Genomic DNA, 144179 nt, shown 5'->3' with positions numbered 1-144179 from the left:
ATATGCAGCAGTACCATGGGATCACAATACAAGGATATGGTGTGAATGTTGTGGAAGATATGGGCATATTAGTGCCAACTATTTTATAAGGTTTGGAATGAACAACCGAAGATCATGGAGAAATCCTGGTATGGCATGTTTTCATTGTCACAAAGTTGGACATTTAGCTGGAGATTGCAGAGATCAACCTAGAAGAGACACTGAAGAGATAAAAGAAAAATTTAAGATGATTTGGAAAAAGAAGGAAATCATGTTAGATGAAGAAAGCACCTTACCTACCGAGTTAGGTGCACCTATTCCAAATTAGTCAAAAAAGGTATGAAGGGACTGCATTCTCTAAAGGTTAAATCATAATAGTTCCTATTCTATTATGTACAAAATTCAAAATCTGTATAGTTAAGATGCAATTAGTCAGTTTGAAATTCTATCAAAAGTACTTTACAGGAAACCTGTCAAGTTGGTGTATACAGGAAGCCTGTCAAGTTGGTTAATGAAGGAAATTTGGTTACCCGGTTAAAAACGAAAAAAGGAGTAAATCGGTAAAAGGTGAACCGAGTGCATTTAATGTTTTGACCTAACTTGCACGGAGCCCGATAAGGTATTTTTGAGTACTTAAAGGTATTTTCACGGTCATTTTCATTCACCAAGTTTTCAAGAGAGTAGAGCAGAGCGAATCAAGGCGATCAAACTTCATTCAGAGCGAATTTCAAGGTATTTACATCAAATCTATTCACACTGTTAAGCTAGTTTCCGATCTAGTCAAATTACTATTAGCTACCGAGTGTGAAGCATCAATCATTTGTAAACCCTAAGGATAGTTTGCTAAATTTTACCTGAAACCTGTAATGGCGCCCAAGATCCAAGATCCCCTAGTTGTCAAAAATGTGGAGAAGCCCTCGCTGAAATATTCTTTGACTCCCAAAGTTGCCTCTGAACCGGATGACAAAACTGCATTTTCACTCATCCCGGATCGAGTCTTGTTAGTTCAAGATGTTAGATTCTTCACCAAATGTCATGTTGAGGAACTCGGTCATGTTGAGATTAGTGACACATATGATGAACTTTGTACTGATGGCAAAATGGATAGCAAATTCGAGCATATCAAAATCAAGGGATTAACTGAAGCCCTAGCCTATCCCCGTGTGTTCAAACTCCAGTGGGTTAAGTTTGTCTTGAGCAAAGTACATGATGATTTTATGTGGCTAGAGGAGAAACCATTCAAAATCACTAAGGAAAGCATTCATGTGATCACCGGGTATCCTATCTATGATCATGCACGAGCACAGAAAATGATATCACATAAGGAGCTAATCAGTCTAACTGGAGTAGAATCTGATTACCAAGGACTGAAATTGAACAATGTCACTGATGCAGAACTCAAGTTTGCAATTAGAGTAATTGGTTATTGTTTCTTCCAATCTGCAAGGGAAAACAGTGTACCATGTGCCGCAGTTGACTTGGCCTACTAAATAGTGAAGAAGGGAATGAAAGTAGATGTATGTGAAGTGCTACTGAAGAACTTGTTTGAGAACCTGAACACAATAAGGAAGCCAAAGAAGAACAACTCGGCAAATACACTGAAGTTTGGTTCACTTCTTGTATGCATGTTTTTCTACTTTGAGAAGTTCTTTCCCTCAGTCGATAAAGTAGTTTGGGAGCTACACCGACCTATCACCCATCAAATCAATGATTTTATCAAGAAACTGGGAGATAACTTTAATGATATCATGGATGACTATTTCAGCAAATTTCAAGAGAAGATGCACAACAGGTACCAGATTCCACCACAGCTAGTAGAAAAATATAAGGATGATATATGTTTTGAGGTAGACATTGATTACTGTTATATGAATGTTGTTGAACTGAGGACTCAATATTTGCCACCAATGGGTTATGAGATTGACTATGATATAACACAACAACAAATTGATGCCTATCTATCATTGCCAAGGCATGCTACCGAACTAAGATATGGAACATATGAAGAGGTGAAGGAAAAAGTAAAAATGAGCATTGTAGTACCTAAGGCTACAAGAAAAGCTACAAAAATGATAAAGGTTTTATCTGAGAAATTCGGAGAAGAATCCTCCTCTACACCTATCAAAGGCACTCTTGCCATTACCGAAGAGGAATCAGAAGCTCAAGAGGCAGCAATAACATTAAGTACCGAGTTGCCTAAGGGTAAAGTTTTGAAAAGAAAGAAACAGGACATTTCAAAGGCCCTGCCAACTCCACCAACAAAGAGACCCAACACTAGAGCATCGGTTGCATCACCGAGTAAGAAACAAAAGAGTGTTACTGTACCCAAGGTAACTAAAACCTACAAGAAATCTACTCGGAGACTCATTTTGGCAAAAGAGTCTAGTGATACAGAATCTGATGATGCGAACAAATTTCAGATTGTAAAAAGCAAAAAGGTAAATATTCATAGTGTTGAAATTTTTTGTGCCAATCTTAAAGAATACGGTGGATTTGCAGGATTTAGATATGTTAAGTATGAGACTAGAAATAATGATGAGAAGCAACAAATTGAAGAAGTTGTCATCTGCACACTTCTAAAGTTTTGGCTAGCTCCATTAGAACTAGTAAAGTCACTTCCGAGTGAATTATACTTACATATTGATAACAGATGGAAATATGCAATGGACTCAGAGAGACAAATAAGAGAAAGAAGTCTAGTCCATCTATTCCCTGATATGTGTGTAGCAGAAATTAAGGAGCATTTGACAACATACAATTCTAAATTTCTTGTCAAACAGAGAGCCTTAAAATTGATGAATGGGCTATACATTGATGTGGAAAATGAGACAAAAGCCAAGTGGCAGGAAATCTTCAAACTAAAGGATGTCGGTAAACAATCTCAAGTTGAAATTGTTGATGTCACCAAGCAAGATCCTGATGTCAACGAGCAAGGTCCAGACCTGGCTGACACTATTCAAATTGATGAAGATGTTATGGATGAAGAAGCACCGAAGCAGGAAATGATTGAAGGCACTACCTATGCAAAACTTGTATCTAGTGAATCTGTTTTAGAACAAGTTCAGCCTTATCCACTGGTGAAGCCACCTGTCTCAACCGAAGCTCCTAAGGACATAGATCAAGGCACTGAAGGTCACAAGTCTGAAGCAGCAGAAGATACAACCAAAGATCAGACGTCTCAAGCACTGTCAAGCACTACAAATGTTACAGTTGAGACCCCTAGCACCGAGACACCCAAGGACACTACAATGGCTACAGGAACCGACCAAAGTGTTGCATCTATCGAGAAACCTATTGAGGGTCAGCAAGCCTCACAAGCACTTGTCTTAGTGCAACCGACCAAAGGAAAAGAGAAGAAGGTGAGAAAGCATAGTTTCAAAATTGATTTGACTAAACCGATAGTGTTGCCCAATGTGGATATCTCAAAATTAAAAGGGCAAGCACTTACCGATTTCGGTGAACTATGCAAAGCAAAAGCCGAACAGGAAAAACAATTGGCTATTCAAAAGAAGAATAAAGTACTACAGAAGGTCAAGACACTACTAACAAAAATGCTACCTTCAGCAACAGTGTCAACCGATGCAGCCATCTACATTCAACTGGATGAACTCCTTACTCAAATAGAAACATCTGGAGTTGATGCATCTGAGTACTTAAGCAAGCTAAAAGATAAAGAGCTTACAGCAAAAATGATTGAAGAGGTACAAAAAGCTCTAGCTATAGGAAAAGTAAAGCTTGTCAAATTCATTGCTGAGTTGTCCCCTCAACTCAAGCATATTCTTTATTTATTTCAGAAACTTTGTACATTTTACTTATTCATTAAAGATATCAAGAATAAAACTGATGCAATTGAGAAAGAGATCACCGATCTCTCAACTAAGTTGACCACCGAGCCTAATTCAGTTCAGAATTTTTATACCAAGCTTCAACAATGGCTCAACAGTTACAACTCGGGAATGAAGAGCATAAAATCAGGGTGGATATAATGACCCTTCAAACATTATTCCTTCCTCATCTCTCATCAGTATAGGAACAGATCAACAGAGCTACACGCCTATCAACTACACAAGAGGGAAGCACTCTTGATGGCTTAATATCACTATTAGCTGATATTCAAGCACAAAATTCATTAATGGAAAGTGTAAAGGATTCACTTTCAGTCACCCTCACCGACGCCCGGAACAAGTATAAATCTATTTTTGATCAGTTACCGCCCCCGGATGGAAATTAAGTTTTTTATGTTTGTCAAAAAGGGGGAGTAATATTACATAGGGGGAGTAATACCAAACAAAGGGGGAGTAATACTATATTTGGAGAGTGATGCAGTTTTGGTAACACAGTTTTGAGTATTGTATACAAGGGGAGTATACCAAGCAGAATATACAGAGCAATCAGAGCACACAAGCACAGAACAGAACTGAGCATGCAAAATTCAGAGTTATGAACAGAATAATGATAAGGGGAGTATATCTGCATATACTATTTCATTGACTATTGTATATATTGTCAAGTGTAGTCATTTTGCAAAGTATACAGATTTTTGAGTTATGGCTTTGAAAGTAGTTTTTTGTCAAACATCTCAACTAATGTCAAAAGGGGAGATTGTTACTACTTATCAAATTGCCATTAGTTTTTATATTCAAAGTCATACTATATATTCTAGTCAGTTAGCATTACCGAATCATGCAGTCGGTACACAAAGAGAAGTCGGTATGAACAGTCTAGTCAGTTACAGAAGAAAGCAGTCACAGAACGCAGTATTCACCGAGCTATTTACCGAGTATCTTTTTATGGCTACCGAGCAATAAAGTTAACACACCGAGTTGATATTCACCAAGTGAAACGTGTTACCAGATACATTGAACCTGGACATGCACATGAAAACGTGTTACAAGATCGAGGCACATCTAACCGTTATTACATTGGAAATTGCACTGGGAGATTGTGTATGATTGCAAGGTCAATCTAACCAATGAAATATTTTGTTTAGTTATTCATTCGAGGAAACTTGTTTGTAAGATCAAAGCAATGAATTAGATCATCGTTTTAAGAGATCTATTTATACAGCATGGGAAGAGAGTAAAGAGTGTATGTATGAAGGAAGACTGTTACAGAGACATAGAGAGGTCACCGAGAAGGTTATCAGAGAACAGTCGAAGAACAGAGTAAATAGAAGGGTTTATCAAGTTACAATATGGGTTACCGAGGTATGCTATAAGCAAGGTAATCTTATTCTGAGCACATAGAATCTGCTATAACATTTCAGATGTAAAGTTGCAGATATTTGTAATGATTTTATTGTAATATTGTGAAGTTGAAAGAGAAACCTTTAACAGGGTAAAAGACTCTAACCTAGTCTATAAATTGTAAATCCTCTAACCAGGTGCAACATTCAGATTAATGTTGTAAAATCCTTTAGCAAGGTAGATCTAACAGATCTTATTACTCCTAATAGGGTAAGCTATCAGAAATAGCTAAATGTAGCTCTAACCGAGCAATCTTTATTATTGTAGTAGTGAAGTTGTGGGTGCCATCCCCACCGCAGTTTTTCTCTCTAACCAAGAGTTTCCGCATAACCAAAATATATGTGTTATGGAGTGAATCATGTATGAATTTTATCTATTTGTTTTAACTTTATTTTATGTTACTACACTATTTTGTTTATGCATAACGGTAAGGTTATTATTGAAGAAAGGTTTTGGAGTACTGATTCACCCCTCCCCTCTCAGTACATTAGCTTTCCATATTGGGCCTAATAGGGAATCTACCCCATCCACCAAGAGGGTCTCCCACTTTAGGCTTGATTGTTGATCTCATGTGTTTTCTCCTTTTGGCATTGATGGGTCTAAGTGATCAATTGAAAAACATCTCCTATATTTGACAACAATTTTTTCATAATCAGCAAGTTACCTCCAACATCTGTACCCACTTTTAGAGATATCTCAACATGCATCCCAATAGATAAATCCATTTCAATGCATATACATGCACAAGTAGAGCCCATATAGTTGATTATTTCATTGGAATTACAATGGTACTTACCCAAACCATTTCCAATAGCATGTAGACAAACCAATTGAAGCATACTAGGACTTCATGCATATGAATTCACCCTAAAAGATCTAAGGGCCAGATATTAACACTAATTCCATGTATTCGATAAAGTCAATTTATATAATAAAGAATACTCAAATGCATAGATAGATACAAATTTCTTCTTCCATATATTCCTTCCAGTTCTGTGTGATTCAAGAGTGTAAGTCGCATAGATTGGGTTGTGATTTCGTCAATCTTCATATGAGAGAATGTTTCTACAAATAATCCTCTCAATCATAGGAAACACTGTCCAAATTAACCTTAGGAATAAAATAAAAGTAACAAACTAGGAGACAGAAAATATTGATGCCATTCACATATGTTGCTTTGGTACCATTAAATACGAGCTTGAAAGAAGGAATGGGAGATAGTCTACCCTCATGAATCAAAGTGTGGATTCTTGGCTTGTCATTGCTGAATAGTTTGCCCAATTTAGTAACAACAACATCATTGTTGAATAAATTGGGGTAACCCTATAAATTTTATCCAATTTGTTGCTTATATGCTTTATGCATGCTTTTTGAGGTAATTTGTGTCACTTCCCATTTGTGATTTTCCATATTAGAATCTTCATTTGAAATTTCTTGGTTTTTTGTGTGTTTTGTAAAATCTAAGTGTCCAGGTCTGGGCTCTAGATGCAAATCAAGTTTATAAATCCAATTTACACCTCCATGTCTTTCCCTTAGCATAGGTGCAATGCGGGCCTATAGACCCGAACTGCACTATATTTTCTTTTTACACCAAACCATGGTGGATTTTAGGTCTACAAACTTGCACTCCACTTCCCTTTACCTTGCCTTTCCATGTGTGGGTGGTGTGTGGTGGGGCCGTAGGCTTGCCATGCATTGAACGTCATGGCTTGGTGCATGGACGGTCTACAACCCCACCACGTACCTTGCAATCCTTTGTTTCCATAACCAAAGTGTATGGTGAGTTTACAAACCCGCCTTACACCATCTTTGGTTTTCATTATGTATGGCGGGTTTACAAACCCGCCTTACACCGTGATTTGATTTTTACCCTATTCAAGTGCATGGCGGGTTTATAAACTCGTCATACACTTTGATCCTTTCACTTAGGTGTAGATTGAATCTGTAGGTCCGACTTACACCTAGTTTTGATATGCACTCAATTGGGTGTAGTTCAGACCTATAGGTCCAATCTACACCATTCACATGTTTTTACCCAGGTGCAATTCGGGTCCATAGGTCCGAACTACACCTAGTCTTTTTTCCAAGTGTATTTTGGGTCTATGAACCCAAACTGCACCTTTGAGCTACACTTTGCCTTAAGTGTAATTTGGGCCTACGAACCCAAATTACACCAATTGTATGCATGTAAATCAAGGTCATAGACCTGATTTACACTTGTTCTACCATGATACAATGGGGGTTTTGGAAACCCTAATGGCATTAAATTAAGCGCATACGTGATCCTACTCAATTCAAATGGTCAATATGGTTGGTGATTGTTCTTCACAAATATGGACGATTTCCCTATGCTATAGTGTCATCCTTGTACAAATGTCAGAATCATCTACAAGGAAAAGACAATGAAGTTCAAGAAGTAAGACTCATATTTTCTCTTCCTCTCATCCTCAGTGGCATCAAACATTATGAACACTAAATGATTCTAAAATATAGGGTACCTGGCAACAATACGAAGATTTTCTGAAGAAGAATGATCATAATAAAGATGTGTCTTTGCCACTTAGTCATTTTTATGCATCTCTAGTGCAATGGCATTTTGTAATTTCAATCGACACTTCAAGTGTCATTTTGTAATAATCTATCGACACCTCAAGTGTCATTTTATGTATGCACTAGTACACATGTAGGATTGCATGTGTCCTAAGTCAAATAGGACTCTACCTTTGACTTGGTCACAAATTAGTTGTAACTTTCCTAGTTTCATGCTACACCTCTCCTCTCTATATAGGAGGGTTTTATTGTAATAAGGATCTTCTTTTGATGGGGGATTTTTTCCATCTTTTGGGCAATGCAACAAAACTTGATCGATTTGGGAAGCACTCTAAAACTTTGTTTTTAGATGTAAATCAAACTACAATCAATAAAAGAGACGAGTTGCTTTCAATCTTTGTGTTGGAACAAGTTGTAATGTGACGATATTATTTGGAGTTGATTGTGAGTATTGTGGTGCTATTTGAAAGAGATTTAAACCCAATCTTGTAGTCTTTGAGCTTCTTATTGTGTTTATAATTAATAATATATTGTCAAACTTGATCTTGTAGTCTTTGAGCTACTTATCATGTTTGAAGCTAATGTTTCATGCTCAAGCAAAGAGATAACTTGTAGTCTTTGTGTTGTTTTTACCTTGTACATTTGTGCATTTAAGGTGACGTGTACATTGGAGTCTTTGAGCTACGCGTATTTCATCTTTCTTCCTGAAGCTTTATAAGAAGTCATGGAAAGTCTTTGAGCTTTCATGAGCTTCTTGGTTAATTCTGCTTGGTTGTACTTGAAAGTTTATTGTAAGATAGAGTCATGTATTTGTATTTAGGTTGATAGACTAGTGATAAAAAGAAGACTTTTGAGCTTTATTATTACTTTCTCGTCCCAAAGTTATTTTTAGAAAAGGGAAGCAATGGGAGGCATTGTACTCTTATGGACACTTTGCTCCCAATTAGTACATATATATATATACATGTGTGTGTATGTATGTATACATACATACATACATACATACATACATACATACATACATACATATACATACATACATACATACATACATGTATACATATGTATGTATGTACATACATACATACATACATACATACATACGTATACATGTACACATGTATGTATGTATGTATGTATGTATATGTATGTATGTATGTATGTATGTATGTACATACATACATATGTATACATGTATACATGTATGTATGTATGTATGTATGTATGTATGTATGTATGTATGTGTGTATATATGTATGTATGTATGTATACACACACACATATATGCATACACACACACATATACATACATATATATGTATGTATATATATACACATATCCATACATATATGTATATGTATATGTATATGTATATGTATATTTATATGTATATGTATATGTATATGTATATGTATATGTATATGTATATATATGTATACACACACATATCTAAGTATCATGAGTATATGAGTATGATGTATAATGTATAAATCTATTATTTATTTAGGAAAATATAGATATACAATTGTTGTTCACTTTCTTTACCATGTAAATTATGAAATTATAGCATCTCTATTTTATTTTCTAATTATAGCCAACAAGTATGAATATATATGTATGTATGTATGTATGTATGTATGTGCATGTATATGTATATACATACACGTATATATGTACAAATGTGTAGATATATAATAAATGATTGGATGACCTAAATGATCTCTTTAAAACCCTTTCTTAGACCTTTGTATGACTGCATTAATAAATCACAAATGTTTATTGGATTGTTTATAGAATCAAACTTGCTTATGAGATTGGATTTTTTATAGATCACAATTGTTTATGATATCAGTTTTAGTATAAGAAATCATATTTTTATAGAGCATAGAAAGCTTTAAAATAGTCATTCTTTAGGAATAGATGTACATTCTTATAGATAAATACATGTGTGTGTGTGTACATGTATAGACACATACTTACATACATGGACACAATTACATGGGCCATTTACTTATTTCTTTCTTGTATCTGAAATCTCTTTAATTCTATTTTTTTTTTAAACATGATTATGATTAGGAAAACTTCTAAATTCATATTTACATATGCATGAAAGATAGAATTTCAAAGGTTATACATTAGAATATAAATCAATTGCTCCTGCTATTTTTGTGCATCAAAAGTAGTAAGCATAGATGCAACTTTTGCATGTAGCATTTGTTTATGCTAAAATTGGAAGCCAAATTATTATAAAACCTAATGAGTTTCAACCACCAAACCCTAGTTCTACAATGCATCCAACATAAAACCAATGAAGATCCTAGCAACATGCAAACATGAAAATAAAATATAAATATTATACCATAAGCATGTTCCAAGGCCTTGTCTACATTTTCTTCCTATCTCCATTGATCTTGCTTGATGTGTTATAGTTGCTAGAACAGATTGTGGTTGTGTATGCAATTTGGCAGAGTGTAGGTGCTTTTACTTGCATTCTATATGAAAGGAGGGAGAAAGAGTTCTCTTTTATAGATAGCGTTGTAGAAATGGAGGGCTAAGATTACGAGGTGGAGGGATAAATGGTTGGCTCGGATTAGAGGGTAGATATGGAAAATAGGAAAATATTAGAGAGGTGGTTAAAGGTAAATAAAGAGATGAGTGACAAGTATCATGGAGGGAAAGGGCTAATGAATTAATTAAATAAATAAAGATTTATTTAATTAATAGAAGAGGTCGGACCAATTAAATAAATAAAATATTTATTTAGGGAAACGATAATTTAAATAAATAATATATATTTAAATGGGGAAAGGCTTAAAATAAGATTATTAAATTAAATAAATAAATATATAATCTATTCAATTAATAGAAGACTTAGGAAAAAATAATTTAATTTTTTTTTTAATTTAATTAGGACAGCACAATTTTAGGTGTCTACATTTTGTCCCTCTTTGAGACGATGCAACTTGTCACATTGTTTCAAAGAAAAATCTAACACTGATACGATAGGTTGCCCTTGATAAGGAAGACGACATGCCCACTCGAGAGATTGGATGAATTTTTTTAAAAAAAATTGGATAATCTCTCAAAAAGGAAAAGGCTAGAAAAGCCACAACAAGAAGAATAGGCAGATGAAAAAGACCAAGGACAAGCAAAAACATGGTCTCATGTGATCATGGTGACAGGAAGAATAGGCAAGTGAAAAAGACCAAGGACGGGCAAAAACATGGTCTCATGTGATCACAATGAGCGCGGGGGTCACCATGAGCATTTAGGGTTACCACACCTATAAATAGGAGGGTTGTATATGGATCACCTAATTTGCATCCATCACTTTCCTAGTTCACTATGCGGAGAAAATGAGAGCTTAAGAGCATAGCAGTAGAGCCATGGCAAATAGATTTCATCGATTTGAGCAAGTCTAATGGCATGAGCGTCTAGAGGAGTACAGAGAGCCAATATGTAACTTTTCATCCTTGTGATTTCATTCATTTATTACATCATAATAGGGCTACTTGATGTAGGCAACCAAAAATGCAACAATAGGTAAAACGCCAAAAACGCATATATGACAGTTCTTAGTGCACCTAGGTGAAGTTGTGTTGTGTTTGGGGTCGATAAAATTGCATCTATGTTGAAAATGCATATAGGGTCAATCCTATTGTGTATGTGTCAAATGTTGGTGCATTTGTGGTGCTAGCATGTATGTGTCAAGGATAACTGCATTTATAGATTTTTGACGCATATGTGGTCAAAGTGTGTCTATGCACAAGCAAAATACGTTTATGGTTTTCTAGCACATATGTGATAAACATTAGCATGTATGTGGTTAAAATAGGGGGGAAATAGGTTGTCACTATGACAAATAGAAATGAATAGTAGGATAGATAGTCAGATTGATAAACATTGGCGATTGCCCCAGCAAGATAGGTTGCAGAGCGATTGATGAAGTCATGAGATAGAGCAGACAAAGCTCAATTGAAGCTAATAATATTTTGAAATTGATGTGATTTCCTTTGTGATTATAGACTGACTTAGCCCTGCTAGATTCATGCAAGTGATTCCCTCAGACTTAGAGGTTGAGACCACACCTATTAGAGGATGATCATTTGACACTACATGTGCTTGGTTTATGGCCATATTGGATGACCCATGGCATGTCCATAGGATTGGGCAGAGTCATGGAGATATCTTGATACAAGGGACATGATTTGCTTGGGGGCCCTACATGTTGGCCCATTTATACCATGTTTTGATTTAGTTTGTGTACTTGGAGGCTACAAGCTTTTTGTAGGAGTGAAATTATTGCAAATTTGGACCTTCAATCACATTGTAGTGACCAAGACGATTTGTTATAGGGGTTGCAGAGTAGGCCAGCCATATGTCCACATGTATAACATGATCGTCTTCGAGCCAAGGCTTGGGAAGATGGAGTACTAGTGCAGGGTGATTGATGATATTGACATAGTTATCTAGCAACTGTACTTGGATTGTGGGCCTTGGGAGGAGGATGACAAGGAGTTATCCTACTATTATCAAACCAGATGTTTGATTGGTCATACAACATACATAATTGAGAGGCACCTACTAGATAAGGTGTATCGGTAGTTTGGGAGAGTGCAAGCACAACCACTTGGGTTTGTAGAGTTTTCATGTACACGATGAGAGATTTCACATTGGGGGCCATGTTTTTCTTACGAGGTAGCAGTGGCTGAGTTTTAGGTGTTGACACCTATGCTTTGGGATCTCCAATTGGATGTTGTAAATTTAGGGATGACACCAGATTATGAGGCATATTTTTGAGCACATCCCTTTCCAAAACTTACTAAGCCAAGAGAGTTGATACCCCGATTGGATGATGGCATAGATAGGGAGAGGCCAGGTAGGTGGAGGAGGAGGAGAGGGAGGGGAAGTGGATTAGAGGGGGATGATGAGGGTGATGGTAGGGACGAATGACCACCTAGACCACCATGAGGGAGAGGAGGATAGGGCCAAGTCAGGACACAAATAGTGTGAGCACAAATACAGGTGCAGGTAGGTGTACAAAGACAAGAACGAAGTAAATAGGTACAAGCAACACCCCTTGTACAGGTTCAGGTAGCACCTCTTTAGGTTGTGGAGGAGGGAGGATATGTATGGGAGGCCATTGGACAAGACCAGTTGGGTTAGGGATGGGAGTGGGAGGGCAGTTATGAGCAGCCCGGGGGAGGAGATGGTTGGGACTGGGAGGAGCCTGGCTATTTTGGGGCTTTGGGAGCCTAAATTAGAATTTTGGAGGATCAGGTGTATATGTAAGTTGGTGAAATAACATAATTGCGATAACAGGTATAGATGGTTATGTCCGAGTGAGATGTAGCGATAGAGTGTTATGGTTGAGTAGAGGCCGCTATAGAGAGTGCAAGGGCTATAGGCCAAGGTGATGTGGCCTTAGGGATGGGCTATGTTCAGAGTGGTACATGAGATAACATATTGGTGAAACCTATCTGAGTTTGCAATACCAGCCAACTAGAGAATTGACAATTTTCATATGATGTTGTAGGCTAGGAGTTGAGGGTGGAGATATAGATCTGAGAGCATAGGAGTGATGGGGTCACCCAGAGTAAGGATTGCCACAAGTTCTAGAGAGGGTTAAAGGGTGGGAGTTCCTCATAGATCCTTTAGATCCAACTTTTGTACCAGTGTTCATTTTTGTATGATGATGTAGACACCTATGAGTGATTTGTAGCAATTTTGGAGATCTTGACATCATTGTATTATGACACATTATTTTTTATATATGTGAGATGAGAACTATTCCTAACGGCCACTTTATGCATGTCTATATGTGATGATCTAAGATGTTGGTTTATAATGTTTTATGCACATGATGATTCTATATGCATGTGATGTTTGTGATGCTCTTATGATGATATCATGATGATGTAGCTATTTTATATGATGCAATATGTGATGCAATTATGTTATTATGCTTATGTACATGTTATGGTGAGATGATTTCCATGATGCAGTTATTTATGTGAGACATTTTTATGTATGATAAATGAATAATGTGACATGCTTTTTGTATGCCCCTAGTATGATTTCATATCCTATACTATAATGTTATGATGATATTATGCAATGGATAGATACATTAATGATGATTATGTACTAACCTATATGTATGCAAAATACATGTGCGTGATAATGGGATAATGATGATCTATAGGACTAACTATGTGGTGATGCAGGATGTGATTCATGACTTTATTTCTGGTGTGCTATTATACTTAGTCAAATGATGTGCGACTACATGAGATTAGAGAGATGAGGGGATCAGGTGGTGGAAGATTGAAGATATGGAGGTGGAATGAGATTCTTGTGCATTTATCATCATCGCACTTATTATGGCAAATGCTTGTGACCATCTAGGAATAGGTTCGACCTAGATAATCGGTATATCATTTTGTAACATCCTAAAATTGCACCCCTTGCAATTTTTTACTGCATTTGAGTCTTCGCCTTAGTGTTTGCATCCCTCAGCATAATCAAAGACCTTATTATACTCATACACATCAAAAACACCATGCAATTCATTGATAAACCCTGCATGCACCTTAATCCTACCCCAAATTAGGGCAGGATTAGGGTGTGGCAACATGGTCGCCCTTAATGGGAACCTATCTTGATCCCCTCCCCCTAACCTAACTAAAATTTGTAGCATGAAAATCTCTTCTATGTTGGCTCAAATCAATAAATCAGTCAATTAATCATATGGGCAAGTATATAAGAGGGATTTCCCCTCTCATTTGACAACACAAAATCTAATGAAATCCCACAATCGTTATCAAGCATCCAAGAGATCAAGCATTCAAGAGAAATTGATCATTTTCAGTCTTCCTTCAAGCTTTAGAGCAACAATAAAGTCAAGATTTCAAGCATTGAAGAGGAGATCATCATCCTAATCATAATTCCATGTGGAGGCAAGCAAAACTTCACAAGGAGGTGTAAGCATTTCCTTTTCAAGCAATTCAACATCCCCTCAAAGAGGAGGATTTCTACTTTTAGTCATTTCAATTATATTATTTCAACCACTTGGTTAATTTCAAAACTATGGTTTGACCTAAAGGCAAACCCCTATTCCCAACACATTTCCCTTTCCATCTATGTGCAGAAAGTAGGTGCACATGTGTACTTATGGAATTGGGTTTTTTTTGCAAAGATGGAAAAACCCTTTTCGACGTGCGGAAAGTTTGGAGGACCAAGTTGGGGGTAACCTGGTCCGAACACACGATCCCTAAAACTATTGGCAAATTTCGCAGAGCAACTCTAAATTATCTCAAACTTCTCATATCCAGGTGCACAACTGAATCCTGAATCTATAGCTCATTGTTTTTGCATACTTTGTCTTCATTTCTAGCACTTAGTCTTAATTCAATTAATCAACTTACAAAATAGGGTCAATCACATTCCAAACACCACCGATTTGCTTAGTATTCAGTCCTTGCATCATTTAGGATTGGGTTTAGTAGATTAATACCCCTCTTTTGAATGTAAAGTCTCCCTAAAGTGAAAATTGAGCTTAGTGAATCCTCCCTTCCACATGGTGAATTGGCTAAGCCCCCAATTTTCCACTTTACATTTTGTTGAACTCGACTCCTTACACCCTTAATTATGATTTTTGTTTTCAGATTTGAGTGTATGCAATTTTCAATTACAAGCTTAATTTCCTTGCAATTTAAAAAAATTTAGAGGTTAAATTCACAAAAACCCTAATTTTTAGATTCAAAATTGAGTTTGTGATGTGTCTAAATTGGATTGATTGTTTTAGATTTGAGAACTCTTTGATTTTACAATTCAAGTTTTCATTTGCATGTCCAATTTTCAAAATTTTCAAAAAATTAAGAGGTTAAATCACAAAACCCTAATTTTTAATTTTAAAATTGAACTTGTGGATTGTATAGATCTTGGATTAATATTCAAATTTGGGTCATTGCTTCAATTTCAAAATTCACTTTCCCTCTTTACAACATTCAAATTTTCAAATTTAAAATTAAGCAGTTTATGCAACAAACCCTAATTTTAAAATTAAATTAATCTTGTGCAAATTCAAATTTTCCAATAAGAATTTAATTGAACCAATTAAATCTAAAGCCTCTTGTTGTACTTCTAAACATCATAAAAGTCGACCTTTAAGTGTGCCCTTTTTGTTGTTCTTTCAATTAATCATTTTATCAAACATCCTAAGTGTGTCCTATTTAGACCTTCAAGGCTTATTTTCGCATATCTCAACAACTCCAATTCCCATATCCTTGTGGAATTCGCATTAAAATCACAATATCTTGCATCCCCAAAAATTTGGTAAAAAGGTGGTTGGACCGTGTGTTCGGACCAAGTTGCTACCTACTTAGTCCTGATTTTTTCTCCTCAAATTTTGGGAGCTTGTTTTGATTGTATTTCACTACACAATTCCAAAGATTTGTGAAATTTTATTGATTTTAGGTCACCCTAAGGTTAAAAAAAATCTGAATTTCAACATTTCCCTTTTCAATTTAAATTTTAAAATTGTGGTTAATTACATATACCCTAATTTATAAAATTAAATCGATTCTTCAACATTCCAAAATTTCAAAATTTTAAAATTAAGAGGTCAGGACAACCCTAACTTTAAATTTAATTTTTCCTCCTTTCAAATTTTTAAAATTAAGAGGTCATTTTCAACCCTAATTTTAAATTTCTATCTTCTAAGGGATAATTTCAAATTAAAATTAAGAGGTTATTTTGGCAAAGCCCTAGTTTTAAATTTTAAATTCCTAGGAGATTGCATTATTTTTTCAATCATTTGGCATTCTAAAATTCACATTTCCAATTTACCTCCCTTAGTGCATGAGTTTTACTACTATTAGTCCTACCTAGATAATATCCCTATTAGGAGAAGTTATAGAATTAAGGCTGCCCAAGTTTTAATTACCGAGGAGATGGAGCCTAATTTGGCTAGCTTTTTCAATGAGGATATTGGTGGTTCTTCCAATGCTACAGATATTCCCATTTATCTTCTTGATAGTTCTCATGATGTGGAGGAATCACTAACTAGGGTATCCATTGACCAATTGGCGAAGATGGACAATCAATTTGACAATCTTCATCAATGGATGAGTCAATAATACTTGGAAAGTAAAGCTCTCCCATTGATTGAAGGATTAAAAAGAATGATTCAAACTGATAAACATGGTGTTGATATCTTGCATGGTATTGCTCATATTGTTGATTCTAATCTCATGCCCATGAAGAGTTGTGTTCAAAACCTAGGTTATACAGAACCTCCTAGTCAAGCTAATCATTTCATTCCTTTGACAACTCATATGACTAGTGTTCCTACCTTCACATCAAACATCATGGCTACCTCTACACAAAATGTCATACCTACAAATGTTAGCCATGGGGGAAATACCTCTTCTTTCATTTCGCCTACCATGAGTGTTCCCCTTGTTACCCAATCACACTCACCACGTATAAATGTTAGTCAAGGGGGCAACTCCTTCAATCATAATTCCTTCATTCCTCCTATGAGTCTTCCATGTGCTACCCAACCTTCTCCATTACCTACTTATTATAGTATCCCACCTTATTCTCAATATATTCCTTCATTCAACAATATTACCCCACCCTCTCAATCCAACATGTCTAATTTCAATCCTTTTACCAAATCTACAATCAATAGTCTATCCCAAACAATGTCTTCCTTACAACAACAAATAGCTTTTATGAAACAATCCAAGTATAATGTGCCCAAATTTGATATAGCAAGCCCATTGTCCAATGACATTGTTAGAGCCATCCCTCCTAAACATGTAGAAGTACCTCAATTGGAACTTTATAATGGAAAAGGTGATCCCATAACTCATGTTAAAACATTCCAAACTATATGTAGTGACTTTTCTCATGATCAAAGGTTGTTAACAAAATTGTTTACTAGAACATTAAGAGATAGAGATTTGCAATGGTATTGTTCTTTGCCTCCTTATTCGATTACTTCTTTTCAACAACTGGTTAATGCTTTTATTCAACAATTTTATGATAACATTGGTCCTAAAGTTACTTTGACTGATTTGATGTATTGTAAACAAGGAGTTAAAGAAAAAGTGATTGATTTTATTGGTAGATATAAGCATTTTTATTCTTGGATTTCTTTTCCTGTGCCTGATCAAGATTATCAAAATCTTTTTATTGCTAATTTACAAAAAAAAATTAGAGATAAACTTCTCTTAACTGAGTTTACTTCCTTTCCATAGTTTTGCGCGGTACTTCATAATTATCAACTAACTACGAGTCAATTGGAACAATCATCTACTTCCATGGCTCTGAGTGATAAGGGTGATAGTGCTCAACAACCATTTGTGAAGTTCAAACCAAACAAAGGATTCATCAAATTCAATGACAACAACAACAGTCAACTGGTAGCCACTATAGGTGTGCCTCCTTTGTCTAGATACTTTAAAAGAGAAAAATAATTTACTCCTTTGAATGAATATTTGCATAGCATTATGTCTCAGTTAATACAAAGGAATGTGTTAAAACTTCCCCAAATCAAACCAATTGATCCATCTAAAACAACTTCACCTTACTTTGATGCTAAATCTTTTTGTCAATACCATCATTAGCTTGGTCATGATACTGAAAAGTGTTTTTCATGAGAAGTAAGATTCAAGAACTAATTGATAAAAATATCATATCTATGGTAGGTTTGAATGATAAAGGAAACAAATCCATAGATCCTCCTAACCAAAACCTTAAGATTTTCACTAATCCTTTACCAACCCATTCCACTAATGTGATCGAGATCGATCATCTTTCTTTCTCTCCCAATGATGTTGACCTTGAATCTAATAATGTGGTGAACCTTGTAGATCAACAAGAACCTCCTAAGGATTTGTGCATAAAATTTGATCCTATTGATACCATTAAAGCACCCGATGACCCATTATACATAAGTGCGAAAATCTAAGGCATGCCTTCTAGAGGAGTGTTTATTGATCCTGCTTGCATGGTTAGTGTGATAACTGGAGAATTTATTTATACTTTGCAATTACATCAAGTGATATATGATGATATTGATATGATAGTTAAAGTTTTTGATGGCTTCTCTTGTCCTACTATTGGTTCTATAACACTTCCTATTGATGTTGGCACTAAATGCTTAGATGTTTAATTTGCTATCATTCCTACATCTAATCAATTTTGTGTGAAGTTGGGACATCCTTGGATCTCTTCCATGAAAGATATCGATTCTACTGTTCATAAGTGTTTGAAATTTCCTCATAATTGTGAAATCATAATTGTCAATCATAGCATATTTCAACCTACAATGAGGCATGGAGATGTTTGTCTTGATTACTTTTGGTCCGAACGATTCTAGCCTATTCAACCTAGAAGTGATGCTCTCTTTAGATCATATCAAAACTAGAAAAATGAAATGATTTTGTCATTGAGTAAACCTAGAAATCCAACACTTAGAATTCTTGTTGATGATCATATACCTATTATTGAGGATAACATTATTCTTCCTCCTAAGGAAAGAAATAGTCTTCTTCCCAAAGAGGCACCCATTCCTCTCCTAAAGAAAAGAGTATCCTTTCTCCTAAGAAAAGAGATATTATTTCTCCTAAAGAAGAATCTATTCCTTCTCCTATGGATGAGTCTAATATTCCTCATAAAGGTAGAAAAAATCTTCCTCCTAAGACTAGACCTATCCCTCCTCCTCATGATGGACCTGGTCTCCTTCCTACACCTCACATTCCTCCTTTATATGGTGTGGTTCCTCCTCCTTCATCTTGTAGAGAGAAGTGACCTACCTCTCCTATTTTCCAACCTAAAATACCTCAACCCATTCATCCTTCCCTAAAAGAAAAGATGAAGCCTATACCTAATGAGCCTAACCCTCGTCAACCTTCAGCCAAAACTAGATGAAACCATTGTGTGAGAGAATACCGACATAGACGTCATGCTAGAGCTCATGAAGTTGTTTCCCAAACCATTTCTTCTCCTAAAACACCAACTGCTGACATTATTTCATTTTCTCCTAAATAAGATGTTCGACCTAATTCTTCAAGACGTAAAATGCTTAAAACAAATGATGGTTTAAGTTCTATTCCTATTAAAGCTCTTATTCTTATAAATATTGATGAAGAAATAGGTGAAAATTTTGTTAATGATGAAAATGTTGATCCTAATATTTTTTATGATGAATATGAATATGTTGGTGTTGACAATGACTTATCTGCAAAATTTTCAAAAGAATTAATCCTAGCTCCTAGTAACGAACAAAGTGACTCGTCATTAGAGCATGGTCCTTGTTTGGAACTTGTGATAGCTCCATCTATTATGCTCGATGTGGATCCTCTTGTGTGTTTTCCACCTTCTTGAAATAATGATCAACAAGATCAGGAGGAGGAGGATGTGCTTGATTAGCTTCATTAGCATCGTAGATTCTCTCTCTCCTCTCTTGCTTATTTGTGACATTCTTTTATTTGTTTCCCTTATTATTCTATTTGTTGTCCCTAGTGTTGTCTACTTGAGGATGATGCAAAGCATTGAGATCTCTTTTAGTCCGTCCCATGTTGACTCAAAAGACACATGTGTTCCCTTCTTCCATGGTGGTTTCCTTTCTTTGGGGGATGAGGATGATTCTATGCACACACACACACACACACACACACATACATTATATACACGAGATATCATAAAAATCATACTGACTCCAAAGTTAGGTGAAACCACCTTGTACTTTGTGCTTTGTGTTAATTATACTTTGATTTATCCTCTTGGGGGCTAAATTATTGCGATAACGTGTTTTTTTTCTTTGGGTGTATCCTACCTTAAAGAAATTTCTCCCGGCAAGGGATGTGCAATCTCTTTAACATGGGGAAATATACTCTGCTCATGATTCTCTCTTTTGTTACTTAAAGTTACTTAGCGAACCTTGTCTTTGCTTTGTAATTTTTGGTGCCTTTTCTTTTCATGACTCATACTAAGAGAACCTTGATAGTTGTAGTCATGGTTATCCCTTTCTCACTCATGATCTTCCTTTTTACCTTATCATTGAAGTTGTAAGATCCTAAAGTCTAATGGGGGCTTGGTGAATCTTTCCTCTTTGATGTGGTGAAAGTCTTTCAATCTGAATTCCTTGTACTTTACCGACAGTATTTGTGTAATCTCATACTCCCACTAAACTGGGGGCTAAATGTAACGTCCTAAAATTGCACCCCTTGCAATTTTCAATTGCATTTGGATCTTCACCTTAGTGTTTGCGCCCCTCGGCCTGATCAGAAACTTGATTATGCTCATACACATCAAAAACACCATACAATTCATACATAAACCCTGTCTGCACCTTGATATTGCCCCATATTAGGGTAGGACCAAGGCATGGTGCTTTGTTCCCCCTTAATGGGGACCTATCTTGATCCCCTACCCTTGACCTAACTCAAATTTGTAGCGGTAAAATCCCCTCTATGTCGGCTCAAGTCAAAAAATTAGTCAATTAATCCTACGAGCAAGTATATAAGAAGGATTTCCCCTCTCATTTGACATAACACAAAATCTAATGAAATCCCACAATCATTATCAAGCATCCAAGAGATCAAGCATTCAAGAGCAATTGAGCATTTTCAGTCTTCCTTTAAGCTTTGGAGAACCAATAAAGTCAAGATTTCAAGCATTGAAGAGGATATTATCATCCTAATCATAATTCCATGTGGAGGTAAGAAAAACTTCACAAGGAGGTATAAGCATTTCATTTTCAAGCAATTCAACATCCCCTCAAAGAGGAGGATTTCTACTTTTAGTCATTTCAATTACATTATTTCAACCACTTGGTTAATTCTAAAATTGGGGTTTTACCTGAAGGCAAACCCCTATTCCCAACACATTTCCCTTTCCTTATGTGTGTAGAAAGCAGGTGTGCATCTGTACTTCTGGAATTAAGCTTTATTTGCAGAGATAGAAAAACCCTTTTTGATGCGTGAAAAGTTCGGAGGACCAAGTTTGGGGCAACCTGGTCCCAACACATGGTCCCTGCAACTTTTGGCAGATTTCACAGAGAAGATTTGAATCATCTCAAACTTATTAGATCTAGATGGACAACTGAATCCTGAATCTATAGCTCGTTGTTTTCACATACTTTGTCTTCATTTCCAGCACTTAGTCTTAATTCAATTAATCAACTTACAAAAGAGGGTCAATCACATCTGAAACACCACCAATCTTCTTAGTATTCAGTCCTTACATCATTTAGGATTGGATCTAGTAGATTCATCCCCCTCTTTTGAATGTAAAGTCCCCTCAAGTGAAAATTAAGCTTGTTGAACCCTCCTTTCCCCGTGGTGGATTTTATAAGCCCCCGATTTTCCAATTTACTCATTTTCATCAACATTAGACAATCAAAAACAAGGAATGCCCTTGTCTACACTAGACCCATAGTGCCTGAGTCATATCCTTAGACAAGCCATAGTGTTACTAAGAGACAATCCAAAAGTAGAAAATAGGTGATCGTGCCCCATCCCTACCACTCTAGTCCATAGACATCCTTGAGAAGCATAGGAAACATGACATCACAAAAGATCAAATCAAAAGAAAGACCAAAGTCTTAACACTAATAGATACTAATATATTCAAGTCACAAGTGTTTCTTGCCACATATGTTAAAATGTTTGATCTGCTCACAATTTTGTCATCCTAATAAAGGACAGATAGTGCTAAAGAACCTATTAGATTCATAGTATGTTGAGATATTGATTTGTTGATAGCCCAATACCACTTGTGTCTCATCTAAAACTAACTTATTCCATGAAACTATCAGTTTTTTGCGAAGAAAAAGAAAAAAAATTATTGTGAATTGACGATGTAAATGATCTTTTATTGCAGATTGTGTGCAAGAAGACAAAAGGTATGAGAGGTGATGCTCGTCACAACATGTGATGCCAAGGATCCACTTCCATCATTAGGTCTAGGATATGCCCCCAGTCACAGATAGGACCTGATTTATTATGGGTAAAGAAAAAGGCAAAAAGGATTTATTATAAATGGTGAACCAATCCTATATAGATCAATAACAATCCATGATGGGGATAAACAAATTTAATATGGAGTAATAGGGCATGAGTGTGTGCAAGGTGAAAGGGTGATACTTAATCTTGAAGGAGGGAGGAGAAAAAGTCTCTACACATGGCGTCGATAACTTGGTTTTCACCATGGTACTTTCCCAAGGCACTACCAAAGTGGTTTTCATCATTGGATGAATTTATTTCTCTTTACTTTTTTTAAATTTTTCATTTTTTTTGTATTTTTGACATTTTTCAATTTTTTTGTTTTTTTTATAGGATTCTCTAAAAAGCTATGTGTAGAACCTCTGAAGGTGCAAGTTGTTGATATGATCATACAATGGTTCTCCTTCAAGCATGGATAACTAATATGCACCTGAGCCATAAATTGTTGTGACGATGTAAGGCCCAAGCCAATTTGGTTTAAACTTGCCCTGTTTCTCTCTATCCTACTAATTTTTGGATTTCTCTCTAAATACCAAGCCACCTACCTCAAATGTGTGAGGTTTTAACTTATGATTGTAATTGTAGCTCATGTGTTGTTGATATGATTTAAGGTGATTGAATACATTTTTTTTGTGCTCATCTAGCAATTCCAAGTACTACAAGCATGAAACCCTATAGTCTCCATCACTGATAAGATCACATAAGAAGACCCATAAAGATGGTAACTTGACTTCAATGGGTAAGATGGATTCTACACCATAGACAATTTAGTAAGGGGTAGCTCCAGTAGGGGTGCAAACACTTGTGCGATAGGCCCCCAATATGGGATTGAGTTGGATGTGTTGATTGTGGTCTGCGTCATTGATTGTCTTTTCAAAGATTTTGAGAATGGTTTTATTAAATACCTCGGCTTGATTGTTTCCTTGGGGGTAATATGGAGTGGAGAAGTGATGTTGGATATGAAATTGGTCACAAAGATCGGGAACATCCTAATTTTTGAAAGGACGCCCATTATCTACAACGATGAAAAGGGGAAATGTTGTATCTACAAATGACATAATTAAGGATAAAGTTTGTGATATACTTACTGATGATTTGGGTGAGAGGGATGACCTCGATCCACTTTGTGAAATACTTAGTGGTTGTGATGATGAATTTATGGTTGTTGGATTATGGAGGATGAATCTTGCCCATGACATCAAGTCCCCATTGACAAAGGGGCCATGGTGTGGTGATCGGTTGAAGTTCTTGTGTTGGTGCATGTATCAGGTCTCCATAAATCTGACACTGCTTGCCTTTTATGACAAACAGATATGCATCCTTTTCCATTGTGGGCTAGTAGTAACCAATCCTCATAAGTTTCTTGGCTAAGGTTGGACCATTAGAGTGAGCCTCATGTATACCCTCGTGGACTTCACATAACACAATTTGAACTACCTCTCTCTCTAAACATAAGAAGAGTACCATCAAGATCCCATCGATAAAGTGTGTCAACAATGATGACGTAGCGAGAGGTTTGTCAGATGAAGGTAATGCGCTGGTTGTTGGAAAGGTTGGGTGGAAGGGTGTTATCATGGAGGTCGATAAAAATGTTACCATACCAAGGGGAATCAAGACCAATAGCCCATATTAGTTTAGATGGAGGGATATCATATATAAGGACTAAAATATTATCCATTGAGAACTCATAGTGGGCTATATTTTGTGAAATGATGATCAAAGAGGCACTGGTAGCCATGGCATCTGCAACTCGATTACTTTCTCTTGGTATTTTCTCAAAGACTATCATCGTGAAGTAATTCTTAAAATCATCCATTATTTTCTTGTAAGGCATTAATTTCTCATCTTTGGTTTGATAATCATCATTTGTTTGATGGATCACAAACTGAGAGTCACCAAAAAACATGAAGTTCCTAGATTTTCCACCGTACTACAACCCGTAGACCTGCAATTAATGCCTTGTATTTTTCAATATTGTTTGTGTAAGGAAAAGATAATTGATATGAATTTGAAATATAATATCCTTGAGGTGTGATGAATAGTATGCGTACTCCTGCGTTATGTTGCGTGAAGGATCCATCAGAATAAAGTTGCCATGATTTTGATTGTGTCACTATGAAGATGGGTTTATCTTTAAAAATTCTAATATGAAAGGAGAATCATTGATAATTGGTACATCCACAAGCTGATCTACAATGACCTGTCTTTTGATGGTTTTTCTATTAATGTATCCAATGTCAAATTCTCTTAGGATCATCACCCACTTAGTCAGTCTACCTATAAGGGTTGCTTTATTGAGTAGGTATTTAAGTGTATCGATTCTCGCTATGAGCTTAGTTTTATGAGTTAGCATGTAATGCCACAATTTATGTGAAGAAAAAACTATGACAAGACATGTGCCCTCAATTGGAGTGTAACCAAACTCATATCCTACCAAAGTACGACTAGTGTAGTAGATAGACCATTCTTTTCCTTCATGGTCCTGTTGTGCCAAAAGTACCCCCAGTGCTATCATGGTTATTGATATGTAGAGTAACAAAGGTTTTCCTGGAATTGGTGGCATGAGCATGGGTGAATTCATGAGATAGTCCTTGAGCAGCTGAAATGCTTATTGGCACTTGTCATCCCACTTATACTTGATGTTCTTATGAAGAAAATATTGGAATCGATGACACTTATCTCTAAGTTGATCTATGAATCTCGGAATTGATTGGAGCTCTCCCTGTAATGACCTTAGTTGACTACAATTCTTAGGAGGAGGCATTTCTAAATTTGTTTTGACTTTGTTGGATCTACTACAATGCCTCGTGACATTATGTATCCTAGGAGTTTCCTTGAGGTCACTTGGAAGACACATTTCTTAGGATTCAATCTGATTTTATATTTCTCCAAACAATAAAAAATTGAAGCTAAGACATTCAAATGATCTTCTTTGGTGATTGACTTACCCAAGAGGTCGTCCACATAATCCTCCATTAAAACATGCATGATGTCATGAAAAAATGTTGTCATGGCTTTCTGATATGTGGCACCTACATTCTTCAATCCAAAAGGCATGATGTTCTAGAGTAAAGCACCCCAAGGACTTGTAAAAGCAGTCTTGTGTTGATCTTAAGGTGCTATTTTGATTTGATTTTATTAGGAAAATCCATCCATAAGTGACAACATTGTGTGCCCAACTGTGAGATCAACAATCAAATCAATGTTTGGCAACGGGAAGTCATCTTTGGGATAAGCTTTGCTAATATCTCGAAAGTCTATGCATATATTAATATGACCATCCGATTTGGCAATTGGTACAAGGTTGGAAATCCATTAGGCGTAATCAATGGTCCTGATGAAATTGACATCCAACAATTTCTCAAGTTCAACTTTCACTAATAATGTCACTTGTGGATGCATATTTCTTAAATTTTATTCCCGGTGTTACTCTTAGATGGTGCATGACAAGGTCAAGATCTAACCCTAAAACATCCACATAAGACCATGCAAAGTTGATTTTCCAATTTGTGAAGAACTTGATGAAATTAGGTCCAACCTGTTCTGTTAATGACTTCATAATCCCAATATTGTTGGTATTGTTTTCTCTATCAACATAGATGACTTCTCCTGATATGATTTCATAGGGAGGGTGTCAAATCTTCCATCCTCTAGCACCTCATGGAGGTTTTCACCATTGGATGCATCATTTCTTTTTACTTTTTTGGGGTCTAAAAGCATCATGGTGCGGTTTTCACTAGAAGACCCATCATTCATTTTTATTTTAATATTTTTGTGACTATAAGGTTTGACACCCTCTCCAAAGTACACCATGTTGTTGAGTTCAATGGTGTATCCTTCTTTATATTCCTTGAGAGGGAGATCGTCTCTTATGCCAAGGTAGTCAATAAAGGCCTCATCATTTTGGAATGTGTCAAATTGTGAAGGTCCTTGTTGGCCCCAATCTATGATTTGGGCGTGAATCAAGGAAAGGCCATCAGTAAGTTTGAAATTAGGAAGTGTGAGGGTAAAGACACAAGAATCTTCATTTATGTCAATAAAGTCATCGGGATTGGACCACTGGTACTCTCCTCAATCATAAGGGAAGCTAAATTGACATCACTAGAAGGACACTTAGCAATGGGAATTCTCACTAGAAGGACACTCATCAATGCAAGCTTTAAGACGTAGAGGGTTCAGGATCCCAAAAAGTCTTTATCCATGCTTCATCACTATCTCTCTTATCTTGGGGTGTAAAATCTAATGATTCTTGACCAACTTTTAATAACTCTCTAAATCTTTCCTCTACTCTAGGTTAGCCATGTAGACACCTAAAAATGTCTCATTGATCATATACTAATTATTTGTCTAATTGATTAAATAATTCTTTAATTATTTAATTAATCTAATTAATCTTATTCTTCTAAAGTCATATTTCTCCATCATCATATTACTAATTATTCCAATTTCTATCTTCTCATCAATTAATCATTTACCATTTTCTAAATATTGATTATTTAATTAATTGTGATTTTAATCCTTTAATTTAAATAGTCTTTATTATTTAATTAAATTAAATTTCCAAATAGTTAAACAATTTCTTTAAATTATTTAATTAGCTAATTCATTCTTCTAATTCCAAAATTCCAAATCCCCAAATTCTAATTTCATTTAATTTCATTAATTCTCCAAATTCACATTCTTCTAATTTCTTCTAATACATGTACATGATTTCAAAAATCAAATTGAAAATCAAAGCCAGTTCTAAATATATTCAAATAATAAATTGAATTTAAAATAAAATAAATATTTGAATTAAATCTCATGCAAAGATTAAATTGAAAATTAAAGTAAAGTTCAAGCACATGTTAAGTTAATTAATTAATTAAATCAATATCTTTTCAATCTCTATTTCTATCTTCCTCTTTGCTTTTTTCCAAAAAGCTTTCAATCAGTTGACTATTCCATCTATTTCAATTGATCAATTCAATTAATTGATTAATTGCATCATTATTCAATTATTCTCCAGACATTCTTTTTCATCTTTCAATATGTGTTTTTCTCAAACAGTTAACTCATTTATCTATTCAATCTATTATGTTCCACCTCCAAATCAACCGTTCAACTATCAATCAGCATGTGAGCTCACCTGAGTTCCACCTCTTGATCATTTTGTTCCACCTCTCAATCAATCCTCCCCAAAATTTTATAAATTCTGGATCAATTCTTTATTTTCAACAATCACGAACTTTGAATCTTTGTGTCACTTGCAGGTTACTAGCACGACATATGAGAGCCACGATATCTAAGAGCCACCATACCATAAAGAAGAGAAGAACAATGGAAGCTATGATGCGAATAGGGAGTTTTATATTGTTTAATCGATCCAATTATGCATCTATTTCATCGAATTATGTTTAGGATTGCTTAAATAGTTAAGGAATTCATGATTTTCCTTATTTCCTATTTAGCTATGATGAATTTTACGCATATACATTTGGTGAACCTGACGTGAACAACAACTAATTAACCCTCTGTTTTTCTTTTGCGTTTTGGCAGGATCATACAGATTTTCAAATTTTTTGTAGGTTTGTACGAATTTCAAAGGTGGATTTAAACATCATGCATTCATTCAGGTAGTATCACACATTCGTTTAATAGATAGGTTGACTTTCTGTTTTCTGGTTTTCTATGTTTTTTATAGTTACTGATTCCTTGTTAGTAGCGTGTGGCAAAATTACAAAGTAGACTTGATCATCTCAAATTATTTTAAAATTATTGACAATTTGATTGCAAGATCCTTTAGGGTTAACTCATTTTTGCATTTTGGGTTTAAAATTGACATGCATACTCTCACACTTCATATTGGTGATTAAAATAAATCTTGGGATTAAAATTGACATGCATGATCTCACATTTCACTTTGGTGTTTAAAATAGACATGCACATGCATATCTCACACCTCAATTTGGGTTGTAAAATTGATATGAACCTACCTTATGAATAGAATGAATCACACATTGCGATATATAAAGGAAAAAGAACGTTTTTGTGTCTTGGGTGGACCTATTGTTGCATTAAGTACCTTTCCACCCACCTTTGGGGTCTTGGGAGAGAGGGAAAGGTGATAACAACACCGACTTTTCTTTTTAGTAGTGAGGGGTATCTTTGACTGGGGATTTTATCACCCACAGAGGTACTTCAAATTGGGATGCGTTGGGGATATCATCTCTCCCAACGTACTCTTGAGCGGGTTTTTTGAGCCGCTATATAAATATAATGGTCAGGCAGCTAGAGTGTTGAGTTGATTCGACATATGTGGGGGCCTTCCCTGCACTGATAAGATTAACTAAAGCCTTAAGTGGCTTGCTCTGAGAATTTGTCGTTGGATCGGGACTCCTCGAAACTTATAATAAGAGCCAACTTAGTAGCACAAATCCCACATTCATTGATTTTGGGAGTGTGGATCGTACCCCATAGATACCCTTCATATACCTTGCATTATGAGATCAAAATCCCTCGGTGATAAGATCTTCGGATCTTCAAGGTAAGAGAGACTGGCATGCCCAAGAAGTGTGTGTCGTGGAGTGGAGCCAGTGTTGCCAGAATCTCTAGTTGTTCATCTTGTTTTGGTATTTTATTGTAAGGGCCTCTTTGAATGGTTTCCAATGTCCAGCCTAAGATTGTCTTTTGTGTTTTTGTATGTACCATTGTGTTAAACCAGTATTGAGTCAGTATTTGGGCTATTTTAGGCCCCACCTTGTGTAGCTCTGAATTCTTAGAGTTTTTCAAAACACAATTCATCTAGCTATACTAATCCTCAGACATTGTTCTCATAAGTGAAAAGGTACTTATACTACAAACAGAGTTACTTGAAACAAATTCTATCTTGAAACATCAGACAGTCCAACAAAGTCCAAAATTTTACATACTTGTGACCATAGGTTTTCCTAGAGTCCTTAGGGTTTGCATAATTCCTTGCATTTTCCTCATTATCGTCCTCATTATAGTCCTCGTTTATGTCCTTAGGGTTTACATAAGTCCTTGCATCCTCCTCCTTATCATCCTCATTCTAGTCCTCATTATAGTCCTCATTTACATCTATACTTTACATCAGTCCTTGTATTATATTCCTTGCATAGTCCTCATTATCGTCCTCATAAAGTTCCCATATATGTCATCGTAATCTTCACATAAGTCCTTGCTTAAGTTTTACATAGTTCTTAGAAGGTCATTATTTGTGTCCCATTAGCATCCTAGTCCATTCTAGTGTCGTCATGATATTTATTTTAATCATTTAGACTCCATATATGTCTGTCATAGTTCATCATCATTTGCATAATCATCCTAGAAAGTAATAGCATATGTCTTAATGGATCTACCAGGTGATGGTTTGCTCCCCTTCAAGCAACCTAATCTAGTGTCGAACAACGATCAACAAGAAATTATTGACAACTTAGATAACTTGGCTTGGAAATTAAAGACAAGTGCACCTCAATATATAGGAGTTGGGATTGAACTATATAGAGAGTATAAGATTGCTCACAGAATTGATAGAGAACTTGCAGTAGAACTCCTTAGACAAGAACTTGAAAGGCTTGCATTACAAACACCTCAACAAAGTACTCAACAAGTTCCACATCCTGATCCCCAATAGAGAGTTAGGTATAGTTTTGCGTACACCACTTTTTTGGTCTAGAGTCTTGCATTCATACCCAAGGTCTGTCGTCATCTCGCATTAGGTCTTAGTGTCCCCATATAGCAATTATAAATTCCCATCACAAGGTCACAAAAGGAAAAGAGTAAAATGGATCCAAACAATGACCCATCAATTAACCCTACTTGGAACATGGGTATATCAAACAATCAAAACTATCAATAGTTAAATCCTTATGACATGCCAACAATACAAGAGGTACAACAAAACTTAACATGCAAAGAAATTGAGGTAGCTCAACAAGACCCACATGTCCTCAAGATTCTAAATGCCCTTATAAACAATGATAACGATAGATATCTTTCTTTGTTGTTACAAAATGGTGCCATGTTACCTCAAGGTTTTGATGTCACAATGATCTTACCACCAGGAATTACCTTAGGTCAAACTAGCAATCAAGTTCCCAATGTAACACAAACACAAGCTATGACTTCAAGTTCCTCCCAAAATGCATCAACATCATCAACTCAAGCAACTTTGGTGTCAAACACAAGTTCTCAAGCAAGTGATCATCCTCAACAATGAATGTTAGTGAACAAATGCAGACTATCATAGCCTCTCAAACTATGACAACAATGTCAAGTGCTTCGGGACCAAGTCAAATACAAGCCTCACATGTTTCCCATATAACAAGTGCAACACAACCTCTGGTGTCTCACTCAATAGGTTCCACATACAGTCATCAGAACATAAATCTAGGTTTCGCTAATACAATGAGTACAACCCAACCAAACATGGGATCACAATTTGCTTATTTCACAACACCTAGTGGAAGCCACAACATGCAAAATTACACTTATGGTACATTTCAACAAACTCCTATTTATACTACCACAAATCCTTTTGTAGGAAATGCACAAATGCAACATGTATCACTGACTCAAACATAAATTTTAATCCAACATGTGCAGAATCTCCAACAACAAGTGATAACTATGCAAACTGGTAATGACAAAAAGAGATACAATGCAGGACTTACGTCCTTATCCCTTTGATCATACAATATACATGTCTGCTTTCCCTCCACATTTTGAAACACCAAAATTTGACAGATATCGAGGGAAAGGTGATCCTAGAGATCACAACAACGAATTTTTCACTGCATGTATAGAGGTTGCAAAAGAGGACACCTATCTAATGATATTGTTTCCAAAGAGTATTGGAGGTCCTGCCTTGGAGTGGTTTTAACACCTCCCACCAATGCTCACATCATGGGGTGAACTAGCTGAACAATTCATTGCAAATTTCTCACATAACATTGATACCCCAGTTACATTGATGGATCTATGTGCTACAAAACAAAATGAGAATGAAACATTCGCATCCTTCTTACAAAGGTGGAGATCTCTCTACCGAAGATGCAAGACTAACATCCCCAAAATTGAGCAAGTTGACATGTTTTCAAAAAATTTAATTCCAAAGATTAAGTACCCAATACAAATGCAATGTTTGACCTCATTCAAACAAATCACTGAAAAGGCTTTAAAATGTGAGAAATGACTTGTAGAACAATGTATCATAAAATATGGAGCTTCTAAAAACAACACAAACAATGATAAATCAAAGTTCTGGTCAAGAAACAAGAATGTGACTAATGACAGTGTTGTAGATGCCCATACAATGAATAGAGCTCAACCAATTGTATCTTTACAAGGACTAGTTCAATCATCTAGTCAGAGTAAAAGTCCATATACAGATAACAACACAATGTCAACAAATGCAAAAGCTACAAACACAAGATTCCCAAGAATGAATGCTCCAAGAAGGAACTGCACACCACTGGGTGAGCCCATTGAATCAACGTTAAAGAAATTGATACAAACCAATGTGATCACTTTCCTAGAGATTAGAGTGTATGAACCGGGTCTGTTCAAACCAAGTTGGTGGAATGATAATGATTTTTGTGACTATCATCGTACAAAAGGTCATAAGACTGCAAGTTGCCATAAGTTGAAGAATCTAATTCAAGATTTGATAGATCAAGGTGATATCACAGTGGACACAAACAAAGATTCAACAAATACAAATCACACCATCTTTAAATATCCTTTTGTCAAACATGACAAAGGTAAGGCATCAACATTAGGAACACAAGACAACACTTCTAACTATACAAAGGTCTCATATGACTATACCATTCATTCTATCAGCTCAGGAGATACAATAAATATTGATGACGATGAGAAAAATTGTGATAACCAAGTTTGCATGATGTCAGAAGCACCTAGGTATGATAAATATGAGAATCTCTGTCTTATGGACTAGGGGCAGGAAGAATCACCATATTCAAGATGGTTTGAAGAAAACAAGGTTATCACAAAAGTCATGAACATCAAACTCCACATGATGATTATAAGATGGGATATGAAATAAACCTTGATAGCACAACATGTTGTGAAGAAAAAATATCCCTCACAAGAATAAATATAGTGGCTACTATCACAGCAAATGCAAGAGACAAAGATTGTGCAGTCATCACGCGCAGATCAAAAGTGACCTTACAAGGAGTAACATCAAACCATTCACCAGCAATAGGAAACTATAATGTGGTTGAGCAAATAAAGAAAACCCCAGCCTAGATATCCCTTTTTGAGTTGTTGCGTATATCACTGAATCATAGGGCTATCCTAGATAAAGCACTACAAGACTCAGTGGTTGCCAAGGACATAGACAAAAATACTTTCCAATCAATGGTAGGGAATCTAGCTGCTTCTACCCGTATTGCTTTCACAGAACGGGATGTTCCTAATGATAGACCTTTTCACAATGATCCACTACATCTAGAGGCTTATATACATAAGAAGAAAGTCAGAAGAGTACTCATAGATGGAGGAGTTGGTCTTAACATCTGTACACTAAAGTTGGTCAAGACATTAGGTTATTCTGACCTTCACATTGATCCCACCAAGATAATAAACATAAAGGCATATGATGATGAAGAACGCTATTCAAAAGGTGTGGTTACACTACCAGTACAAGTAGGACCTATCACAACAGATGTTACTTTTCAAGTCTTGGATAGAGAAATGGGCTATAACATGCTCTTAGGGTGCCCATGGATTCATGTCAATCAGGTTGTACCTTCAACATTCCACCAATGTGTTAAACTTCCATACAATGGTATTGAAATCACCATCCATGGTGATCCAAACCCATTTCAACACTGTAATCACTTAAAGGCAAGCGTGGATAACCAAGTACCTATCAATCAAGCAACCCCGCTCACCACACAAATGGACTCATTAACAATTACAAAAGCACAAAAAGCTACACCTATGATACCTTCTTTACAGATAAAAGATGTTGGTTGTGGGGAATATTCCATTTCAAGTACATCGAATGTCAGACAATTATCTCTTTCTCCTAGATCTTTTGGGAAACCTCAGACTCCTTTGATAAAACAAGATAAAGGAAAAGAGATAAGCAAATACTCAAATTCATGCCCATTCATTAGATGGGGAGACTTATAGGAAGAATCCCTAAATGAAGATGTAAATCAATGGTTATATAAAGAAGAAGATGACATGACAATAGCCAGGTTACCCTTAGATCAATATGGCAATGGTTTCAAAATGCTTCAAAAACATGGGTATGATGGTACCACAGGCTTGGGATTACGAAAACAAGGAAGAATAGAACCTGTTTTACCTCAGGTTAACCCGAAGAATCAAGGGTTGGGATATAAACATGTCACAAAAGTAATAGAGGCGAGACAATGATTGACAAATTGAAAAAGCCTAGAGTAGCATCAAAGTATATACCTCAAAATTAGTTATCAACATAGGTATTTCCTCCTTTGTCTCATAGAAGCGAGAAAGAAACAACATACCCTAGTATAGAATCAGATGGTGAAGATCTCAGGCATCTTTTACAAGAAAATAATGTGGCATCATCCAACAATATGGTACTTGAAAGATCTTCACAAGCAAATGTGGTAACAAAAACTGGATTAGCACCTACAAATGAGCCTAATACTTGGATTATGCCAATGCTCTTACCAAGGGAAACAAACCTATCTCTACCAAATGATTCAGATGAAGAAAGGCTGGAATGTCTTATACCAGGATTGAGGGGAGTCTACAACACACAAAGGAGACCCAAAAATCAGGGACAAATTCTATTATGTATTACTACAGCTGAAGTTTCCCTTCCACCCAGTGAAGAACTTGATGAGATAAGTGACATCTAGCATCAGACACTGAAACATATATAGAAAGTGTGATAGATTCTCACAACTATAAATTTCTATCTATCCATGATAGTAGCCCACAAGAAATATACATGGCATATGACAACCAACTACTCATTGATGATGGCATTGTGTACAAGATATACCAGTACACCCAAGATCAATAAAACATGTTCAGAATAACTAGGTATACATGATGTCAAAGGCTTCTTCAGTGGAGGAAAGTAATGATTTACCCCTTGTACATTCACATTTTATTGACAGGGGGCAAGAAGAGTCACCAAGACTAGAATGGTTTGAGAATGATGAAGCTATCACATAATTGGTGTTAGAGAAGGGTTTCCCCATGGTCATCATAAGGCATGGTTTATTATAGAATTGGATGGAACAACAAAATTTGGAGAGGCAAGTTCCTCTATGTCAGAAGATGTAAATGATAGTGATAACAATGGTAAAAGGAAGTTAGACAATCTCCCTATTGAACAAGAAAATTTGGCATTACTCATGGAAAAGACTGAAGAAATCAATATAGCATAAGAAGAGGTTATACACAATATCCACTTAGCCTAATCATTAAATCATGAAGAAAAGAACAAGTTCATACAGTTCTTCAAACAACGCCCGATCAATTTTGCATGCTCATATGCAGATATGCCAGGTATAGATCCAGAACTAGTATTGCATCACTTGCCATTGTTACCAGAAATCAAACCATACAAGCAAAAACTTAGAAAGATGCATCCACAGATTGCATTACTGGTAAAGGTAGAACGACATAAGTTTCAGGATATGGGCTTCATTAGACCTGTTGACTATGCAGAGTGGATATCTTATTTAGTACCTATGACTAAACCTATTGGGGGCATAAGAATTTGCACAAATTTTTGAGACCTAAACAAGACATATCCTAAGGATGATTTCCCATTACCCAACATAGACAGATAATTGATCTAACTGCTGGGAATGAAATGTTTTCACTAATGGACAGTTTCTCAAGATATAACCAGATCAAGATTGCACCAGAAGATCAACACAAGACTGCCTGTCCATGGGGAACATACTAATGCAACGTCATTCCGTTTGGTCTTAAGAATGCCAGAGCAACATATCAAAGGGCTATGACAACATTATTTCATGACATGATTCACAATATCATGGAAGACTATGTTTGATCTGCTAGCTAAATAAAAAATAAGAGGTCACTTGGAAGTCCTTGCTAAGATATTGTATCGATTAGAACAATACAATGTCAGATTAAATCCAAAGAAGTGTGTGTTGGTGTCACAACTAGAAAACTTATAGGATTTATTGTTTCCAATAGAGCAATTGAGGAAGATCCAACAAACGCCAAAGCAATCCTTGATATGCAACCGCCATCAACACTCAAGCAGTTAAGGGGATTGCAAGGAAGATTATAGTCTATAAGAAGGTTCACAGCACAAATAGTAGATAAATGTCACCCATTTCAACATTTACTCATAAAAGGAGTCACCTTCAAATGGAAAGATCAATGCCAAGAAGATTTTTGTGCCTTAAAATATTATCTTCTGAATACTCCAGTATTAGTTCCACTTACTCTAGGCAAGTCTTTATTACTGTATATATCAACAACAAAATCATCTTTGGGAGCCCTTTTAGCACAACATGATGATCAAGGAAAGGAAAGAGTAATCTACTGTATAAGTATAACCCTAATTGGATATGAACTTAATTACACTCCCATAGAACAAGCATGTCTAGTAGTGATCTTCACATCTCAAAAGCTTAGACACTATATGCTGAGTCACAAAGTTCAACTCATAGCACAATTTGATCCAGCCAAGTATCTATTGAGCAGAGTAACGTTAATTGGAAGATTGGCCAAGTGGGTCATGATTTTAAGTGAGTTTTACATAGAGTATGTAGACAAAAAGGCAATCAAAGGGCATATTATAATAGATAAATTAGCAGAAGCTCCCTTGCAAGACAATCACCCACTACTAGTGGATTTTCTTGATGAATCTGTGTTTACATTGACAACATCCACCACTTGGAAATTGTACTTTGATGGTTCTTACACAAATCATGGAGCAGGAGTTGGGATTATTTTCATCATCATTCTATCCCGAAGTCATTCAGAATAAAATTTCCCTATACAAACAATATAACTGAATATGAAGCTCTCATCATAGGACTTCGTACCGCTATACAATGGAGGATAAAAGAGCTACAAGTGCATGGTGACTCACAACTAATTGTCAATCAAGTCAATGATGACTATAACACAAAAGATGATAAACTGATGCCTTATAAACAAATGGTAGAAGATTGCAAAGAACATTTCAGTAACATCACTTTTGAGCAGATTCCAAGAATGCAAAACAAGGCAGCAAATGCCATGACTACAGTAGGGTCTCTCCTAGGCATGTCTAATAATGAAACTTAGTTCGAGTTCATTATAGAATAATTGATGGTACCAACATATGAGATTCCCTCATCAGAATATGTATGTGTCATTGTGAGTCCCGATTCCCCATGGTACAACGAGATATACACATACGTACGTAATCAATATATGTCTCCTAATTTGTCAAAGAATCAAAATAAGACTCTTATTCGTCAAGTATTGCTGACACATTGTACAGAAAGAGCCTTGATGGGACGCTTCTTTGATGTCTTAATTTTGAAGAAGCGCAACTTGCTTTAAAAGAGATACACGATGGAATTTGTGGTGCACATCCAAGAAGCCTTGCACTATCAAAGAAGTTACTAAGAACTGGATACTATTAGCCTACTATGGAAAAGGATTCCTACAAATATGTACAAAAGTGTAGACAATGTCAAGTGCATGGGGACCTCATTCATGCACCAGCGTAGGATCTCCAACCCATCACATCACCATGATCGTTTTCACAGTGGGGGTTAGATCTTGTTGGTAAAGTTAATCCTACTTCATCCAATATGCACAAATTCATCTTAACGGCTACTGAATATTTTACCAAATGGGTTGAGGCAATCCCTCTAACATACACCATTGGTAAGAAGATAGCAAAATTCATTCTTAACTACATCATCTATTGGTATGGGATTCCAATGTGTATAGTGGCTGACAATGGACATTCGTTTAAGAATCAAGAAATGAGAGAGCTGTGTGAATAATTCCAGCTACAACTGAGATTTGCAATACCCTATTATCCGCAAAGTAATGGACAAGCAGAGGCAACAAACAAAATAATATTGAAGATCCTGAAGAAAGTTATCACTGACGTAGGATGGGATTGGCATCTCTAGTTAAATCCTACTCTTTGGGCTTACAGAACAGGGGTACACACACCTACAGGAGAAACACCTTATTCATTGGTCTATGGTACAGAAGCAATATTACTTATTGAAATAGAACTACCTTCTTTAAGAGCCTTATTAAAACACATTATATCTGAGGAAGACTGTTGAGTTGCAAGATTACAAGAGCCAGAAATGCTCGATGAAAAGCGACAAACTACTTTAAATCACTTGCAGGGTTACTAGAACAGACTAAGAAGGAGTTACAATAAATGAGTAAGACCAAGGAATTTTGAAGTAGGAGATCTAGTTCTCAAGGAGAACCAAAGGAACCTAGCACAGCGTGAAAAGACAGGAAATTTTGAACCTAACTAGCTAGGTCCTTTTATCATAACAAGGGTCATAGGAAACAAAGCATATAATTTGGCTACTATGGAGGGAGATCCACTTACTAACCCTATTAACAACATGCACCTTAAAAAATACTATGTATAAGGGTTGGGTTAGCGTAGGTTTTATTTTATGCATTGCATATCATTTTATTAAAAGCACTGCATTACATATAGTTTCTTTTTCAAATGCATCACATTCATAATATTCCTGCATTAGCATATTACAACATCAATAAAACAAGGCAACTATCCAAGTTTATCATCCATTTGCATTCAAGAGAAACAAGGGTCATCTCCTTTCTTAGATATTTAGACATGAATTCTTTGAGATCCTAAGGTCATTCGTTTTCAACATTACCCTGTGATGACGATTTACCTTTGGTTGGGTAGTGATTTCACTATTCGAGACTTGTTAACCCAAAATCTATCAATTTCTATATCTCAAACACATTAACAAAATCTTTAATTCATTTTAGACACGTAGTTGATCATATGACTAGTGAAAAATCCAATATTCTAATTCAGCATTTCTATAATTGTCACACCCATGTGGGTTTCATTACTTACAAGTCAAGGCAAGTAAATAAAAAAGAAAAAGTGCTATGCCAAATATCCATCTCAAGGCAAAGGAGCAATGATATATAACTGAAATATCATGCATACAAGTGCAACAAAAAGCTTGACTATGGGAACATGTGAATAACTCCTTCAGGGCTATGGACGCTTGTTGGCAATAGAGCAATGTTTGAGAGATTATAGTGTATAACCTCGTCGAAGCTCTAAAAGCTTATTGGTAGTGAGGCTCTATCCAGGATGCTTTTGGTGTTAGAATAATCCACGTAGCTAGTCATATAGGATGCTAAGGATCTTTAGTGAACACAAGAGAAAGAATTAACTCATTTGCACACACATGGGAAAAAGAAGATCAAAGTTTCAAGAATCAATGGGGGAGTTTTCTGCCTCTCCATTTGTAAATCCTAGTCTCTAAGTGTGTTAATTTGGATGTTCCAAAGGACCTTGAGGATCAATTGATCGCTTAGCCATGAATTTTTTTGTACCTCTAATTCTATTTGTGTATTACAAAATGCTAAACAAACACAGTCATGCTTGTCGAAATAGGAAATGCATTTTCATCATGCATATTGCATTAACATAAGTCATGTCAAAAATGCATTGTCTCCATATGCATTGCCTAGATCATCATATCATAACATGTCTGCATATTGGGGGCATAGCTGAAAAAATCCTACAAATCATATAAAGTCCTAAAAAAATAAAAAAATGGTGAAAAACACAAAATCCAAAAATAGTGAAAAACACAAAATTCAAAAACATTGATAAAACACAAAAATCTCTAAAAAATCAGAAAAAATCCTAAAAAGTCCAAAAACATCGAGAAAATAAAAAATACCAAAAATAGTCAAATATGATCTTGAAAAAACCAATCAAAAACATTCAAATATCAATCCACAAAATCCAAAAACAATAAAAAAAACTTTCAATGCCCAAAGAAGAAGAGATTTAGACAGGCAACTTGGTGGAAAGATGAATCAATATCTTCTAATTATGTGGGGAAAGAGGTGGATAAAGTGTCTGAGGTGGTTTCTAAAGAGGTTCCTTCTTTCTCTGTTCCTACTCTGCCTCCCCAAGCCTCTGGAGGCTTGACGAAAGGTGCAGGCCTGGAAGCTAAGATTTGTCAGTAGGATTCTAGGATTGAGCTTCCAAACTTAGTTGAGGACAACTTTGGGGATTTGTTGAAAAATAGTAGGCTGAGAGTTCTAAAATGGTGAATATGACTGAGAATGTTGCTAAAGTTAGTGGTGGACATGGAAATTATGTTGCTCCCTTAGGGGATCAATGATGAAACCTTGATAGTAAGTCTTGCTTCTCTTCTGAGGAGATGCAGGGGTGGCAGAAGAAAGCTGAAAGGCTAGAAGATGGTTGGCAAACTGTGAAGGGTAAAAAAGCTAAAAAGACAATGAAGGAGGGAGGATTTGACACGACTCTACGTTCTCATTCAAAAGGAAGCCCCCCCCATTAAATGATTTGTTGATTTCTGGCTTTTTTTGGTTGTCTTTATTACAACTTTAGTTTTAGGTTGTGGGAGCCTTCTTTGAAAACCCATGTTTATGGTTAGGGAGCCTTTAAAACCCATGGTTGTCTGGTGACCTCTTTTTTCTATCTTTTGACAACTTCTTATTTTTGGGTTCTAGATTCATTCAAAATTTGTTTGTAAAGGGTTTCGAGTCCCTTCAAAACTTGCTTTTCCTTTAATAAAAAACATGTCTCACAAGAATCAAACACCCTAGCAGATATCCAACAAACACTTCACACGAAGTTAACAAAGGATGCAACTATCTAAGCAACAATATGCAATCAAACTGATCAAGATGTCTAATCAATCATATTAAATATCCATATCAAGTGATTATTATCTTGTCTTAACCATAAGAGGATACACTCGAAACCAGACAAGTCAGTCTTAAACGGGGTCCAAACTTTCTGAGATTAGACATTATCAACTATCACATCAAGCAATCAAAACGAAGACACATATCAATATGTTTGCCGAATTTTGTCCTAGTTAGTCTTTATCTTTTATCATTTGGTGATAGGTCATGTTCGTATGCTACTCAAGGATATCCAAGAGTGACTAGAGGAGCCATGATGGGCATTATCTTTTTCTTTGTTTGTTGTTTGTGGTGTGAACTAATGAAGTTTTGGGGTAATAGTTCCAGTGGGTGTTTGTGATTGGTACGTTCATTTGGCAAGTATCCCATGAAGGATAAGTATGCTTGTGACTACTCCACATACCTCGACCCCTAACATTATTCCCAGAATGAAGGGTTCACTCCTTGTCTGCTACATGTTTGTTTCTTCAATGAGATATCTTTACATCTTGGCTCCTTATACCTTGATGTGCAAATCTCCAATGTTACATAATAAGGCTCAATGATGAATATATATTGCGTTATGATAAAGGTACACAATTTCGTGAAAACCATCATCGTCATTTTCCAGTCTATCATTATCAATTATCATCTCATATCAATCATCCTCAATTGCTTCTAATTCATTCATATTTCATTCTAAGGTTCATTCTCTCATATTCTATCTCAATATCATCTTCACATCATCTCTATCTCTAATCAACTAACTATTCTTCTATCTCACATCCTTCTTCATTCGAGAGATCATTCATACCTTTAATGCATAAACAATCTCTCGAGGGGGCATTACACCCTAAGTATCATCGGGGCAATACTAGGGCAGAATTTTTTAGTTTTCTTTGACACAATGTTGGTTTCAACATTGTCTCAAAGAGGGGCAAGTGTAGGCACCTAAAAATGTCTCATTGATCATATACTAATTATTCGTCTAATTGATTAAATAATTATTTAATTATTTAATTAAGCTAATTAATCTTATTCTTCTAAATTCATATTTCTCCATCATCATATTACTAATTATTCCAATTTCTATCTTCTCATCAATTAATCATTTACCCTTTTCTACATATTAATTATTTAATTAATTATGATTTTAATTCTTTAATTTAAATAGTCTTTATTATTTAATTAAATTCAATTTCTAATTAATTAAATAATTTCTTTAAATTATTTAATTATCTAATTCATTCTTCTAATTCCAAACCTCCAAATCCCCAAATTCTAATTTCATTTAATTTCAATAATTCTTCTAATTTCATTAATTCTCCAAATTCAAATTCAAATTCATATTCTTCTAATTTCTTCTAATACATGTGCATGATTTCAAAAATCAAATTGAAAATCAAAGTCAAGTTCTAAATATATTCAAATAAAAAATTGAATTTAAAATAAATTCAATATTTGAATTAAATCTCATGCAAAGATTAAATTGAAAATTAAAGTCAAGTTCAAGCACATGCTAAATTAATTAAATAAATCATTATCTTTTCAATCTCTATTTCTATCTTCCACTTTGCTTTTTTCCAAAAAGCTTTCAATCGGTTAACTATTCCATCTATTTTAATTGATCAATTCAATTAATTGATTAATTGCATCATTATTCTCCAATCATTTTTTTTCATCTTTCAATCAACTTTTTTCTCAAATAGTTAACTCATTTATCTATTCAATCTATTTTGTTCCACCTCCAAATCAACAGTTCAACTATCAATCAACATATGAGCTCACTTGAGTTCCACCTCTTGATCATTATGTTCCACCTCTCAATCAATCCTCCCCAAAATTCTATAAATTCGAGATCAATTCTCCATTTTCAACAATCACGAACTTTGAATCTTTGTGTCACTTGCAGGTTACCAATGCAATATCTGAGAGCCACCACACCACAAAGAAGAAAGTACAAGGGCAAGTATGATGTGAAATAGGGAGTTTTGTATTGTTTAATTGATCCAATTATGCATCTATTTCATTGATTTATGTTTAGGATTGCTTGAACAGTTAAGGAATTCGTGATTTTCCTTATTTCCTATTTAGCTATGATGAATTTTACGCATATACAGGCTAGGCTCTCTAAAAGTTTTTTCAAGCTCATAATCACTAGATGATTTATCAAACCCCCACTATCATTCATTTGAGTATGTTGAGAAACAATTTTCCCTAGGTTTATCTATGGTGAAAGCGAGAGAAGAAATCTGTAATGCTGCTTGGGATTCAAGATCACGTAACTACAAGGGTGAAAAACCAAGTCCCCTTGGTCTTTGCTTCTTTGGTACTAACTTGGGTTGTAGTGGTTCCACAATGCCTTACTTTTGTAATCCAATAGGACCTTTTCCATCGTATCCCATCTTTTGCAAGAACTTAAAGCCGTTTCCATAATTTTCAACTGGTATTCTGATGTGATCTTGATTAGGCTATTTTGTTGGGTCTTTGTAAATCATATCGTAAAGGTCTTCTTGTTTCATTTCACCCCATTTTGTGAAAGTGGTGGGACCTTATTTTATGATTATTATTGATATCTTCTTTGATGGGTGTGGTCTACCATAAGTTTTAGGACAATCCATTTTTTGTCTTAGGTACATGGTTTGATTGATATTATACTCTCCCATTCCTTTGTCCTATAATTTGCCTTTGATATTAGCTTTCTTTAAAGTGGATGCTTTTAATGATTCAAGATCAATGTATGTTGAAGATGGGTTAGCTTCTCGATTTATAGGGACTATTCCTTCAAGCCTTGGTCAAATGTTGTTCCAATACAAATATGGATTTGGATCACCTTGAACTATGATTTCGGTTTCATTGTGCGGGAATTTGATACATTGATGATAAGTTGAAGGCACTACTTTTATTACATGTATCCATGGTTGACCCAAAGGTATGTTATACGTGACATCAAGGTCAAGGACTTGGCAAATCACACCTCTCACTATTTGCCCCACTCTAAGTGGTAGAGTGACTGTTTCTTTAGACAAATGTTCTTCATCATTATATGCCTTTGTAGTGATCTTCTTCCTAAAATCCACAACGTTTTTAGAGAATCCCAATGCTAAGACAACTTTCAAAGTGTGCAAATTTTGAGACCCGCTCCTCCATCTATCAAGACTAGTTTTGTGCAATGTTTATAAATGGAGAAAAACTTCAATAAGAAGTGGTGCATTGTGCACTTGTTGTGGAGATGTGTCATCTGCTTTAGTGAATGTGAGACTATGTGGGGTAGAGAGGTATCCCACCATGGCTTGAAACTAGTCCACGTTTAGATTGGTAGGTGCAGATGTCTCTTGCAAGGTTTTGTCCAAGATTGCTTTGTGCAAAGGTGAAATGCGTAAGAGTTTAAAGATTGATATGACAGCGGGTGTCTTTCCCAATTTATCTACAAGGTCATATTGGTTATTGGATGGTGAAGGTGTTTTGGATGTAGCACCCTATAGAGTAACTTTACCCCATTGATTAGTGACATTGCATTATGGGGCTTTGCCTTTTATGGTTATGGTAGACACATGAGGGGCCACTTCAGTGATATGATTTACAGTGTAGTCATAGGCCGCATTGGTGTAATTTAAATAATTATCTATTTTAGGGGCTTTTCCCTTATCATGTTTTGGGAATGGATCCTTACACATCGCTTGTTCTTCATCAGAAGAGTGACCCTCAACTTCGATTGCTCCATTATCAATAAGGTCTTGAATGAGATTCTTCAATTTATGGCAATTGCTAGTCTTATGACCCTTGCTCTTGTGATATTCGCAAAATTTATTACCATTCCACCATGAAGGTTTTACTCTTGATTCAAATGATTGATTATCAGGCAATGTGATGAGCTTATTGGCAACAAGTTTCTTCAATGTTGATTTGATTTGTTCTCCCAAAGGTGCCTATTTCCTCGGAGGTCTTCGTGCCCTTTGTGAATTAACTTGATTAATAGATGAGCTAGCACTGGAAAAACTTACCATCAGTTTAACCATATTTGCATCAACAACCCCATCATTCACGGTGTTCTTATTCTTGTTCCAAAATCATGGTTTTTCTTTTGAATTGGCTTCATCTTTGTTGTCTTTAAATATCTTGATAATTCCTTGCTCAATGAGAAAATTCTCAATAGACAAACCTTTTTCAAGGACTTCTTGGAATGTAGATAAACATGCTTTGTGAAGGTCAAATCCAATATCCTTATTCACATGTATAAAAATTTCAACCATTTATTTTTGTGGAATGTGTCAAGGGCATCAACTAGCTAAGCATCTCCATCTTTGTAAAAAATGACACAAAGAATTCACCATTTCATTGTTTGGTGTTTCATAATATTGCGACCAAAACTTCACATTCAATGTTGTATTAAAACTATTGGACAAACGCATCTGCCAATTCACCCCATGACTTAATTCTAAGTGGTAACTATGGAAACCACTACATGTCTTGCCCACCTAAACTTTGTGGAAATAACCTCATTAAGTAAGAGTCCTCTCGAGCTACCTCTTACACCCAAGATCCACAAAGGCGAGGGGAGAGCATACTTTCATTGAACACCTAGGGTTCAACAATAGATTGGTAAAGCACCCCAAACACTTCAAACAAGTTGTTTTTTTTAAAGCACCAAAAGAAGTGTTTTCTAATCTACTAAAATATAAGAAATCTCCTATATTACCCCTGCAAACACACATGTGTTGGTAGTTTTCAAAATTCCCCAACATGCAACCAAAATGATTAGCACATAAACTAAAAGTAAAGGGGCCTTCTACAATTGATTTTGTGTGTTTCAATCCTTGGCCAACCTGTAGAACACAGACATAGTAGAATAGACCATAGGCACGTAAGAAGTTAACAAAAATGTAAAAAATAACAAAACCCTAAACATGACAGGAAAACCCATAGACACAATAGAATCTAACAAAAACGTGTTAGAAATCTGGAGCACAAAACATTGTCAGAACTAGAAATGCATTAGAAATAGCCACATAAGCAATATAACTTGAGAAAAACATGCCAAAATTGACTGCAGATGCAACAAAACATAATACTATAAAACCCATAAAACCCTAATTAAGGAAAAACATGACAAAAAATTACAAAAACACGTTAAGATATAAAAATGCACTAGGAATGACAAAAAATGTGATGAAACATATTGTAGAAAACCCTAAATTTTTTCTAAAGCCCTAGATGTGATAGAAGTATTGTAGACACTCCAAGAACTTGCAAAAAGGTGTTTGAAATGACTGCAGACACGACATAAACAAATTTTGCCAAAAACCCTAAAACTTCTAAAACCCTAGACACAACAAAAGTACCATAAATGCAATAGAAACCTACAAAAATGTGTTAGAAAATTGATAGTTTGGACAAAATCGTAGACATGACAAAAATGACTGCGAACGTGACAAAACCTGAAAAATCATCACAAATTTTGGATCTGCGAACTTGCAATCACTTAAACAACAATAAAATGTCAAAAACTAGGGACTAGGGTCCCATCGAGCATGCCAAAATATTTATGTTGATATTGAAAACTAAATTATTGTAAAACCTAATGAGATTCAATCACCAAACCCTAGTTCTACAATGCATTTAACATAAAACCAATGAAGACCCTAGCAACATGCAAACATGAAAATAAAATAGAAATATTATACCAGAAACATGCTCCAAGGGTTTGCCTTCATTGTCTCCCTATCTCCATTGATCTTGCTTGACGTGTTATATTTGCTCTCAGATTTGGTGTGCACAAGAGCTCAATAGAGAACATATTATGGTTGTGTATGCAATTTGGCAGTGTAGGTGTTTGTACTTGAATTTTATATGAAAGGAGGGAGAAATAGTTATCTTTTATAGAGAGAACCCTAGAAATGGAGGACTAGGATTAAGAGGTGGAGGGATAAATGGTCAACTTAGATTAGAACGTTGGTATGGACAATAACAATTTACTAGAGAGGTGGTTAAAGGTAAATTAAAAGATGAATGACAAGTGTCATGGAGGGAAAAAGCTAATGAATTATTTACATAAATTAAGATTTATTTAATTAATAGAAGAGGTGGGGCCAATTAAATAAATAAAATATTTATTTAATTTAGGGGAAGGATAATTTAAATAAATAAAAATATTTATTTAAATGGGGGAAAGGCTTAGAATAAGATTAGTGAATTAGTTAAATAAATAAAAATCTTTTTAATTAATAGAAGGCTTATGACAAAATCGTTAAATAAATAAAATATTTATATAATTAGGCTAGGACAATTTCAGGTGTCTACAATATCATGATGTTACCATTTGCATGAAAATAAAAGAGAGTTTTAGAGCACATGCATGTTTGCTTATTATGTTGTTTATTAAGGAAAGTAGTTTATTTTTCTTGTGTATGATGGGTTTACCTTCTAGGATGGCTGTTGAATATTGAATAACATAGAAGATTGATCCTATTTTCGAGAAAAAATAAGTTATTTTCAAGTGCTTTGGGAAGAACCATGTTTACATTGAAATAGATGAATGCAACCCAACAAAATCATATTGATGTGTTTCTCTACCATATCCTAATAAAAGGACATTGCAGGTTCATGAGTAGGATATGAATGCATGTAGATATATCAGGTTGCATTGAGATTCTCTCAGTTTGCTTAATGTTTCTAGGTGGCAGAGACTTTTTGTGTAGGGTTGGGTATCTTTACACTTTCCCATAACCTTTTGGATTCTAGGGAAGTGTAAGCTTTGTGCTTAGACAAAAAATTGCTTTAGCTATGTTCTCATCTCTCGATCTTGCATATGACTAATGGGATTGATGGAATTCGCAAACCAAATGTCTATATTTTAGATTTTATACCTTGTATATTACACATGTTATTCTTCATCATTATGGTATTGAGTTAACTTTCTGGCATGAGAGCCTAAGTTGTACTAAAATTGATCTCATTTTCATGTGATAATACCTAGATTAAGCACTACTTCATTTGAGATGTATTTGACCTTTTATGTAAATATTGAGTTATTATATTCCATTTTATAGTATGCAAGATTTGACCATTTATTTATTTTGTGATATAGTTTAAGGGGAGAGAATCTTACAACAAAGGAATCATTACCTTGCACTACCATGGAGAAAGTCATTTGTTGTGGGTAAGAAGCATAAAAAATGAATCTGCACAAAGGGTGCCTAGGAGAGTTGCTAATTCAGAAATCATACACCCACGAGTTGCATCCTAGATACCCTTCTTGAGTGCAATCCAATAATCGTTCATGCAATTTGCCTTCCCATACAACTCAAAAATATATAAAGTAGGGTTGGGTTGAGTCACTAAAGGCATTGCAAAGCAAAACAAAATTAATGCCCAATTTGTACAATTACAGTTTGGAGTAATATTACAACATAAAAATATCTACAAAATACACTAGGATGCTTCTACTTTTAAAATTAGTTAAAAATCATATATTCATCAGAAGTTTATTCATTTTTAAGTAGGGTCAACTTTCTCTTTGCCAACAAGGGTTTAAAAGAATCTATCACTATATGGCCAAATTCACTTTTCAATATCCATAAGAGCTATATATTATTACTAGCATCTTGTAGGGGATACAACCTTCTATTCATTACAACACTAAAGTCTCTTTCCCTTTCTCTAATGGATTTTTTTAATTGAAATAATTCAAGATAAAAAAGATTAATACATGGGCAGTAATAAGACTGTCATTAGAAGCAACAACAACTAACATATAGAACAACAACAAGAACAACTAAACAACAAGAAGAATAACCATCTAAACATAATTACAAGGCACACTGTGTAACAAAGTTTCCCAACAACAACCCAATACAAGAAAATAATTGAACTAGACCGCAAACATAAACAAAATCTTGATAAATAAGAATCTTACAATCTAAATTTATAATAACTTTGCATTTGGGCTGAACAAAAGAGGTCTTCTTTGTGTAGTTTGATAATTTGAAGTTTTCATTCTTCTAATAAAATTCTGGTCTTAGACTGTTCCTTGGAGGTCTCTGCATTTGAAAACAAAGTGAGACAAATTGAAACAAGATCTCTAAGTAAAACTTAAGCATTTTAGTCTCTTGGTGAACCAGATGATTATAGAAAATAGCCAAACACCTGTATTTCCAGATGTTAAATAAAACATGTCTTATAGTATCTACCACCACATTAGTTTGAATGCTAAGGCCCAAAACAATAGTTTTCTAGCCCAAACCATGTTCAAAGAGAGCAAGGGAGTAATAGATGATAGCCTTCCATTTCATTTTAGCAAATGAACAATCCCCAAAAATATGTTTTAAAATGTCATTATACTAACAAAATGGACATTTGATTGGTTGAATTATCATACATTTCAACCTATCCCCAACAGGTAGTCTGAAATATAAGATTTTCCAAGCCAATATTTGTGCGAGACCTCCATGTTTGGTCACTCAACCTCATCCATGTCTTTTCATGAAGCCCGCATCTCCATTTCTGGCTTAATCTTGGATTTAAAGCCATGCTTGGAAGGAGGCTTAAATAAATTTTCTCAAGAAGAAAGCAATATAAAGGGAACTTGGAAGCCACAACTAATCTTTGTGACAATTGCACTATAAAGGAGTGCAAAGTTTCATAAAAAGATCCATTGGCACCAAAAAAATCACAAAAGTCAAAAACTCTTTAGACTCATGTTTAACTAAAAATTATTTTTAGACGCATCTCAAGAGAACCAATATATAGAATTAAAATCCCACAAGGAATTTATTACCCACCTCATGAAAATAGAGACACCATATACCAACTCAAAGGCCTAAAAATCAAATGAGATCCTAAATGAACTAGCTTGATTATACGTGACATTCTTATAAATTGTTTTAACTATTGAAATTATAGGAAGCCATTTAGTTGCGGAAAAAATATCATAAAATGGGGATGACTTTTAACAAATATATTCATAAAAGAATGACACATCGAAGAAAGAGAGATGAGGGTTTTGTCATATGTTATTATCGACAAAAGTCCAAAATTTCGCTGTCAACTATTCATCAATTATACCATATAAAAATTGTAACCACAACGATTATAAATATAATCACTATTTCATTTCATAATAAACAAACTTTAAAAATATTATCTATCAATTTTAATTTAACAATAATAACCATATCCTTTTCTTAAGAAAAGCAACCAATGATTTTGTGGTCATACCACATTTACTGAAAAAATAAAGCCTAACCTTCTTTACTAAAAAAAGAAAAAAAAAAACAAAAAAAATTCAAAAAAAATTAAATTTGATAAACTTATTTTTTTAACATTGATTGGACAATAATAAGTTGCAAAGAAATGAAATCCCACAATACAACAATAACCTGTGATGTATACAAAGCAAAAACCCTAACAAAAAGTTTGAATATTCTGTCATTAAAGAGAACATAACAGAATCTTCTTCCACCTGCTGACGTCATAATCTGTCTCATGTGGGAACGCGACAAACTTGGTCTAAATATATTACCGCCGATATCTACGGTAAAAATCTTTAAAAAGAATAAATCTATTGGAGTAAAAAGTTAAAAATTCCAAGATTCTCCACATTGAAACGTACTTGTACTTTGAATTGTTTTGTAGGAAAAGCAATAGTGACCGGCTGTAGACGGTTGCGCTGTGATCAGCATTGGTCAGGAGCGGTCGTGCTCTAACAATTGTGAAGATTCTACATCAGAGCAGTTCCATAAATAGCTGAGATTATCTCGATAGAAGGGCTTTTGAAAGCCTCAGCCTTCTCGCGAGATGGACTTGAGTGAAAAAATTGTGGAAAATAACTTCAAAATTGTTTTTAAAAGAAAAATGACATTAAAAATTGCCCTTTTTTGGGTTTATTCTGCTGTTCTCGTCTAAAGGTAGAGCATACACTTCATCACATTCCTTAATTTATATTTGAATCGGTGTTAATAAAATCCATTCTTTATTTTAATTCGGGTACAAAAATCGCGTGTTTTGTGGTGGAGGATTGGCCCAGCTACAGAAATAATTCATAAACAGTTGAGATTAGTGATCAGGTATTTTTATCCAATTCTGTTTTTAATTTTTCTTTTTCTTTTTTGTATTTCAAAGCTGTTTTGTTTCTTAACTTTCAGCAAATTGGAAAAATATATTTCATGGCTTAATTGGACCAGAAGCAATAGCGGAAACCCTTGATAATTAGGTTAAATTTTGCATGCATATTGCTTTGGAATATTTTTGTTTTTCTGTTATTGGATTGCAGTAATGGGTCGAAGATTTTTCAGATGATGAAATGTGGGTGGATGTTTGTATTGGGAATTTTGATGAGCCGATGGAATTCATGAATTGGGTTTTAGATTTTCGTTGGAGTTTGTCATGGGTTCAACTCTCAGGGGCGTGGACATGTTTCATTTTGAGTTTTGGATTAGTAAAGATCAGGAAGGACATATTTATAATTGGACATCGTAGCTCTCTATCGTATGGAACATGTATTTTTGAGAATTTCCCTTTGAAAATTCACGACGCTGAATAATGATGCCTTGAAGTTTTGCCTTTGTTGATAGCTACGTCATCATTGCCTCCGATTAATCTATTTCCTTAATTCTGCGGAAAGTTGTGAATTGGAATGAGCAGGTCATTCAAAACTAGTTGAAATTGGGAAAACTTAGTGGGCCTACTTATGATTTATTTTTGACTTGTAGATAGGTAATGTTTAAGACATTAAATAAATTAGAAATTCAAAGAGTTGAGATGACCGGGGAAGGTCTTTATTTTGCAGCCTCCGGATGGAAAATAACAATTGGTTTCTGTAGCTTTTGAAGATAGACGCGTTGACAACGTTGAGGTTATGCCCGCAATAGAACCCTTGTAGGTCTCGTGTCTTTAATTGGGGCAGTTGCTTGATGGTAGCACAATTAGCAGAGTTCCTATTGATGGAGGCCGTAAATTAGCTGTTTCATATCTTAAGACAGGCAAGTCCAGAACTGAATGGGTCAGGTTAAACTTATTGTATGTGAGATCGGAGGAACTTTGTTTGGTCCAAATTGTTGTTAACAACTGGATGGGGTATCTTACTAATTTATAGACCCTTACAATCCTAAAACTTAAAGAATCATGGTGCCCTCAATTCTATGGGATTTCTAAGGATTTAAAAATTATTGCCCTTGGATTGGCTTTTTGCATTAAGGTTCTCTCAATTCTACGATCTATAGAGGAACATTCAATAATGAGCTTAAAGGAACTCTCTAATTTGCAGCTGTTACTTAAAATAAAAATAGCTTAAAGACTGCTGCCATTGAATGAAAATAGCGCTTTTATTTGGTCAATCATCTCCTTTGAACTACGCAGTCGCACAAATGATTCTTCTTCTTTCCACTGGATTTTGAGTACTGTTGGGAGCCTATGAGAATAGAATGGGGTTGCCACTCAAGCTTTAGTTTTGTCTTAACTAAAGTTATTTATCTGAAGCAGGATGGAATTTCTATAAGTTGGTTACTTCTAGGCTATTACTTTATACCAGCCAAATAATATAAGTCTGCAGAATTTAATTACATGTAATGAATCTTAGGTTACCTGGGAATGATGTTATAATTGATAGTTGCGTTGTTGCACATTTGGGCTGGAGCATCAGGATGAATAAGTATAGAGATATTTACTATTTTTGAGCTTGATTTCAAACAACTAAAAGCTGAGGATGAATGCTTGATTAACCTTGAAGTTGATACACAAACAATGTCACTTTAAAATGAAGAACGTTAGGAACAACGAAATTTGGTCATCAGGACATTTAAATTGCTATTTTCAACTGTAAGATCACAGCAAGATTTTAACAATAAATATTGTCATGATTCTGGTTTTATCAGCCCATACATGTTTGCTTTTCTAAGTCCTTCTGGTTTTGGCTATAAACTTATTTCTGCTGCTTGAAAACATATTGATTTCAATTCATGGTTTGTGGTTTCCAACTGTAGGCTCCACGCTAAGGAACACCTGTAATGTGAAGATTGTCTGGGACCTTTGGCAAATGTTTAGTAAAGCATATTGGAGCAAACTTTCTCAATAAGTCATTGAGACAAATATTCAAAAGTCACCAACATGTCTTCACTGCAGCTTTTGCGAACAACACAAAAGGGTCCTGGTTTCTCTCACTCTAGAAGGTATGGTACTTATCAACTAATGAGGTTTGTCTCAATTTATTTTGATTGGGGAGCTTTTCATCAATCTTTTATTAGTAAAGGATTTGAAAAGATTTCAATTTCTGTGTGACATTTGTAAATAAAAATTATACTTGAAAAGATTGAAAACTAAAATCATGCAGAATTATTTTGTAATTGTCTTTTGTTTTTTCACTAGAAAAATCTTCTTTGTTTTCCCTTTTTATGTAAGTATGCATCACACATCGTGGAGCCAAAAAACCATCTTTTGGTGTGGACCATAGTTGCAGAAATCCTTAAAAAATTGCAGTTTATTTTGATTAATCAAGCTTGGCCTTACTGCGAATATATTTGCCAAAAAATTCTCCAGCTTTTTCAAATGATCAGTCAACCCAGCTTTTTTGGTCAATGGAATGTGATTTAATCATGTTTTTTCAGAAATTGTGAGTTTTCAAGAATTTCAAAAAAAAATGTGATTTTTGTTTATAAAACCTGAATTTCAGTCACTCTTGCTCATTTTTACATTACTTATTTTTTTCAGTTTTTAGACTGTGATTTTGACATTTGTAAAAAATTTAGTACACCCTAACCCTAATCTGATATTTTCCTGATTAAATATTGGTTAGTTGAAAAAATCTTTACCCTTTCGTTTGGCAAGATATTCTTGAGAATTATTTTTTCTACTATAAGAAAGAACAATTCAAACACACTCAAAATTAACTCAAAAAAGTAACACAAACTAATAAATTGGATAGATGTATTTGTACTTTCTGTGGTGGAGAGTATGAGTTCAATTTAATCGTTTGTAAACATAAGAGAAATGTTAACAATGAAATGATAATTTGTCATTCTTTATTTTACAAAGGAGATGAACGCTCCTTAAATAGAGATTATAAGAGGATCTTTTTATAACAGAAATGATTGAGAATAGAAACATGAAAGAAAACATTCTAAGTAAGAACTAACTATGAAAAGGAAAGATCCTAAACTAATTAACTGAATGACCATTGTAGAAACATTACAAAATTACTTTAATACTCTCTCTTAATGGTCATTTTACTAACTACCCTACAAAAAACTTGACATAACCTGCAGTCATCTGGCCGTGAATGCAAAAAAGGCTGCCCCTTTTCTTCAGAATGCTCCGTGACATGAGTCTGCTAAGACCACCCTCCTTGGTTCTGCAAAACTTTTGGATATGACCAAGATCACTACAATTCTTCAAACTTGATGTGGGTAACGAAGCCATCAACTTCTCATAAACCTCAATTTTTGTTGACAAAAAAAGCGACAAAAAATTGAAACCACGATTTTGTGGAAAAAATGGTAAAACCCCATGAGCATGATTTTTGTAAAACCCCCCCTGATTTTTTCCAAAAAATCATACAAAACCCTTCCATGATTTTTTGTGGAAAAAATCTAAAAACCCATGAAAAACTTTGCACCCAGACATAACACAGCAACAGGAACATCTGCGATTTTTGTATGAAAAAAATGGGCAAAAAACGATTAAAAAAACCACCGTGATTTTTTTTGAAAAAAGAATCAAAAACCCCCAAAAAACAGCGCAACACCCTTCATGATTTTTTGTGGAAAAAATCATGCAGAACCCCTCTAAAGCATGAAGTCTTCACGTGTTGAAACCCTAGCCACAAAAAAAAAAAAACCCACGATTTTTATCAAAAAACCGTTCATAAACTTTGCTGGTAAAACCCCTCGATCTCCAGCAGAAAAAAACGACGAATTTTATTCTATAAAAAATCTGCCAAAAAAAATGATTTTTGTTTTAAAAAAATCGATCAAAAAACTTCTAGAGATTTCCTCGAAATTTCTAGGTAAAAACCATAATTTTTTTTTATTCAAAAAATTTGCCAAAAAAGGACCTATGCTTTGATACCATGAAATGATAATTTGTTATTCAGTATTTTACAAAGGAGACAAAGGCTCCTTAAATATAGATTATAAGAGGATCTTTCCATAAGGGAAACGATTGAGAATAGAAACACGAAAGAAAAACATTCTAAATAAGAACTAACTACGAAAAGGAAAGATTCTAAACTAACTAACTAAATGACCATTATAGAAACATTACAAAATTACTTCAATAAGCAATGTGTAATTATGGAGCATACTCTGTAACTAGCTATATTTACCTTTTTGTTGATGTATCACAAAGCTTCTAGGATATGAAAAATATTTGTTTCAGGAATGTTTGGAGAGAAACCTCCAGGGGATGATTTAGGTGATGCAAGCCTAAAAATATGTTAAAAAGGCTAATTTAATACAGAAAAAACGAAATTATAAAACTTGATATAAATCATGGATATATAATATGTAATTAACTAAAATATTTAAAGAAATTAAGCAACTGTAAAACCTCCCTTGTTTGATGATCCACAAAAATATTTTTAAATCTACATTTTATTTATTTCCAGATCAAATTCAATTTTATACTTTAAAAATGACAATATGCATTTTGACAAACTATGGATCAGAAATATATCAGTTCTATTAATAAGGATTATCATCTTAAATAAATATGAATAAAAGTTCAGCAACACATTTGGTTTAAATGTTCAATCAGGAAAAAAACAACTCAAGATCTAGAGTTATTGAAACATGAGTCAGCTCCATTATAGTGGGAAATTTAGACAAAACTTTCAGCATCCCATGCTAGAGCTTAGAGATCACGAATGAAATATTTAGAGTTATTAAAGCACAAATCAGCTTTATAATGTTGGGAAAATAAGTCAAAGCTTTCAGCATTGCACACTAGAGCTGAGAGAATATGAATTTTAAAGAGAAAACACTGATGTCCTCCATCCAGCGTTTGATGTTCCCTGGTTGTCTGAGATGCGTCTCTTGTGTTTTGGGGATGTCTGGGACAAGTCTATGCACCCTCAAGACACATGAAAGATGAGAAGTTTTCCAGGTCCCTGTGGAACATTGCTTTATTAATATGTATGTAGTCCTAAATTTTTTCTCATGAAACACAGGGAAGGCATACCAGATCTCTGTGGACATGCCCTGTGCAACACTCTTTAATCATTATTTTATGTAGTTCTTAATGGTTTATCTTATATATACTTGCAGGAAAGTACTTGCAGTTGCAGCAGCGGCATTGATTGCTGGAGGTGGTCTGGTATATATGCAGTCGAGTTTGCGTAGTAGAAATTCTCACAATGAACAGTATGATTCTTCTAATGGAACTGATAAAGAGAAAGAAACAGCAAGACGAAATGGACCTAATAGTCCTATGTCTAAAAAGATCAGGCTAAAAAGGAGTGCACTGAAATCACTCAAGGCATTAGCAGGAATTCTGTTAGCTCAGATGGGTAGAAAAGGAATGCATAATCTCTTATCTCTGGCTGTAATAGTGGTAAGACTTGTAATATGTACTTTCTGTGCTTCATTGCACACCAAAGATTCCTTTTAATGTAAAAAACACCCTTTATTGGTCAGCATGCAAGTTTATTGTCAACAGTGTTGGGTGAAATTGACATTTCTGGTCCTTAGTTTTTTTGCATTATATATTTCGATGTTGGAGTTTTTCTTTTTCTTTTTATTGTAATGACTTTATAGTGTCCCTTGATTGGGTTATATGCATGCAGATACTTAGAACTGCTTTAAGCAATCGATTGGCAAAAGTTCAAGGTTTTCTGTTCAGAGCTGTTTTTCTAGGGCGTCTGCCTTTATTCTTGCGCCTCATTGCCGAAAATCTTCTTTTATGTCTTCTTCAATCAGCGTTTTTCTCCACTGCAAAGTATTTAACAGGAACCTTAAGCTTGCATTTCCGAAAAATATTGACAGATCGTATTCATGCAGACTATTTTCAGGTATGTAGATATCAGTACAATTTGCACCAAATATTAGTTTTTCCTTGTTTTTATGGATGGCATGAATATAATATCCTTTATGAATAAATTGACACCTATTTTATATCTTTTTGTGGTGCATAATTTGATTTTCTGTTATTGTTACATCACTCATGCAATCTTATAAATTTGAAAAGCCCGTACTCAAAGTTACAATATTGTTTAAGTAGCCAGTGATGCATAGTTTGATTTTTGTTATTGCTGAAACACTCAAGCACGTTTATTGAAGCTGTTCGACATTAAGCACCATAAGGTTTTCAATTAGGAGGCCTAGCATAAATGCTTTTCATGAGATTGTTGATTCTATTTTGCACTCTGCACTTATTTATTGGAAGCACTCATTTTAAGTATTGTATGCTTGAGTATTTTGAATAGTTAATAAAATTTTCTCCCAAATGGTTATGTTTTGATTGTCTTCTATCAAACTTTTTCTTATTGCTATGAGTTACTTTCAGAATATGACATATTACAAGATATCTCATGTGGATAGTCGAAACACTCAAGCACGTTTATTAAAGCTGTTCGACATTAAGCACCATAAGGTTTTCAATTAGGAGGCCTAGCATAGTTGCTTTTCATGAGATTGTTGATTCTATTTTGCACTCTGCACTTATTTATTGGAAGCACTCATCTTAAGTATTGTATGCTTGAGTATTTTGAATAGTTAATAAAATTTTCTCCCAAATGGTTATGTTTTGATTGTCTTCTATCAAACTTTTTCTTATTGCTATGAGTTACTTTCAGAATATGACATATTACAAGATATCTCATGTGGATAGTCGAACAACTAACCCAGAACAGAGAATTGCGAGTGATATTCCAAAGTTCTGCTCAGAGTTGTGTGATCTTATTAGAGAAGACTTGACTGCAGTTTCTGATGGACTGCTATATACCTGGCGTCTTTGTTCTTACGCGAGTCCTAAATATGTTCTATGGATACTGGTAACAGAATGCCTTTTCTACCCTGTTATTATTTTTTACGTTTTAAGGAGGAAATGTAATGTTTTAGTTCTTCACCTTTGTTTATATAATCTGATATGGGTTATTGTTTTTCTACGTTGTAGGCATATGTTACTACTGCAGGTCTTGTAATTACAAACCTTTCTCCCCCTTTTGGGAAGCTGATGTCTAAAGAACAACAGTTGGAAGGAGATTATCGACATTTACATTCCCGATTAAGGAGCCATTCAGAAAGTGTTGCATTTTATGGTGGCCAAGATAGAGAGGCATCCTATATACAACATCGTTTTAAAATCCTGGTTAGGCACATGAGCCTTGTTCTGCATACAAATTGGTGGTTCGGGATGATACAGGACTTTTTCCTTAAGTATTTGGGTGCTACAGTTGGGGTAGTTCTCATCATTGAACCATTCTTTTCTGGCAATTTGAAACCTGATACTTCAACATTAGGACGTGCTGAAATGTTGAGTAACCTACGCTACCATACTAGTGTCATTATATCTTTGTTCCAAGCCTTGGGAACACTCTCTATTAGTTCTCGACGTCTCAGCCGACTTAGGTAAAGGCTGCCATAAATCATTTGCTTGCTTTGGATGATTTCTTCTTTTCTTATTTTGATTGGTTTGCATTGGATTTGATGGTGGATAAGCATTTGTATCTTTAAATGATGAATAGAAGATAGGTATATGAAAATAGTAAATTAAATAATGGTTTATGATGGAATAATAAAATCTGAGATTGGAGTATTATCATAAAGCGTCAACTTAAGTTTTATTTAATGCCAAAATATATTCATACTGATATGACATGATGTGTTTTGTTGAAATTTCAGTGGTTATGCGGATCGCATTCGGGAACTGATGCTTGTATCAAGGGAGCTAAGAGTTGCTGGTGGAAATCGTGCTATTCAGAATAAAGAGAGTGGGAGCTACTTTACTGAAGCCAAACATATTGAGTTTGATGGTGTCAAGGTAATTAGAACACTTCAGAAAAAATAATTTTGCTCCAGCTTTTATAGTTGGCCATTTTTATAAGGTATAAATAATTTTGCTCCAACTTTGCCTCTGGCCTTGCAGTTTAAGGTGCTAAATAGATAAGTTATCTTACTTGGTGGCAGGTTGTGACACCAACTGGGAACACCTTGGTAGAAGATTTGACTCTGAAAGTAGAACCTGGTTCTAATCTTCTCATCACTGGTAAGTATCAGCTACAATGCTATACTATCAGCTTTTATTATTATATCTTGGTTTTACAATTCTGGACATTAACTTGAAGGAAATAATTGTTTCTGGCCATTTTTATGGGTCATTCCATAATGTTTGTAGTCTTCCAAAATTGATTTAGCTTATATAAGCTATTTTTCTGTTTAAGATATTTGTACAATGTATAGTTGTTCTTCTCACAAGCATTTGATGCTCTATTGAGGGATAGATTAAATCAATTATGTAGTTTTCGAACCTCATTTTGTAAGTATTGTAGTTTTTCTGCTGTGTTTATGCCGTAGGTCCAAATGGGAGTGGGAAAAGCTCTTTATTTCGGGTGCTTGGAGGCCTTTGGCCATTGGTGGCTGGCCGTGTTACAAAACCAGGGTTGGGGTCAGATCTCAATAGTGAGATATTCTATGTGCCACAAAGGCCTTATACAGCTGTTGGAACATTGCGGGAACAGCTAATTTATCCTCTTACTGCTGCAGAGGAGACTGAGCCACTTACTGAGGAAGGGATGCATGAGCTGCTTAAAAATGTTTGTGCATGTTTGCCATCTATTTATATTGAACTAATGGTTTTGACTATGGTTTATTGACATTGTAGGTCCTTGAAGTTAGTGGCAAGTTGGATAATGCATCTTATTAGGAAATCTGACATATTTATGGACATATCAATTCACTGGTTCTAAGATAAACTAGTTTATTCTTCGCAGGTTGATCTTGAGTATCTATTAGATCGTTACCCTCCAGATGAAGAAGTGAACTGGGGTGATGAACTTTCACTTGGGGAACAACAGAGATTAGGAATGGCAAGACTTTTTTACCACAAACCTAAATTTGCTATCCTTGATGAGTGTACCAGTGCTGTCACTACAGACATGGAAGAGCGGTTCTGTGCAAAAGTTCGTGCAATGGGTACATCATGCATTACAATATCTCACAGGCCTGCTCTTGTAGCATTTCATGATACTGTTCTGTCTTTAGATGGGGAGGGAGGCTGGAGTGTTCATTACAAGAGGTTATGACAAGCATATATATATTTTATACAAATATTTGGTTTCTGCAAGGGCTGTCAGTTAATCATCACAATTACTGTCTTTGGCTCTGACATTTTTCTCTTTACTTATATGCAGGGATTCTGCAACATGCCTTCATGAAATAAGAAATGATGAATCTGGTAATGAAATAATGAGAACGGAGCGTCAGAGTGATGCATTGACAGTGCAAGAAATGTTTGCATCCACAAACGGGGTACTTGAGTTTGTTTTGATTTACTGAATTTCAAATTATTTTTTCCAAAGTTTCCACCAATGTGATCAGTGTAATACTTAAACTGTCAGTATTTGGTTCATTTGACAGGAAACTGCATACGATGATTCCACATTGATTGAACCATATGTAGGTGATGTAGTAGCAAAGTCTCCACCAAAAGAGCCTCAAATATCAATTCCCAACATTCCATTGTTGAAGGCCAATCCTCGTAAAATGCCAACAAGAGTATCTGCACTCCTAAGGATATTGGTACTTCTTGCTATGACAGATTCTTTTTCATTGATTAATATTAGCATATCTTTTTGGTCTTCGAAATTCGTCTGTGTACATACTTCAGCATGTAATGCAATAACAAGCACATGATCTTACATTGGATATAACTAATTTTACTTTATGGTAATTAGCTCAAATGTTATGAAGGTTGGTGAGTTAACTATTGATTACTTGACAATTATAAGTTTCAGGTTGTGCATGTTTTCAGAGTTCTTATATTTTGAAGCTTTTCAAGATTCGTTGAATTTGATTGCAAGAGCTTCATTGCAAGTGCAAGTGTCTATGACTTTTAGATTGTAAACAGCACTTGTATACCTACATGCTCATCAACTTCAAGTAAAAGCATTCAAAAAGCAAATCTTATACTGACGGTTCTGCGGAATAACAAAATGGCCATGCAAAATAGCAATAATAAATCTTGTCATGCTGATGAGGACAAAGGAATAAAAGTGGAACAAATTGCTGTAATCATCATTAGGTAAGTTAAAACCAGAAGCGTTCATAAATAAGTCCAAAAAAACTAGTCACTTTAAAAGTTTAGATAAAATACAGATTACCTGCATGTAAAATACAAAAGGAAGCCTTATAGCGACGATGCTGCAGAATAACAAAATGGCCATTCTAAATAGCAATATTAGATCTTGTCACGCTGATAAGGAAAAAGGAACAAAAATGGGACATATTGGTACAATCATCATCAGGCAATAAACTTTCATGACTTAAAAACCTGAAATATATATGAATAAGTCTAAATAACTTGTGACAAAAACAATAAAATGCAGATTACCTCCATATAGAATAATTTTTTTTTATAATTAATTATTAATTAATTGTCATTTAGTATTAGGCTAGTTTAGTTAGATAGTTTCTATTTCAGTCTTCTGCTTTCGATTGTTTCGGTTAGAAAAATCGTAATGTAATTGCCTATATGTAATTCGTTTCTCTTCATTAATTTAATATGCATTTACTATTTCATGGTGTTAGAGCCAATTTCAATTTTTTGGCAGATTTTTTAAATAAAAAATTGTGTTTAATCCCGAAAATTTTTTTTTTCAGAATTTTTTTTCTTTAATTTTTTTTTAAAACAAAAAATAAAAAATCTCAAGTTTGAAAATCGTAGAGGGTTTTCGCTTGTGTGCAAATTGCGGATTTTTTCTTTTGGTGAGTGATCGTGGAGTTTGTTAATAGACTTTTGTTTTTCTTTGTTTTTTTTGAAGGGTTTTTTAGCTTGTGACATTCTAGGGTTCTTGCGTTGGGTGTTGTGTCGAAAAATTGTGTCGGGTTCGTAAAAAATAAAGCGGGCTTATTGAAGATCACGCCGTTTTTTGTTTTCACAGGATTCTTCAACACGCAACAAGTTCTTTTGGCAACAATTTTTTTTTTAACACCAACTCCTTTGAAAATCACAATGCCTTTGTCTGCAAGTCGTGACGCCTTTGGCATTTATGGTGACTTTTGTTTATGCCGCAACCCCTCTGCACGCAACGTCTTCCTATTTTCTTCAGCGACAAAATCGTGGGTTTTTCTGCAGATCGAGGGTTCTTTAAGTATTTTTCTGCGACGAAATCATGGGTTTTTATCTGCCACAATTTCCTTTTGCTAGAGTTTCTCTGTGGCTGGGGGTTTCTGTGTCTCTATTTCTGTGACTTGGGGTTTGCCATTTTTTGCAGAAGGTTTTTTAATTTTCCAAGATTTTTTGACTGATTTTTTATAAAAAAATCAAGGGTTTTTTCTTTGACGAGCACCTTGTGATTGTACCTCAAAGTTCGTGCTAGGGTTTTGACTAAATTTTGACCACAAAAATCCACTTTTCATTGTTGCAGTTTTACCTTGTTTTTGTGCATTGAAAAGCGGGACGGATGGCGTCTTTGACCAACATAATGTTGGAAAATAATCAACGCCTCAACGACAAAAATCACCACACGTGGAAATAACACATGCTCACAATCTTTGAATATCTATGTCTAGACCAAATTGTTCTAGGTAAGTCTGCTTGTCCCTTGGCGGCAGGAAAAGATCACGTTAAGTACGATGAACACAATTGGGAAGCAGTTATGCTCATCAAATTGTCAGTCACCGACGACATGCTTCCACAAGTGCCATCTGGCAAGTCAGCTTTAGAGATTTGGACGCATCTAAAGGATCTCCATGAGACATCAGACAAGAGCTTAGTGTTCTTTATGAAGAACATGCTGTTTTCAATAATGATGGATGATAAGTTGCCTCTGTAGGAGCATCTTACGAAGATCAAGGATATTTGTGATCAGTTGGAAGCTATTGGTCGCTAGGAGGAGGAAGAAGACATGGTGGTGATCACTCTCAAGAGTTTACCACGCCCCTATGAACATTTTATTGAGACGCTCAACATTACATCTACGAATGTTGACCTCAAGTTTTCTGAACCGTGCAACAAACTTCTGCAGCAAGAAAGGTGGAAACAATAGTTTGGGACCAGCAACGAATTATCAATTGCAGAACATGCCTTCAATGCCAAAGCCAAGGACAAAGGCAAAGGCAAAGGCAAAGACAAGTCCTTTTAGTTAAAAGGCCAGAGCAAACCTGAGAGCAGCTCGAAGAAGGTTATCACGTGCAACTACTATGGTATTCTTGGCCAAATGAAGAAGCAGTGTTGCAAATGGTTGGTTGACGATCAATCCAACCAGGGAGGGTCTTGTTGGTATGCGTTTTATCATTTACCGAACATTAGAATAAAATATCCAAGGATACTCTACCCTCTCTTGAACAAAATCACTACGTGTGCCAAGATTGCGAGAAAGACCACACGGGGACTCCAAGGTTTATATGTGCAAACAAGCGACTTTATGTTGGATAGCTTTGTTGGTTATGTATGTTGAAATACAAGGGGGACTTACGCTTGGCTTGTTCAATTCACAATGGAGATTTATCGTTTGAGTTTTGGATCATGGATTTCAAGAAAACTGAAAAGGAGATAAGGTTTAGAAATTCTAATCTATTCCTAAGAATTCAAGAGATGGTATTGACTAGGTGACTTCAATAACAACACTTTGCTTCGCCACGCTTAGGACAACTACACAAAGTGAGTGCGATCTTTCAAGGGATGTGCATATGATTTTCATACTTATGAATAAAACCTTCAAAAAATAAACTCAAACTAACTTTACACAATGAACAAAAATCATCTGTTCATCAAAAGTATGAGCGGAAATTCACCATAAATCAATACTTATCAAATCTTGCATTCTTCTAACATGCATGAAATAAAATCTAAACTATGATGAGGGATAAGAACCATGCCAACTCCAAAATAAAGAGAGGTAATCACCATCAATTCGAACAATGCATTACTTATTACTTTGGCAGTTGTAAGCAACAATTACTTATCTCAACATGTTTTGCAACATGCTCCCATGATTTACAAATGAGGGGGGTGAGCTCAATTTATAGGCTCCCCAATTACAATTCAGTGGCCAGGATTGATTTCAAATCAACGGTCGAGATTACAAAATAAAACCCTAATTAGGGTTTGGTACAATACCTCTCGACCAATGAGAAAATTGCATTTGAGGACACTTGTCCTTCTTGCTAAATATAAACCAACAATGAAATAGAAGGTTGTTACATTGTGAAGTGTGCCTTCTAGAAGCTTCTGGATAAGTTAGGTTCATTGAACTTGGACATGTTGATATTGATTGTTGAATGTCCTTCTTGAATTCTCCAATTTGTGCCGAAAAATTGCCTAAGTATGGAAATTTGTTTGGAATAGTCCTCTTGCCACTATCTGATCTTGACTGGGAGCTTGTCTTTGACTCTTTTAGGAGATGGAATCCTTCAAGAAGTTTGGAATTTTTGCCAAGTCTGAAGACTTTTCTTGATGCCTGGAAACTCTTTCAAGCTTGTCTGGTGCCGAAAAATTGCCTAAGTTAGGTTCATTGAACCTGGACATGTTGATCTTGATTGTTGAATGTCCTTAAATTCTCCAATTTGTGCCGAAAAATTGCCTATGGAAATTTGTTTGGAATAGTCCTCTAGCCACTATCTGATCTTGATTGGGAGCTTGTCTTTGACTCTTCAAGAGATGAAATCCTTCAAGAAGTCTGGAATTTTTGCCAAGCCTGAAGACTTTTCTTGATGCCTGGAAACTCTTTCAAGTGTCTTGAATTTTGGAGAAGAATTCCCTTGTGCCTTCGCCACAATGAAGGAAATTGGAACTTTTCTGTGAAGTATTTCCCATACTTAGCCAAACTTTGGCTAGTCAATTTTATTTTGTGACACCTTCATGTGGATCCTCCAGCACCTAGCCAAGATTTTGACCATGTCTATGCTCGGACACACTTCGCCTGTGGATTTGCCTTCAATTCTAGATCTGGCTTAGAACAAACTCCGCCCTTGGACAAGGATTTTATTCATCTTCTCCTTACTTTTCCTCTTTATTCTTCTTCTTTCTTCCTGTTTCTTCTCCAACACTTAGTCAAAATTTGATTATTTTGGTTGTGGAAAATTCCACACAGCCATTTTTCATGTGTCAAACTTTTATTTTCCAACTCGTTCGTTTGTTTGACCCTTGATTTCATGTGTTACTTTGTCAAATTTGTTTTTCCCTTTAGCCATTTTCTCTCTTCGGCATGGCAAGTCGATTGTCTTCATGTCTTACCCTTGAGCCATAGGCAAATTTTTATGTCTTGCATAGGCATCTTCACATATTCCATTTATGCCTAGTCAACTTGTGTTTTATGCAATTTACCTCAGCAAATTTTATTTTCTTTTGTCATGCCAAACCCCCACCTTTCCTTGCCTAGGCAGACTTTGCTAGGCATAAGACATTCTTCTCTTTGCCATGTGTTTTAGGAAGGCGGAGTTTGTCTTTTATTCGCCATTTTCCTGGCTTCACTTGGGTGGACTTTGATCATGTCCTACTACCTTTGGTTTTACCTTCATCCTTGCCACATGTTTTAGGTTTATGCTCAAACACACTTGAGCATTTGATGCCAAGGTGAACTTGAGAAAGTCTTAGTCATTATATCTTTGCTAGGGTGGAGTTCAAGGAAGTCTTGACATGTTTTGCTTCCATACTTGGGCTGAGTTTGATGTGTCTTTGCCATGGGCAGATTTAGGAGTCTCTTGGACAACTTTCTATCTCTTGGGCGGGGTTCACCTTCTATCTGCCAGAGAGGGCGGACTTTGATGAAGTTAGGACATCTTCCATAGGGCGGAGTTTGAACCTTCTTGGACAATCCAAGGGCAGACTTCATCTTCCTTGTGCCATGTCTTCTTCTAGGCGGACTTGACAAAGGCTTTGCCAACCTTGACATATGCTAGGCAGATTTTGACTTGCCAATTTTGAAATTTGGCTTTGCTCCTTTACTTTCCATGCCTTAGTTTTATTTCTCTCCTTTCAACTTGGTAGCTTAACCTTGAGTAGGAGTTTGACTAACTCTTGCCATGAGTTAGCTGATTGATGGTAGGAGTTTAACATGTGCTTGCCAATTGCTTTGTGTCTAGGCAGACTTTGATCATTCCTTGCCTTAGATTTATTTTTTCCCTTCAACTTTGTCTTAACCTCAAGTAGGAGTTTGATTTACCATCGCCATGAGTTAGTTGACTGAAGGTAGGAGTTTAGCATGTGTCGGACAACTTCACTTGTGCATGAGGCGGACTTGGAAGATGCTTGGTCATGTATGCTTGGAAGGAATTCATCGTTTCTTTGTCATGCCAACTTGGAAGACTCCATGCCAAGGTGGACTTTGAAGAGTCTTAGCCATCTTAGACAAGGCGGACCTTGATGTGTCTTGGACATGCTTCCAATTCATGTTGCCTTTGCCATCCTTCTTGACCTTGGCGGACTTGGAAGTCTGTGTCATTCTTGAATTTGCTAAGGCCTGAACATGATTCCAAGCTGATCAAACCTTCTTTCCTTGTCATGAGCGAATTTCAACTTGGACAGCTATGTGCCATCTCCATGCTTGACTTTATACTTGATTAGCCATGTTCATGTCAAGTTTTATCTAGAACAAAAACCCTAATTGAGGTTTTACCTTGCTTTTTTCACTTAAAGACATAATTTTTCAAATTTGAGGACATGAGCATTGATCATATGGCTGATCTTCTAGAACAAAACCCTAATTAGGGTTTCCATCTTGCTTTTTACCCTTAGAGACCAAATTTTTCAATTTTGACAACATGGGCAGTAATGATATGGCTTGAATATGGCTTGAGGATCAAAACCCTAATCTCAGAAAAAAGCAGAAAAAAGATAACCCTGCTTTTCGTACTTAAGAGGCAAAATTTCTCGAATCTGACAACATGGGCAGTGATCAAATGACATGAGGAACAAAACCTAGTCTCTACTTTAAAAAAAGCAGAAAAAATGAAAAGCGAAAAAAGCAAAAAGCAAGCCAAAAAAGCTGCTTCCTGGATTGTGCCCATAGTGCCCCCTGAGTGGTCTGAAAACTAATGGCTTAACTCTTCCCTGCAAACTGTGGTAGTTCCATTTGCAGCAATTGAATCCAAAATTTAAAATAAAAGATGTTCTGGGTTTTCGTCCAAAACACTAGATCTCCAGGGTTTGCGTCCTGAAAACCAGTGACCATTTTTGCAATAGAAATAATAATAATTCCAGAGACTAATCTATTTCTCTTGCTGAAGTTCATGCCGATATATTAACTTTTTTTCCCCAAAATTCTCGACTCCTTTATTTCCGTTTCTCTTTGTTTTCCTTCAATCATGCGTCCCGACTTAGCGGTTCATTTAACAATAACCACCCCAAATATTTATTTTCTTCTAACTATGACTTGGGACTATAGTCTCCAAGTAATCTAGGCGCTCAACACCTTAGTGGGCCCACTTCGTTGGTTACGTGGCTTGGGAGAGGAAGATAATCATTTTATTTAAGGTGGCCCCCACTTATAATTCTCTTATTACTTATTTAATAATTTACCCCTTTATTCATTCTTTGCTTGGGCCCACAAGATAAAATAGGATAGCATTTTAAATTTATAAATGAGTTTAACTATGGGGGACATCACATTCACGAAGTACATGGCTTGCTCTGATTCAGTCATCTTTGGAGGAGGTGAAGAGTATACAGTTGTTGGCAAGGGCAATGTTCAAATTACATTTGGTGGGAGGAATCTCATATTCCTCAATGTATACTATGTTCCGGGCATGGAGCTAAATCTGCTTTTTGTTAGTCAGATGATGTGACATTGGCCGAAGTTGGATGTTCATCTTCAGTGCACACAAGTGCCACATTATTGATAAGGAGTCCAAGAAGACAATTGCTGTTAGCCTCGAGGATCATGGATTGCATAGGTTGATTGATACTGGTGAGTCTCAAGAGGTTGCAATGGTTGTGAAGAGTTCTTCCATAAGCACTCTTTGGCATCAATGGTATGGCCACCTCAACATATCATATCTCTCACAGTTGGCTCAAAAGAAGTTGGTAGAAGGCTTACTTGAGATTTAGCAGTAGACACATGGTGTGTGCGGAGCTTGCCAAGTAGGGAAGTAGCATCGAACTCCGTTCTTCGATGGACAAGCTTGGAGAGCATCCAAGGTATTATAGCTGGTTCATGTAGATGTTGGTGGACCAATGAATAAGGCATTAGTCATTGGTGCTAGGTATTTTCTTTTGTTTGTAGATGATTTTAGTAGAAATATGTGGGTGTTTTTTCTAAAAGAAAAATCATGTCTTTAATGAACTTCAGAAGTTTAAGGCATTAGTTGAAAAAGAGCTAGGTCATCAGATTGTGACTCTTAGGTCAGATAATGGGGGTGAGTTCTGTTCCATTGAATTCACAAACTTCTGTGCTCAAAACAACATCAAGCGTCAGTTCACCACACCCTATACCCCTCAGCAAAATGACGGTGTTGAGCGGAGGAACCAAACCATAACAGAGATGGTTCAATGTATGATTGAAAACAAGAATTTGCTTAGAAATTTTGGGCCGAAGCAGTCTATACTGCAATATACCTTCTAAATCAGTCTCCCACATAGGCTATTAAGAAGATGACTCCCGAAGAAGCTTGGTCAGGGAGGAAACCAAAAATCAGCCACCTCAGAGTTTTTGGTTCGATTGCATATACTTGGATTCTTGATGCAAAGAGAACAAAGCTAGATTCCAAGAGTTAGAAGTTGATGCTTACAGGTTATAGTGACAATCATAAGGCCTATCGGCTGATTGATGTGGACATTGACCGTGTCACATTCCGTAGAGATGTGGTTTTCGTTTAAGATAGTGGGCCCTTTCAGCTCACTTCTCCCATCTAGCGACTTGAAGATCAACCTCTATAGAAAACAGATATAGGTGTTAGGCTTCCATTATCTTTGCCTGAAGGGAGGGATTTCGATGATTTTGAACTTGAAGTTGTGGAATCACCACGACATGATATTGTACCACTAGAGTTCCCTTAGGAAGACCTGGATCAACATCCATATTAGTTTATTCTAGGCAACCCAAGTAATGTTGCTACAACTGATTTGGAAGTAGATGGTTTCGCTCTCCGCCCTAAGTGGTGGGAAAAGCTTATCGGTGATGTTCGTGATGATGAGCTTGTCAGGGGTAGATCTTCTAGAGGCAAGAGCAAAAAGAAAAACACAATCAACTTTGCTCATATGGTCAATACTTGGATTAACATTTTGTGTGGAAGTAGTCATGATAGAAGATGTAAATGTAGACACACTAAGCAAGGATGTGGGCATAGGAATGGAATGGTTAACTTGGCTAGTGGGTTAAGAGTAACCAAGGGCTTCAACACAACTTTTGATTGGCATAATTTTTTTTTTGCTATGATAAGGGTATCCCCACGACCCAGCCCAACGCCCAACCTACCTTACCTTGGTCTTACTTATTGCCAAGTTGGGGTTCAGGAAGGGGTGAGCTGAGGTCAGACTAATCCCCACCTATCTTATCATTTTGCAACCTTATTTTTAATCCTTAAATCAAGGGGATTGCCTCAATATTCGGGTATTGTTGACCCATCCATTGTTGAAGATTCTCAAATTCATTATCAATCTTCTCCAATTGCTCAACAGTAACCCTATTTAGTGATTCATCCACATTATGAGAAGTACGAGGAGAGTGGGGATAAGTGATGTCATTTGGATTAGAGGAAGCGCCAACATTCACATGGAATAAGCAATCCAACTGAGGCTCCATACCCTCAGTGTTTAAACCTTGGGAAGCCTTAAGTCTACAATTTCTTCTTACTACAATATTGTACATGTAGGACTAAGGGTAACAAAACTCATGCACAAATGAAGGAAAATTGGATGCAAAAATAGAAACTATGATTAAGCAATGCAATTCTTTGTAAAAATGATTGATTAACCAATAATTTAAACAATATGAATTATGATATTGGGTATTAGATGCGTATAAATCTGAACATAACATGTCATAATAACCAGATCTGAAAACACAACTGAAAAATTATGCAACCCACAAGACAATTTTAGAATAATAATTAGGGTTCTTGTGAAATTAACCACTAAATTTATGTAATTCAATTGTAAATAATATTTGTGGGTGCAAACCTTTATGTTAAAATGCATACAAATAAGATCTAAGACAATAAATAAAAAACAAGCATAGAAGAAGTCGGGTTCACCAAATTTTAATGGTGAGAAAAATATGGCTTCACAAGTATTGCTTTGTAAACTAGGAAACCACCCAATTTTCATAGTCCAAAACATTAAAAGGAGGATAAGTACAATAAATCCAACCTCAATTCATTTAGGAAGAGGATATTTGAAGTCTTATTCCCCCTTTGTTTGAGTTGAAAATGTAATTAAAATTGTATGGTTGAATTTAGGGCAAGTATTTGAGAATTTGAAGTAAATTGATGAAAAAAAAATGTTGCAAATATTCAATAGGGCCATAGACAAGGATCTGGGTGGAATAAGAGAATCAAAACCTACTCCTGAAAGTTTGAGCTAATTTTTCAAGACCGGGTAGTAGTGATTCACTTTGGTCCTCCGATTTTCGCTCCGTCGAAAGCTAAACCTGTTCGTCGTCATCAAATTTGTTGTAATCTCTGAGTACAATTCCTGAGTCAATTCCCTACACACAGAAAGAGAGGAAAAAGGTTGTGGATAGGGGTTTGCCTTGGGTCAAACCCTAGTTTAGGAATTAACCTTGAAATTGAAATAGTAATTGTTATGGAAAACTATAACAAGATGCTCTCCTTTTGAGGGAAAGGCTAGATTTGAAATGAAATGCTTGTAATTGAAATGTATACCTTGGTGAAGTTTGTTTGGATCCTCATGCAAGGGTTTTAGGATGTCTTGTAGAATGTCTTCATAGAAAGTTGATCATGGATGCCATCTTGAATGAACTTGACTTCACTTTTTCTCCAATGCTTGATGAATGCTTGATTGCTTTCTCACTTGGATTGAATTTGTTAGAGTGCAATTGAGATCATAGTAGTCATTAGATTAGGTTTTCAAATGAGAGGGGTAGACCTCCTTTTTATACTTGAGTGCCTGAAAATCATTTGAATTTCCAAAGTAGGCCGACACGGGATCCAATTTCCTACTCACTTGATGTGACCGTTGTGAGGACCAAATTTGGGCCCTGATTGAGAGGACCAAGGCGCCCAATGCTCTGGTCTTGAGAATCGAGACTCAAATTTGGGGAGAAGGCAGGGAAGGTGGTGGAATTGCAGGTTTGTAGGTGGTGTGAGCATAATCAAAACAATCATTGGGCATTGAAAGACAAAGCACCAAGGTGAGGTCTAGGGGAGGGTAAAATTATGTGCGGATACAATTTACAACACTAAAATTACAATACAAAATTAATGACTTTTACTTTCTTGTTTGAGGAGAATAAATTAATCATTTTTTCTAACCACTTTCACATGCAAGTGACACATGGAAAACTTAACCTATGAAAATAGATTCACAACAAAGTTAGGAGGAACAACACCCTTGATGAAAACTCACCCTAACACATAAGTAGAAAAAGGCCAAGGCCAACAAATCCTTCAACTACGAGTTTGGCCACCTATAATGTTGTGTTTGATTTCCTTCAAAGATGTTTATAAAGTTCTCCATTTGTGGTCTCACAATTGAAAGCCCCAAACTTATTTAGAGGCAAAAGGAATACCTAAATGGGAAAAGGCTATGGAAGTTGAACATCATAAGTCTTCTAAAGAATAACACTTGGGTTCTGTTAGATCTTCCACCTGGGAAGAAACCCATTGGCTGCAAATGGGTCTACAACGTAAATTACAAAGCTGATGGAACACTTGATAAATACAAAGCTCGGTTGGTGGCTAAAGGCTTCTCATAGAAAGGAGTTGATTATGAGGAAACCTTTGCTCCCACAACAAAGATGAGCACTATCTGACTATTTCTAGCCATTGTAGCTCAGTCTGGCTGGAAAGTCCATCAAATGGACGTAAATAGTGCCTTCCTCAATGGTGATTTGGAGGAAGAGGTCTACATGATGCAACTTGAAGGTTTCAAGGTTGTAGGCAAAGAGTACCAGGTATGCAAATTGGTTTTGGCCTAAAACAAACCCCCAGGGCATGGTACATTAAAACTGATCAATACTTGGCTGGACAGGGCTTTCAGAGAAGTCCTTTAGATCCCAATTTGTATGTCAAGTGTGCTGGTAATGACACCATTTTTCTTGTCATCTATGTCGATGATATCATCATTACTGGTAGTGGAGAGCACTTGCTTGTGCAAATCAAACAGAACTTGTGTCAAACATTTGATATGACAGATTTGGGACTTCTGCATCATTGTGTCGGTGTAGAGGTTTGGCAGATAGGTGCTAGCATTTTCATCTCTTAGTCGAAGTATGCCAGGAGTTTGCTGGAGAAGTTCAAGATGCAAGATTGCAAACCTTCATCTACACCTATGGAAAAGGGCTGAAACTATCAGCCAAATTAGAGTCACTTGTGGTGAATGAGTCAATATTCAGGAAACTAGTTGGCAGCCTTATCTACATTACAACCACTAGACCTAATCTTAGTTATGCTATGAGCTACATATCTTGTTTCATGACAGCCTCTAAAGTAAAACATTGGGTTGTAGCGAAGTGTGTACTGAGATATGTGGAAGGGACACCTAACCGTGGCATCCTGTAAAACAGAAGCAAAGATCCTTAACTGATTGGTTTTATAGACTCAGATTGGGCAGGTTCTTTTGATGGCAGGAAGTCTACTTCTAGGTATGTCTTTAATCTTGGCATGGGTGTAGTCACATGGACTAGTAAGAAGCAACATGCAATAGCTCTTTCCTTGACAAAAGCAGAGTATCGGGGAACTATTAAGGTAGCATGTGAGGTAGTTTGACTTCAAAGAATGCTTCTTGACATGAAAATGTCTCAAGCAGGGCCTTCACCCTTGTACTGTGACAATTAGGTGGTGTTGAAACTTGCCAAGAATCTAGTCTTCCATGAGTGAATCAAATATGTTGAGCTTTGTTGTCATTTCATTTGTCAGCTTGTTGAAGATGGAACTATGGTTTTGCAGTATGTTCCAACTGTGGACTAGACTGCAGACATTCTCACCAACCCTCTGAGCTTAGAAAAGTATGTAAAATTTAGGGGGCAACTTGGTGTAGTTGATAGTATGACCATTAAGGGAGGGTATTAGAGTAATTAATTATTATTTAATGGTCATTTAGTATTAGTTAGTTTAGCTAGATAGTTTCTATTTCAGTCTTATGCTTTCGATTCTCTTGTTTAGAAACTTTTTAATAAAATTGCCTATATGTAATTCATTTCTCTTCATTAATTTAATATGCACTTACCATTTCAAAAATGCAATAAACAACAATTAGTGAATCATTTTTTAAGAAATAAAATATAAAATATATATTTTTAGGTCACCACCAAGTGATACACCGGTTTGGTGTATAAAAACCCAGTTTGGAAGGCCATTAGGGGATTATTTTTCCATTACCTTATATTTTTCACTCCAAGATTTTTGCCTTGTGATAAAGCACCTAGTAGGAAGCTCAAATTAGCCAATTTACATACAAGAATATAAAATAAAATAGAGGTTTGTGTTAAGTAAACTACTGTAAATATATGGACGTGTATTAAAATAGAAATATGTAAAATGAAAGTAAGGATTTTTACATTAAGCCTCAATACATCCAAACATAATACATTATTACTTTTTTTTATTCACTTCAATGCGAATTAATTTTAAGTTAGACAAGTCCTATTTATAAATCTGAAGATAGATGGTGAATTCCATTGACAGGATGTTTTTCTCATGCAATTTCATATCTCTTGATTTGGTCTATATGTATTTTGATAATACATATTTTTTGATTGCATGTTGTATCGTCTGCAGTGGACTATATAGGTTTCTGGAATCAGTTGGATTTATGAATATTTGTCTTGCTTTTTTTAATCCGACTCCTGAATCCATCTTCCTTTTATTTCAGGAAGATGGAATTGAGAGTGACAAAAATGTACAAAGACCTTAGACAAAATATTTTTTATTTATTTTGTGATAACTTGGGTCCTGTTCTCAAATGAAGAAACTTATTGTAAAATAGATTTTTATAATTTATCATTCTTTCACCAACCTTTATTGATGTTGATTGGTATGTCTGCTCAGAAAACTAGAAGACAACAATCAAAGAGCATTTGGGTACTTCTACCTGGTAGTCTACCATCTAATTATTTTGAGCCTTGAGCACTATTGATTGCCTGATAGGCCAGTAAATTATTGGAAGAAGTATGCATGGAGAAAATTAACACTGCGTATCTCTTCAATAGGTCTATTGTGAAGGAGAAAACGATCCCAATGGTTTTGGCTCACATGAATGGTTGATAGATTTGATTCTTAAAATCAGCTGCGAACCTAACTGTACCATATGGAATACTGAGCTCTATGCTGATGTGTTTTTACACACAACATTTCCTCTTACTGTGTCTCTGTATGTTATAAAGAGCCAAAAAAGGTGTCAAGGGCTTGCCGAATCAAGTGCATTCATTTTGATATTATTTTCTATGAATGCAAATTTTTAGCTTATCTTGTTTCATAAACGTTTACCTTGCAGTAACTGCAGAAAATAAACGTATACTAGCTGTGTGCAAAAGTAGATAGAAAATACTTTTCAAGAATGATAGAATAAAATCTTTGAGAGGTAGGGGTACCTTTTGTTAATCCAGATTCAACTTGATGGTCCTTGTGTCACTCTTCATAACTGCAACCTTTGTGGGTAACTAAAATGTCAATGATGTACATGGTATTTATAGGTGCTTTTTAGAAAGTCATATATTGATTCCAGCAAATGTTGTAGTTGCAAGGGCCTCATTTGTGAATCAAACTGTGTTTATCTTATTCTTTTGGGATATCTCCCTTTTGATTTTATTTTTAGAAACATGATTTATTTGTGATGTGACATTGTTAATTAATATGGACAATGAGCAAAAAATTTTACAACTTGTGTTTTTCTCCTTATGCTGAACACATTGTTTTTACATGTATTAGTCTGGGACTGAATATTAAGTTATAATTTCCAGACAATAATTTTGGCATGCATCAACTAATATGGTTTGAAATTCAATGCTTTGCAGGTTCCAACATTATGTGACAAGCAAGGTGCACAATTCTTTGCAGTGGCCTTGCTTGTGGTGTCAAGGACTTGGATCTCTGATCGTATAGCTTCTCTTAATGGTAAGTAAGTATATAATTTGTGCAGAAATTATGCTTTATATGGATCCCATTCTTCACGACATGAGCTAAACAAACCCATTTTTATTTGATGTTTGCTAGGCACAAGTGTAAAATATGTTTTGGAGCAGGACAAGACATCTTTTATTAGACTTACCGGTATTAGTGTTTTGCAAAGTGCAGCCTCCTCTATTGTTGCGCCCTCCCTCAGGTAATTTTGAAAGTAACATCTTCTGGAAATATTCAGTATGTCAATATGCCACAGAATCCTAAGCCAGAAGACTCAATTGCCGTGGCGTTAAAAATTATTCTTTTCTTTATCTTCATTTTCAGCAGAACTTCCAGACATGTACATAATTTTCTTAAGGCATTACAAATTTGTTGTGTTTGACCCTAATTGAAGTTAACTCCTTTTCGATTAATTAGACTTATTCTACAGCCATTTGGACAGTTCACACTTTATTTTCTAAATGGCAATAATTATAGGTTTAATGTATTTATAAAACTTCCACGTACAGCCCTAGGCAATACACATTTCTAGAAATCATAATGTAGTTCTACATGATGGAAGAATAGAAAACAGGCAGTCCATGAAATTTTTGATTGTAAGAAAAAATTAGCTTCAAAATGTGTGCCTTTGATGTTATATAAATCTTCTCTCTATGATTCCAGTTTAAAGTAGGATAAAAAATTATTTGTAGGTTGTAATGATTTAAATAGACCATAGATATAACAGGTCTGCCAGACCTGAATGAGGATTTGCCCTGAACTAAACTTTTTGCCAGGCTGGACTTGGTTGGTCTCGTCCAGATCTACTTTTAAATTTTATTCAATTTGACTTGAAGAAACATTGCAGGATAAAGAAACAAGTTAAAGAACACCTTAATAAATTCAAGAAATACATATGTTAAAACAAACAAAATAAAACTAAAAAGGACAGCATTTAGCCAGAGTGACGTGGAAGAATGAGAATGTTAATGTGTGGTACCAAGTTGCAAACATTCCGTGAGGCTAGAGTTTTGCACTGAGAATGTGGGAGATGAATTTGTGAATATAATTTTTTGTAAATGATTTTGTGCTGAAGACTGCATAAGTAGGACAATTTCTAGCTAAAATTGTGCATGGTTGCATCCATGATTTTTTTCATGTTTACAATCGATTGGTTTTTTTTTTCTGAGTTTCTGGGACACAGACGGGATTACAGGGATGGGAAAATTTTCCTAGATTTTTGAGAAGTTACAGACACACATATGTACACAAAATTCAAATATACTCCCCCATTATCACATTGTAGGACCAAGAAACAAGTTAAAGAACATCTTAACAAATTCAAGAAACACTTGTGCTAAAACAAACAAAATAAAACTAAAAAGGAAAGCATTTAATCAAAATGACATGGAAGAATGAGAATGTTACTGTATGGTACACGGTTGCAGACATTCTGTGACGCAAGAGTTTTGCACTGTTTGCGAATGTGGGAGATGAATTTGTGAAAATATCTTTTTGTAAATGATTTTGTTCTGAAGACTGCAGACTTAGCACAATTTTCTAGCTACAATTCTGCATGGTTTCATCCATGATTTTTTTCTTGTTTATAATCAATCAGTTTTTTCCTGAGTTTCTGGCTGGGACACAGGGATGGGGTTTCAGGAATGGCAAAATTTTCCCAGATTTTGGAGAAGTTATACACACACATTATTTATATACACATGTATATAATATTAAAAATATATAAAAATAACCATAATCTTCAAAAGAATGACACAGGCTTCTATCTGATTGTTGGCATTGATCCCCATAGCAGCAGAGAAGAAAAACCGAACAAACCCATCTTCAACATGACTAACCCTTCCAAGCTCAGCAACACTCAAACTGCCATGGGAAAAACCTACAATATCTGTTTTAAAGGAACCTAAAGGTGGGGGGAGATCATTTATTAGATCTATACACCTTTCTAGAAGCTCACATAGGAGAGAGAGAGAGCAACAAGAGGGAGCACATAGAAGAATTTTGAGTCATTTTGATTTTTTTGAATAGACAAATTTGAGTTCAGATTGTGGAAAGAGAAGTTGAGGGGAAATGGAATGCATGTCAATCGATTAGCATTAGAGCAAGCTAATTTGGGAGTACCAATGACAAGCAACAACTCTGCCTTAGGTGAGTTCATTGTTCTTGCATTTAATTTAGTGTTTTTGAGCAATTCTTGGGGCTTTAAAGGTAGGCGGGCACATAAGACAGTGTGTTTGGCATAAGTGCACACATAAATGGTGCATGCCCAATTATCACAAGTGTGCTTGTGGGTAATGTATCTATGATTCTATAGAAAATGGCACCTATGGAAGAGGGTTATGAACTCGGTGTGCAACTTGGATAGATGTTGGATTTTTCAACTTGTGGTTTTTAAGAGGACTTTTTTGAAATGTTTTTTTTTTTTTTTCTCGATTTTGACTTTTTGATTAGTTTTTGGATTTTGTTTTTTTGAATGAGTTTTGACTACTGCAAATACATTAAACACAAGAACACCTTAATTATTCAAGTATGAGTGATTGGTTTGGTAGGACCACAATTAAACTTTAGACCCAAGTGTAAATAGCATGGCCTATTGATCTTGAGGCATTGGCCACAAATTTAATTTTTGGTTATTTATGATCTGGCAATATGATGTGAGTAACTTTACGAGACTAATCACTTATTGGTGCAGTACAAAGTCCAAAAGGCAAAATGACAAAATGGTTCACTATCTAGGCTTGTACAAGGCATTCTAGGAGTGTCCTCAATATACTCAAATGTACATTAGGCCTGATTCTATAAAGTGAGGTGTGTATCTAATGGCTTGGCATGAGAGGGTAGTCCACTCTCCACCACTTGCAAGCTATAAAGTTTCTTGTAAGCGTAGCCCAAAATGACAAATGTACCGCTAAGGGAGAGCCTTTCGATTTTCTCCTTGATTTTTATACCCCATTGAAACATGAGGGTTTGAGTCACCACTTGGTGATGAAATCCAAGCCAAGTCCACTAAAAGAAACTAAAGCAAAAGGCCAAGCCAAGCCCACTAAAAGAAACTAAAGCAAAAGGCCAAGCCCACTAAAAGAAACTAAAGCAAAAGGATTAATTGTTTTTTATTTCCAAAATTGCCTTGCAACACGAGAAAAGAGCATACACAGGTTAACCTTTTGAGGCAAAACAAAACGTGAAAACAGGAATGTTTTTGATTCCTAAGATCACCTTGTGGTGTGGGGGAAGAGCATACACATTCCTAAGTCACACAAGCAAATCAAACTAATACGAAAGTATTTGGTAAATAACTGATTGAATTAAAAGAATGATCAATAGATCATTTATAGATTACAGAGACGATGTTTCTAATATGAAACAATCGTAAGAATTATAAAGAATCCAAAACTACAAAATATACATTATTGACCATTAAACAAAATAGAAAGATATTATGCTAATACCCTCCCTTAATGGTCAATTTGTCTACTACACCAAGTATCCCCCTGAACTTAACAAACTTATCTGGATGTAGGGACTTGGTGAGGATATCTGTAGTTTGGTCCTCAGTAGGAACACATTGCGAATCCACAGATCCATCTTCAACTAGCTTGCGGATGAAGTGACAATGAAGTGACAATGAAGCTCAACATGCTTGGTCCGCTCATGGAAGACTGGATTTTTAGCGAGTTTCAGCACCCCTTGATTGTCACAAAAGAGGGATGTAGGACCGGCTTGAGACAGTTGGATATCTGAAAGCATCCGTTGAAGCCAAACTGCCTCGCAAGCTGCTTTGACTGTTCCTCGATATTCAGCGTCCGTCGAGGAAAGAGCTATTGCCTACTGCTTCTTACTGGTCCAAGTGATAGCACCAGTTCCCAAACTGAAGACATACCCGAATGTGGACTTTCTGTCATCAACAAAGCCTGCCCAATCCGAATCTGTGAAACCAGTAAGTCCGGGACTTTGGTCCGTCCATAAAGGATACCAAAGTCTGAAGTGCCCTTGACATAGCGCAGGATCCGCCTCGTTGCAGCTCAATGTTCTGATGTAGGAGCTGTCATGAAGCGGGATATGTAACTCACTGCATAGCTCAGATCAGGTCTAGTGGAGGTGATATAGATTAAACCAAAGAAGCAAAAGTCGGCATTGAGTCGTGATTAATCGTGAATAATCGCGAGTCGTCAGAAATGCCGATTTTTTCTCCAAAGTCGGGCCAAAAAATTGTTGACTATCAGTCAATGACTTTGGACGATTAATTGCGGGTAGAACTCTGCAAAATCGTGTTTAAAAATTGCGAAATATCTGCTTGGCTAAAAAATGACATAAACCCTAAAAATCACCTGTGAAAATAGACCGATTCTGGGTATAGTTTGCATGGAATCAGTTAGGGTTCGAAATTTTTGTCCTTAATTTTTTTGCTGGACGTTTTGACCTCTGCAAAACCTTAATGACTTTCTGTATCGCTGAAAATTGAAACCTTAAATATTTTTGTTTGCATTTTGAATAAGAGCCTCACCTTGTCTCGCTGTTTCACCTGGGAATTATAAATAAAAAATTGGAAATAACATTTCTGCAACTGATAAAGCTTGAGAAATACGAGAATAAGCTTTCCGTCGTTTCCTTATTTTTGGGAACTTTATATTATTGAGAATTTTAAATTAAAATCTGAACTCTAAATTAAAAACTATGACATCTAATTTGGGGGATTATAAACTTTATATAGGTATTTATAAAAATAATTATAAGCGACAATCCTTACATTCATTTATATTATTGTTTACTATATGTTTAATATATAATTAAAAATAATTTAATAATTAACATTATAAAATAATTTGTAAATTAAAATTATTATACATTATATTAGTGTCATTTATTAAAATATATAGAATAATTATATAATTCAATAAAATTGTAAATTAGAAATATAAATAACTTAAAAATTATAAATTATAAATTCGTATCTTTATAGACCATTAATAAATGTAAATATAATAATATTTATTTTTTAATTTATAATATATATTATTTAATTTTTAATATATAATTAATATATATGAAATAATTTATAAATTAATATTATTATATATTATATTAGTGTGTAATTTATTAAACTATATAGAATAATTATATAATTTAATAAAATTGTATATTAGAAATATAAATAATTTAAAATTTATAAATTAAAACTTCGCATCTTTATAGACCATTAATAAATGTAAATATAATAATATTTATTTTTAATTTATAATGTATATTATTTAGTTTTTAATATATAATAAATATATATAAAATAATTTGTAAATTAAAATTATTATATATTATATTAGTGTGTCATTTATTAAACTATATAGAATAATTATATAATTTAATATAATTGTAGATTAGAAATATAAATAATTAAAAAATTATAAATTATAAATTCGTATCTTTATAGACCATTAATAAATGTAAATATAATAATATTTATTTTAAATTTATAATGTATATTATATCATTTTTAATATATAATTTATATATATTTAATTTATACTATATTTAATTTTAAAAATATATTTATTTTCTAATATATTTATTTTTTATATTATATCCGATTTTTTGCCGATTAATTCTTGATTTTAAAAAAAAATCTTATACTTTTGTTTTGCCAATTAATTCCCCAAACGATTAATGCTTCTTTGGATTAATTTGCTTGATTCCCTGAACCAAAGATGTCGAGCTGCCTGTGATGATCAGATCATCAACATAAACAACCGAAATGATGATATCACTGCTAGTAGTCTTGACATACAAATTTGAGTCAGAAGGACTCCTCTGGAAACCCTAATTTGTGAGGGTACTTATCAATCATCATGTACCATGCCCGAGGAGCCTATTTTAGGCCATAGAGTGCTTTCACTAGTTTGAGAACCTCGTGTTCTTTTCCGGCAACCTTGAATCCAAGAGGTTGCGTCATATAGACCTCTTCCTGTAACTCACCATTCAAGAAGGCACTCTTGACATCCATCTGATGGACCTTCCAACCACATTGAGCTGCCATGGCTAGCACTAATCTGATGGTGCTCATCTTTGTTGTCGTAGCAAAGGTCTCCTCATAATCAATTCCTTCATGCTGAGAGAAGCCTTTGGCAACGAGATGAGCCTTGTACTTATCCAAAGTACCATCAGCTTTGTATTTGACCTTATAGACCCATTTGCATCCAATGGGTTTCTTCCCTGGAGGAAGATCTGACATAACCCAAGTGTTATTTTTCAGCAAGCTCTGGTGGTCAGTTGCCATAGCTTGTTCCCTCTCAGGTATCCCTTTCGCCTCTATGTATGATTGAGGTTCATATACACCGTGAATGTTGGCCATGAGAGAAAAATTGACATAATCAGGTTGCTTGCTCTTCTTCCGAGCAGTTCTACCCTCGATGAGATCATCATCATGAAGATCAACAAGTGTCTTAGCCCACCATTTAGCCAGAGAGTAGAAGTGCCAACATCAGATGCAGGAGGTGCAACAGGATCAGGCTCATCAAACAGAAGATCGGAGGAATCCTGAGGAAAGTTAGGTGGTGCAGCTGCATGTCTAGGTGATCTTGTAGGAGAAGGAACTGGTGTAGGTGCAGGAAATGGAACATCTGGAGCCCTCCCATCAGTTGGACCTAATGGAAGACGGACACCCAAGTCTGAAGCCTTCAAAGGTTGATCCTTTGTATCAATAACTAGAGGAGAGAACTGAAATAGCCCTCGTTCCTCATCAAAAACCACGTCATGATTGAAGATGAGACGATCTGTCTCGATGTCAACCAGTTGGTAGGCTTTGTGATTATCATTGTAGCCGGTAAGCATGCATTTTTGGCTCTTGGCACCCAACTTGGTGCACTTAGCATCAGGGATCCAAACAAAAGTAGTGGAGCCAAAAACTTTCAGGTGACTGATTCTGGGCTTGCGGCCTGACCAGGCCTCTTCCGGAGTCTTCTTCTTCACAACCACTGTAGAAGACTGGTTCGGAAGATAGACTGCAATATTAACTGCTTGAGCCCAAAATTTCTTTGGAACACTCTTGTGTTTAAGCATAGATTGGGCCATTTCGGTAATCGTGCGGTTTCTTCGCTCAACGACACCGTTTTGCTGAGGGGTAAGGTGTAGTGAGTTGGCGCTTGATGCCATGTTCATAGAAATGGGAGAAGACAGAAGAACAAAATTCACCCCCATTATCAGACCAAAGAGTAACAATATGATTACCAGACTCTTTTTCTACTAATGCTTTAAATTTTTGAAAAACAACAAACAACTCTGATTTCTGATGAAGAAAATACACCTACATTTTTCTACTATAATCATCAACAAAAAGTAGAAAATACCTAGACCCAGTGATAGTTTGAGTAGCCATAGGTCCACAAATATTAGCATGGACCAGTTGTAGTATCTTAGAAGTTCTCCAGGAATCGCCATCTGAAAAAGGAGTCCGTTGTTGCTTGCCAGCTTGACATGCTCCACAAACTCCAAGGTTCTGGGTTTGAATCTTTGGCAATCCAATGACAAGATCCTCTTGAACAAGCTTGAGAAAGATAGTGCACATTCAAGTGCCCATAACGCTAATGCCAGAGTGTACTAATAGAGGAGCGCTTGGCTGCCATGGCAAGCTCCTGAGAATCACCAGGATCAACTAGTCTGAATAGACCATGATCCTTAAGACCCACAACAACAATTGTCTGAGTCTCCCGATCAATGATACTGCATCGATGTGAACTGAAGGTCACGTCTAGCCGAGGAGAATGTCTCAGAATTTGACTGACTAAGAGAAGGTTGAGTTCCATTCTTGGAATATAGTACACATCGAGGAAAATTAATTTCCTCCCTCCAAACTGAATCTGCACATTGCCCTTTCCGACAACTGTGTACTTTTCCCCCTCCAAAAATAACTGAATCTGCGTAAGGTTGAAAATCAGTGAACCAATCTCGACGATGAGTGAAGTGGCTTGAAGCACTTGAATCTATATATTGAGGAAAGGATTTAACATGGTCTGCAGGTTTTTTAGCCATGAAGGTGTAAAAGGCTCAGTGTGTTTCGCTACGTTTGCTTTCGGCTGCGAACCACTTTGCTTAGCCAATGCAGCCATGCGTTTACGACACTCAAGCTTCATTTGACCAAACTTATGGCAGTAATTGCACTGAAGATTTTTCTTCTTCAAGCCTTCTGATGACGGAGCAGAGGGTTTCTGTTGAGAAGACTGAGAAGATTATGATTTGCCTTTATCCTTCTGAAAGGATTTAGCTGCGAATGCTTGTTCTGAAGAGGAAGAGCTATTACTGTTGCCGAATTGCTGCTTCCACTGATCCTGCTGCAGAAGTTTAGTGCAAAGATTAGTGAACTTCAAATCAACACCAGTTGAATTGATGTTGAGGGTTTCGACAAAATGCTCGTAGGACTTGGGCAAACTTTTCAGAGTTATCACAACCATGTCCTCCTCCATTTTCCACCCGATGGCTTCCAACTGGTCACGGATTTCCTTGATCCGATTGAGATGATCCTGAAGGGATTTGCGCTCATCCATGACAATAGAGAAGAGCATATTTTTTAGAAAGAAGGCTCTGCTCTTATCAGATGTCTCATGCAGCGTCTTGAGATGCTTCCATATCTCGGCAGCTGTTTTGTCGGAAGGTATCTGAGGAAGCTGATCATCAGTCACTGAAAGCTTGATGAGCACAACAGCTTCACGATTTTGCTCATCGAACTTAGTTTGATCAGGACCGATTGTAGAAGGACGTTGGACTTTGCCAAGAACTAATTGATCAATAATGCGATACTCGAAAATGGTGAGCATCCGCTGTTTCCAGGTATTGTAATTTTTGTCATTGAATTTCTGACTTCCCTCGAGCAGAATATTCGTTAGAGATGCCATCAAGAAAAAACTGAGGTCAAAGCTAGTTGACTGAATAATGGCACGAATATCGAGGCAGGAGATGTAAACGTGTGAAATTGTGTAAATGTGACGCGTGCAAGAAAATGGAGGTAGAAAACATGCATTGATTTCGAGGCATAATAAAAATATTTCTGGCACAGATCCCAATGTACAAATTTTTGAAGACCCAAAAAATTCTGACAGGAACCCAGATGAGTTTTCAAAAAACCTCGGAAACCCAGGTGATATATTTCTGAGAAAGATTGTTTGAAAATCCCTGGCCGCAGAAAAAATCACCAAGGGTTCAAAAATAAACCCTAGGCTCTGAAATCTACAAACCGAGAAAAAAAAACGCTGTCCAAAAATGTAGAAAATTATAGAGATTTCATGTGCTGGAAATCACGGGCTGCTGGAAGAAACAAACCCTGTCAAAATCGCGGGAATCAAACACAGTAAAAACACGGAATGAGCTGGAAAGACGTGTAGGTTGCAGGGAGCGCTAAAAAAAAATGAACAGGATTTCTCCAAAAACCAATGCCAAAAATAAACCTTGGATGACGCAAAGGGTAAAGATTACCAGGGGATAAAAAATCACGTTGCAATTTGAAGTGAAAATCGCGCAAAACTGAAGCCCACGTCGCAGAAAAATCGTGAGGTAAATTTAATACTGCTGGAAAAAATCCGCACGCGATTTGCAGATAACAAACTGAAAATGAGAAAGGAAAAATCGCGTTGCAGCACCTACGCGAACCCAGGCCAGGATTTGGATGGAAAACCCTATATGGGTTTTTTGAAAAATACCTGGAATTATTTTTGAAAAGAATTTTTTTTTCACTAATTAAAAATTAGGATTACCAATTTTTTTCAAAAAAATTCTCCTGATGCTCTGATACCATAATACGAAAGTATTTGGTAAATAACTGATTGAATTAAAAGAATGATCAATAGATCATTTATAGATTACAGAGATGATATTTCTAATATGAAACAATCGTAAGAATTAGAAAGAATCTAAAACTACAAAATATACAATATTAACCATTAAACAAAATAGAAAGATATTATGCTAATACAAACAAGTTAATTGACTTTTAGTTAGGAAACAAAATTTGAAATGTGAAGGCAAATGAGTGCAATAAGTGTTTTTGGTTCAGAGATCACCTTGTGGTGCGAGGGAAGAGCATGCACACTCTTTGAGGCTACAAGCCTATCAAACATGTTGATTTTCTTTTAGATAAAGTAAATGAAAACAAACAAAAGGTGTCTTAAGATAATGTCTTGGCAAAACCTACAACAAACATTAGTAGTCTTATGAATGGTCTTCTATTAACAAACTTGCAGCAAAAGGGTTAGCAATATGACATTAAAAGACCAAAAGGACCCCTGCAAGTGATGTGTGTTATTGTCAAAGACCCAAAGCTTGAGAAAATGATAAGTAGAGTGCAAGTACATTGTTGCACAGTGTTGCATGTGCCACTAGAAAGTGCACATACGCCATTTCATAGAGTACTTGCGTTGATAGATAAAATTCAGATTGTCCAAAATGCAAAAATGCTACTCTAATTGCATGTACACTAACATGAATGCATATATGCCAGTTTGGAAGCAAAAATGTAAGTAATTGAAAAAAATTAGAACACAAAGTAGGGATAGAGAAGCACATGCAACACGTGTGAGTGAACCTATGCTACTAGGGTTCATAGGTGCGTTGTAGAGTGATGTGCTTGCGCTAAAATGTAATGGCCCCATTTTGAAATAGGATTTAATAGTAAATGCTATTAATAAAATAAAAATATAACAGAATAAAAATAAAAATAAAATAAAAATATAAAAGAATGAAATCAAAATAATTAAAATTTAGCAAAGTTCAATGAATGGTCGAAAGGAAATGAAAAGTTATGACTCCCTCAAACATGAGATATAAAAGGGAGAAGAGAACTTCATTTGAAGGGGGAGATATGGAGAAAGGAAGAAAGAATGGGGCATGTGAATCAAGGAAGGATTAAGGGAAGAAGAAAGGAATGGGAAGTAAATAGGGAAGTGGCTCTTTCAAAAGGGTAGAGATTATGAAGGGTTGTACTCTTTTAAAGGGTGCTAATTGTGCAAGGTTGTGGCTCTTGCCAAAACGCAGACATGATGAAGAGATGTGACCTCTCCCTCACATTGGAAGATATAAAGGGGAAGAAGGATCAAATGGAATGGAGAGAAATAAAGTGGAATTAGAGGAGATTTAGAGCAGATTCAGAGAAGAAGTATATAGAGGGATCTGAAATAAAATTTGAGAAAGGAAGAAGAAAATAGGATATGCAGATCTAGAAGAAGAAGATATGCAGATCTTAAATGGGATATATGTAGATTTGAAAAGCAGTAAAGACAGATTTGAGAATTGAGAGATAGGTGAAGATTAAATAAGAAATGAAGAAGCAGCAGTTGTTGCCAAACAGATGTATCTTTTAATAACTGAAGGATGTGACACTTTTTCTCCATGAAGGGTATAAGGTAAAGGGAACATCATTTAAGGAAGGATGGAAACAAGAAGAATATCAATGGATCCATTCAAGGGAGCATTGAACTTCATAACTGATTTCAGAATAAAGAGGGGAAGCCAGCAGACTTGATAATAGTAAGGGCAAGATTTAGGGCAATCCCAAAAGGGGACATTACACAAAACATGGTCTAAATCTCCTAATTGTGCATGCACTATGCCAAGTGTGCATGCCCTACAAGTTGATGTGTATTTGCTATTCTGAAGACAACTTGTGCCAAAAGTTGAGGATTTAGGGTTTTAGGTTTCAATATTGCGAATGCACCATAGGGGACTTTGGATACGCCAAATCAGAAAAGACAAATTTCACAACAAAATCTATAAAAAAACTTCACAAAACACTAAAAGACAACAAGAATTAGCTTGGGACATGATCCCACTAGGCATGCAAGAGCGTGAACACTAAAATATAAGGTTAAACAATAGGAAACAAGCATCAAACAAGCATTCTACCTTATACCAAGCATGCACCACCAATAGAGCAAAATGAATGTAAACAATGAAAAGAAAACAAAGCACTTCTTTCCACACACACCTTTGATGACCTAAGTGTTGTGCTCCTAGTGATGGTTGATGGTTGAGGATGAATGTGATTGCCCAGTTCTGCAGCATAACTTTGTTGCATCCAATTTTTACTTGAAAATGGATTGGGGATGGTTCAATTTATAGATCTCGGATAGGTTGGATGGATAGGTGACAATAGATCTTGTGAGATGGAGAGTTAGGGTTGTTCTCATGTAGGGAAGAATGAGAAGATGACAAGTGACATGTGATTTGTGCACATGATTAGGGCAAGGATAGAGGAGAGATTGAGGGTGGAGATTTGTCATATCTTGATGAAGGGTGGAGATTGAAAGATTCCTTTTGGAGCCTTGTGCACTTGGAGCCATATGCAAGATTTTGGAGCCTTCTCAAGGTTGACATTTGATTATTTTAATAAAAGTTGGGTAGAGGAATGTGCAAATGGTTAATCAATTTACTAAATCTGATTTGTTTATTCAACTAATAATGAGATGGATGTTAAAGGAATTAAATAAATATTGGTGTATTTATTTGATTTATGGGAGAATGTTGGGAAAATGATTGACTTAAATAAAAATGACTTGTTCTATTAGGGTGGGAACATTAGAAGAGGGGGCTGATAAGTTAAATTAACTGGATAAATATAGGCAATTTATTAAATTAATGTTGGAGGAAATGTTAGATTGGTTAATTAAATACTTAAAACGTATTTAATTAAAGTTAGAAGGATGATTGAACAGGTCAATTAAAGAAAACATAAATGTTGGAAACAGATCTGCAGGTTAGTCTTGGTGTGATGACAACAGAAATGTGGGAATGCATTGTTAGGTGTCTGTAGGAAGAATAGGTGAGTAGCAGATTCTTCTTCAGTACCACACATAACACATTTTGAAGGGCCTTGAAATCCTCTCTTTTTAATATTGTCCCAAGTGAGATTTATTATGATAGCACCCATAAGAAGAATTTGCATTTTGGGGTAGCTGAATTTATTCCAGATTTTGTTCCACCAAGGAAAGTGTCTATTCTCACCATTTTTTTTGTCAAGAGACTTGTGACCAAGCACCATCATATATTATCCTTTTGGATCATGGCCCCAGATGAGAATATCAACATCCTCTGGAGAGCAATACAGCTGAACTTGAGCCACAAGAATCTATGTTCCACAAAGTTTTTGTGATGGGGATGGGGGGACACAAATTTGTGGTAGATTTTTTGTGAGCCCATTTTTAAGGGGATGGTAGGGACAACTATTAATAAATATTCATATGTTAACATTGATAAGGCATTCATCATATACATTATAAAAGCACAATACATAACATTAGAGTTGAGTTGAGATTTCACATGAGAGTTGACAATAACAAAATTTAATTGCTTTTAGGGTCAATGTGCATATATATTGTATTAAAGTTACAATAAAATACCTAAAGGCTGCAATTTTAAACTACAAAATGACAAAAACATAGAAAATGTGCCACTGCCCTTAGTCAATATTTGCTAACATTGCATCAAAATCAGAGTCTTAAGTCCAAGTCACTACCACTATGAGGGACTACCTCATTCAATGGAACCCCAAGGAATCCTTCTTGTGACTCCTCATCAATGGCATCTTTGAGATCAACAACCCAACATGTGGTTGGAGTCTAATGATACCAAGACCTATGTTTAGTTTTAAGTAGGGGTCTAGGGGCAACACACTTGGTGCACTCGTTGTCATGATATAGAGTGGGGTCGAGGGGTGGAGCCCCCATCACCAAGCCCAAAGTAAAGCTTGTGAGGCCACATAAACCTTCAAGGCATATGCTATTTTTTCTTAATTTTATTGCTTTTAAGTTAATGATGCAGTTTTGATGTGCTTTTGCTTTCTTCTTACTATAATTCTCTTTTTTATCACAATTGTTCTTTTTCTTCTTCACAATATGAAAATGGCGAAATGAGTTAGTTTTTAGTTTTGAGACTTCTATTTGTTGGTGTGACTTTTTTAGGTTTAAGGTTGGTGTAAAGAGGTGCAGGGGTACTTTTGGGCCTCCATTGCTTTTTTTAGCTTTGTGTGTGTGTTCTTTTGAAATTTCATTTTATGTTGACTAAAATTGTAGGGGATGGCTAGTGTTTCTTATTGAAAGAAAGCTGCCCCGAAATGTTTTTGATTGAAATCAAGGACACGCTGGGGATTCTTTCTATGCCATGCGTCCCCAAAACATCCCCTATAGTAGTATAGGGTCAAATTTTGCAGGGAATGTGTCATTAGGGAACACTGACAATAATAGAAGATAGGATGGCTCGAGTTGCAGGAGTTCCCCCTTTAAATCATATGCTAGAATCTTTCCAATAGTAGATCAAGGAACTCCCCACCTCAAGATTACTCTTAAAGTTAATAACTTTAGATTATCCCATTGCTACAAAGGCTTGGATCAAAGGCTATCTTTGTCCTAAATCCATTCTCGGGATCTTAGAATTAACAAACCCACTGAAGTATTTGAAATTTAAAATTCTAGGCCATGACTAAATTGGATGCTTACACCATCTCCAATAAAGCTTAGTGGCCTTGGTTATTGATCCCAACTAATTAGGCTCCTTTTTTGAGAATCCAAGTTGCCTGCCCATAAAAATTTCTTGGATAGAGCATCAAAATCGTTATGGATGCTTTCAAGGGCAAATAAAACAACAAATTTGTAGATGGGTAGAGCTTGCACAACAAACTTTAGCAAAGTCATCCATTCAGAAAAAGACAACCATCAGAAGGCCCAATGACTACATTTTAAATCTATCAATGATGATCTTCCGTTGATCCCTTTTGGGATTAACAATCAACAAAGGAATGCCAAGATATTCAAACAGAAGCTGCCCTATTTTGAAATGAAGAATATGAGCTATTCTTTGTTGAATGTTCAAGGGGTTATTAAAGAAGAATATAGTGGACATGTCCTTATTAATTTGTTGAATAGAAGCAGCCAAATATATATCCAAATCTTTCTTGAGATTGATAGCTTCTTGAATCTTCATGACACCCAACAAATCGTGTCATCAATAAATTGAATATGGGTTTGAGGGTTCATATCTTGTTCAATAGTCCAATCATGGATGTAGCCATTGGTTTTCTAGTTATTTTTCAATTTGTCTAGACCTTCAACCATGAGGATGAAGTGGTAAGGAGATAAAAGGATTGCCTTGTAGTCCCTTGGAGGCAAAGAAGAGTGGGGAGGAAATATCATTAATTAAGACTAAAAATAATTGAGAGCCCACACAACTCATCACCCAATTGGTCCATTCCAAGCAAAAAACAAAAAGCCATTAAACAATTCCCAAGAAATAATAATCTAACTCTATCATAAGCCTTGGACATGCACAACTTGATAAACATTGCTTTATCTTTGGAATGGGACATAGAATGAATGGCCTTAGTGACAATAGTGATACCATCAAAGATTCTGTAGCCCTTAGCAATCCCAACCTGCTTAAGAGAGATGAGGGAAGCCATAATTTTCTCTAGGCTATTTGCAATGAGTTTTTTGATGATCTTGTAGATGACATTGTAGAGAGCAATGAGATGGAACAAGTCGAACAAGTCGGCACCCTTCTTATTAGGAATCAAGGCTAGAAAGGTGGTATTGAGCTCTTTGGGCATCCACTTGTGCTTGGGACTCAAAAACCACCTCCAAAAGATCAAACCTAAGGATATCCCAAAATTATTGAAAGAAATCAATGGGAAAACCATATGGTCTAGGACTTGTTCCATTTCTTCAATAAAAACATCACGTGTTCAAGCTACTTGAGAGAAATTGGCCTCATAAGCAAGTTGTTCATAACTGCAGACTAGAGGAGGAGTGCAATCTAGAATGACTTGCTGATCCCAAATGGCTAGAGGATCACTTTCATGGAAGAGGGAAGAAAAATGATGGATTGCGGCCCCACTCATATCATGGAAGGAGGACAAATGATTTCCTTGTGTCAAGATGAGATTAGAGATAATGTTTCCACTTCTCCTATATTTGAGAAAATTATGGAAGAAGCAAGTATTCCTATCTCATGCAACCAAACAAGTCTTAATTTCTATTTCTAGTAGATCTCTTCCCATAAGGGCCATTTGTTCAGCTCTTTAGTTAGGGAGGATTCCCCAAGAAGGTGATCCCTAGTCATACAATCCCTAATTTGAAAATTGATGTTATCCAACTCCTTTGGCACTTGTTTCTTTTTCTCAAAAATGTTTCCAAAATACAATCTATTCCATTGTTTGAACTTGAATTTTACAAACTGAAGTCTTTTGAAGAAAGAATATATAGCAATACCAAAAGGGGGCTTCCCCTCCAATCATCATGTAGTGATGTGTTCACGAATCCTCTAATCTCTAAGCCACATTTGTTAAAACTTGAAGGGCGCCTTTTTCATGTGGGAGAAAAGGGATGAAGAAAACTTGATAGGTCAGTGATTCAATCCCTTCCAATGCAAAATATCTGAGAAAGAGACCAAAGAATTACCAAACGAAAAATCAGAAAGCAAGAATCTATTGTGATGCTCATAGATAGAATCTAGTTCACATCTTCTATTATTCTGAGTAAATTTGGGCTTAAGATCAACAAGATTAAGAAATGACAAAATTTCTCTTAGCAAATAGGAAGAAGGATTTGACCAATTGGAACCACCTAACTTTTCTTTCAAGCTAACAATGGCATTGAAGTCTCTTGCCATGATCCAAGGAGAGGAAGTGAACAAAGAGTGGATAAATCTAATGAGTCCAAAGGAGGTTCTTACCTAGAAAACCTGTAGGAGCCTAAAGATTGGTTAAGAATATGGATCTACCGAATCAAAAATAGGAGCTGACCAAGGAGATAGAATGTTTACTAGCTATCAAAAGGAAAGGTGTAAGACAATGAGGATCCCATAAATAAGCTAGACTGTAGAGGAATCTTGTGCCCTAATATATTGGCACAAGCTGCGTTTCTTAAGCTTAGAGGATATGGAAGCCAATTTCTCAATAGAATTTCATTTCTTGAAGAAAAATGATATTAGGATTATGCTCTTGAATAAGGTCCTAGGCAACTATTTGGTGAGGGGAGCTCCCAAACCAAGGATTCTACTAAGGATTCTCCAATCATCTATGTTGAATAGAGAAGGGAATATCTAGTGTGCGAATAACATTGGATAACACCAAGGACTCTCCAATCATCTTCAACTTTTCTTGATTTTTTTCTTCTAGCTATGGAAATCTTAACTAAGGAATTCTTTTTGAGATTCTTTTGTTGAAGGCCTAAAAGATAATTTTTCTTCCAAGGATTGACTTTAGAGTTGTGGGGCATAGATCCTTTTGTTAAGAAAAACTCAAAGGCCTCTCTTTAATGAGATTATTCCTAGTGATAGGAGAGGCAACAATCATAGGAGTATCTACATTCTCAGCTTCTTGATGCAAGGAAAATACCTGAATGCAACTAGGAGAGGTAGGGATATTCACATTTAGGGACATCTACAAATTACAAACATCATGAATTTCCACTAGGCAAGAAAATAAAACAAGATTGCCTAGATTCGATTCTTGGACTGCTAGGGGTTGCTTAGCCATATTAGGTCTAAGTTCCTCAAAATTTTCCAAGACCTGAAATCTCTTACTAAACTTTTCTCTTGATAAATTTCTTTTTTGGCAATTCAGTGCTCTTCCTTCATTGCAAGTTTTCATAGGACGGAACTGTTCAAATCCAATCCATTTGCATGGGTTACAACTTTTTCTTTTGCTGAAAAACTACTTATTGATGGTGTTTTTATGACTCATGCAACACAGAATAAAATACTAAGTATTCTATCCTCTCTTGAACAAATTCTCCTCTTATGCTAAGCTTTGTGATCATAGGAGGTGACTCCAAGGTTCCAAATGTCAGGTCTTGATGTGCTCTTGGATAGACTCAGTTGTTTGATGTGATTTGTTGGAATCACAAGGGGGACTTACGTTTACTTGAATGCTTGAAATGATGCTGTAATGTGGAAACTAACTTGATTGAAAAAAAAGATAAAAGGATAGGGTTTAGGATGCTACTCTAATCCTAGGAATGTAAGAGCAATGGACAATCTTTGATGAAACTCAACTAAGCTTTGCTTTGACATGAAGCGAACATCTCCACAAGGCTAGTGCAATCTCCTAAGGTAAGCATATGATGTCCAAATCACTACCACAAGCATAGATACCATCAAGATGATGCATATCAATGAAGAAGTAGCAATCGAAGTTAAGCTTGGCTAAGATGGATCTAGTTGACTACGCAAGGCACTTTACAATCAGCAAGGTGTTAGTAGTATGGATGTACAAATTTAACCATTGATCATGCACAAAGTTCTTCCATTCATCTAAACAACATGAAAATTAAATGAGAAGTAGAGACCATGCAAATTGCTGAACCAACATATGAATTTTACCATATCTTCAATGAATTTTACATGCTTCTTACAACAAAGTCTTGGCAACAATCTTTGCCTTCTCTTTCTACTCTATTCTAGCTGCTATCTAATTATTGTTTTCTACTGAACTCTTAACATTTACAAATGAAGAAGTGGAGCCTTATATAGTGCTCTCATTACATTGAGTGGCTCAGATTGATTCACAATCAATGGCCAAGATTAAAGGATAGAAACCCTAATTAGGGTTTGTTACACCCATTATAAAGCATTTATTGCTTGACCAATGATAGAATTACATTTTATGGGACACATGTCCTTTGAATTTTTGACCAATAGATGGTGAGGGTAGGTGCATTGAACTTTGTGCCCATATGGTAGTTATCCTCTTTGATGGATAAGTCAAGTACATTGAATCTGGACGCCTTATCTTAGAATGATGTGATTGGATGAGTGGATAAGTGATGACTAGGTGCCACCTTAGCTAGCTCATTGTAACTCATCACAAGTTGTAAATGAATGAGGCATATCTCTTGATACTCAACAATATCAAGCGCTCGCAGTTTAAGATTGGGATGAAGGTAGGAAATACTCCCAAATTGCATCTTCTTCTTGAGTTGATCACCTCTGCCTTGGAGCTTCCATTTGGCTATACTGGCAATGATTTTTGGATTTCCGGAGGAAATTCAAGATTGTGAAAAATTTCTTCCTTGAGTGCTTGATCTTTCGTGTACAATGTTGTCTTCTTCATGTGGTGGAAATCCTTTATTCCAAGCTCGGATTTTTCTTGTGCTCCCCTTGATGTAGATGAATCCCACTCTTGCCTTATAGTCTATGATGATGATCCCATCAGGCTGCCTTGTATGAGCTTGAGACTTGAAGTGTTGCAATGTCTTCCTTGGGCCCTTGTCTTTGCTTATGTGCTGAAATCTTGATGTTGTATGTGAGCTGATGAGCCCTCTTGCATGTAGCTGTGATCTTCCTTCCACGCCTTGAAGCTTTGACCTTCTTCTCATTCCTTTGTATGTTCATCCCACTTGCATCAAACCTGGAAGAAACATAATTTGAATCAAAACATTGTAAAAAGTGCTTAATCAAGCTTCCCACTACCTTTTCTAAATCTGGAAATGAATTTTCTGATCATGGAAACATCTGATTTTAAGTCTGATTTCCCTTCTTTTGACTTAATTCTCATTAATTTGAGTCTGATTTTGTGTCTCAGGCCAGATTTATGTTTGAAATCCCACTTTTATATGCCTGATTTGATAGGTTTCAGGTCTGAGACAGGCCTGATTTGTATTGGTTTCAGGTGGCAAAAGAAGTGACTTCTTCCTTCCATTCTCAGCAACCTCACCAATCTTAAGACAACAATAACTTCCAGAATCTTAAGCACCCCCCCCTCCCCCCCAACATTCAACTCACCAAAACAAGAACATGTCCTGCCTGATCGGACTTTTAGGGAGGCATTGACAGTGACCTCAAGCTTATTTTCGGATTTGACCAAGCAAAGGAAATGCATCAAAGAAGGTTTGCTGATTTTGGGGGTCAAAGGAAGTTCATGCTTTAGCATGAGCAAAGGAAGTGGTGAGTGGAAGATTGCGCCTTGAGGTGAGTATTGGAAGTGGCAAGGTAAAGTTTGCGCTTTGGCAAGGGTATTGGAAGTGATTTATCACTTGTTGATTGGCTTGGTATTCCATTTGTTCCCTTCGCTTGCCATGGATTAGGCTTTTGATATTTTCTTAGCAACGTTGGTCGACTTCAAGCAAAGGAAACGTGAGGTGAAAGTTCGCTGATTTGAGACCCCACAGGAAGTTCGCACATTTGGGAGGCACAGTTTGCACATTTGAGGCTCCACAGGAAGTTACCTCAAGATGACAACTTTGCTAACTTAATCATTTTGCCTTGAGCCTCTTTATGTTAATTTGGACCTTAGCCAACCTACCTTACTAGCATTCACTCTTTCTAAAACAATTTGCCTTAGCCAAATTTTAGCACTTCATCTCTGATTCAGCAAGCCAATGATGATGATCAAATGGAATGATCATCATGAATTGTTCATTTCCTAAGCCTTGTAAAACTAACCTCACCTCATCCTAAAGAGAGAGACTTGACTTAATTACCTCCTGGCCACCTAAGATACTACACCTCCTACAAATGTAAGGTTAATAGCTAAAGACGCTACAACTAGCCTAGAAAGCAGAAAAAAGTGGGGGCCCCCATTTGCAATGGGGCGATATGTGAAAATGTCACAACACTACCCAAAAGAGATTGGGAGGGAATTGTAACCCTTTGTGGGCAATATCTTTGTAAGTGCCCATAAGCATGGCAAATTGACAGTGAAAGGGAAGAGCTTCATAGTCTATTTGCTGAATCCATTGCATGTTTCACAATCTAATTTCTAGAGAGTGAAGTAGAGGCTCATTAAAATCAATTTCAACACAAATACGAGGATAATTAGTTACCTTCCATTCTAACATGAGATGCAAGGAACCCATGGGGTTCCTGAGTACTGCAACAATGGATCGAAGAATAGAAAAAAAGACAAATCTAGATAGGAATTTGTGAGGGGCATTCTTCCATAGGATCAAATCTGACATACCAAGGTTTGGTGAATAAACCTGCTTTATTACAAAAAATAATCCTTTGAGAGCCATATTTTGATCAGGCATTCTATAAAAAAACCACAAATAAAATCCATCTATAGCTAGAAGCCTAGAATAACCTCCATACCCCCCTTGGGTTGCCAAGTTTGGTGGGCCTAGCTTTCTAGGAAATTTTGTGAGACTTTGATACCCATAAACTTGCAAATCAAAGCATTTTTAACAAATATAATACATTGTTTGTAATTAGGTCCAAATTGATGACAAGAATTGGTCAATCTTCACTCTTCTACAAACAATCATTAGAGCTTGGATGTTTTTCAATCTTTTGGTCAGATTGAAGTTATTTGTCGCTTGCAACAAGAAATTAATGTCAATTTCATGACCAGAGGTCGTGGGCTCATTAGCCAAAACAAGATCTTTAAATGAAAGGGAAGGTGGCACTCTAGTTCCCCTCCAAATGCAGCCATGGACATCTAAAATCACATGCAATGGCTGTATGCCTAGCCATGAACAACGTTCTGTTGGCTTTTGTTTACACAATTGTGAACCAGAAAAAACCAAGAAAGACGTCAATAAACACAGCTTCAAAGCCTACATAAGGGAGCAAGTGTCCTAGAGGGATCCTCACAATAGCAGTTGCATAAGGCCTCCAAAACCCTAGCCACAAAAATCTGTTCATATGTAGACAAGGAAAATCCCTATTTTCTTGTTTGTTAAATCAATACCAAATGTTCCATCCCAGTTGATAATTGTTAATTCAATGTCAGTTTTCAAATCATAAATGTTAATGATAAATCAAATTAGTTTATAGTTATACCATTGTAGAATTACTCGAAATTGTAATTAACTTGGCAAAGCTAAATCATAAATGAAATTCAATAACTAAAGATTTAATTGGGAAGAAAACATTCTCTTCCATTCCGTGCAGCACAAAACAAATTTTATTTTTTGTTTTCTAAAACTAGAGTGAGGGTCTAGGGCAGTACCCCTAGTGTGCTCCTCGTTATGATCAGGCCAAGGTTGAGGGGTGGAGCCCTTGCCATCAAGCCTCAGTTAAGGTTTTCTATGCCACAAGAACCTCCATGGTCCATGCCATTTTTCCTCCTCCTTGATCGCAAAAGTAAATTGTAAAGATGCAAATGACAAATGATGAAAACATAAAAATGAATGTGGGCTAAGGTTTTTGGCAAATTTAAATGTTTGGGCCTTGTGGACCACTCATAAAGGGTTATGGTTTTGTTTTAATTATTTTTTAATGAGATCCGAGTTTGACAGGTGCAGGGCACATCTTGATGTCTTTGGAAGGGGAAACGTGGTAAAAACCTTGGGGATGCATCCCTAGTTACAGTGCTATCAACATTATTTCAGCCTTTTCATTCAATGTAGATCCAATTTTATCCATTGTGCCTTGTGGCCTCTTTTGTTGCTGCATGGTATTTGCTGTTGAATAGCTTTTAGCTTCAATTTGCTACCAATATGAACAAATCACCTTTCTAAATTAAATTTTATAAAAGCATGATTAGTCTTTGAAGGAAATAAAGAAATTGCTTTTTAAAAACTTCATGTGTATATATGAATGAAACCATGGGATCGAGACGACACATTATTACTTGTAGAAATTTATTTTTGAATAACATTTTTAATGTATTATACTATTGTTGGCAACTTCACATATGGAAATATTGGTGTTTGCAATGTTTTTGAATTGGAGATTTTATGTTATACACTTTTTGACATACTTTGTGTACATTTATTTGCTTTTCATTTTTCTTTTTCTTTTAGACATATGCAACTTACTAATTACACCAAAGGCATTCTCTATATGAAATGAATGATCTGTTTTTTGAAATTGACGGTTAAAATTTTTCCTTAAACATGCAAGACAATAGTAAATGTCTCATTCATTCATTTCTTTTTGCCGTTTTTTGCCATCACTGTTTTGTCGGTTTTATTTTTGGTTTTCCATTCATTCTTTAATTTCAGTGTAATCATCACATGTGGGCGGTTTCAATGTGTTGACCTATGGAATGTGGCTTCACAAAACTCAACAAACGTTCTTCACTTGTTAATAATATCTCCTTTCTATTTCTTAGGAACAAAGACACTTCAAAATGGTAGCATTAAATTTGTTTTGGCCACTTCTTTCTAGAATTGTCTAGGAGAATGGATTCCTCATTTCATGCTAATTTTGCTGCCATGTCACCGGACCCACAGTACGGAGGATGAAATATTTGAACTGTAAAATATATGCAAATATATTGATAATAAGTTCTACTTACCTAATGCACGTGAAACAAGATTCTAATAGACTATTCAAAAGATAAGGAATCTTTAATCATGGGTGTCTTTTAACCTACACACATTAGGGCCAAAATCTATTCTTTTAGTATTAAGTATATCTTATTTTATGGTTATATGTGTAGACATTAATTATAATATATATAAGAATAATTTAATTAAATTTTGATTGTCTTACCATGTTACCAACTTAAATTGTATATAACAAGACCTGGTGGAGGGAAACTTGTTTCTGCTCTGAATAGTCTGTTTCTGAGCATTCTACTGATATGCTAAGCATCCAACATTTGCTGATTTTTTTTGAAAGCAGCCACATATTCAACTCCTCAATGTTTGGTTCATTGTGCTAGTAAAATCTGCAACTGAATTGCTGCTTGGAAAATTGCCTTTCAGGTATTTAACAGCAAGACTGGCTTTAGGATGGCGGACACGCTTGACAAACTATCTTTCAAAGAACTATTTCAGCAAAAATGCATTTTACAAGGTATTTTACTGAAGACATCCTTAGCTTTCTTTTATGTCAGGATTGAGATCAATTTGTTTGTCTTTCTTTGTTTTCTCATAAGGATGTTTTTTTAAAATGGGTTTCTGTTTCTTTAATAATTATAAGTCAGTCTGGTATCATGTAGTTGCCAACAACTGTGAAGTTGTATATATATTATAAAAAACCCGAGATTTACTAGGGGGAACCATTTATGAATCGTTTGGCAGGATGCCTTTTTATTTGATATTATTTTCTAAATTTCCATGAAGTTGTTAAAGATGATTGAATACTGTGTTTTGGCATGCAGGTATTCCATCAGTCAGAGAAAGGCATAGATGCAGATCAGCGGATAACAAACGATGTGGACAGGCTTAGTGATGATCTGTCTGGGCTTGTTACTGGAATGGTGAAGCCCATTGTAGATATTCTTTGGTGAGTATTGGTAGCATTTTAAGGAGTTTGTTAGTTTTGTTAGAGTTCTATTGGTCCATTCCTATTTCTGTTTTCCAGTGGCTAACAGTGCCTTATTTTGAAGTACCAAATATTTGTAAATAGTGTCCTGAGTGGTTTTTTTAGGTTCATTTTCCTCTTAATTGTATAGGAAATGCTTACAACTGAATGATTTATGAAGTATCAGACATCTGTTCCATAAGTAGATAATAGAATATACATTTAAAAGATCTGATGAAGGGATATGTGGTGGAAACAAGATATCTGATTAGATGCATTAAATGCCCTGTGGTGTTGAAATGGTTCATCCTTGAAGCAAATATATCAGATAAGCTCTCAATTTGTTTTGACAATAATGGTGAAACAAGGCAGGACCAATCGGTTCCAATCCTCCCCTGTTGATTGATAGGTTGAAGCCTTTCTGTGAGAGAAGAGGGCATATGATTCCTATTGGTAGTTGTGTACAGGGTTTCATTAGTAGTTGCAACTTCTGTAATCATAAGGTGAAGGTTCCTCATGGCTTTCACAGAACCAATTCGGCTGGCTTTAGGTGTTTGTGTTCATAGCATTAGATAGGAGCCTCCTCATGGCAGCATAGCTTTAATTCAACCTTACCGAATCCATCACCAAGGCCTTTAGGAATATTGATGGGCAATAAATTAACAGTTGAATTTCATCGATGTGAGTGCTGGTGCCACAAGGTATGTAAATCTCATGTAATTTTGATTATTACAATTGCTCAAGGTCTTTCAACAAAATTGAATATTCTCATAATAATGAGGATGCCAACGAGGTTCAACTTAATGTTTCATAAGTTACAGTGGCCAATACTTCAGTTTTTTCAATATTTTAAATATTTTTCACACTATGCATATATATATATACAAGGATCGCTTGTAGCTCGTTGATAGGTATTGAAATCTAAACTTCCTGACTGTTCAACTTTATTTTGCTCAACAAGCTTAAATTTTAGTTTGAGCTTCTTTGTTACATCACATTAACTGAAAACAGAATTGTATGCCTATGCTTACTTTTAGGTCTGTATACTGCTATCTGGATCTTGCTGCACATGATTACCTACATATGGGAACTTATCCTGCATTCACTTCCAGTAAAATTATCATTGGCTGATCACACTTTGAAGAAGTCTAACAGTCAGAAGATCTCTATATCCAGCTGCTCTCCTATACAACTGTTTACAATACCAATGATCTCTACATTTTCCGCTTTTCCAACTTATTAGGGAATGTTTACAATGTTTTATCTTGCACACAATAATGAAATGAAATGCCTACTAATACAAAAGGCAACCTCATCGTTAATGGCTGATGAGAGGTGCTATTTAGCTTACCTCTTCCAATGCCTCCAACCTCCATTTTGAATTTATTTAAAATAGATATTCTTCATCACTAGGGCAAGATAGTTCTTCATCTTTTGCATAGTCTTCCCAATTTGTTTCTTTAGCCAAATAAGCATTTTGATCTAGTTTATCATCTAGCAGATCTTGTGCCCTTTTCTTACAATTCAAAATTAAATGTCCTACTTTACAATAGTAATATTTGAGTTTTCCTTTTGGAGGAACATGCTTTGATTTGCACTTGCCCTTTTCTAGTACATATAATACTCCTTCTGGTTCAGAGCATTCATCTTGATTAAGGAGAGTAGAGATCACTCAATTTTTTACTTTGCTTAATGTAAACACTATACTAGACATACTCTTAGGCTTACCATTCAAAAGTATTGCTTTTGCATCATCACCTTTTACTTTTTCATTAATGCCACTTAATTGATTCAATAGGGAGTGAAACTTATATGATCTGCCATTTTTGTACCTTTATCCATTTTCAATCCATACAATTTCTACTTCAATGTCATCTTGGCACTTTCTGCTTCATATCCAGAAAGCTTGTTTAGTGAAATCTTCATGGTGGAGGTATGCTTTTGACAAGCTGAGGCCAATAGTCCCCAATGCTTTTTGATTTTCTATATGCATTTGCATCAGTTGGTGAGATTGAGTTCAGTTTGACAACATCCCAAAGATCTATTTCTATCAAGTGTAATTGCATCTGGATCTGTCATGTATGAAAATCTCTACCTTCAAATTTCTCAATGAAACTTAATTTATCCATGATTACCCTCTTAATCAAAAGAAAATTAAAGTGTTGGGCTCCACTGATAATGCACCTTGAAATGATTTGAGACTTTTACAAGTAATAATATTAACCTCCCCACTTTGCATTAAATCTTTCAACTATATATAAATATTAAATCAGATATAATTCAACATTCACATTAAAATACTTTTGATAAAATTAAGAACAATGTACCATGAACTCTCAATTGTGCCAGCATGCTGAAATCACATTCATGTCCCTCATTTTCCACTCAAAACTATTGCTTCATAATGCAATATAACTTCAAAACGTTTCTGGGTTTTATTCTCCTATTCATCAGCTTTCTAGAACATTTTGGATTTTTAATTTTATTTGAAAATTGAGAGAGAAATCACAATTTTACCGAACTGACAATAGAGGAGATATTTGGATGACCAAACTGACTCTGACACAATGTGAGAAAAATGGGCAGAAATTATTGAAGATAAATAAATTTTTTCTCACACATAATAATATTCTTCTTCTATTCAATACCTCTTATTCAATGATACAAATTACATTTATATGATATTCTCTCTAACTCCTATAACAAGCCCACCAAAATCTCTCACTAAATTTAGGTGGGTTGTCTGACCACCTTTATTCTCTGCCTCCTATTTTCACTCCTAAATCAATACATGAGTCGTGTTAACAACTCACTCACATTTTTATGCTCACACACTATTTTACAATATTAATTTATTCTTAATACAATCCCAACCAATTCTTCTCACACCTATAATAGCTATGTGAGTTGTTAATATAACAATAATTATTTTTCTAACCCATGTGAACAACAATAACATAATTTCTTAACACAAATAAATAGAAAAAACAAAAAGATTTAGATCTGCAAATATAGAGGAACACAAAAATATGTATTGTGAGTTTTTGATGTACACTGTTAAATATGGGCTTATAAAGCAAGAATTGGATTTCATCTAAAGAGATTCTCATTGGAATTGATGCAGGTTTACTTGGCGTATGAGGATGCTCACAGGCAAAAGGGGGGTTACAATATTGTATGCATACATGTTATTGGGATTGGGCTTTCTACGGTCAGTTACTCCAGATTTTGAATCGCTGACAAGCAAAGAGCAACAACTTGAAAGCATATTCAGGTTTTCCTCATTTGCCATGTGTTTGAAACTTTGAAACATGCATCCACAGATTATACATCAGAGCATCATTTGTTGTAGGATTCTATATTAAGATGAGGTGCATATGCTTGAGTAACTGCTGTCATCACTTGTCTTGATATATCTGATAGACTATCTGTGTTTGATTTTCTGCAGGTTCATGCATTCAAGACTTCGTTCTCATGCAGAGTCTGTTGCATTCTTTGGTGGTGGTTCTCGAGAGCAAGCGGTAAAGTTCCAGTTTGCTTCTTTGGTTTTAAGGTTAAACTCCTGCAGCTATGTGAAATTATAAGATGAAAAGTCATGTTAAAATCCAATAATTTTTTTTCAGGTTAAGATGAAATAGAGCAATTTTACTAGAAAAATTCAGCATAAGAAGGCGTATTTTATACAAGATTGCTAAAAATTACTTTATGGTTTTCAAAATTCTATTTTTGCTGATTGGGAATGTTTGAAATCTCTCAGATGGTAGAGTCAAAGTTCAGAGATTTGCTTGAGCACTCTAAAGACCTTCTGAAGAAGAAATGGATATTTGGAATTGCAGACGAGTTTATCACGAAGCAGCTTCCTCACAATGTGACATGGGGTTTAAGTTTAATGTATGCTATGGAGCACAAAGGAGATCGGGCTCAAACTTCTGTCCAAGGTAATGCAGTTGATATCTCTAGTCATTTTTTTGCCATTGTTGTGGAGTGATCTTGTAAATGATATTTTTGGGTAACATGTGCCTTGAATGTGTTCTTTCCTTATTGAGCTTCTTTCCATACCAACATTTTCCCCATTGTTATGTTTTAAAACTTTGCAGGGGAGTTGGCTCATGCACTGCGATTCTTAGCATCTGTGGTATCTCAGAGCTTTCTTGCATTTGGTGATGTACTTGAACTTTATGGAAAATTCCTCGAGCTTTCTGGGGAAATGAACAGAATAATGGAACTGGATGAGTTGCTGGATGCTGCTCAAAAAGGTTATCTGTTGGATCCTTCATTATTTTTTTGAGAATTTTATTCCAGTACTTGGGCCTGGAAAAATTCAATTATTTCACATCTATAATAAAAAATGCTTATTTGCTCACTTGTTAGATGTTTTCTTAACTTTTTTCATATGTTAATAATCTCCTTACATATTTTGTACTCATTATAAGGTATTTTTATTTTACAAAGGAAAAAAGTTGTATTTGGATGGAGTATGATCCATATTAATGTGATCAGGTTAGATTACCAGTCAACAGGTGACTGTTAGAATTCCTCATGTGAACTCTAGCTTTTTAAACAAAGTGAGGTTTGTAATAATTGATAGGCTCATAAGTTAAAGTGCAAAACCTATTCATGACAAGTTCCCTCGCACTTTAAAGTTCGTAAGGACTAGGCAATCTAAAATTGATGCTCCAGCTTAACTAAGAAAGGTATACGATCTCTATTTTGAGTATTTAGTAATGTTCCATCTGACAAGCACATTCAGTCTTAGGTCTAAACTACCATAAGTTGTAGAAATTTTTTACATCAATCTATTTCACCAATTCTAATGCTTACAGAAGTGTTGGTTAAGCAATTATATTATTGGTCCAATTAAGCTGCATCGGCTATCTTATTGATGATATCAAGCTTACCTAAAGCATGCATAATTATGAGTTAGATCTTCAGTTATCAACATTTTAATAAACATAAAAACACCATGCCATATACCCAGTGGCACATATCTGGCTGCTGTGGTTTACTACCAAGGCTGGCCATGAGATTGAAACCGAGGGCTAAAATTTGCAAAACATGTAAAGGTAACCGTAAGTTGAAAGAAATCCTCTTTTGGGCTTCTACAAGCAGGGTTTCACATACCGAACTGGAATATAGCTTGGTCCTGATAAAAAAATAACCTTTACCTTTATGTATTCCCTGTCCTGTAACCACTATTCATCTTACATTCAAATTATAGAAGGAACACAAACATGCTTAGTTCTCTCATTTTATTAAGCATCAGCTCTAGCACTAGTCTTGTTGTTGTATGCAATATGGACCCTTCTGTTTACACAACTCAATATTTAATGTCTCTCTTATGCAGCAGTGACTCAACTTCCTTTCAATGCAATGACAATACTCATTCTCCCTATTTATACCCTATATCCCATTTAAATTGCATATTGACTAAATTCTTAACCACCTCTGTATTACCAATTAAAGTTAAAGGTAGCCTTTAGAGAGACATCCACTTCCAACCACAAGCCTGCCTGCAGAGTTAATCAATAATTATAGCTGCGTATCCACCTTTAGATTCACTTCTTTGATTTTCCTTTTCTAGATTACATTTTCTAATGGAATATAAATTCCATAGATTAATTTTACTAGACAGTTTACTTTTCTTGGGTTGGAGTTTCACTCTTTTTTAAGGAAAATATGGAATTGATCGCAATGCAAATTGCTTAGTGTATCAGGGTTGAGATTGTCTTGTAGTTTTTGATTAATGCCCTAGCTTCTTCTTACACCGTATCGCTTGATTCACCTACCTTGTATGCAGTTTCTGGACACTTTTAAATCTCATTCTTTTTGTTGAGGGCAGTGGCTGTTTTGTTTAAGAACCTGTGCTTGTCCATAGAGAAGTAATTGTTGATGATATAGTGTCGGTAGTAATCCTATAGGCCGACTAACTGAGACCATATACGTGAATGGCCTATCGGCCTTACATATTTGGTGTTTTGATTATTTGTATTTAGCCATAGTTTATACCTTAGCCGATTTCTTATGCATAATTAATAAGCAAATTAATGTTATTATAAATTGATATGTGTATAACCGATTAGGCAATTATTATTAATGTTTGTTTTGTCCGCCAACTCATTATTGGAAGGGTGCGACACATTATGTATAGGGTGAGACATATTATTGCATACCTATCTTTGGAGGAATATAGGTTAAGTATGCCGGAAGCTATCATATTTGTTTATTATTCCACTTAAAAAATAATTGTATTATTATATTGTAATTAATATTAAATTATTATTAAGATATTATTATATTATTATATATTTTTAAAACTTTTGACCAAAGCAAAAAATCTATTAAGACTAAATTATTATTATTATATTATTATAATATTTGATTCAAATAATTATGAAGTTAACTGATTGATAGTGAAAATTGATTGATCAGTTAAACTCAGAGTGAGTGGTAGTTGAGGGGAGAAAATAAATAAAATATTTTTTTGCATTTAAGTGTCACAAACACGTCAAGTTAAAATGCTTCTAGTTTTTATTTATGGACGTTCTTGCATCCATTATGTGAGTGTAATATGCCTTTGGTGTAATAATAGTATGGAACTTTTAACTATTTCAGTTTACTATATCGACCTAACCAATTCGCAGGCAAGAGTTTTGGATCAATTCAGTGGCAACCTAATACAACCTGATTTGAAGCCTACACTTATGGGGATGGATGTTAAGAACATAAGAATAATCTTAAAGCAAGAATTATCGAAGGCTTAACTAGACAACTACCAGCACAAAACAGAAGACTAAAGCCTGGAGAAGAGGCATATTTATGCTTAAGCATGCACAAAAGTGTCTTGACAACAATAGAATCTAATAACCTGTTTGGCATCTAATCATCCCCTAAGGAGATTAGACTATGTATTAAGAAAGTGGAAAGGGTGTGATAAGATGGTGATTTGGACGATCTGCAAATAAGTGTAAAGGAAATGCATATTGACCAAAAGGAAGCCATAATAATAATATGAAAGTGACTTTTTAATAAATGAATGTTTTTAAGGAGAAGCGGCTTCCTCAGATTACATGCATGCAAATTGGGTTAACATTATCAAGGCAAGTGACTCAAGGGAAAATGGCATAAGATCAAAATGGATAACTTCTTAAGACCAAGCACTAAAAGATAAACTATAGGCTTGTGCAAAGCCTAAATTGATTATGCATGCAAATACAAGGTCAATCAAGAACATGGCAAATGATTCATTACCAAAGCAGCAGCCTCAAGGAATTAATATGCTGAACACAAACACCTCGACTAAGGAACTTAGACTTTGTATGTCATGACCCCATCAAAATAGATTGTAGCTTGTATAACAATTAGATCACAACCTTTATCTCAGACAGATTGCAGCCCTTCAGACTCAATAGATTAAAACAAAGGTCCTATTAAGGGTCGATAAACAGGCCAAAATAACACTGCTCGAACATAGAAATAAATCTGAAGTAAGAATGATAAAATTAGACATGCAGAAAACTGTCTTATTCATAAGACTTCACAATTTTCCGCAATCCAGACCAGATCAAGACAAATAGCAAAGGGCAGATAGTATCCCATTGGGAGAAAGAAATCTAACCCAGCACCGGTAGATAGGTTGATAGATACACAGCAACCACTTTACAAAGGCACATATAATTATTATTGAGGAGCGATTCCAATTAAGGCAGTGATTTCATTGTCAATTAACAAACAGTGATCCTTATATCTTGAGTGTATGCAGTGATCCCTATATAAGATAATAATGCAGCGATAAGATTAAGGGGCATGTAAAAGGTTTGTGTTTAAATTAATACATGTTATCAATTACTGATGGGGGTATGATTACACCCAATGGGTTGTTAAGGGGCAAAAGACAGTATGAGGAGACACCACTCTTGGGAGAGCTGTGACCTTGGGAAAGGACATAACCTTCCAAACCCAATGAAGGAGTATAAGAGAACAACACCTATACTTCATGGAAGCATCAATAAATTATAATTTCACAGGAGCAGCAATATAAAAACAGATAATAGCATCAGATTGAACAAGAGGAAGATTGCAAAGCAGCAGATTGGTAAGCAACCCCTGGAAGGAAGAGACTGTAGTAGATATAATCGGTGAATAAAGGCTGTAAGATATCTGTGAAAGATATACTGTGTGTGATGCTCGTGATATATATATATATATATATGCAATATATAAATGCTCAGCATACAAATCACAACAACAATAAGACATCTTGCAAAATTGAAAACTTAAAACTAATTAATAAGAAGTCACTAATTTAAATGACTCAGTAACACTTGGAGACACTAAAAAGATACTAACTAATAATGACAACCTATCATTATGAAACTAAGAAAAAATTAACTTCCAATGTAAAATCTATTATTAGACAGTAAATCCTCTCACCTCTAGACTTTTCTTCTTCACACATAAAAATTTGGATTTGGGTGACCTCCTTTAAAATCCTCCTTTGGGATAAAATTTATTAATGAGCTTTCATCTGCAAACAACTTGATAAAAATTCTTCGAGCATGTGCTCCAGCTACACCATGAAGTGCATCAATTGAATGTAAATTTTGGACATATAAGCAATTCTGAATGGCTTTAAAATCGATGATGTTTTCATCATTTTTGTATGATCTTCAGCAGGATGAAAGACATCCACATCAAAAGGTTCTTTAGAGCCACCAAAATTCATTATACATATAGTCACTATATCTGAAAACTAAAAGATCAAGAGGATAGATACATCTGCACAATATGTTTTTGTCAAATGGCTTGACACAGGTGGAGACTCGTGGCCTCTTCGCCTCTATTACTACAAATTGGAGTGACGTCCTTCTAAATGAGCAGATCTCAGCAATGATTCAGTGCCTTGCAAATATTATTACGGGCCTCAAACAAGTTTGTGCAGATGACATCAAAACTCCACACTTTCACTACTCCATACTAGTAATAATCTTAACTACATTTGGTGGAAAAGAGATGACCAAACAATGTATTAGTTTGATACCATTTCAAGAAATATGTAGCAGCAAACAATATATTGAAGTTCTGTTACCAAGTTAAATGTAGAAGCTGAGTTCTTCACTTTTACTCATCTTTGATAGAAAAATGGCATCCACATCTTCACACATGGTTGTTTTGGGAGAATTTTCATTTGAATACATTTCTTTCTCATCTTACACACACTATTCACACAGGCACATCCACATAATTTGTATCAGCAGGGATATGCAATAACCACGGCTGCACTGAGCATGATTCTGTTCAACAAAGATTGAAGCACCCTATTGGTTCACTGATCGACCTTTAGCGAGAGTTTTCAGCTTATCTCCTATAAACTCTCACCTAAGTCAGGTTTGATAGATATCACAGAACTTCTCACGTGGAGGCCTCTGCAAATATTCTTCAATCTGGTCTCATACAACATTTTCCATGCTTCTTAACTGCTCCCAACAGATATAGACTCTTTGCAGTCACTTGTTGAATGATGCGCAGGATAGCATAAACCTTTAGAGACAGAAGATTGCAACATAGGCAGAAGAATGATTTTGCTCTGATACCATAATAAGAAATATGGGTAGAGGTATAGAAGTCCCACATAAAAATTTTATACACAAAATAATATTGTTTCTCTCTCTTTTCACATTCTTTATACACAAATCTCTAAATATATGAGTTGTTTTAAGTTTAACAACTTCAAACAACTCATAATAAAATCCCAACTAATTACTTTCAAACCTAGAATAGCTACGTGAGTTTTTATTATAACTCGCTTTTATTTTATCATTAAACTATTCTGATTAAAAAGCCTAAAAACTTAATGATGCAATATTCCTTACAGATAGTAAATGATAAGAAAGAGCTGAATGCCTTTCTGGCAGTTTATGTTAAGTTGATATTCATGTTTCAGTTGCCAAGGCTACAGTGATCGCTCTACCCCTTATTAACCCCCACTCTCCTCCGTTATAATAGAAAACAATCAATTCTCCTCCTCATGGGCCTCCTCTCCTCCCCAAAACTAGACTTTTAAAGTGAAGATGCAAAGAGCTGTTATGCATGAGTATTAGTAGTTTTAAAAATATCATGTCTTCTTGATTATCATCGTTTTCTTAAAATAAAAAATTTAAATCAATTTTTGTATTTAAAATAGAGATAAGAAATTTAGGTTATGACATCTAGTTATATCTCTGCAAAATACAAACTAATGCAAAGATTTAAATTTCACGATTTTTTTTTTTCACTTATCACATGAACCATAGAAATTTCTTGAGGTCCATTAATGGAGTCAGAAGGTTTTTAACCAACAATTAAACTTTACAAAAAATGGACTTTTAGGATTAGCCTTTTGTTCTTCACAAGAAGGGGAAGCCTTTTTTTGCAATCACATAATCTCTATGGAAATTTACAAGAGTTTGGGGGCATTATTATGTTTTTTCACAATGTTGATTCCTACAAGTAAAATTGAGCAACAAACATAAATTTAACTGTAGCCCTTATACAAACACACCAAGAAAAATCATATATACTTCACAAAACATGGTGGAAACGTAACCATTCAATTATTTTTCAAACTATTTCATAATTCCACAAAAAAGGAAAATACCTCAAATGGGCAATAGAAGGTAATTTAATCAATTTTCCCCCTTTTACTAGTCAAAAACATACCCAAGCAAGATAATCATAAGATCGACTTTATTTTTACAACTAGAGTGCAATTTCAACTTTTTCTCTAGCACAAAAATCCTGCATGATTAATCCAAACACTCCCTTCCATTTTCTAGTGCGTTTAATCATTTTAAAAGCTATTAAACCATTTTTTGAAATTAAATGACTAACATGCTATATATAATTAAACTCAATGCAGACAAAGGACAACTATTTTATGGGTTTAGCACAATCAGAGAGATCTAGAATCACAAGTGATTTGAATGATTGATTCGCTGGTTTAACACATGATACATCAATTCACTCGAATGGGTAACACAAACAAACATACCCGAATCTACCATCTCCAAATTAATCAGCATTGGTCTAACATTGGCCTTCTCACTTAGTACAAAATCAAGTGCATCTGCACAACACAATAGCCAAAAATGCATAATAATAGCCAACAAGAATATGAAATCAAGCAAGGTACACAGACATGTCTTGCAATCTTCTCATTTCATAATCAAAACTCAATACTAACCTTTTCATCGAGCTTAATGTCAAATTGCATAATTAATTAATCACAATTGATCGTTAAATCAACACATAGGCCAAACCAATAAAATAACTTACCATCAGCATAAACTAAGGAAAATAGTGAAATTGAATAAGTCACATAGGTTCAAACATGAAATAACAATATATGCCATTAATACAAGCCAATAATCAAAATCATGACATCGTTTGAACACTGGACATAAATAGTCCTTTAAACACTTATCACCCAGGTCCTAAACATGCTCCAACCTAAGCATTACTACATGACCAGGACAATGCAAGAGTTAACATGTGTATGCCTTATAGTTTTATGGTAAATCTCATTGCTACAATATAGCAAACATCACCATTTAACATTAACTATTGTAGAGAGTACAGACAAGTCTCAAATTATGGAGGGCAGGTAATTGTCTTTTAAACCTATGCATATGTTTTGAATTCAAACACTGCAGTGAAGATGGAATCTGTCTACAATAGAACATGGTAATGGTCATTTGAGACCTGGAAACATTACCTTTCTAAAAGAAGGCAGCCTGGTGCAAGTTTATAATACAAATTATTGTCTTTTAAACCTATGCATATGCTGTGAATTTAAATACTAAAGTGAAGATGGAGTCTGTCAACAGTAGAACTTGGTACTTGTCCTGAGAGATCCAAAAATATTCCCTTTCTGAAAAAAAGACAGCCTACTGCAAGTTTATAATTTAAATTACTGTATGCAACATACACAATGATGAAGGCTTGGTTAAATATGGAGTTTTGTCTTGACTATCCTTAACTAAATTCCTAATTTACGTAGACATTCCTCAAATGACATATTTCTAAGTAGGTGTAGTCTATAAAAGCATTAGGTGATTGTGGACCGAAAAATGCTGTTCAGACATGCTCTTTCTCCACCACACTGAAGATGCACCCTTTTATCTTGGGTATGCAGGTGGACTGTCATGAATAGTTACTAGGGATGTCATTCATCATAACTTCTGGTTGTTACTTGCATAGGCAATGCTTCCATTATATGATAAGTGGGTTTAATTTTGTAGCTTGTCTGTTCTAAAATCTTCTACTATTTGATAGCTACAGCCAACGTTTGAGCAGATTTCTGCTCAAATTCATACTTTCAATGGCAAAGGGATGAGTGATTTTCTTCAACACACCTTGCTGCACCTTCAGAACACAATATTATAGTCATATATTTGCTATGAGATATCATTGCTATGATACATGTTTTAAATTTTGAAGGACTTGAATTCAAGGGTTGGATGTTTAATGACTTTGGGAGTAAGGTTTTATTTTCAGTTAGTATAATAAAAGATTTTAGTTGATTTAAACAGGTTTACTTTGCCTTGACTTGCTTGTTTTTAGTTTAAATATTGTGAGTTTGTGAAGTTCTAAATTTGTAATTAATGCTTATTTTTAAGTTTCTCCTAATTGTATCCAGAAATTACTTTTGCAGATGTAAAGCCTACTATGCTTAATCCTTTAATGCTTATAGAAGAGAATAGGAACTCAAAGAGATTTGATCATTTTCTGGATGAGGATGTTATCTCCTTTTCTGAAGTTGACATCGTTACTCCTGCACAAAAATTGTTGGCAAGGAAACTAACTTTTGAAGTCACTCCACAAAGAAGCTTGCTTGTGACTGGTGAGCAAGGGCTTGCTACATAAACTTATTTTTTGTTTGATACCTTCTATAAAAACATGTTCTTCTTAACTAAATACAAGAGATTGTGTTCCTTGATTTATAGGTCCAAATGGAAGTGGTAAGAGTTCAATATTCCGTGTTCTTCGAGGTCTTTGGCCAGTAGCAAGTGGAAGAATTAAGAAACCAGATGAGAATTGTGATAACATTCAAAGTTCACAAATTAGTCGAAACATATTCTATGTGCCTCAGCAGCCTTATACTGCTCTTGGCACACTTCGGGATCAAATGATATATCCACTGACTCTTGCAGAAGCCACTTTGAAAGCATCACAAGAGTCTGGACAAGGTGAATGCATCAAAATGTTACTCATATAATAATCCTAGACATGGTTTGAGGCAATTTAAAGTGTGTACAGAGAGAAGCTAACTGTTTTGCATACCTTTATGTTTGCAAATGTAGGTAATAGCTGTGATGCTGCGGAGATACTTGATGGACAGTTGAGAAATATTTTAGAGAACATTAGACTTGTCTATCTACTAGAGCGAGAAGGTGGTTGGGATGCAACTGCCAATTGGGAAGACATGCTATCTTTGGGTGAACAACAGAGACTTGGCATGGTGCATAAACATTTTTTCTTCTCTTTGGGAGCTTCCCTAGTCTTTGATTTTGGCATTAATAATGAGGATATTAACAGTTCATCCTTTTATGCACTTTGAGGTTTAAATATATCTTTTGTTTCTTTAACATTTTCTGTGGTTTGGCAGGCCCGCTTATTTTTTCATAAGCCCAAATTTGGCATTCTTGATGAGTGCACTAAGTAAGCTCCTAGATTTCTTTTGAATATTGCAGAACTTGTATGGTACTATATTATAGTTAAAGAAAAATGGCAATACGTGTGTTGTACATGTAATGGTACACTTGCGTGATTCAGAATTTGTTTTATCTCTTGGCAGTGCTACAAGTATTGATGTTGAAGAACAGCTGTATAAGCTTGCACAGAATCTGGGCATTACTGTTGTAACTATTTCACAGGTGAGCATGTACTGCATAGCATGTTACATTTTGAATTCTTCTTAAATATTGCAAAGCAGTTTGCTAAACTTGAGTTGCTTTATACTTTTTGTATTTTGCAGAGGCCTGCCCTTATACCTTTCCACTCAATGGAATTACGACTGATTGATGGAGAAGGCAGTTGGGAACTTCGTTCTATCAAACCTTGATCAAGTATTAACAAGGATTTACAAATATTGTGAAATTCAGACTCTACATGATTATTATGCTCCACTTCTTTGATGAGCCAGTGCTCCATATATGCAAGATAGGGTTTAACTTTGTAGCTTATGCTCATTGATTGGAACTTTTTTATCAGTCTTTGGAGACTGAAGAACCAAGGCGTTTCCACAGTATATTTGATTTGTAGAACCCTCCAGGAAAAACACAATCATGCTTAGGCTACTGCACTGGATTTTCCCAGTCAGTTTATTCAGGTAGGAATCCGTGCTGTTTCGCTAATCAAAGGTTGTAATTTGGAGGGTAGAGAGCAGGAGCATTACCCTTTTTCACATTGTATTAAAGGCTCAACATCAGTTAATTTGTAAAATCCCACTGCATAACAGTCTATAGATTACGAGGTGGGACTAGTGTCAATACTGCAGCAATTTGTTGGTTGCTGTATGTGTGCTTTTGTTCTATGATATTGGAGTAAATTCATAAAACAGCAATGCAGGTTGGAGCACTGCTAAATTTCATAAGCTGCCCGGCAGTTCCATGCAGTTGGGTGGCCTGAATATCTGTATCATATTCGAGCATATTAAAGTTTTGCAAATAATTCTATTTATTAAATTTAACATCTATTCCCCTGTGTTGTCAGAGATATGTATTGGCTTTTCATTTCTGACGCATAGCACTTCTCTCAGTTTTCTCTGTAGAATGTAATTGATATCTTATGATGGCAATTTTGCAAAATGTCTCTTCTTTCAATTGCTAATCAAGGTCAACAGATTGTGACTTATCTCAAGCACATACTTCCACAAAACCATTATTATTTGCTACATTGGTAATCTTTTAGCTGGCAGTTTTACAAATAAATGCTTTAGGGCAACAGGTAGAAACGCCTTTAATATGAAGGAAAAATTCTGTTGATGTAGAACTCAATGCTGAAGTTGTAAATGCTTATCACACTGCTGACTGATTAACTGAACTGGCCCTCTTCCAGGCAAACTTTATTTTTTTGTTTGTTTGCAATCCATGACAAAAAAATTATGCAGGCTGAAAGTGATCTCCTTCATTTGTCGACTGACCACTAAACATCATATAATCATCTGCATCATCTATCCAGAATGAACAAAGAAGCATTAAATAAGTCATGGATTGAAAGGTAAAAGGTCCAAATGAGTTACACGGAGACCTAAGTTCACTTGTTTAAGAATTTGGTTTCAAGCCTCCAGAATTTATGAATTATATCAGTGATACCAAATGGCTATTAAATCAATTGGAAATATTGTTAGTAAGACATTTCTTGCACTCGGGTAGCTGACAGACCTGACATGGAGTACTTGTATGATGAATGAGAATAGAACCTTCTCCCTGTCAAGACAGTGACACAGTAATTGTGGCTGCGACCATTTTTAGGGGTGTGTTGACTTGTAGATAGTCAACAAATATGTCATTTTGCATCACGAGTGAAATGGGCAATATATAAGGTGCATTGTACTCTAATATTACATAGAACACTAACAAAGTGCATTTGGAGAGGGGTCAGTAGTTGTGCAGACTAACTTTGTGAGCATGTAGAGGTTGCATGGAATATCCTTGGGCCTCTATTTTTTTCAGAAATGTGAGCTGGCCTCTCATCTATCTACAACTAAGGTTTGGAGATGTGACTCATCATGCAACTTGCCACATCAGCACTGAAGGGTGCAAAATATGGGGGTGGGCGGAGGGGGCAGCGAGGGGGGCAGGAGGGGTTGAATCAGTATATCGCAGTTTCAACTTAATCAAACATTAATTTTCATTAATAGCTTCTCCAAATATGAACCTTTAAACATCAATGCAGTTTTAACAGATCTTAATGATGCAGCAATTAAATAACACAAAAGAACACACTTGACACCCCTCTGACATAAAAGACAACACTCCTTTGACATCAATGACAACATATGTCCAACAATCTCCCCCTCTATCATTGATGACAAACAACAAAATGGTGTTGGCACATCAACACAAATTTAATATGTCAAGATCAGAAACTCTCTCTATCTGAAATAACTGAACCTCTCTCCCTCTTAGCATTCTAGCATTTTGAGTTTCATTTCTCCCCCCTCGACATCAACAACAATTCAAAAACCTCTCTCAAATAGACTCCTCCTAAGTCCACACTCTGATCTTTTGATTTTGCACAACCAAGTTCTGAAACACTCGGCAAGACCACCAAGTCTACTTGTGGCAAGGAGTCAATACTCCCCCTCAACTTGTACTTCTTCTTGATTTAAAAGGAGGGAACAACCACCCCCAACTTCTTTAAGAGATACTCAAAGGTCTCCTTAAGAAGGTTTTTTGTGAAAATATTTGTAATATGTTATTTAAACTCAACATACTCCAACATCGCCTCTTTACCTGCAACATTTTCTCTTAGAAAATGATACTCAATTGCAATATGTTTTGTTCTTGAATGCATCACTAAATTCTTTGAAATATTAATAACACTTGTACTAGAACAAAAAAATGAAACAGGCTCATCAAACTCTACCTTCATCTCATTCAGATTTTGCTCCATCCATAATACTTGAGTGCAACAAGAAATTGTTGCAATGTATTCTACTTCTGTAGTAGATAGGGACATTGAATCTTGCTTTTTACTCAACCATGACTCTAAACTATCACCAAGAAAGAATGCTTTTCCACTTGTACTCTTTTGGTCATCTATACATCCAACCCAATCTGCATTAGTGTATGTAGTCAAACTAAACTCGTTCCTAAGATACCACAAATCAAAATCTATTGTTGCTTTTAGGTATTGGAAAATCCTCTTCACTACCTTGAAGTGAGTTTCCTTAGGTGTTGCTTGAAACATGACAATTATACCAACCACTTGCATGATATCCAGTCTGGATGCAATCACATACAACAAGCTACCAATCATTGGCATGTATAAAGTATGATTTGTTGGAACAAAATCATCATCTTTACTCAACTTACATCTAGTAACCATAGGTGTATTACTGGTTCACACTCTTCCATCTTGAACTTTCTCAACATCTCCTTTATGTACTTGGTTTGAAAAATGAATATCTTTTTCTAATTGAGAAATCTGTAGTCACCAAGCATTGACATATCAAACTCCTTTTGCATTGCATCCCAAAACTCTTTAAGCATGACATCACTGCTTTCTCCAAAGATAATGCCATCAACATAAACCACTACAATCAACAACCGATCACCAACTGATTTTATATACATATTGTTGTTTGCACCTCTCATAAAACCTTGTTGCTACAAATACCTATCCAATCTGGAATACCACACCCTTGGAGCTCGCTTGAGTCTATACAAAGCCTTCTTTAATCCACACACGAAATCTAGTTTGTCTTAACACTAAAACTCTCCTGGTTGTTCAATATAACCTTTTCCCCCAACTCTCTATTCAAAAATGCAAATTTAACATCCATTTGATAAACCTTGAAGTTCTTAAATGTTGACAATGCTAAAAACATTTTGATAGCCTCTAATCTTGCCACCAGAGCAAATGTCTCCTCAAAATCCACTCCTTTGACTTGAGCATATCCTTTGCATACTAATTTGGCCTTATTTCGGATCACCTTTCCTTCTTCATTCAATTTAATTCTAAAGGCCCATTTGGTACCAATAACATTCTTGTCTTTAGGTCTTGGAACCAACTCCCATGTTTCATTTTTCTTAATCTGAGACAACTCTTCTTACATAGTCTCTTGTAACCTTTCTCCTTGCTAGCCTATGCATAGCTGTTTGGTTCAATCTTTGACAACAAGGCAAAATGTATCTATTCACTTGTTTTCTCTATTGTTCTTTGGGTGTGAACAACACTGTCTTTATCTCCTATGTTCTGATCTTCAAAATGATTCTTCTACACATACCTTGCCAGAGTCTTAGTACTTGTAATCTTTGATTCACTTCTTGAGTGTTCATCAAATCTGTGGACTGATTCAACCTTGTCATCTTCTTCCAGAACCTCAAGTGATTGTAACGATTCTTCCATACTCACATTGACACTTTCCACTACTCTCCTCAATCTTTGTTATAACATTCATAAGCCTTGCTTGTCATAGAATAATGAGGAAAATTACCTTTATCAGGTTTAGAATCAAATTTACTCAAATTTTGTTCCTCTTTTGATGTAGCATTTGCTTCCAAATTTTTTCAGGTGCCTAACTAATGTTGATCTCCCTTTCCATAAATCATATGGTGTCTTTGTAGTCCTTGTCCTAATCTGAGCTATGTTCAAAATATATACTATTGTTTGACAAGCTTCTCTCGAACACATATTCGATAACTATGTCTGCTTCAACATGGTTCTTGTCATCTGCCGAACAGTCCTGTTCTTCCTTTCCACCACTCCATTTCACTAAGGAGTTCTATGTTAGGATAAGGTAGCATTAACCTTGCAATCCTAAACCATTCATATGTCTCCATGTTCCTTGGAAAGTGTTCTCTAGGACATGTGAGAAAAATATTAAATATTTGTAATTTATGACTATTTGTAATTGCATTTTCAAGAGGTGAACATGAAGAGGTGATAAATTTAAATCAAAATGGATAAAATACACTTCTTCCCATGTCCATAATGAGAAATGAAGGGTTATGTATAAGAAAATTAAGTTTGGGAGGAGAAAAGGTGCTCATTTGGGGATCTAAATAATCACCGCAAGCTACAAAGCACTCATAATGTGTAAAGTCTAAGTGGCTTTGGGTTTGGTGCCCATAAGGAGTCACTTGAATATTTATTTATTAATATATTATGTCTATTGGCTATTCATTCTCCAAGGTGTGATTTTTTGCAAGTGGTTTTGACCCCTTGCTTTGAGAAAACAACAATGGTTTTTCCTCTTCCATTTGTCTATAAATTGAAACCAAGACATAGTTGTTTAATCATCAGTTGTTCATTTTTTCCAAGTAGTTGAGGGATCATTTGGAGAAGTGTATTTTTGTGGTGTTCTCTCTTTTAAAGAATAATAATAATATACTTGCCCTCGTTCTCTAGTGGAATTTTTTCTCAAAAGGGTTTGTCCACATAAATCTAGTGTCTCTTTTGGTATGGTTGATTTTATATTTATGTTGAATGTTGCAATCATATATTCATTTTAAATTTAGTTTCAGATTTGCAATCACATAAGAAATTTAATATTGCAAGCTTACTTCACCTTGTTTCTCAACATTTGGTATTAGAGCTAACAATTATGTCGAGAGGGGAACGCCTTTCTCTTTAAGTGTTGAAGGTTTGCTATTGCATTGGGAGCTTTTGTTGTGTGGTTTTGCAGATTTGAGGAGGGGATTGAAAGCCATGACTTCTACTTCTTGCACAAATTTTGAGACAATGGCTACAAGATGTGGAAACTGAAAATGGAAGATCTTTTGGAGGAAAGAGATTAGTGGTTACTAGTTTCACATGAAAAGAAACCAGAGGAATCTACTTTGGATTCCATCCTTTTGAATGTCTTTGTAGAAGACATTGGATACAAGTTGTGAAAGAGGATTGGTGACATTTATCAATCTAAAAGTTTGTCTAGTAAGTTATATCTCAAAAGAAGGTTATATTCTTTGAAAATGAAAGACAATGAATCTTTTACAAATCATTGAATGTTTTTAATTTGATTATAAGGCAGCTTGCATTGATAGATGTTAATTAGAAGATGAAGATAAATGTATCTTATTTCTTTGCTCTTTTCCCAAATCTTGAGAATATCTTATTGTTGCTATTAACCGTGGTAGTATAAAGCCAAAGATGGACAACTTGATTGTCACTTCTTTTAGAAGAGGTGAGAAGAAATTCTATGAATGTATCTCCCAAGATGCCTTACATGTGCGAGGAAGGTCCAAAGAAAATGGGCCTAAAGGGGATAAAAAGAGGGAGAAGTCTAAAGGACAATTGAAGACCCCCAGAAAGAGAGAAGTGTTGGAATTGTGGGAAAAGAAGGCATGTAAAAAATGAATATAGAGTTAAGAAAAAAAATGTTGATTTCTCCATAGAAAAGTCCTTTGATGACGATTCTGATGCTTTGTTTATTTTCTACTAACATTTTTAGTAATGATGCTTGACTTATTGATTCAGGTGCCTCCTACCACATGACTCCTCACAACAAGTGGTTTTCCTTTTACAAAGCATATGATGGGGGAGATGTTTTTCTTGGTGACAACAATACAAAGAAGGTTGCTGGTAAAGGAAAGGTAAAATTGCGTTTCAATAATGGAAGAGTAAAAACCATTGATAAAGTTTTGCATTCCAAAACTTGCGAAAAATATTCTTTCTGTATTCAAGTTGAATGATTCTGGAGTGCATGTGACATTTGACAAGTCTAGTTGCAAGTTGGTAAGAGGGACTTTGGTGATAGCTAAAGGATCTCAAATAGGGACTTTGTTTAGGCTTAATTCCTCTACTTTTTGTAACTCTTCCAATGTAACTAGCAATAAAAATACATGTATGATGTGGCACTAGAGATTGGGTCACACTGGTGAAAAAGGTCTTAGGACCATTCTACATAAAAAGTTGATTTACAGTCTTTCTAATTATTTTGCTGGAAAAATGATTTTTGTGAGCATTGTGTGTTTGCTAAATAGAATAGAACATCATTTCCTAAAGGAATGTATAAGGAAAAGAGATCATTTGAGATTATTCATTCAAATGTGTGTGGTCTAGTGGATGTTGTTTCCTTGGGTAAATCTTGGTACTATGTTTCCTTCATTGATGGTTTCTCAAGATACACTTGGATTTATTTTGTATATTCTAAATCTGAAATTTTCACTAAGATTAAGAAATATAAGGCCTTAGTGGAAAAGCGATAAGATATTAAAATAAAAGTGTTGAGAAATGACAATGAGGGTGAATATTATTCAAGGGAATTTGATGAGTTCTATATGCATGCAGGTATTGTTCGAAAAAAGAATACTCCTTACACTCCCCAACAAAAAAGGGGTAGCAGAAAGAATGAACCAAACCATAATGGAAAGAGTTAGGGGCATGTTGAGTGGTGCTAATTTTGATAGATGCTTTTGGGTAGAAATTGTTGGTATTGCTTGTTATTTGATCAACAGATCTCCTTGTTCAACTCTTACTAACAAAACTCTTTATGAAGTGTGGACTGGTAGAAAGCCATCAATTGTACACTTAAGGGTCTTTGGTTGTGAGACTTTCATTCATGTGCCTCAAGAGAAGCAATCTAAACTAGATCCAAAGGCTCAGAAATGCATCTTCGTTGGTTACAATGAAAATGTAAAAATAAGCTTTGGAATCCTCTAACCCGAAAAAATGATTTTTTCTAGAGATGTTATTTTTAGGGAGTTTTGAGCTTACTTAGTTGAAGAACAACCAAAGGTGAAGACAAAGACAATGCACTTTGAAATAAAGATTGAGAAGTAGGAAGATGCACATGTGGAAGAACAAATAGATGGATTTGAAAATGGAGAAGAAGAAGAGGGTTCAAAGAGTTCAAATGATGTGCAGGATTAGCATGCAGAGGAAGATGAACATGTTAATCCCATTACTCCTACCTTGAGGAGGTCCACAAGGCAACAAAATCCAATTGAAAGGTATAGCCCGCCATATTTCCATTGTATATTTGCTTTGTTAAGCACTAACAATGAACCTAGATCCTTTAGGAAGGCTCTCTCTTTAGAGGAAACTAAGTCTTGAATGTAGGCAATGTAGGAGGAGATGAACTTAGATAGTTGTGACACCTAGGGTCTTGTAAGTTTTTCCAAATGATGAAATCCCATTGAACACAAGAGGGTATTTAAAAAGAAGTTTGGAACATATGGACAATTAGAGCAATACAAGGCCAAACTGGTGGCCAAGGGCTACTCCCAAAGAGAGGGAGTTGATTTTGGTAAAATTTTCTCTCTTGTTGCAAAAAAGACTTCTATTAGATTTCTATTGTCTATTGGTGCTGCTTGTGATTTTGAAATAGAGCAAATGGATGTTAAAATAACTTTCTTGCATGGGGATCTTGAGGAGATTTATATGTGACAACTTGATGGTTTTGTTGTGAAAGGGAAAGAACAATTGGTTCGCAAGTTAAAGAGATCTTTTTATGGTTTTAAACAACCACCTAGGATGTGGTACCAAAAGTTTGATACTTTTGTATTGAAGTTGGGTTATAAGAGGAGTGAGAAAGATCATTGTGTTTATATTAAGATTATTGATGATCAGATACTAATCATTGTCTTATATTTTGATGACATGTTGCTTATGGGTAACAATAAGGTGATGAGTAGAGAATTCAAGGCTCAATTTTTTGGCACATTTGATATGAAAGACTTGGGGACTACAAAATATATTCTTGGAATGGAGATTAGCAGAGATTGGGTTCACAAAAATCTTTGGTTTAGCCAGAGTAAGTGTGTTGATATTTGTATTGTATGAAAATAGAATCGAGTAGGACATAAGACCAAGATACACTTTCACAATAACATTGGAATACGAAATCACCTAGAGGAGTGATCCTATATGACTAGCTCTTGTAAAAGAGAGTCAAATGACACTTCTAGGGTTTCTATTCCTTCGCTGTTGTCGAAAGTGAATGAACTATGGAGATGTCGAATTAGTGCAAAACTATGGCTAAGGCATAAAGAAATTAAATACTTAAGTTGTTGTGAATGACTGACAAATAATTAGAAATGTTGTAACATGCACAAAACTAAGCATGAAATATAACTGTGCACCTATGATTGAAATCTAATGTTGATCTGGGAGGACTAGGGTGCTAGAACACCTTAGTCTTCTGAGGTTGGGCTAATGTCGGAAGATCTAGATCTTGAGATTGTTTGAGTGCCACCACTAAAAAATGATGCAAAATTTTGGAGAACATGGCACCCCGGTGCCTTGGTCCTAGGACAGGAGCGACCCACTGCCCTAGTTCATAAAAACTAGGTTCAGATTCTAAGGACAAGCCTATACCATTTTTTTGATGCTTTTTGAGATCTTTTGACCCTTTTGGGTATCTATAGCTACACACAAGAGGAAAGAAAAGGAGTTGTGGATAGGGGTTTGCCTTACGTCAAACCCCAAGTTCAGAATTAACCCTACAAGTGAATTGAAATTGAACTTGAATTAAATTGAAAATCTTGCCTTTTGAGGGCAAAGCTAGATCAAAAATTGAAATGCTTGAATGTAGATGATTATACCTTCAATAGGTGATGCAATGCTCTTAGGACAAGTCCTCCATGTGTTGATGCAATAACATGATAAATCACATAAAATCCATCATGAAATCATAGATAAGACATAAATGGAAGATACCTTGATCTAGTTTGTTTCTTCTTGAATCAAATATGCTCTCGAGGAAGAAGAATTGCTCTTGAATTGGATGATAATGTTAGCATAAGATAAGATGATCCTAGATATCAAAATGAATTGAGAGAGATGCCTTCCTTATATGGGGATTTCATAATTAAAATCACCTTTAGGCCGACTTAGGTTTGTGATATATTCACACGAAGTAGAATTTGAATTATATAAGACCACCAATTTATCCTCTTGAAATTCAAAGAAAAAAGTGTGGGACTAGGGTGATAGGTCACCCTAGTCCTAACAACATTTTTTGACTTTCGAGGAATGCAAGATAATGGGATTCTAATGCCGATTCCTTCTCAGTAGCTCAAACCATAATGTATAGATATGTGGAATTTGTCTTGGAATTTGAAATTGGGGTAGGCTTGAGGATAAATCTATATATTGAAGAAATAAAAGGCATACCTAGCATCAAGGGCCCAGATAATAGTGTGATGATGTAATAAAGTGAAATAAAACCCATAATATTAATTTAAATAAATAAAGGTACCACAATGCATAGAGGAAATGGAAATACTAAAATAGGTGTTAGAAGAGTGTGAAATTTGACACACTAATAAAGGTGTACAATTTGCATTGCTACAATACTATTTTGTAGAGGTTTAATATGCATGACTATAAGCTAATTAGTATTCCTTTTCTAGTTGGTACTAAGTTGAATTTAGACTGTGTTCAAGTTCTAATGATGATTATGAGGATATTTTTAAGGTTCCTTATGTTAGTGTCATTGGGAGCTTGATGTATACAATGATTTGCACTAGACTAGATATAGCCCAAGCAATGGGAGTTTTGAGCAACTTTATGTCTAATCCTGGTAAAAAGCATGAGACTTTTGCTAGGCGGGTATTTAGATATTTGCGAGGTACTTTTGATTACTATTTGGTTTATCATGGTACTAACGATGTGCCTAATTCATTAGACATACATGTATTTACTAATGTAGAGTGGGAAGGAGACTTGGACAATGAAAGGTCCACTAGTGGCTATGTATATACTTTGTTTAGAGGAGCAATGAGTTGGATGAATAAGAAGCAGCTCACATTTTCTTTATCCATCTTTGAAGCTGAGTCTATGAATGATACTAAGGAGGTGGTATGTTACAAATACTTGGTAATGTCATTGGTATTTATTGCCAAACTATGAGGACTGGATGTGATAGTTAGAGTGTTATATGTTTGACCAAGAATCATATGTATCATGCTTGTACTAGCATGTTGATGTACAATATCACTTTGTGTGAGAAATGGTTGATAATGGTTGATGTACAACATCTCTTGGATGTAATTGCAATGTATAATGTCAAGTGGGATAATGTTAGGATGAGGTGACATTAAGCTTGCAATCTCAAGCTATTCACATGTCTCCATGTTATCTGGAAAGTGTTACCTAGGACATGTGAGAAAAATATTAAATATTTGTACTTTATGGCTATTTGTAATTGCATTTTCAAGAGGTGAACATGAAGAGGTAATAAATATAAATCAAAATGGATAAAATGTACTCTTTCCAACATCCATAATGAGACATGAAGGTTCATGCATAAGGAGATCAAGTTTGGAACGAGAAAAAATGCCCATTTGGGGATCTGAATAGTCACTGCAAGCTATGAAGCACTTAGAATGTGTAAAGACTAAGTAGCTTTATATTTGGCACCAATGAGGAGTCATTTGAAGAGTTATTTATTTTTTTATTATTTCTATTGGCTATTCATTCTCCAAGGCATGGGTTTTTGCAAGTGGTTTTGGCCCCTTGTTTTGAGAAAATAACAATGGTTTTTCCTCTCCCATTTGGCTATAATTTTAGCCAAGGCATAGTTGTTTATTAATCAGTTGTTCATTGTTTCCAAGTAGCTCTAGGATCATTCAAATAAGTGTAGTGAATTCTATTATTATGGTGTTCTCTCTTTCAAAGAATATTAATATGCTTGCCCTTGTTCTCTAGTGGAGTTTTTTCTTGGAAGGGTTTCTCCATGCAAATTTGGTGTCTCTTTTGGTATGGTTTATTTTATATTTACATTGAATGGTGCAATCACATGTGTTAGGGTTTAGGTAGATCCAAAGAAAATACAAATTGACAATTATATGCAAATTCAAATACACAAAAGATGAAGAACAATACAACACAACACAAAATAACACAAATATTTAATGTGGTTCACCCAAGATGGTATACATCCACAGAACATAGCCATCTGATCTTTTCTTATTATCCAGTAAATCAATACACCACCATTACAATGTCTTATACATTCCAATCGCTTATAACATTCAATTTTAGGGCAACATACAAAGTTGACCAACAAAGAATAACCCTAACCCTAAAGGAATATTATCATAACCTTTTCCTTGTACTCATATTCTTGTACTTGTTCACGTATTCTCATACTCATACATGTATTCTCGTACTTGTATTCTTGTATTCTCATACACGTGCGAGAATTGTTTTTGGTGAGCTCTACTCGCTAGGATCCTTCGATTCCCAAGTACTCCAACCCTTCCGATCGAAACGTCCGCCCAACGAGTGTACATTACTTGCATGATCAGTTGCCACATACCAACAATCTCCCACTTGGAGATTGATCAGGCTCCACACCAAACAATCTCCCACTTGGAGACTAATCCTAGATGACACTACTACACTTGCAACTCCCACTGGATATAAAACACTTGGACTCAGTTGTTCCTTAAATCAATGATTGTCAGTCAAGAAGGCCAATATAATCTTATGAGGAAATCAACTTCTCTCATGGAGTGACTGCCTTTGTTAACATATCTATAGAATTTTCACTTGTGTGAATCTTCTCAAGTCGTAACTGGCCATCCTCCAAAACAGATCAGATGAAGTGGTACCTAAGTTAATTATGTTTTGTCCTTGAATGAAGAGCAAAAATATTTGCAAGATGAATAGCACTCTAGCTATCAGTGTACAATAGGCTATCCTCCTGCATCTAGCCCAATTCCTCCATAAAACATTGTAACCAAATCATCTCCTTGCTAGCTTCAATAGTAGCCACATACTCAGCTTCAGTAGTTGAAAGTGCAACAACCTTTTGCAGTCTAGAAATATAACTAACTCTAGTTCCCGCTACATTAAAAACATACCCTGAAGTACTCCTTTGTGTATCAATATCACTTGCCAGATCAGAGTCAACATATCCTCATAGAGAAACATTTTATCCTTTGAAAAATAATGCCTTGCTAGTAGTACCTCTCAAATACCTGATAATCCATTTGACAACATTCCAACATTCCATTCCTGGATTTCTTATATACCTACTCACAACTCCCACAGTATGTTCAATATCTGGCCGTGTGCATACCATCGCATACATCAGACTACAAATAGCTGATGAATATAGTGTTAGACATTTTATTTACCTCTTCATGTGTCTTTGGACACATTTCCTTATTCAGTTTGAAATTAATAGCCAAAGGTGTACTAACTACTTTTGCATTCTGCATGTTAAATCTTTTCAACACCTTCTTGATATACTCACTTTGGGATAAAGTTAATGTTCTATTTTTCTTGTCCCGTGAAAACTTCATACCCAATATTTGATTGGCTGCACCCAAATTATTCATAACAAATGACTTTGCTAATTTCTGTTTAAGTTCATTTATATCCTGCATGTTAGGCCCAACAACAAGCATGCCATCAACATAAAGTAACATGATAATATAACTATTGTAGACACCCAAATATGTCCACTTAATCAAATGAATACTTAGCATTTATTTGATTATTTAACCATCGATCAAGAATTAATTAAATTAATATTTAATTAATTCATCTTAACCCTCTTCTCCTATTAATTAAATAAATTATTCAATTTATTTGATTTAATTCATTTAAACCATATTCTGACTTTTAATTGTTTATTTGATTAAATCCCATTTTCACATTTAATTAAATACCCTCTTCACATTTAAATTATAAACCATGTTGGCATTAAAGTTTTCATTGATATCAACATGTGTGTGTGTGCAAGGCTGATGAAGTTGCAGAAGAGTGCCATTGATGTCACCCAGGCAGGTCAACTTGCATGCTGTATATGTAGTAGAAGAGATCACATAGACTAGGTTGATCAAGATGACAATGTTGTTGCAGACTCCCACAATGCCTATGAAGTCTATGAAGTTCTTGTTGGATGTCTTGAAGCAAGCTGGGGTTGTGAAAACAATTAATCATGTATATCGACAAGACCCCACTATGTTATACCGATCACATTGTGGTATGATAAATATGTGTGACAAGCAATATCAGGATAACTTAGCTGATCAAGTGTTGTGTAGGTGATATGTACTCAAGTGATTTGATTAGAATAACTAGGCCTATACCAAGTCGTGTGGACGAAATTTCTACTGGCATAAGTCAGTCTAATATCAGGTTGTGTGGAGTTTCTGTTGTGTTTTGTCTATCGGAGTATCCTATGCGCAATACAAAGTATGTGCTACACATCGGAATAGCTGAACATAGGCGGAGTAGAAATTTTGTGTAATACCAATAGAACAAACTACTCCGATATTAGTTTATCAAAATAGCTATGCCAACCAGGAGACCGAGGATGTATATCAGAATAGCTATTGAAGGTGGAATGACATATTCCCACTATGCCGATAGACCAAACTATTCCAATTGAAGAAGAATGAAGAGAAGAACTTTTGGTATAATCATCGACATAACTCATAGCGATAAACAAAGAATTCACAAGGTCATCTATGTGGAAGCTTGTTTAATCGGAATAACATATGCCGATATGGAGACGGTCTTTGGAGTTGCGATTTTAGAATACCTATGTCGATAAAGAGAGACTGATAGTGTGTCATTAGAATGACTTGTTATGTCGATCTAGCATGTTTTTCCTATGCCGATAGTTATGGTAATTCCAATATGCAGTCATTTGGATTGAAGTCCTTCACTTGGGGGTAACTTATGTCAATAAGGTTTGTCAACATGGGGATTGTGTTTCGGGATAGCTTATGGCGATAAGTGAAATCAAAGGTGAGGATTTCATCGGAGTAACCCATGCCGATGAAAGGGACCTAAGGCATCACAAGGTCATCAAGATAAGTTGTGAAGGCGGAGTAGATATGAGATGTCAGCCTGACAGTTAAAGCTATACCGATAGAGGCTTAAGGAATTGTATCAGAATAAGTCAACCTGATACATGCAACATGTTTGCCGAGTGTATAACACGAAGGTTAGTCACAACATGGAGTTCAACTAATTTGTGCAGCCTGATTGTCCACATGGAATTTGACCTGTCTTGACTGAGTGACCTGGATGGAAAATGTGAAGACATGCATACCCCAAGTGATCAAGTAGGTATGCTAGGATGCTGAATAAGGCAGTTGGTCGATCCAATCAATGCAGAGGTCGACAAAGGATGGTGATTTCGTTAATGGCAATCCAGTAGTAGACAGGTGCACGGATCGAGATGACCAACATGCAGGAAATCAAATCTTACGGATAGGTGATGAGATCAGATAGTTGTAGGTGAAGCAACTGAGTTTGCAGGGTTGTGTGGAAAGATACATAGCTGACTGAAGGTAGATGCAATTTGATGTGATTCGATAGGAGTAGATGAGGCAGCTGAGTTGGAAGAGCTGTGAGGACAAGTGACAGAAATGACAGAGAGTGGTCTAACATTCGGGCTGAGGTGTATGATGAGGTGGCACGTGGAACCGCCACAATGATGATTAAGATCAAGGCTTCCTAGTTGAATCCATCAGATCAATGGCTCAAGTTCAAAGTCTATGAATGATACATATTGGCGAGTCTTGGAAATTGAATTGCCAACTGAGAGAATGCAAACCGACTGAATGGACGATCTGTATACTACATATAAACATGTGTAGATCAGATGCATGATAACGAGGAAAATAGATCTTGTCTAATTTGTGATGAGTTAAGATTAGACCAACCTTGTGCAGGTGTTAATGACAAATGCAATAGTGGAGAGCATAGGAGAACAATGATTTGCGACTAGGAAAGAGTAGTGCACGGTAAGTGTGACTGTGTGAGCCAAATATTAGAGAATAGAGAGTGGTACGTAGTGGTTGCAGAGGTAAACCTGAGGAAAGTAGCAGAGACCAAGTGAGAGAGAAGCAAAAACCAGAGTGTTTATAGCCAAGGAAGAAAGACAGAGGAAGAGAAGTGATGTGAGCAAAGAACAAAGAGTTATCTGCAGAGACAAAGAGAAGTGAACAACAACAGACAGTTGTGAGAGTGTTGTCGTAGAGAGTGAAAATGAAGAGAGGCAGCGAGAAGTTGGAAAAAGAGAAGAGAAGAGGAAGCAACAAAGATCAGAGATAAAGAGCAACAAAGTCCAGTGATTAGAGTGCAGAAAGCCGAGACAACTAGAGGTAGCAAGAAGTTTAGCAGAGTTAAAAAGAGAAACAAAAGGAAAGCAGAGTAGAACAAAGAGTAGAGAGCAGAGATCTAAGATCAGAGAGGGAGAAGACAATGAGCAAAGAAAAAAGAAGAAGAGATCAAGAAGAGAGCATATCAGTAGGATACTGCAAAACCTCATTTGCAACAAGGTATATAACTTGTATTTGTAATCTTCATTCATTGTAATCTCTTAGTGGGTGCTCAGAGAAGGGGTAGGTGCTCCTTTGAGTAGAAGCTCATAAAATGTAGGGGTTGGTTCTCCTTGGGTTGGTTCCCTAAAGCTAGGGGTTGGTGCTCCTCTGGGTTGGTGCCCATAAAAGTTGTAACCAGTGATTTCATTGTGAGGATGGATTGGAGAAGTAGACTCCAGTAAAATTTCTCACTGAGGTTTTTCCCCATTATGGGTTATCTTCGTATGCACTTGTGTTATGGGTTGCCTCTTATGTGTGTGTGCTCATGTGTTTGATAGGTCTCTGCTCATTGCTTTATGATTATTGTTGTTAAAGTTTAGATCTTTTAGGAGTCAATTTTTTTAATTGATTACCATTGATTCACCCCCCTCTTAGTGGTCCATTGTGTTCCTTCAAACCAATATTTATTTAAATATCTATTTAAATGCAAGTTGCACCAATAAATTGAAATAAATTAATTCCAAGTAAAAATCCTAAAATATCTCCCACTTGCATTTTCCTACAAAATCAACTTGCTCATTAACCCATCTTCTAGATTCTTCTAATCCCTTCTAATTAGCCTAATCCCCTTGGTTAGAGACTTCAGCCTAATCCTCCTTCAGCCTATAAACCCATTTATTTGGCAAGGCTCGTTTTCCTACAGGTAATGGGACTAAGTCCCAAGTTTGATTCTTCATTAAAGAATCCATTTCCTCTTTCATGCCTATCTCCCACTGTTGTTTGGCATCAACCTGCATTGCTTCTCCATATCCTTCTGGTTCACCAGAATCAATTAATAAAATAGAATACAAAGAAGGAGAAAATCTTTCAAGAGGTCTAGTTAATCTCATAGAAAGTCTAACACTTGCAGGAGTTTGTGGGATATTTTGTTGTTTTTGAGCATCAAGTACCAAGGGAATTTTATTTTCAGGAATCTCATCTAGCACCACATGTTCCCTTTTGACCCGTTCATGCTTCTTTTCCTGCATCTGTTCTTTATAGATGACCTTCTCATTGAATATAACATCTCTACTTATTATTTTTTGATTTTCAAAATCCCATAACCAATAATCAAATTCATCCATTCGATATCCAATGAAGGTACATTTTTGAGATTTAGTATCAAGCTTGGTTCTATTTTCTTTATCAACATGGACAAAAGCTTCACAACCAAAGGTTTTAAGAAAAGAATAATTTACCTTTTTACCAGTCCATGCCTCCTCTAGAATGCTACTATCCAAAGGATTTGAAGGTCCTTTGTTTATCAAATAAACAACAACATGTACAATATCTACCCATAAATGTAGGGGTAGTCCAACATGTAATCTCATGCTCCTTGCACGCTCCATGACAGTCCTATTCATTCTTTCAGACACACCATTTTCTTGTGGGGTTCTTAGAACCGTCTTCTGCCTTTGGATTCCATTGAAAGAATAGTAATCTTCAAATGCTTTGCTGCAATACTCACCTCCATTATCAGATCTGAGGCACTTTAACTTATTTCCTCTCTCATTCCCAACCAAAGCTTTCCATTTCTTAAAAGTTTCAAAAACATTGGATTTCTATTTTAAGAAATATACCCATGTTTTCCAGGTTGCATCATCTATAAAAATAACATGATAACAAACACCACCAAGAGACAATACCTGAGCCGGTCCCCATACATCTGAATGCACAAGCTCTAACTTCTCACTCTTCTTCTCTTTCCCAACCTTGAGAAATATGACTCTTTCCTGTTTACCATGAACACAGTTTTCACAAAACTCTAAATCAATCCGCTTTAGTCCTGGCAATAAATTTTTAGAGTGACGTATTTGCATCCCTTTCTCACTCATGTTCCCAAGTCTATGGCGCCACAGTCTTGAATCTATCCTTGCAACATCTATTGTAGTTGTCCCTACAACAAATTTTTCTGTAGCAGCTAAGGTAGAATGAGTATCACTAGTACACAAATACAATGTGCTTACCTTTGAACCTTTAGCTGCTACTAATGAATCTTTAGTGACCTTCCAGATATTTTCTGTAAAGGTAACTATGCAGCCTTCACTTCCTAGTTGTCCTGCAGAAATTAAATTTCTTCTTAAACTATGAACATTCCTTATCTCCTGTAACACCCAATCATTTCCATTATGCAACTTGATTTTTATCTTTCCTTTTCCAACAATCTGACAGGGCTCATCATCACCCAAATATACTTGTCCAAAATCACCTTGAACATAATCTAGAAAATGTTTTCTATGGGGTGTGGCATAAAATGAAGCCCTTGAATCTAAAACCCATAAATCATTAACATTATCTAAACACAAAATCAAGGCATCTTGTAAAGTATTACTTGCAACATTAGCTTCCTTATTGTCATCTTCATTTCCATCACCTTGTTTATTTTTCCGAGACCAACAATCTTTCTTTAAATGTCCCGGCTTTCCGCAGTACCAGTATTCATTTATTCCTATGGATTGAGAGCGTCCTTTCTTTGACTTCCCTTGTGAATTCTCACAATTTCCTGGGTCTTTTCCTCATTTCTTTGATCTTCCCTTGTTCTCTACATTCAAAAAAATACCCGATGATATTGAAGTCTCCCTTGTGCTTTTCCGTCTCATTTCCTCGCTTAGGATAACACCAACAACATCATCAAATTTTAAAGTGTTTGTACCAAAGACTTAGTTACTTACAACCATAAACAAGCTATTCCAACTTTCAGAGAAAGAGCATAATATTAAGAGAGCCCTAACCTCTTCATTAAAGTTAACTTTTACAGAAGTCAATTTTTTGGTAACTGTATTAAATTCATTTAAATGATCTGCTATAGATCCTCCTCCACTCATTTTCATATTAAGAAAATGCTTCATAAGAAATACCTTATTTGAAGCTGAGGGTTTATCATACAATTTATCTAGTGCCAACATCAGTTCTGCAGTCGTTGTTGCTTTTGATAAATTGAATGCTACAGACTATGCAAGACACAATTGAATGGTTCCTAGTGCCTTTCTGTCTAGAATATCCCAATCTTTATCTAACATCGCGGTCAGTTTCTTTGTCTTTTCTTCCAATGACCGCCACATATCCTTTTGATACAAGTAATCCTCCATCTGCATTTTCCATAGCTGATAATTCTGGCCGTTAAACTTCTCAATCTTGAATTTGTTTTCTTTGATTGCTCCCACTTAAATCTGAAAGTCCCTACCAAATTACAGAAATACATGGCTCTGATACCAATTGTTAGGGTTTAGGTAGATATGGAGCAAGTACAAATTAACAATTATATGTAGATTCAAATACACAAAAGATGAAGAAAAACACAACACAAAATTACACAGAGATTTAATGTGCTTCACCCAAGATGGGCTACATCCATAAAACACATCCGTCCAATCTTATTTTATTATCCATTAAATCGGTAAACACCATTACAATGCCTTATACATTCCAGCCGCTTAAAACATGCAATTTTAGGGCAACTTACAAAGTTGGATAATAAAGAACAACCCTAACCCTAAAGGAATATTCTCGTAATCTTTCCCTCATACTCATATTCTCATACTTGTACATGTATTCTCGTACTCATATTCTCATACATGTATGAGAAAAAAATCAGCGAGCTCTTTTTGCCAGGAGCCTTCAACTCCCAAGTACTTCGACCCTTCTGGTCGACACGTCTACCCAAAAATTGTACAGTACTTGCATGATCATTCGCCACATACCAACAAAATGTTTATTTTAGATTTAGTTTTAGATTTGGTAATATTTTTTAGATTTGTTTTCACATAAGAAAGTTAATATTGCAAGTTTTCTTCACCTTGTTTCTCACCATTCTAGGAGTTGAGTACTGTCTCTAAATTCCATGCTTTGCATAATATTCTTCATATTTGTCAAAAGTAAGTTCTCCACCTCTATTTGATGTCAAATATTTTATTTTTCTACTGGTTTCATTTTCTACCATTACTTAGAATTCTTAAACTTCTCAAAAGCATCCAATTTTTCTTTTATTTAGGCTAGAGAACAACACCACAGTTTTTAACTTGGGTTACAATCCATCTCAAAGGTCTAAAATGTCATTTATACATGTTAACATCAAGTGTGTGTGTGTGTGTGTGTTGTGAGTTCAATTTGCCCAACATTCTAGTAAAATCACACAAGAGAGGACCTAAATCAGAGCATACGTTAGTTATTTCTGTTTCTCAAAGTTTAGATCACCTTCCCCACTTGAAACCAAAAGGGGACACATCATCCAAATGAAGCCATAGGATTTTTTCTTTTACATTTCTTTCTTGTGTATTTTCATATTTAATCCAAAATATAAATAAAAATCAAAATATAAAAATCAAAAGACAAAAATTAAAATAAAAAAACCAATAAAATTAAAAAACAATATAATTAGGTCTTATATAGTTGAAACAAGGTCACAAAATATACAAACAAAAATAATGGATTGGCATTACATATTTTATAGGGAAGGCAAAAAAAATATCCCTCCAATTGAAAGATCATATGAGAACTAACAATCATATTAGTCTGGAACATGTACACATGTTTAAGAACTTGTACCAAAACTGCATACCTCAAAAAAAGACCTTGTCCACAAACACATACGACCTAAACCCAAACATCATGGATTGGTTTGAAAAAAAGGTTATGGAAGTTAAAGCATCTAGGCCAAACCCCCAAGTCACACATCAAAACTACATCCCCCCAAAAAACATTCTACCCAATCAACAATATATATGCACACCTAGCACTTCAAACAACCAAGTCAATACCCAAAGGACAGTGTCAAAACCAACTAATCAATCACATATAAATTTTACAGCTCTAAGAAAGACAATGGAATTAGCCTTGCAAAAACTTGTTGCCAATAAACTTATCACATTACCTAAGGCTATACCTTTTGAACCTAAGATTAAATCCACATGGTGGAAGGATTCTAAGTTTTGTGAATATCATCGAAACAAAGGACATAAAAATTTTGATTGCTCAAGATTGAAAAACCTCATTCAGGACCCTATCAAACAAGGTGACATTACTACTGAGGAACATCTTAATATTTCACTTAATGAGTAATTATCTTATGTCAAGACACTATTTCCAAGAATGATCAAAATCATATACCTATGTCTATCAATGGATCACCCAAAAACAAGAAAACCAATCCCATATCTACCTCCCATAAAGAAATTGTACCACACGTAGCCTCCATTTTCCCACCATTCCTTCATCCCCTAAATCTTTACAACAACAATCCCCACCATCTCCATAAAACATTGAATATTCCCACGATGACACCTTTTGAGACTACCCTCAAGGGCTATCCACAATAGAAATCCAAGATAATCTAATTCTTGATAGAAATCCCTCCCATGATTCAAAAATCTGAGAACTAATGTCACCATGCACTCCACTTCCAATAAAACCCACTCTAGAGAGTCCACTTCAAAATTCATCCCTATGATGCCAAAACATGGACTCCATCCAAGAAGCCCCCATACATATCCAAACTCATACTCCATGTCATGAGGATAATCCAAAGTATGAAGTGTTGGATATCATTGGCATATGATGAACCGACATGTTGATATGATGATAATGTATGTTGTAATTGATATCAATAAGTGTAACTGAACCGGTATGCAGATTGAAAGAAGTTGGTGAACTGGTATGAAGAGGCATGAAGAGATGTAGTGAACCGGTGTCAAGGTTTCACTAAGTATGACTACCAGTTTGTAGTCTCAGCTCTAGGGTTATTAGTTTGGCAATCTTGCTTGTGCGATGCAACCGATGATACTGTGTGATGAGTTAGCTAAGAGATGTGAATGAGATCGAGGTGCCACATCTGCCTTGTGCGCGTGAAAGATTTCCTTGAGGATCTTGCATGAAAAGATCAACTGCGTTTGGAGTCTACCTCAGGAATGATCATTCTTCTTAGTGGTATGAGAAGAAAGCGTGATGGGTTACTGATTCCCATGTGAGGTGATGAATGAATGATGCATATTGTCTTGTGATCTGTTTGAAATTGTAATACTCTATGCAATGTGTTTGGACGGTTAGGATTGGACAGCCTGTGTTGTAAACTTAAGATGCTTAGGGTTTAGGGTTTATGCTACCGACTTGACTGTTTTCTATAAGGTCGATGATGTTTGTTATTGTAAAGTTGTTGGCAAAATTTGTGTGTGTATTCGAGTGATGAGTTACTTGCCAGACCAGTAAGAGGAAAACTGCAGAGTGTGATTGCAGAGTAGAGGAAATGAAAAGGATCTTCCTTGGCATGTAGTGCTGTTATCAAATCAGAAGTTTTACTTGTTGTCTTCTAATCATTTCAACAGTTGGAAAATCCCTTCAGTAGGTAGCTTTAACAGGCTTATTGTAAAACCTATAACCAAATGACTCAAGATCATCAAGTTCTTCAAATCCTCTAGCGAGGTAACCTTTAACAGGGTTTCAACCTTTAACAAAGTATATAGCCATCCCTTAACCGGGTGATATCTAACAAGATCGGTTCCTAGCAGAACCTTATTGTAAAGTCTTTAAGCAGACTAGGCTCCTAATAGGGCGAGCTTCAAAAGAGTTTAAAAAAAAGCTTGTGGGCATTCATCCCCACTGTGGTTTTTCCCATTTGGGTTTCCACGTGAAAAATTTGTGTGTTATGTGTTATGCATTTTTCATGTGATGTTTATGAATTATTTGGTTGAAAGATTATGGATTCAGAGCCAATAGGTTATGGTATTTATAGTATACCACATGCATATGTTTATGGGTGAAGCTGATATCAAGTATTGATCATATTTTAAGTGTTTTATTCTTATCAGTTTATGGTGTCTGACGTCTTATTGTGTTTAACTGAGTGGTTAAGTTCAGTAATGGTGGCAACCAGTTGGTATTTCTTTAACTTGATAAGTTGTTGAGAAAGTTTTTACCTGTACTGATTCACCCCCCCCTCTCAGTACTGGCTAGGGTATCTGCTGTTCATCATTATTCATCAATTGGTATCAGAGCTCCTCCAGGTCCTCGGTGATATAATCTTAACCACTTGTAATAAAAGATCCTGCTGTAATGATGAAGAGGGAAGGTCCTAAGTTCAATAGAGATAACTTTAAGATATGGAAGGACATAATGAATATTTACATAAAGAGTATGGGTGCTCAACACTGGAGCTATGTTGAGAATGCCTATGTGACTCCCACTAGCACTTTGACTGATGATCAGAAGAGAGAGATCTAGGAAAATGGGCAAGTCATGGAAGCCCTTATCAACAGTCTGTCAGATATTGAGTTTATTGATGTACAAGACAAGGAGACACCTAAGGATGTATGGGATGCACTAGAAAACATCTATGGTGGTGATGAGCATGTAAATAAATTTAAGGAAGAGAGCCTTAGAGGTAAATTTGAGGATATGAGGATGGTTGAATGTGAGACCATTCAACAATGTGGCATTAGGATTAAGACTGTGGTTGGTGATATCAAAAGTGTTGGTCGAACTATTGATGATACCACTATTGTTAGTAAAGTCCTTAGATCATTGTTACCAATCTATGCAATCAGAGTTGCTGCTATCCAGGAACTGAGGTCTATTGATAAAACCAAGGTATCCTTAAATTCTATCATTGCAAAGTTAACTTCATATGAGTTGAATAGCTATGATGGCAGTGTTTAGAAGACTGAGTCAGCCTTTAAAGCATCTAATGTACCATCTAGAAAAGGAAAAGAAACTAGTACCAGTTATGAATCCAGACAATGCAAAGATATGGATGATGAAGAGATTCTAATGGAGTTTGAAACTCTTCTTGCTAAAAGACTTCCGACGGGAACTAGAAAATATAGAGGTAAACTTCCTTTGAAATATTTTTCTTGCAACAAGATAGGACATATAGCTGTTAATTGTCCTAACAATGAAAATAAGGATAAACCATAGAGGTTTATAAAGTATAAAGGAGGAAATAGAAGAAATTGTCTAGTTGCTGTGGATGAAGGTGTCACTGATGAAGAATCAGAAGATGAATAAAATGAAGACATAGTGTTTTTAGTAGTAAAGGAAGAAGTGTCTGACAAGAAAGCTCTTGTCTCTCGCATTGACAACTCTAATGAGTGGATAATTGATAGTGGTTGTTCTCACCACATGACTGGTGACTAGAGAAAGTTTCTATCTCTGGAGGAATATGATGGAGGTGTTGTCAGATTTGGCAATGATGCACCATGCTTGGTGAAAGGTAAAGGATCCATCTCACTGCATGGAAAGGGTAGTGCAGATGATGTCTACTGCGTAGAAGGTCTTAAGCATAACTTGTTGAGTGTTTCTCAGCTGAATGGCAAAGGACTAGTTCTGGAATTCAAAGGCGGAGTCTGCAGTATAATTGGGAAGAGTGGTGAGCTTATTGCCATCAGTAAGCACACCAGAGGTAACCTATTTTAGTTGAATGCCAAGATGAGTCAATTTCTAATGGCTAAGTTTTATGATAGTTGGATATGGCATAGGAGACTTTGTCATATGAACTTTGACAATATTGTTAAATCTAGTAAGATCAAGGTGGTAAGAGGATTACCTTTGCGGAACAAACCTGAGAATTATTTGTGCAGAGAATGTCAACTTGGGAAGATGTCTTCCTCAACGTTTATAGGTAAGTCTTTTTCAGCAGAAAATTTACTTAATCTTGTGCATACTGATTTGTGTGGTCCTATGAAAACTAGAAGTATTCAGGGAGATAGGAATTTTATGATTCTTACTGATGACTGCTCAAGAATGATGTGGGTCACATTCTTGAAACACAAGTTTGAAGCATTTGGAAAGTTCAAAGCTTTCAGAGCATTAGTAGAGAAAGAAAGTGGTGAAAAGATAAAATGCCCGAGAACTGATCAAGGAGGAGAATTCACTTCTGATGAATTCAATAAGTACTATGAAGATAACTGTATTAAGAGGCAGTTGTCTGCCCCAAGGACACCACAACAAAATGGCATAGCAGAAAGAAATAACAGGATTGTAGTTGAAGCAGCTAGAACAATGCTGATCCAAGGAAAGGTTTCTCACACTTTTTGGAGCGAAGCGGTGAGCAATGCAGTCTGTATTATGAACAAGGTACTCATAAAGAAAGGCAAAGATAAAACCCCTTATGAGTATTAGACCGGGAAAACTCCCACTATGAGTTACTTTAAAGTGTTTGGTAGTAAGTGCTATATCAAGAGGTGAGCATTTGAGAAAATTTGATGCAAAATGCGATGAAGGAATTGTTCTGGGATATTCCACTAAGAGAAAAGCTCTCAAGTGCTACAACAATAGAACTCAGAAAATTGTTGAAAGTATTAATGTTAGGGTTGATGAATCCCCTCAAGAACTTGAGGAAACATGTAGTGAAGAAGTGGAAGATGAACCAGGTATAGCCTTCTGGGAACCGGTTAAGAAAGAAACTTATAAAGATCTCAGTGTTCCTATACTGGTAGAAGCTACAGTGAGAGAAGAAGAAGTAAGTGAAGGAGAAGAAGAAAAGATATTTGATCAGGCTAGAATCATTCCTAGATATTTGAAGCTGCATCATGATCCAAAGAAAATCATAGGAGATAAAGATGCAGGGATACTCACAAGAAGAAAAGTGAAGGAGAAATCTTGCATGATTTCTGAATTTGAACCCAAGACTTCCAGAGAAGATCTTACAAATGAAGACTGGATTAAAGCAATGGAAGAGGAGCTAGACCAAATAGAGAAGAATGCAACATGGTCTTTGGTGCTTAGACCAAAACATAAAAATGTCATAGGTACAAAATGGGTCTTCAGGAATAAGCTGAATGAAGAAGGCACAGTTATAAGGAACAAGGCTAGGATTGTATGCAAGGGATATGCTCAGGAGGAGGGAGAAGACTATGGAGAAACCTTTGTTCCCCTGGCTAGACTAGAAGGTGTTCTAATCCTACTTGCATTTGCAGAATTTAAGGGATTTAAGGTTTATCAAATGGATGTAAAGTCTTCTTTTCTGAATGGAATCCTAGAAGAGGAAGTGTATATAGAGCAACTAGAAGGGTTTTCCTTATCAGAAGATAGTGACATGGTGTGCAGATTACACAAAGCCCTGTATGGACTAAAACAAAGACCTAGGGCATGGTATGAAAGACTACACTCTCATCTTGTGAATATTGGATTTCAGAGAACAAGTGAAGATAGCAACATCTACTTGAAATCAGAAGGTGATTAGATTTTGATCTATGAAGTGTTTGTGGATGACATAATTTTTTGAGGAGATGATAAAATGAGTCATGCGTTTGCAGATAAAATGAAGAAAGAGTTTGAGATGCCTTTTATTGGAGAAATAAAGTTCTTCATTGGTTTACAGATTCAACAAATGAAAGAGGGTATCTTTATTACCTAGTCCAAGTATGTCAAATAGGTATTGAAGACTTTTGGCATGGAGGAAAGCAAATCAGTTGGTACACCGATGGTGACTGGCTATAAACTGACTAAGGAAGATGATTCAACACTGGTGAATGAAAAGGAGTACCGGTCAATGATCGGTAAACTACACTATGTGGTGCACAACATACCGAATATTGCTCATGTAGTAGGCATAGTAGCTCATTTTCAGAAATGTCCAAGAGAATCCCACTTGGTAGCTGTCAAAAGGATTCTTAGATATCTGAAAGGAATAGTTGATTATGGATTATGGTATCCATATAATCGTGACTATAATCTCAAGGTATATACCGATGCCGATTGGGGAGGTAATGTGGACGATCAAATGAGCACAACCGATGGAGCGTTCTTTATAGGTGGAAGATTAGTGTCATGGACAAGTAAGAAGCAGAGCTGTATTTCCCAATCTACAACTAAAGCATAATATGTGGCAGCATTTATGAATTGCACTCAAGCAATTTGGATGAAGCATGTATTGGAAGGTTTCAAGGTACCTGTATTTGAATTGGTTAATATATTTTGTGATAATACAAGTGCAATAAGTATTTCCAAGAATCCGGTATTACATGCTAGAACTAAGCACATTGAGCTTAAATATCACTTCTCGAGAGAGAAATTTCAAAATTAGGAGGTTGTACTACAACATGTTTCTAGTAAGGAGCAGCTAGCAGACATATTCATTAAGCCCTTCCGAATACTACATTTATCTATTTGAGAGGTGAATTAGGGGTTCTGCCCCTTCATGAAATCAATTAAAGTTGTGTGCTCCGCATCAGTCAAGTACTAAAGCGACAAATTCTTTAGGATTGATGTGTTGAAGGATGCTACTCCTTAGGTTGAGCAACATAGTAGATTTTGGAAGCTTGTGCCTCCACTTTGGCATTATTGTCAAAGGGGGACAAGATATCTAATGTATGGAGGAGAAGATATATGATGTATGGAGGAGAATATATCTAATGTTAAAGATACACTAGTCTATCATGTCTACAGTTGCAATGCTAAACTAAGTATTGCCATTAATGCCAAAGGGGGAGATTGTTGGATATCATTGGCATATGATGAACCGACATGTTGATATGATGATAATGTATGTTGTCATTGATGTCAATAAGTGTAAGTGAACCGGTATGTAGATTGAAAGAAGTTGGTGAACTGGTATGAAGAGGCATGAAGAGATGTAGTGAACCGATGTCAGGGTTTCACTAAGTATGACTAGCGGTTGGTATTCTCAGCTCTAGGGTTATTAGTTTGGCAATCTTGCTTGTGCGATGCAACTGATGATACTCTATGATGAGTTAGCTAACAGATGTGAATGAGATCAAGGTGCCACATTTGCCTTGTGTGCGTGAAGGATTTCCTTGAGGATCTTGCATGAAAAGATCGATTGCTTTTGGATTCTACCTCGGGAATGATCATTCTTCTTAGTGGTATGAGAAGAAAGCATGATGGGTTACTGATTCCCACGTGCAGTGATGAATGAAAGATGCAGATTGTCTTGTGGTCTATTTGAAATTGTAATACTCTATGCAATGTGTTTGGACGGTCAGGATTGGACCACCTGTGTTGTAAACCTAAGATGCTTAGGGTTTAGGGTTTATGCTACCAACCTGACTGTTGTCTATAAGGTTGATGATGTTTTCTATTGTAAAGTTGTTGGCAAAATTTGTGTGTGTATCCGAGTGATGAGATACTTGCCAGACCAGTAAGAGGAAAACTGCAGAGTGTGATTGCAGAGTAGAGGAAATGAAAAGGATCTTCCTTGGCATGTAGTGCTGTTATCAGATCAAAAGTTTTACCTATTATCTTCTAATCATTTCAATAGTTGGAAAATACCTTCACCGGGTAGCTTTAACAGGCTTATTGTAAAACCTGTAACCAGGTGACTCAAGATCATTGAGTTCTTCAAATCCTCTAGCGAGGTAACCTATAACAGGGTTTCAACCTTTAATAGGGTATATAGCATCCCTTAACCGGGTGATCTCTAACATATCGGTTCCTAGAAGAACCTTATTGTAAAGTCTTTAATCGGACTAGGCTCCTAACAGGGTGAGCTTCAAAAGAGTTCAAAAACAAGCTTGTACCCTATTCATTCCCACCGTAGTTTTTCCCATTTGGGTTTCCACATGAAAAATATGTGTGTTATGTGTTATGCATTTTTCATGTGATGTTTATGAATTATTTGTTTGAAAGATTATGCATTCAGAGTCAATAGGTTATGGTATTTATAGTATACCACATGGATATGTTTATAGGTGAACCTGATATCAAGTATTGATCATATTTGAAGTGTTCAGACTTATTAGTTTATGGTGTCGGATGTCTTATTGTGTTTAACCGATATTGTTGTGGTTAAGTTCAGTAATGGTGACAACCAGTTGGTATTGCTTTAACCTGATAAGTTGTTGAGAAAGTTTTTGCCTGTACTAATTCACCCCCCCTCTCAGTACCAACTAGGGTATCTGTTGTTCATCATTATTCATCATGAAGAAACAAGTCCTAAAATGAATGAAGATCAAGACCCCAAAGTTTTCCCATTCCTACAATTATTGGCCAAGACCCCATCGCCCTAGAATCTCATGATGATCTAGCCATACCTTTTCATTTTTCTCATAATCCACTTCCTAAGAGATATGATGATATCCCTACCATCCTTTCTAATGATCCTATTGGCATGTTTGGCATAACTGATGCAAATGAAGAATGATCACTGAACCGATAAAGGACTGTTTGTGATGACATTGTGATGAAGAGACTGAGATTGCATGATTGGATGACTTTGATCAGTTATTTGTATTGTCATTGATGGCAACTTATGTTTACTATGATGTATTTTGTCATCTAAGTCTTTTTGGTCTACCAAAAAATGTCTTACCGGTATTAAAGACAATGAACTGAGAATTAGGACCTTAACTGGTAAACGAGGAGATCTTTTGATTGATTTCGGCGATTGGTGATGATTGAAGTGTTGTAGTTTGGAATATGTGTTTGTATCATTATAATATGTATCTGATCGAAACTGTAGAGCCCCTCCCTGATCAAGCTCTGGTTAACTCAGTTGACCATGGTTGACCTTACTAATAAATGCTATAATTCAATAGGATGGGCTATGTTAGACGGATAGATTGGTGAGAAAAGTAATTGAACCAAGTTACAGAACCATTTCACCTTGAGGTGTACATTTTGATGTGTTATGGATACATAACTTTATATGATTCTAGAATAGGATAAATTTGAGATGATGTATGTCATTATTGGATTTGCAGGACTTTACTATGATGATATAAATAAGAGGCATGTCTTATGTGTGGATCAAAATTATGAGGAATATGATAATTGCTTATGTGGATTTATTTGGATATAAGATATATCGATTTGTTTAAATGTAAATTGTATGCAAAGTGTTTGATGTGTATTCTTATTCATGTGTTTAATATTATATGAGGTTATTTGGAATTACTAATGGGTAATTGAGATGCGCATGAAAACTATCCATGTGACCATGGAAACATTATGGAGAACCAAACCTAGACCTATGTACGTTCGTAAAGTCAGGGGTTGTCTATTTGGAGAGACAACACCCCGTATGTATCGTATTTTATTTGTGAAAGTAAATGTTGCGTGTGTGTTAAATTAAATTTATTAATTTCTATAAATCCAACAAGAGACAAATTTCATGTGTAATTTTGTAATGTATTTTATTGTGTCACTTGACACGTGTTGATTTATGTCTTGATTTTTGACTTGTCTCTTGGAGGGAGTTGTTCAAATATAGCTTTTTCAAACATTTGAATGTGGTTCTAAAATTTCCTTGGGTAGAGAGTCTTTGGAGTGGTCAACTCAGGTTTGACCCGAAAGTTAACTTCAGATGGGTTTATATGGGGTCAAATGGACTCCTAGGGGTAGTTTAAAGGTGTTTCCTAAAGCCCATAAGGTATACCTATGGGTTAGGAGTATTTTTAGGCATGTGTCTACTCCCATGTGACTATTTAGTCACCTCAAAAAGTGAGTTTCCTAAGGTGAGCGAAAATTGAAATTAGAAGGTGCCATCTAGGTTAGATAACCTTCCCTTTTGATGAGAGATCCTTTTTGATCTTTTTCTTATTTTTTCCTTTTTCAGTTTTAGAAACTTGTGAGAACTCTCACTGAGGTCTTCTTAGGCAAGGATGAGAGATTTTGCGGGCAATCACCCACTCTCCATTTTTGGAGATCATGCAATTTTGAAAAATACAGTTTTGGGATAGAATTTTGGCTAAGTGTAGAAGGAAGATTTGTGGATTTGGGCTACTCATCCTCAAACTAGTTCTAGCACACCTTTGGGCAGATTGAAGGTTGGTTCATCTCCTTCTTTTGTTTCTTTTTTAAGTTGCATGTTTATGTTGGAAAGATTGGTTGAATGAAAAAGTTGTTGTCTTGTAATTTCTTTTGTAAATTTTTTTATTATGCAACCTTTCTTTTACTCTTTTATGCATTTCCTGTGATTTGGGAGTAACCAAGGCCTTCTACTCTTGGGACAGTAGGATGGTCTTGTGGGTGGTAGAAGTTTGACAGCC

General features: G+C 35.6%; 1 protein-coding gene across 3 annotated transcripts; it reads left to right on the top strand.

The window, feature by feature from the left end:
* Nucleotides 1–50390: 50390 nt before the first annotated feature.
* LOC131049415 (ABC transporter D family member 1) lies at nt 50391–113996 on the top strand. Of its 3 annotated transcripts, XM_057983471.2 has the most exons (27): nt 50391–50629; nt 50749–50788; nt 52703–52888; nt 55979–56264; nt 56497–56721; nt 57505–57702; nt 57825–58279; nt 58553–58691; nt 58838–58916; nt 59225–59463; nt 59641–59945; nt 60061–60178; nt 60287–60448; nt 75001–75100; nt 75200–75308; nt 98725–98815; nt 99123–99247; nt 102390–102539; nt 102714–102786; nt 103023–103203; nt 103363–103521; nt 111954–112142; nt 112246–112488; nt 112603–112760; nt 112908–112960; nt 113097–113175; nt 113277–113996. In XM_057983471.2, exons 3-27 carry the CDS (start codon nt 52827–52829, stop codon nt 113361–113363), a joined length of 4065 nt encoding a protein of 1354 aa, XP_057839454.2. In that variant the 5' UTR covers nt 50391–50629; nt 50749–50788; nt 52703–52826; the 3' UTR covers nt 113364–113996. The 3 variants fall into 3 exon arrangements, with proteins under 3 accessions (XP_057839454.2, XP_057839455.2, XP_057839453.2); XM_057983472.2 differs by lacking the exon at nt 50749–50788; XM_057983470.2 differs by having other exon boundaries at nt 50391–50788.
* The last annotated feature ends 30183 nt before the right edge of the window (nt 113997–144179 follow it).

Source organism: Cryptomeria japonica, chromosome 1, assembly GCF_030272615.1.
Source record: "Cryptomeria japonica chromosome 1, Sugi_1.0, whole genome shotgun sequence".
Taxonomy (NCBI): domain Eukaryota; kingdom Viridiplantae; phylum Streptophyta; class Pinopsida; order Cupressales; family Cupressaceae; genus Cryptomeria; species Cryptomeria japonica.
This window is presented reverse-complemented; position numbering and strand designations above follow the sequence as displayed.

Bases quoted from the DNA above. Each gene is read 5' to 3' on its own strand.
- LOC131049415 (XM_057983472.2), top strand. From the start codon at position 52,827: ATGTCTTCACTGCAGCTTTTGCGAACAACACAAAAGGGTCCTGGTTTC. The intron at 75,309-98,724 runs GTAATTTTGAAA...ATTGCCTTTCAG, and splicing joins ATTGTTGCGCCCTCCCTCAG to GTATTTAACAGCAAGACTGG. The intron at 102,787-103,022 runs GTAAAGTTCCAG...GAAATCTCTCAG, and splicing joins GTGGTTCTCGAGAGCAAGCG to ATGGTAGAGTCAAAGTTCAG.